The sequence below is a fragment of the Peromyscus leucopus genome, chromosome 3 (genome assembly GCF_004664715.2).
Source record: "Peromyscus leucopus breed LL Stock chromosome 3, UCI_PerLeu_2.1, whole genome shotgun sequence".
In the NCBI taxonomy this organism is placed as follows: domain Eukaryota; kingdom Metazoa; phylum Chordata; class Mammalia; order Rodentia; family Cricetidae; genus Peromyscus; species Peromyscus leucopus.
Window position 1 is genome coordinate 75,304,746 of NC_051065.1, and position 144,179 is coordinate 75,448,924.

Consider the following 144,179-nt stretch of genomic DNA (forward strand, 5'->3'; position numbering starts at 1 on the left):
CAGATCAGGACACATGGGTGATACAACAGTTGCAGGCCAATCAACCATCCTATCTATCTGACCAACCTTAAAATAGGGAGGGAGACTCTTCAGAGGCTTTAAGACCCGCCCCCCAGGCCCCCAGATGAGACTGCATTTTCAGCTTTCTGAGCCCCCCCCCACCCCTCTGCAGAGGGCCTTTCCCCCATATGTCTGTTCTGTATACGTTTCCTCAGCCCCAACAATGCCTTCCTGTAACCGCTAAAACATGCAATGAAAAAATAATATTTAAAATATCTTAAAGGTTATAAAAAGGTAAAAGTTAAAATGTAAAGAATGATGGTACAGGTGTGACAAAGTTGTCTATAATTAAATGTATTAAAATTCCCAAGTTCAAAAGTCAACACCCTAATTCTAATGTAGCCCGAGTCTCTGTTTACAATGAGATTTCCTTAAAGCAGTGGGAAGAATAAATAATGATGTCCAGTGACCCACCCACACCCATCTTCAGGTATGATATGAAGTCTAGGTTTAGACATAAAATAAGAGATAAATAAGGGGTCTCACCCATCACTGACCATCATTGTCTGGGCTCCAGTCTCTTTTACAAAGGAGTTGGTGGACTCTCAGAACTGTCTGATATCTCTGGTTCCTCCCTGGGCTGGACCAACCTTTCCTTTCTCCCAGCATGACACTCCTGGGGGAAGTCCAATTCCTTAGGGTCCGTCTGTCAACCCTCTGATAGCTGTCTTTCCTCAGACAATCTTTGCTTCTGCCAGGTCGTTACGTTAGTAACACTTCCAAGAAAACCAGCTTGGAGAACAAGAAGTTTATTTTTGCAAGTGTTGGAGCAATTTAATTTTTTATTAATTTTTATTAATTAATTTAAATTTTGTTTTTTAAGCCCTGGAAACAGTAGTGATTAAATAACTCCACATGCTATCCAACGGCAAAAATACATAGAGTTTATTACTACTAGTTGATTCACATGACTTGAAATTTGAGACAGTGAGAGATAACCAGGTTGCAAACAACCTCCTTTAGGGAAAATTGCATTTGGAGTCCGCTTCATAGTTAATGCTATCCTTTGTACATGGAGTACCTTAGTTAATGAGAAGAAGTCAAGCAAATCACATGGTCCGGGATGGCCTCCATGAGGCATCAGCTTCAATACCAGCTTTCAGGCAATTTGTACATCCAAGTTCCAAGACTTCCAAGTCATGGATTTCCAGCGCAGCTAGTTATAGGTTTGTGAAAGTTTATGGGGTTCTTCAGTGTAGAATACATATGATTTGCTCTCTGGCTATATCCAACTCCAGGAAGTCTACCTTGGATGGAATGCTATTAATAAAATTTCATTTGACAACACTGTATGATCAGAGAACAAGGATTCTTTGTTTTATCCTTTTACTGAATAGCCATTCAAAACTCTGGTTAGATTTTATATAAATGCTAAGTTTATATTTTCACTCTGGGCTAATACCTTCACCTGCCAGACACATACTGCCTTAGCAGTAGAAATACTCCATTAGAAAGAATTATTCTTACTTGAGGGCATTTTTGCTAAATTATACAGTAACTAAGAAACTTTTTTAGTGGATAGATATTTAAACCCGTTTGTAAAATTATCTATTGTCTGAGATTTTCATTTAGCCTATGGTCTTCAACCCTCTAGATTGGTGGCCAAATAAACAAAGACAGTAACTGAAAATTGACTAGAGCTTTGGCTTCCTACTTAGCTGAAGACATTCCCATTAGTTGTAAATTTAAGATCTATTCTTTTGGGGGCCAGCCACTCGGCTACATAGCAAGCCATGGAGTAAGAGTAAGATTTACAGAAGTAAGAGAACAGGAAAAGCCCAGAGGTGACTGGTAGATGTGATAATTTAAGTTAAGGAAAGCTGGCAGGAAATAAGCCAAGTTAAGGCCAGGCATTCATAAGTAGTAATAAGCCTTCATGTGTGTTTACTTGGGAGCTGGGTGGCAGGCCCCCCAAAAGAGTGAAAAACAAACAAGAACAGGAAAAGTCTTGCCATGTAGACAGACAACCTGCGTTCCATCTCTGGAATCATATAAAGGTGTAAGGAGAGAATCTATTCCATGAAGCTGTTCTTTGACCTTCAATGACACACCACGGCTTACATGTATGTAGTGCCCCCCACACATAAAGTTAAAAATAAAGTAAGATATACTTTCAAATCTTTTAATAGATATTTTAAAAATTATTAGAGATATTTGCAGTTTTCTTTGCTATATTTCTAAATGATAGAAATAATGCAAATCTTGGCTTTAGTGAAGCTACAAATAAGGATGTTATTATGTTGTTTCAATAATCAGACCTAACCACATCAAGTGGTTGTCTGTTTTCTTCTTTTCCCAGTTCCAAACCTGATCCAAGGTCTCCTAGGTTCTTTGAGAGAACTGGGTGGAGAGAGAAAGGAAGGGTGAATACCATGCTAGAGGGAAGGAGGAGGGAAGGATGGAGGGTGTGTGTGTGATAGGGTGTTAGACTTGGGTTTAGAAGGTAGTTTGCATTGTCCAACCTCCCCTTAGTCTGATCAAGGAGGTGCATATATTGAATGGGGTTGAGCAGCCTCTGGGCCAGCCAGAGGAATCCCTGTCTGGGGGAATCTGTGTCTTTTCCTTGGAGCTCAGTTTGGCCTTGTTAGTTCCCATTCTGATCCTCAGTGCTCAACCCCCAATCTCTAAGATTTCTTACTGTAAATTGATAGTCACTAGTCCCTTAGGGATGAGATATCTCACGAATGCCCCAACACCAAGGCTCCTTACCTCGCTTTGTGCACAGTTTCCTGGCCACCATTCTCTCCTGAATCTAAAGCCACATTCTTTCCTGGGATTGGTAAATTCAAAAGAGTGTTATTTGTCCAAGGCCCTGGAAGTAATGGGACTGTGGAACCTGTCTCCACACGGGGGGTATCTTCGATAGGGTTTCTATTGCTGTGAAGAGACACCATGACCATGCAACTCTTACAAAGAAAAACATTTAATTGGGATTGGTTTATGGGTTCAGAGATTTAGTCCATTTTCATCATTGCTGGAAGCATGCCAGCATGCAGGTAGATGTAGTGCTGGAGAGGAGCTGAGAGTTCCACATGCAGAATGGCAGGCAGCAGGAAGAGAGTAAACCACTGGGCCTGGCTTGAGCCCACCCCAATTAATATACTCCCTCTAACAAGACCACACCTTCTAATAATGCTTTTCCCTATGGAACTATGGGGGCCATTTTCATTCATACACCAGAGGAGTGATCCAGGCACTCTCATAGTTGGGCTTGAAATCCTGGATATGCCTCCAAATTGTTAGAAACAAAGGAAGACACGAAGTGAAAACAGCTCTGCACCTTCCCTGATATGCATGCATGTATTTAGTTATTTATTTATGTCGACATGACACAAGCTGGAGTCACTGGGAAAAGGAACCTCACCTGGGAAAAGGCCTCCATCTTATTGGTCGGTAGGCAAGTCTGTAACAGCATTTTCTTGATTTATGATTGATGTGGGAGAGCTAAGTCCAATGGGCAGTACCCCCGGACAGGTGTTCCTGAATGGTATTAACAAATCAGACTGAGCAAGCCATGGGGAGCAAGCCTGTGAGCAGCACTCCTCTATGGCCTCTGCTCTAGTTCCTGTGTCCAGGTTCCTGCCCTGCCCAGGTTCTTGCCTTGGCTTCCACAGATGATCAATTGTAACCTTCAAGGCAAATAAACCCTTCCCCAAAAGCTGCTTTTGGACAAGTTGTTTTATCACAGCAACGTAAAGAAACTAAAATAAAAACTGGGACCAGGTTTGTGGGGGTGTTGTTACCACAGCCATGACTACATTGTTTTTTGAAGACTCCGAAAGTGTTTGGAACTTTAAACTGGAAAAGCCTTGCCTGCTCAGAGCTTATTGAGCTGTTATGGGAACTTGGAAGATAATGCAGAGGATGGAGGCCTGGCTTGTGAAGTTTCAGAAGCAAAGACTTTCTTTGCGCTACTTGTATATTATTTGTGCATTAAGATCTGTGGGTAAGCGCAAAGCTATGCAGAGAAACCCTGTCTCGAAAAACCAAAAAAAAAAGAAAAAAAAAGATCTGTGGGTAAGGTCAGTTGGGACTGTTAATCAGCTGTGATTAACAAGAGACCAGCGCCACTGAAGTGTGAAACCTTTGCTTTCCTGGGAAGTTGATGCTGTTTAGTTGGAGCTGAGAGATTAGTGGTGATCAAAGAGAGACCAGCATCATTGATGTGAAATCTTCTGAGAGTATTTCCTCAGGGTCAGCATACAGAAGCTGTGGTCTAGAGCTGGCCAAGGCTGCATCTCACACTGGTAGCCAAACTGGTCATTTGTGGGTGTCTCCTATGATGTACTGATTTTGAAGGTATGAAGAGAGTCATGGGGAGCAGCTAAGGACCAGGAGAGGCCATTGGTGAAGATGCAGCCTCAGTTGCAGTGGAGACCCCAACATACTGGAGGTGCCAGGACTACAGGATGACTGCCAAGGACAGTGGCAGCTGTGGAACGGAGCTGGCCTGAGACCATGAAACAAACTCTGTTCTGCAGGTGACAGAGCAGGCAAGTGGAGCTGCCCAGGACCTTTGGAGCCTAGAGGATGGTGATGGGTCCCAGATGTCAAGAACTGAACTTTTAAAAAAAAATTTATAATTTAATTTAATATTACATATCAGCCACGGATTCCCTTGCTCCCCCCTCCCACCTGCTGCCCCCCCACCTTTCCCCCAGCCCACCCCACATTCCCATCTCCTCCAGGGCAAAGCCTCCCCCAAGGACTGAGATCAACCTGGTAGACTCAGTCCAGGCAGGTCCAGTCCCCTCCTCCCAGGCTGAGCCAAGTGTCCCTGCATAAGCCCCAGGTTCCAAACAGCCAGCTCATGCACTGAGGACAGGTCCGGGTCCCACTGCCTGGATGCCTCCCAAACTGATCAAGCCAATCAACTGTCTCACCCATTCAGAGGGCCTGATCCAGCTGGGGGCCCCTCAGCCTTTGGTTCATAGTTCATGTGTTTTCATTCGTTTGGCTATTTGTCCCTGTGCTTTTTCCAATCTTGGTCTCAACAATTCTTGCTCATACAAACCCTCCTCTTTCTCATCATTTGGACTCCTGGAGCTCCACTTGAGGCCTGGCCATGGATAAGAACTGAACTTTTTACACTGTTGAATTTTGATTTTGCTTTAATTTGATTGTGACTGTGCCCTAGTTCTTTCCTCTTGGAGTGATAAAGTATTTAAATTATTTTTAATTTTATAGGAGGAAACAGCTGAGAGACATTGGACTTGTAAAGAGATGTTGTATATTTTAAAGTGTTTTAATGACTGTGGGATTTAAAAAGTTATTTATATTCTATACTGTAATATTGGTATTATGAGATATTGGCGATAAACAAGAAAGGAAAAATTATAATTTAATAATTATGTATTGGTATGTCAAGCTGACAAGGGATCTGTTGTCCCGGTTAGTTTTTTGGTCAACTTGATGCCAGCTAGAATTATCTGGAAAGAGGGACCTCAACTGAGAAAATGCCTCCATCAGATTGCCTGTTTGCAAGTCTGTAGGGCATTTTCTTGATTAATGATTGGTGTGAGAGGGCCCCACCCACTGTGGGCTGTGTCCACCACCCTTGGGCAGGTCCTGAATTGTATAAGAAATGGGCTGAGCAAGCAATGCGAAGTAAGACAGTAAGCCCCGTTCTCCATAAAATCTGCTTGAGTTCCTGTCTCAAGTTCCTTCCCTGGCTTTCCCCAGGGATGGGCCCCAAACTGAAGGCTAAAATAGACCCATTCATTCAAAAGCTGGTCTTGGTAAGTATTTTATCAAAGGAATAGCAAACTAGGACAGTGAAGGAATTTCTTTTGGCAAAATGGGTGTACCAAAACCCAAACTGGGTAACAAGCATGCTAGGGCAGGAAGCTCACTTGATTTTTATCTTAAAGCAGGTGGTAACTGTGTCTCTTCCTCCATTGGCTGGGGTCTGACCTCACAGTCTTTCATGAGTAACAAATTTTAAAAATAATCAGTGCAAAGAAAATAAAGGAAGAGTGGAAAAGGGTAGGTGTTCCAGGCCACCAAGTTCCAGGAATGCAGTGGGGCCTTTGTCTATACAAAAGTTTTACCAAGTGATAGAGATTAAAGGTGGGGGAGATTTATGGAATACTGGCTGTTGGCATGCCAGCTGCTTTTTTTGTTTTTCTCAAGACATAGTCTCTCTGTGCAGTCATGACTGTCCTGGAACTCGCTCTGTAGACCAGGCTGGCCTTGACCTCATAGAGATCGGCCTGCCTCTGCCTCCTAAGTGCTGGGATTAAAGGCACGCACTACCACCGCCCGGTTTGCAAGATGCCTTTGATAGGACAAAAACAAAACAAAACAAAACAAAAAAACAAAACCTCACAGTATTGAAATTTTAACAATATCAATATTTTTAAATCCATGAACACATTTCCAATTATGTCTTTTTAAGTATTGTTACTGGTGAGTTTGCTGGGTCCTTATGCTGTACCCAGATAAAAGTTATGAGTAGGCAGGCAATGGCTTTTCCAAGGCTGCCAACCAAGGGTCCTTGAGTGCTGAAGACCTAAGGGCTGGACTGGCAGACCCAGGGACTTACAGCTCCAAACTTTAAGGGTCAGGGGTAATTCTATGCTTTAAAATCGAGAGATTTCGGGGCTCTGGGCACTCGGGTTGAAGGCTTGTTGCTCAGGCTGACCCCTGGCAAGTAGCCCTGTTCATAGCTACCCTGTATTGAGTGTACTGAACGGCATTGCTTGGCAATGGCAGACAGGAGTGAATGGTACCTCCTAATGTTAAAGTTTTCCCTCAGACCTAGGGTAACACCTATTATAGCTCTCAGGCCTGGGCTATCTGAAACCCTTGAAATGTAAGGCTTGGCAGCTAGCTCGCTGGACCTCACCCAGCAACTAGGGCCTATAGATTCTCATCTCCAGCTCTCCAAAGCCTACTACTTTTGTTCACCTTCATCTCTCCAGTCTCTCTTGCCTTTTCTCTGTACTGCAACTGTTCCTTGTTTCTACACTTCTGGTCCCTTGCACAGACCATAATACATTAGTGATTAACTCAAAGTTACCAATAATGTGTCAGCCAGCCTTGCATAAAGGAGAGAAATAGAGCATTTCCCCTCAGAGTCCTTTAACTAGGAGTGGGTCCAGATTTGGATTCTCTACTTCAGGTTCCCCATGTCTTCTGTGTCTCTGTGTGTTTTTCTGTGTGTATCTCCCTCACCCCCCGACAAAGGGCTTCACTCTGGATTTATTGCACAGCACATGAGGAAGGGATGGGATATTTTACAGAAACCCTTAACAGAGCTTTATAAGGGATTAAGTTGCTGGCTCTAACAGACCCCAACTGACCCCAGACAACAAACATCCATGGTCTATCAACCAATATCCATAAACGGTTGCTTTCAAACTTTATAGTAGATTTTAGGTAATTGCTTTCAACTTCTGGATTTGCTGCTTTCAGCCAATGATGCACGTGTGTTGTGTGGGTCAGAGGCATGCAGAGCATATACTTTCAGATTACAGGTGTGCCCTAACTTAGGTTGTAAAAGCTGATTACACGAGAAATCCAAGGCAAATAAGGTTGGTTGTTACATTGTTCTCCCAAAGTTAGACTGAGAAAACAGCTTGAGGACCCAAAGGCTGGCAGTATTAAGTCTTAAGTGACTTCTAGACCTATTATTCACTTGTCCACATGGGTACAGCAAAGATTGCAGTCTCTTAGAATCGAGACGTGCTTTTGGATAACTGCATCCGCCACTTTCTGGAACCACTCTGCTGCTTTCTTGACAATATTGTGCCATTGCCACAGCTGCCACCGCTGCTGATCTTGCTCTTTGCCACCAGTGTGGCTCCTCTGAAGCTTCTGTCATCCTCTCTTCATGTTACCAGCTTAGTGCACGCTAATAATGATAAAGATCAAAACTAGGCAAGGTTGTTCCCTCGTAGTGGAGGCCCCAGCTCCAAATCTTAAGATTCCAATACATAGCCTGCAGTTAACTACAGGATCCAGGAAGGTAAAATGAAATCATTGCCAAGATTGGGGCAGGAGGGAGGAGGGACACTCAATAGAGAGGGGAATAGCAGGGTGCAAATAATCTGATCAGGAAAGTGGGAAAAGGGGGAGCTTGTTGTGGGGAGGGATGCTGTCTTAGTTAGGGCTTCTATTTCTGTGAAGAGACATCATGACTATGGCAACTCTTATAAAGGAAAACATTTAATTGAGGTGGATCACGTATAGTTCAGATGTTTAGTTCATTATCATCATGGTGGGAAGCAAGGCAGCATGTAGGCAGACGTGGTGCTGGAGTTGAGCATCTTTACATCTTGACCCAAAGGCAACAGGAAGTAAACTGTCTCACTGGGCATGGCTTGAGCAAAGGAGACCTCAAAGCCCGCCTCCACAGTGACCCACTTCCTCCAACAAGACCACACCTACTCCAACAAGGACACACCTCCTAATAGTACCACTCCTTTGGGGGCTGTTTTCTTTCAAACCACCATAGATGTACATACAGAAGAAGCTGGGAAGAGAGTAAGGGGGAATGGCAGGATGCAAGCGATCTAACAGGGGAAATGGAGAAGATGGGGCTCCTTAGGGAAGGAGGAGGGCGGTAAATACAGGAAAAGGAGGGAAGTGGGTAAAACAACAATAAAGATGCCTGAAAAAGTGACAGGAATTATACTATTAACTATTTACCTTAAAAATACCCATAATGCATATAGTTATCAATCAATCTATCTATCTATCTATCTATCTATCTATCTATCCAACTATCTATCTATTATCTATCTATCCACCTTTTACCTATCTATCCTTCTATCTATCTATCTATCTATCTATCTATCTATCTATCTATCTATCCATCTATCTAGTTTTGTTTTGTTTTTGGTTTTGGTTTTTGATTTTTTGAGACAGGGTTTCTCTGTGTAGCTTTGCGCCTTTCCTGGAACTCACTTGGTAGTCCAGGCTGGCCTCAAACTTACAGAGATCCGCCTGGCTCTGCCTCCCAAGTGCTGGGATTGAAGGTATCTATCTAGTTTTGCCGCTTTGCAGACACCACTGTCCCCTTGTCGCCGCTTGCTGCAGCCACCATGGTCAACCCCACCGTGTTCTTCGACATCAAGGCCGATGGCGAGCCCTTGGGCTGCGTCTCCTTCGAGTTATTTGCAGACAAAGTTCCAAAGACAGCAGAAAACTTCTGCACTCTGAGCACTGGAGAGAAAGGATTTGGATATAAGGGTTCCTCCTTTCACAGGGTTATTCCAGGATTTATGTGCCAGGGTGGTGACTTCACACGCCATAATGGCACTGGCGGCAGATCCATCTACGGAGAGAAATTTGAGGATGAGAACTTCGTCCTGAAGCATACAGGTCCTGGCATCTTGTCCATGGCAAATGCTCGACCAAACACAAATGCTTCCCAGTTTTTCATCTGCACCGCCACGACTGCGTGGCTGGATGGCAAACACGTGATCTTAGGGAAGGTGAAAGAAGGCGTGGACATTGTGGAAGCCATGGAGCATTGTGGGTCCAGGAATGGCAAGACCAGCAAGAAGATCACCATTTCCGACTATGGACAACTCTAATTCTTTCGACTTGTGGGCTTCTTACGCACCAGACCATTCCTTGTGCAGAGTAACCAATGACTACGGCAATAGGTTGTTTATTTTGAAAGTCTCTTTGTGAGGGACAAGAATTACTAAAACCTAAGCAGCTGGGTACACCTGTGAGGTTTGTTTTTTTTTTTCTTAATTAAACAATTTGAAGTGGCAATATACACTGCTATTAGAGCCTACTTCTTCAGAATTCCAGCATAGACTGAAGACCAGCTGAGGCATCCAGCTTCATGGACTGCCCAGCTACAGGATTCTTGGGTGTGGTGTTGGTAGACGGCCATTTGTTGTACTAGTTGGCCTGTGAGCCAGTCTAATAAGTCTGCTTTCTATATATAGAAAGATTCATTCTGTAAGTTCTGTTCCTCTAGAGAACCCTAATACATCCTTAGGCTCATAAGGAATGGCACTATTAGGAAGTGTCCTTGCTGGAGTAGATATGGCCTTGTTGCAGGATATGTGATTGGGTGTGGGTTTTGAGGTTTCAGATGCTCAAGTCAGGCCCAGTGTCACTTTCTTCTTCCTGCTGCCTACTGATCAGGATATATAACTCTCAGCTACCTCTCCAGCACCATGTCTGCCTGCACGCTGCCTTGCTTCCCACCATGATGATAACGGACTAAACCTCTAAACTGTAAGCCAGCCCTGATTAAATGTTTTCCTTTATAAGAGTTGCTGGGGTCATAGTGTCTCTTCACAGCAAGAGAAACCTTAACTAATACAGTGGTACACATACCTTGGCTCTCTAGTTGGACTCAATAAGAGGGATACCATACCTGGTACTGGAAACCTAGCTAACCATGATTCAGTACTAGTGAAATCATGGTTGTTGGAGGAGAATCTACACTCACTAATTTATCAAGTCAGCATGATCCATAACAACAATCTATAAATATTTGTCCTTACACAGACAGATGAGTGTAATCTTCACTCTTCATCAAGGAAACCTCTCTTTGCAACAGATGGAGACTGTATATAAAACCACAACAGTCAAAATGTAGAGTTGTGGAGCCCAGTCCCAATAAATATTTCTAAAAAATACTCCCACACCCAAAACCTAGGGGAAAATAGAGGGGACTGAAAGACTGTAAGAGCCAGAGGATCAGGGAGGTTTCTGTGAGATCGTATCTGCTACTAACATCAGAAGCTCTACCCGTAAAGTCTCACCAACATGACTGTCCGAATGTGAGCTGAACAAGGATGACATCAGTGAACACGCCCTGGATAGGCAAAAGTCTGTGAGACTCAACACTACACAAAGAACTATGGGCAACTGAGTAAAGTGAGGAGAAGGAGGTGGTCCTTCCCGGGGAAGAGCACACCAATTGGTTGTCCAGTGTCTCACAGTACATACATACAAGTAACATATGGTTTCAGCAAGTTATAGATATTTATATATAAATACATATATGCACTCAATAACAATTAGTGAAAAAAGAGGCCATGGATTTGAAGAAGAGTATTTAGGATTCTATGGGAAGGTTTGGAGGGAGGAAAGGAAAGGGAGAACTGTTGTAATTAAAGTATAACCTCAAAACAAAAACTACGACAACAAAGCTGTTGTCAACTTTAGTTGTAGTCAAGAAAAGCCTAGTAGAGGTCTTCGGCTGGGCCTAATACCACAGTACCCAGGACTAGTAGAAGAAGGTGCATGATGGGATTTTCAGAGCTGAGCTAAACAGACTGAAGTGGGGTGTAGCAAGGGATGGCAACAATCCTGGTGGTACTTTATGTAAATGAAGGGCTGTGTTTGCACCAATCACAGGCCTTCCCCTGGATCACTGGGTGGGGGTAGAGGTCCCCTCTGGCTAGGATTAAAATGGCTCCAGAGTCATGTAGAGTTCACTGTAGCCAGAAGTTTCTTTGGTCCTGCCTGGCCCCTCAGTTGGGATGAACCTCTCCCACCCACGTCCCACAGGTGCTTAGTCCCAAATAAACACACAGAGGCTTTTATTATTTACAAACTGTATGGCCTATGGGTCAGACTTCTTGTTAGTTAGCTCTTACAACTTAACTCATTTCTATTAATCTGTATGTTGCCACGTGGCTGTGGCATTACCAGTCTGCTGGCATCTTGTTGCTCCTTGGGTGGTGGGCTGGTGTCTCTCCCACTCTGCCCTTCTCTCTCTGTCTCTGCTTGGATTTCCCACCTGGCTGTAAGCTTTCTTGCCATAGGCCAAAACAGCTTTATTTATTACGCTATGGAGCCATACATACTCACAGCAGACAGAAAGACATCCCACAGCAGTTCACCAAGGCTTGTCTTTTGTAGAATGATGCTTTCCACAGCTGGGTACAGTCTGTCTATAGCATGTCTTCAGCCATACTTATGCCGTTCCTGTACAGCTGCTGGAGGGTCCTGAGAGTGACTGCAAAGTATCCAAACAGCTGCCATGAATGCAGTTCTGGCAGTTGCGAGTAAAGGGGCTGCTTGAAGGTCAGTTTTTTTATTTAACACCATTGGGGTACTAGAAAGGGTCTAGTTAACAGGGGTTAATTAGGCAATCAAATCATCCTAGCCCCAACAACTTAGCTTATTTAAAGGACAAATGAGCATTGAGATACTTATCTTAACATTAGCAGAGATTTAAGTGTATGTGTGTGTTTAGACAGGGTCAAGGCTGTGCTGCAACTCTTTATGTAGAATGACCTTGAATTTCTGATTCTCCTTCCTCCACCTCTGGATTACTGGGATTACAGTTGCTCCACTACACCCTGTATTTAATGCTGGAGGTCTAATCCAGGACCTCTTACATATTAGGCAAGCACTCACCAACTGCACTAGATCCCCAGCCTGAGTTAACAGTGTATAACAGGGTTCTAAAAGTACTTACCTCCTGCCCCAATGTCTCAGGTACAGGATACCTCCTTATGAGCCATTGGTCAAGGTCCCAGAGTCACGTAAAACAATACAGGGTATTGCTTTTGTCTTGACTACTTTCGTAACTAGACGGCAAGACTCTGTTGCTGAAGATACCATACGCTGTGGTTGCAGGACACAAAGAAATCAATCTTGAACTGATACAGCGACCTATGTGGTCTTGGACCTGATAAAATTCTGACTTTAGCTTCAGTTTCTGTTCTTGACCTGACCATTAGTAGATTCTAGTGCCCCCTCATTGATGTTGGCTGATCTTCAATGCTCCAGATGGCAAGAACATAACCTGGATGTCTCTTGGGACAGGAGCAAAGTCTTGCTGATTTCTCTATCAGTGTATTGTTGGGATGGGGGTCCCCAGTGATTTCATGCTTCAATAGCTTTTTTTTTGTTTTTTTTTTTTGTTTTTTTTTTTTGTTTTTCGAGACAGGGTTTTTCTGTGTAGCTTTGCGCCTTTCCTGGATCTCACTCTATAGACCAGGCTGGCCTCAAACTCACAAAGATCCACCTGGCTCTGCCTCCCAAGTGCTGGGATTAAAGGTGTGCGCCATCACCGCCCGGCTTTCAATAGCTTTATATCACCTGGGAAGGCTATGATAGTTTGCCTGGATGTGGAGATTCAGCAGTATTGGGTCTTTGTTGATTAGGAAGTCTTTCAGTACCAGACTGTACTGCTAAGACATCCAGCCTTGTGGGTTGAACAATTAGCCAGCTACAAGGTTCTCAGCCTCTTCAGTGTAGAAACAGCTTCAGTTGTCAGCTTGATAAAACCTAGAGTCAACTGTGGCAATTCAGTTGAGGAATTGCCAGATTAGATTAGTTTATGGGTATGTCTGTAAGGGTATTGTCATGACTGATGTGGGAGGACCCAGCTCACCTATCTGTAGGCAGATGGGTCTGAGCTGTATAAGAAATAGATCTGAGAATAGATCTGAGAACACGCCAGAAAGCAAGGTTAGGTAAGCAGCTTTTTGCCATGGTTTCTGCTTGAGTTCCTGCCCTGACTTCCCTTAGTGATGGGTTATGATCTGAAAGTGTAAGCCAAATAGACATTTTACCCGCCAACCCCCTCCCAGCTGCTTTTGGGCAGTGTTTCTTTTTGTTTGTTTAAATCACAGAATGACAGCTATTGTTGGACCTCCCAGAATGTATTGTATAAGCCAAGAAATCCCCTTTTAACATAAATTCATTCTGTCAGTTATTGTGGTGGTTTGAATAAGAGTGGCCCCCATAGACTCATAGATTTGAATGCTTGGTCATCAGAAAGTGGCACTCTTTGAAATGATTAGGAGGCGTGGCCTTGTTGGAGGAAGTGCGTCACTGGGGGTGGGCTTTGACATTTCAAGGACCCAAGCCAGGCCCAGTGTCTCTCTCTTCTTGTTGCCTGCAGTTCTGAATGTAGAATTTTCAGTTACTTCTCTAGCACCATGTCTGCCTGTGTGCCACAGTGCTTCCCGCCATGATGATAATGTACTAAACCTCTGAAGCTGTAAGCAAGCCTCAGTTAAATGCTTTCTTTTCAATAGAACTTTGACTAAGACAGTTCTGTTCCTATAGATCTGTCCAATACAGATTCAGGTACTAGATGGGATTCTACAGAGACAGAATCAGGGTGCAATTGTGATGATGAATGCTAATTGTCAATGTGACAGAGTCTAGAATCATCTGGGAGATGGGTCTCTGGGTATGCCTGTGACAGATGATTTCGGTTGTGTCGAGTGAGGTGGGAAAGCCTGCACACTGTGTAGTGTAGCATCATTCCCTGCCTGGGATCCTAGACTGAGGAAGGATGCTTTTAGTTCTTAGGCAATATGAATCCTTACACTAGGGCTGTCCAGATTCTGCACCAGAATCTATTGCTTCTCGAAAGGAAAAATTAGAATCATTATATCTAGGGTTAAAAACTAGAATGAAATAGTTGTTTTCACTGTATCTAGGGTAAACTACAGAATGAATACTTATTTTCTAGGAGTACTTAGACCCTGCAGAAATTACTGTGGAAAACAGTGATTGCTGTTATCTGTGGAGTTGCTTTTCTGAAGGAGCTGTACAGTCCTTGCATGACTTTGGTCACAAGACAATCCTGGCACACCTGGATGTCTTGGATTACTGGGTACTGCAGACAGTACCTAAGGAGGACTGAAGTGGCAGAGGTGTGATGCTTTGCTTCAGAAAACATATAGATTAGATCAGGGGTTTGGTACAAGGAACTTGTTTTACCCAAAAAATAACTTTTGTGTAACATTTGATAAATATGCCTTTGTATGGCTGTTCAAGATTCAGGTCATAGAAACTGTTCCCCCGCTGCTGCCAGAGAGCCTAAAATTCATCTTGGATGACCCTCTTTCTTTGACTACACAATACAAAATACCTGACATCTTCAGATGAACCTTACAGAAAGGTTCTTTACAGATGTAGGTTCTTACAGAAAGCAACCTTACAGATGAAGAAACATGCCATAAAGAAATTGGAACTCATAGATTAGGGTGTTGGCCCACAATCAAAATGGTCTGAATTTTAGCCCAGGATGTGTCATGGACACTGGAGGTAGGAAATGCTATTGTCTTGCGGGGAAAAGAATAGGGAGTCACTGAAAACAAACTTCCCTGGACTGTCCATTGACCTCGGCTCAGACAGCTGTTTTTCTTATCATCTCTTTAGTCGTGCTCAATGAGAAGGTTAGAGTTACAGCCGACCTGGCTTAGCTGCCACTGTTTGTTGCTTCCCAAGCTCAATAAAATGAGGAATTCTTTTCCTTTGGTGACCCACTTTGCTCACTAGTTTATATTTGATTTCCTATTAACACCTCAAATCCTGTTTATTGCTGGGGCATAGGTGGAGCCTAGTTTTCTGCCTTCCGCTCATTGCTATCTGTTTAAAGTACCCCCTTCTCTCTGGTGAGATTTCGCTGCACTCTGAGGTTGCTGGCTTCCTTTTCTCTCACTAAATCTCACCTATTTTTACATTCTGATCAGCTTTCTCTCTCACCACCTCTTTTTATCCCAATATGAAGTTTTCTTCCTTTCTAGAAAATATTTCTCAGTGCAGGAGACCAGCTGCCATCATAAATATCCACGTGGACTTCCTTCCTATTGCTCACTGTGATGTCAGGCCAGTTGCTCTGATTTCCTAGTCTTAGCCTGGGGACCCAGAGACTGCACAGGAAATTGAGCCAAAGGTTTCCCCGTTTGCTAGAGAGAGGGTACAACCTAACCCACATTGTCCCAGCACCATCCACCCCAGGTGGCCCTGGGCTTCGTGGACCACTGCCTGGAGTAGGGGTATCTGATCCCAGGCACTTCTTAGGAAGGATCAAGGCTGCAAGAATAGGTGTGCAACCATCTGTACCATCCAGGGGTGACCTGAAGATCTTTGTCAAAATAGCTTCTCAGAACTCAGCTAGAAACTTTGTCTCCTTAGACTCTGCATTAATCCCTGGCCCTCAGAGCCCCCTGCGGGAGCACAGGGACTTTTTCAGGGGACAAGGGGCATCATAAATCTAGTGACCCAGCTCTGGTGCAGCTCCCCATCCTTGCCAAAGACATCCCGAGACTCTGTCCTGATGAATTTGCCTGAATCCACCTTGATGCCTGAGGTTACACCGCCAGGAAAGGAGGGATTGTTGTTCCCTTGCTGGTGTCACCCTGGAGTCCTCCAACCGGCCTTTGTCCCAGGGTGGATTCATTTGTATAATATCATTTAATGCCAATAAAAAGAAAATATTTAAAAATACACTGAAAAATAAGAATTGCACAAACTTATGGGCTACAGTGCAATATTGCTCTCTCTCTCTCTCTCTCTTTTTTTTTTTTGGTTTTTCGAGACAGGGTTTCTCCGTGTAGCTTTGCACCTTTCCTGGAACTCACTTGGTAGCCCAGGCTGGCCTCGAACTCACAGAGATGCGCCTGCCTCTGCCTCTTGAGTGCTGGGATTAAAGGCATGCACCACCACTGCCCGGCACAGTGCAATATTTCAATACATATGTACAGTGTACAATGATCAGTGTGATTGGGTGTCATCGCAGACTTTCATTATTTCTCCAAGTTGGAAACATTCCAAATGCATACCAGCTAATTTGAAATATTTGACTTATTTTTGTGCAGCTCATTGTCATAGTCGTAGAGAATGCACCTTTGTGAAGTGTGAATTAGGACCCTCTGTGGGGGCATGTAACTGAATATGGGGCCTAACTTGTTAGAGTGACTATTGCTGTGATGGAACACCATGACCAGAAGTTACTTGGGGAATTTGCTGGCTAGTTTTATCAAAGTCAATAAAAGCTGGAGTCATCTGAGAGGAGGGAACCCCAGTTGGAAAAATGGCTCCAGAAGATCAGGCTGTAAGTAGATAAGCTAGTAGGTGTGGAAGGGCCCATTGTGGTGGGGGACACTCCTGGCCTGGTGGCCTGGGTTCTATAATAAATCAGGATGAGCAAGCTATGGGGAGCAAGTGAGTAAGCAGCACCCCTCCATGGCCTCTGCATGAGTTCCTGCTTCCAGGTTCCTGCTCTGTTTGAGTTCCTGTCCTGTCCTGTTTTCTTTTCTTTCTTTCTTTTTCTTTCTTTCTTTTTCTTCCTTCCTTCCTTCCTTCCTTCCTTCCTTCCTTCCTTCCTTCCTTCCTTTCTTTCTTTCTTTCTTTCTTTCTTTCTTTCTTTCTTTCTTTCTTTCTTTCTTTCTTTCTCCCTTTCTTTCTTCCTTCCTTCCTTCCTTCCTTCCTTCCTTCCTTCCTTCCTTCCTTCCTTCCTTCCTTTCTTTCTTTCTTTCTTTCTTTCTTTCTTTCTTTCTTTCTTGATGATGAACTATAGTGTAGAAGTGTCAGCTAAATAGACCCCTTCCTCCTCAAGTTGTGTTTGGTCATGGTGTTTCATCACAGCAATAGTAACCCTAACTAAGCCAGAAGTTGGTACTAGGACAGTGGGTGTCACTGTGACAGACCTGACCATGTTGTTTTGGGGAGGATTATGGAAGGACTTTGGAACTTTGGGCTAGAAAAGCTATTGAGTGTTGAAGCTTGGTAAGCTGTTCTGTGGGAGCTTGGAAGATATGAGTGTTGAGAGAAATGCAGATGATGATGGAGGCCTGGCTTGTGACGTTTCAGAGGGAAGTATGAGAGTCACTCAGAGACTCTGTTAGGGCTGTTGCATATTCTAAGTTACTCTGTTGGGGCTGTTGCATATTCTAAGTTAAGAATATGTGATATAGTTGAAGACTAGATAGTTCTAATTATGATTTTCCCTGGTTATGATAAGAGATAAATTAGACATGAAACTTTAAACTCACAAATATAGGATAGATAGAATATTTTCTTTAATTTTGCCAAATACAAATAGACTAGATATTGTAACTGTAATTACTGCTTGATAACTGTTCTATTATATGTAATTTTACTATGTTAAAGTTAAAACCTTCCTTTTTGATTAGGCAGAAAAGGGGAGGTGCTGTGGGATGTTCTGTATGCTGTGAATGTGTTGCTCTGATTGGTTGATAAATAAAAAGCTGATTGGCCAGTAGCCAGGCAGGAAGTATAGGTGGGATAAAGAGACAAGGAGAATTCTGGGAAGTGGAAGGCTGAGTCAGAAGTTGCCAGCCTGCTGTCCAGGGAGCAGCATGTAATGGCACACAGGTAAAGCCACGGAACATGTGGCAGCATACAGATTAACAGAAATGGACTGAGTTTAAACATAAGAGCTTGTCAATGGAAAGCCTGAGCTAATGGCCAGACAGTTTTAATTAAAAAAAAATAAATAAATAAAATAAAAAAAGAATCTGTGGTTCTGGCTAGCTTGGGCTGAAGAAGCAGTGATCAACAAGATACCAGAACCACTAAAGTGAAACCTTTGCTTTGCTGGGATAATCAGTGCTGGAGCTGAGAAATAGGTGGTGATTAAGAAGAGACCAACGGGGCTGGAGAGACGGCTCAGAGGTTAAGAGCACTGCTTGTTCTTCCCAAAGTCCTGAGTTCAATTCCCAGCAACCACATGGTGGCTCAAAAACCATCTGTAATGAGATCTGGTGCCCTCTTCTGGCCTGCATGGATATGTGCAGACAGAACACTGTGTACATTAAAAAAAAAAGAAAAAAAAAGAAGAGACCGACATCACTGAGGTAAAATCTTCTGGGAAGTGTTTTCTTCGAGTTAGCACACAGAAAGTTTCCAGAAGTGGCCAAGGTTGTACCTTTTCTAGAGGCTGAACTTGGGTAATGTTCACCAAAGTGGTATAGGTTTTGAAGGTCATGGAGAATAGCTGAGGCTTGGCACTGCGTGGTAGAACTGAGTCCCTGAGGAGAACACAGGAGAAGCTATTTGTGAAAGTGCAGCCTAGCTGCAGCAGAAGACCCCAGCATTTTGGAGATGCCAGGACCATGGTCTGACCACCAAGAAGAGCAGCAGCTTTGGAGAGGAGCCAGCCTGAGTTTAGGAGACAATCTTCATTGGCTGCAGAGAAAGGAAATGGAGAAGTGACTCCGACCCTTTGGAGGAGCCCAGAAGATCATGAGTGGATCCCAGACACTGGACACCAAGTTATTTACACAGTTGGAGTTCAGTTTTACTATGATTTGTTTGTGACTGTGCCCTGGCTCTTCCTTCTTAAAATAAGAAATTAATTGATTTATTTATTTTATAGGACTTGTTGAATGTGGAGTTGGTACAAATCCTGTGGCTGGCAGAGGAATGGTAGTAAGAGGCAAGAAGAAAATCCAGCTTTAACACAACCTAGGTAGCTGGTGCTGGTTCAAACCTAGAGTCTGAAATCAGGAGGTTTATTATAGGCATATTTAAGTATAGTACAATCTGGAAAAAAGTTTCCCAGTACAATCAATACAACCCCCTGTGCACAATGAGGCATAACTACATCGAAACTCTTCAAAGTGCATGTCACTTCATCTACGAAATTGAGCAGAGATAGGCTGCATGTGTTATCTTAAGGGCCTAGGGGGGGACCTGGTGTGGTCTCAGTCATACAGATAGCACACAGGTCATCTGGACTATTAACCACTTCCAGTTCTGGTGGTGGGAGCTTGGGGGAACCTCTGACCACACAGATAGTGCAAAGGTCACCTAGACGATTAGCCGCTTTTGGTCCTGCTTGTAGGAGCTTGGTATGGCCTGGCCCAACAGATAACACAGACCACCAGGTTATTATTATTCACCTCCATTCCCAGCCTTCTGGGTAGAAAAACTAGTTATACACATTTTCTTTGAAAAGACAGCCCTACTTGTTCAGCATTCCTGGCTTCCCCAGAACTATCTGTGAGTGGGAGCACCTTTGGGCCCCCAACAGTCGAGAGACTACATTTTTAAAGAGACTGTGGATTTCAAAAGAGACTTTGGATTTTTTTTCCTTTGGTTTTTTGAGACAGGGTTTCTCTGTGTAGTTTTGGTGCCTGTCCTGGAACGCACTCTGTAGACCAGCCTGGTAATAATAAGTCTCTGTGTCATTTTATGTGAACTAGTGGACCAAAGAAAAATCCGACTACATGTAGAACTTCTTAAGTCTGTAAAAGGTTTTATTTTGTGATGTTGATATAAATGTGTGATCTTGGGGGTGAACAGGAAAAGAAAGCTCGTGGCTTAACAGTGATGTTTGTGTGTCATGTTGACAAGGGGTCTATTGTCTTACCAATTTGTTTTTGTTTTTGTTTTTGGAGACAGGGTTTCTCCGTGTAGTTTTGATGCCTGTCCTGGATTTTGCTCTGTAGACCAGGCTGGCCTCGAACTCACAGAGATCCGCCTGGCTCTGCCTCCCGAGTGCTGGGATTAAAGGTGTGTGCCTATGCTGCCCTGCATCCTATCTAGTTTTATGTCAGCTTGATACAAGTTATAGGCAGACCTATAAGGTATTTTCTTAATTAGTGATTGATGGGGGAGGGACAACCCACTGTGGCCATAAGCAGGCTCCCACAACCTTTGCATCAACTCCTGCCTCCAGGTTTCCTCCCTGCTGGAGTTCCTGTCCTTACTTCCTTTGATGATAAACTACAATGTGGGAGTGTAAGCTAACTAAACCCTTTCCTCCCCAAGTTGCTTTTGGTCATGGAGTTTCATCATAGCAATAGTAACCCTAATTAAGACTGGGAGGAAAGTTGTATTTTGCTTATGTTTCCACGTCACTGTTCATTATTGAAGGAACCTGGGAGACAAGAGCTGATGCAGAGGCCATGGAGGGGTGCTGCTTACTGGTTTGTTCCTCATGGCTTGCTCAGCCTGCTTTCTTACAGATCGCAGGACCAGCCACCCAGGGATGGCTCCACCCACAAGGGGCTGGCGTGTGCCTCATCAATCACTAATTAAGGAAATGCCTTGATCTTATGGAGGCATTTTCTCCACTTTCCCTCTTCTCAAATGACTGCAGCCCATGTCAAACTGACATAAACCGGCCAGCACAGGGCCCTTGTAAAACTGTGTAACCGGCAATGTTTTGTGAACGTGACCTACCAAAAGTCAACTAAAAATCCAACACATAGTGAACCCGAGGTATTTCTGGAAGCACCTGGGTTCACCACTTAATGTTGATGCAACCAGGGTTCAGAACCTGCACTGTGTGCTCTTTGCCTTGCCACAGCAAACAAATACTTTCTGAAACAGACTAGACGTCACTGTCTGACATGAATTCCAGTGTTTTTACTATATGATGCTTTTTACTCTCATAGAAACACAATGGTTTAGTTATAGAAAACAAAGACTTTCGCTATTTTCCTACCGCCGTTTCTCAGCACGTAATAATTACTCTTTTTTCAAAAAATTTATTTTAACTTTATTTTATATGCATTGGTGTGAAGGTGTCAGATCCTGGGGATCTGAACTTACAGACAGTTGTGAGCTGCCATGTGGGTGCTGGGAATTGAACCCGGGTCCTCTGGAAGAGCAGCCAGTGTGTAATAATTGAGTTAGTATGTTTTTGGATGGTATGTGGAATAATGTTTGATTGTGTGGCTCTTGCACTCTTGAGCTTGTAGCAGCTAGTGTTACCTGCACAAGTCTGTGTCATCCACACTTTATCATGGGTCAGGGAGGGGCTCTTAAGGCTCCGCCATTTCCCTAAGGAACTACAGGCGGTTATGCTGGAGTGTCAGTATCAACTAGTCATTGTTGTGTGAAAATTCTTTGTGTGAAAACAAGCAAGTAACACCTCATTATTTCACAAACTTGGTGTCATTTCTAATAAATGGTAAAAATACATATTAAAGAATTGTTTTAAAATAAAACTCTTTATGATTTATCACCAGTAAATATTTGATTTATATACCTATTTTATATATTTATATACCAGAGTTGAAAGGAATTATGTGTAGGAAAAATTTAAGAATCTCTCTTATAAAGCATCTGAAATCATTATGTGTCCTTTCAACTGCCCCTGGCCCAGTAATTTCCTCTTTCCAGTCCTTCCCTCTTCTATTTCCTTCCCAGGTTCTGGTGACTCCCCTTTCCTCTCTTCCTTCTCTTCCTTCTTCCTCTTCTTTTTCTTCTCCTTTTCCTTCTCTTTCTGCTGGGCATTGGATCCAAAGCCTTGGACAGGTTAGGCATGCACTGATATCTATGTACATATATATGTATATATGTAGATATACACACACATATAAGTATATACATACACACCCATTTTGAGTTGACCTTTGTGTACAGCAAGAGATAGGGTTCTAGTTCATTGGGCATGCAAGAATGTTCAGCTCCCCAGCACCACTCATGGAAGAATTGGTCCTTCATCCGAGGCGTGTTCTTGCTGCCTTTGTTGAAAATCAGACAGCTGTGAATATGTGCGTGCTGGGGATTGAACTCTTGTCTTTCAAATGCTTGGTAATGGACACTAGTTAAAGGAAGGCCTTCTCAGAGTCTCAGGTAGCTGAGAGTGAAGAAAGGTTTTGGTTGATTCTCGGGTTGCTTGATTCTAAAAGTAGAATTCGATGTGGTCTTGATCTTCAGGGTCCAGGGAAGGAATGTGGAGCATTTTTTTTCCTTTCCTTTTCTTTGTTGATTTAGCTTGAAGCTCAGTTAGTATGGATTTCTTCTTTCCTCTATCCTTTTGTTTGTAACTTAATTTCAGGATATACTAGACTTTTTTGAAACATTAGAAAAACTGACAACTAACATGTTTTTTGAGGGCCACATGTAGCTTCTTATGAGGTTGCTGGACTTTAATCATTAGCTCTATACTATTTTCTAAGTATCCTATTTTCAGTTTGCAGATGTCTCTGAAACTTTTCTTTTTTTTTAACTCAGCCCCCTCAGGTTTAGGCGAGTTTGCTTTTTTAACAAAATAAACTTGTTTGTTGTCCATTGTTTACTTTTTCTCTTTTGTTGATGTCTTTTCTAGGTTTTTGGTATCTGGATTATTTGTTAACATTCCAAAACAACGTTAAGAAAGCCCTGGGGACTGACTGACTTTTAATATTCCGAAGTTTTAATTAATCGAGGGATGCATTTTAACTAGTGAGTAGCTTGTGGGATCCTACACACGCTTGTCACATGTGTGGGAACTTAACGTTCACTGATCACATTAGCTCACAGCAACTCAAAGACATCCCGGGGGATGGTTCCAGCCTGTTTACTGCGTACACCCCAGTAACTAAGTTTTTTAAAAAAGACTCAAATTTCCTTCCTTTCCCACAGCAGCAAGGGGAAACTGGATCCGCTGCCACGTTGGACGCTCCGAACGTCTCCTGGGACCTGCAGGGCTCAGGCGCCCGGGCCTGGCGGTCCGAGCGAGCGCAGCGGTCCTCTCCGAGCTTCTGGCCACGGGGAGGGCAGAGGAACTCCCGGGAGCTCGACCCCCCTGCGCCAGGGCGCGGCTCCTCCCCTCGGCGGGGCTGGGGGCGGACGCGGGACGGCGGGGGGCGGGCGCTGCGGCCCGGGGCGAGCCGGGAGACCTTTCCACGTTTGCAACGCTGCTGCGGCGCACCCAGCCTTACCCCTCGGCGCGCTCCAGTCCAGGCCGTGCGATGGCGTTCGGGGCCCGGGGCTGGCGGCCCCGGTCGCTGCTCCTGCTGCTGCTTTGGGTGACCGGGCAGGCGGCGCCCGTGGCGGGCCTGGGTGTGAGCTCGGAGCTTCAGATCGAGCGCCGCTTCGTGCCTGATGAGTGTCCGCGCACCGTGCGCAGCGGCGACTTCGTGCGCTACCACTACGTGGGAACTTTCCCCGATGGCCAGAAGTTCGACTCCAGGTACCCCGTGCCCCTTCACTCCCCAGGGACCTCCGCCGGCCCTCCTTCTGTCCCCGGAGTTGGGCTGAGCCTCCCGCTCGGGACCTCAGCGGTAGGTGGGACCTGGAGACTGGGGTCGGGACAGTCCCTCCCTCCCTCTCTGACCGGTTCAGCGGCACATGCTTTCACACAGTCATGTAAAATGGCCACTCAAGGAGACCTCCAAGATGAGTGATGCCCGCCCGCTGCCTCCCTGACGGTCCCTCCCTCCCGGCCCCTGAATTTCATCCCTTGAGTGTCCAGTCAGTGGTAGCACTGAGGACGAGGAGGAGGAGGAGGAGGAGGCGTTTGAAATTCGCAGCCACAGTACTACACTGTTGAGGAACTAGACACCGGTCTGTTCTGTATCTCTATAAATATGCATGAGTTCATTATAATATGTTTGGAATTCCAAGAAGAATCTTGCCTTCATTAAAAAAACAAAAAACAAAAAAACTAACGAGGTAACCAAGACCAGCGAGGCCTATGCAAACGGTGGAGACTCAGGCTACGGGAATTCAAATGCAGTGCCTGTGTGTAACGTCCTGCGCCTTCCCCTTCCGGCTTCACAAAAGCTGGGAGAGATGGCCAAGGGCAGCCCTGTGGGCTTGCCCACATAACCTGTCTTCAAGTCTTGCGCTCACATCCAACCCCTCTCCTCTCCCAGGCTGCTGTTCCTAACCTTAGGCTGTGCCCTCGTGGTGAGCCACCCCGCTAGGCAGGGAACTGTTCAGCCTCTGCTGTGTGCCTGAGTGGGCTTACGAACACATACAAGCAGCCACCCTTGGTTTTTTTTTTTTTTTTTTGAAATTTCAGGTAGTGAGTGTGTAAAAGCGACTTAGTTAGTCGGTACTATGTGGCATAGAGCAAGTGCTTAGATATGGTCATCTTTATCATTAGGTATTTTTTGGGGGACACGCAGGGAGATTGAACACAGGCCTTTGGATATTCTAGGCAAGCTCTCTGTTACTGAGTTATAGCCCAAGACCTGGTAATGCAGTGGTTTCTGTAGTAGCTTTTATACCAGCCAGCTTCGCCGAGGTTTTCCCATGGCAGGCAATTCTCCGACTGTCGAGGGCTGGTGAGGTAGCTCAGTGGTTAAGGTACTTGCTGCCAAGGTTGATGACCTGAGTTCAGTTCCTGGGACTCACATAGTGGAAGGAGAGAAATGACTCCCACAAGTTGTCCTCTGACCTCCACATGAATGTCATGGTTACACCCCCCCCCCCATAAATGAATAATGTGTTAAAAAGAAAACACTGGAAAAAATAGGTTATACAATTTGGTGAGTTTTAATATGGTCATAGAGTGTTGTATAAATACCACAACTATCTAGTTCTAGAGTGTTTCCTTCACTCCAGGAAAATGCTGGGCATCTCCCACCTTCCATCTCCTTCCCCCCATCCAAGCTCTCTGGAAGCTACTTCTCTGGACATTCATATAAAATTGAGTTATACAATAATACAATACAATTTATGGTGCTCTGTGTCTGTTTTTTTTTTCTACCTCCTGTAATGTTTCCAAGTTTCACCTATGGTTAGCATGTTGGAACTTTACTCCATTTAGTGGCTACACACACACACACACACACACACACACACACACACACACACCTTGTGTAGATACAGCACATTTTATTTGTCACTCGGTGGACATTTGTTTTGTTTATAGTTTGTAGCTGTTGTCAGTAATGAAGTTGTGAACATTTATATACAAGATTTGTTTGAACATACATTTCATTTCTTTTGGATATATACATACCTAGGAGTGGAATTGTTGAATCACATGTATCTGTGTCTAGGTTTTTGAGGTCCAGTGTTTTCCATAATGCACTGAACCATCATTCATTCCCTCTGTGTTCCTATTTCTTCATGTTCTTTTTTAACATTTTTATTGTCTTTAAAAATGACATTTTCTGGTCATGGTGGTGCAAACGGCAGGCAGATTTCTGTGAGTTTGAGGCCAGCCTGGTCTACATAGTGTGTTCCATTCCAGGACAGCCAGAGCTGCATAGTAAACCCTGTCTCAAAACAAAACAAAACATGCCACAGGGCAGCAGTGGTGCATGCCTTTAATCCCAGCACTCGGGAGGCAGAGCCAGGCGGATCTCTGTGAGTTTGAGGCCAGCCTGGGCTACAGAGTGAGATCCAGGACAGGCTCCAAAGCTACACAGAGAAACCCTGTCTTGGAAAAAAACCCCCAAATTCCCAAATCACATTTATTTATTTATTGTGCATGTGTGCATGCACGCGCGCGCGCGCACACACACACTCGACTGTACATGCACGTGCATGCCACAGTACAAGTGTGGAGGTCAGAGCTCAGCTTGCTGGCATTGAGTCTCTTCTTTGACTGTGTGCATCCTGGGTATGATGCACAGGTTGAACTCAGGGTGTCGGCTTGCTGGCAATCTCTGTTCCTGACCGAGCTGTATTGCTGACCCATCTACAAGGTTTTGATCCTCATTTCCCTAAAGATGTTGGGTATCTCTTCATGTGCTCATTGATTATTTGTATATTCTTTGATTTGTTCCTCTCATCATTAAATAGGGAATGATTTTTTTTCTTGAACTGAAGGTAATTAATAATTTCCATTAGAACAGGGGGTGGCTGCCACTGTGAGGCAGTATAGGACAGTGGAAAGAACACCTTGATACTACCATAGCATACCCTGTCTACCCTCAAGAGGTCTAGTCTCTTACGTTTTTCTCTGATCCTGTCATTTAGCTTAACCAAGTAATTAAAAATGGGGAGCTAGGCACGGTGAGAATAGCCCGGCCTGCGCTGTCTTACAAAAGGCCAGACCTAGTTTTACCCTGTGCCTTACATCGTTTAATTATTTTCATCTCAGAAGAATGCATCTGTCCTCACAAGACAGTGAGGAAGGTATCTCATTACAGATGAAGAAAGTGAGGCGAAGAATGTCAAATGACATGCCCTAGACACCTAAGAATCAGGTGGTCCTGTGGGGATTTCAGTGCAGGCAGTTTATGAGCATAATCTGTGTTCTGTAGTCAGCCCATAAATGCAGTGGAAGGAAAGAGAGAAGCGATGGATTCACATGGAAGGGTTAGCTATATGGTGTGTGTGTGTGTGCAAGAGGGAGGTGTCAGGATGGAGTCCCTAGATTGCAGGGGAAGACCTAAGGAAGACTGAAATGTCCTAGCGTGGAGCTAGGGAGGAGGGTTTGGTGGGGGAGGGGTATGGAGGTGGGTGCATGGTGATGCAGAAATGAGGTCTGAGGAAGAATTGAAGGAAAAGTAGGGAAATGACAAGAGGAAAAGCAAGAGGAAGCTAGAGGTGAAGATTTAAAAACAATTAAAAAGTCTTTAAAAACTTTTAATTCTGCATATTTATAGGAAACAGTGTAGTAGCCAGGACTGGTGGAATATTGCTTTCTGGATTTGGACCGTGTCTAAGGTAGAAAGTTCGTGAAGACTGAGTCCTAGGCTCAGGGAGCACGTTCACCTTTCACAAGTGGCTGCCGATGGAAGACTGAACGGGAAGGGCAAGACACTGAGAAGCCGCTTCATTGTTTCCCTCTTGGGTCTCTCTTCCTTTGGAATTTGTGGAATGTTGGGATATGAGTGTGACAGTCTCTCTTTTAAAAAAGATTTTTATTATTTTTAATTGTGTGTCTGTGTATGGATATGGACACATGCAGGGGCCCTGAGAGGCCAGAGGTTTTTGGATCCCCGAGAGCTGGAGTTCAGGCAATTGTGAGCTGCCCAGCGTGAGTGCTGGGAACCCAGCCGTGTCTGTCTATAGAGCACTGTGAAGGTTTCCACTGAGCCATCCCTCTAGCCCATAACTGTGGTAGTCTTACGCAAAGTGTGTGCAGACAGGAGAAATCTACGAGTTTGAACTTTGCCTGCCTGGGGGGTTTTGCCAGAAGAAAATGGCCACTGCTGGCCTGATGAGATGGCTCAGTGAGTCGAGAGGCTTGTGCCATGCCTGGTGACTCAAGCCCCACCCCATAAGTAACTGTTAAAAAAAGAAAAGAAGTTGATGACTTGCATTCCGAGTAGACTCATAAGCCGTCAAGTGTTTTTTGTGCCATGAGTTTTTTCTTTTTCTTTTTCTATGTCTCTGTTGTCTTTTTCTGCATATGGACATCCAGTCACCAAGATGACCAGACCTTCAGCCCTTGGCCACTGCTTTGGATGTGGCTTTGTTTAACTAAACTCTGTGGGCTTGTGAATATGCTCCCATGTCCACTGTTGCAGATGCAGGCAGATGGCAGCCTCCACCCGCTGGGGCTGTGGAGCTCCTGGCCAGCCTTCCCAGGTTCATCTTAGGCGTGCCATAGCATTCCTAGGCGTGAGAGTAAGGGGAACAATACTTTCGGGAGCTCTGATTTCCTTCTGGGGCCAAAGTTGAATATGTTTCCATTTCCATTGTCCTGGCAAAAGGTGCCTTGCACTGGCTCATTCACAGCCTTCAGGCTTATCTGCAGACCTACAAGGGACTTGATTGATGGTACCATGTGCCTGCCCACTGATTCCTCGGTGGGTAGCTCAACTTGTACTGCTCTAGTTTCCAAACTAAATGCATCAAAATCACCTGGAGAGATCATTACACCGTTTCTGATTTGCTAGCTCGGGGGTTTGGGTCCAAGAAGAATTTGCATTGGTGACAAGTTCCCTACTGATCCAGCTGTCCTGAAGACAGGCCTTTGAGAACCCTTGCTCCAAAAGAATCATGGATTTGATGGACCTCATTTGGCTACATTTTCATTCACTCACCCATTCATGTATTCATTAGACAAATACCTGTTGAAAGCCTACTCTTCCAGGTACTGGAGATGTAGCAGTGTGAAGAAAACAGAATCCTGACTTTATGAAGCTCACATTTCTAGTGGAAGGACACATACTCTAAGTTACGCAGCCAGACGGAAGTTGGTGAGAGCTGTAGAGACAGGTAGAGCAGTGGGAGGTTCTGAGGCGGGGATGTAGCACTAGGCACAGAAAGATGTGATGACATTGGACATCCTGATAATAACTAATTCCTGGACTCCGTGGTAGACTCTCTGTGCCTCCTGCAAGTCAGCTGGCATGCAGAGTGCTGTGTGAGTGGCAGACATCTAGGCCTCTGCCAGTTCCAATGAGAAGGGATTTCTGTCTGCTGGGGAAGACCCGATGCTTGATGGGATTTTATTTCTTCAACATAGAGAGTGACTTTAAGAGAGAAAGGGGTACAGGCAAAGCCTGGGCATGAACAGTGTATGCCCAAGGAACAGAAAAAGGAAAGAAAAGCAGAGGAGAGAAAAGAAAAGCCCGGATAGTTGGACCAGGAGGCAGAAAACCTAGAGCTGGTTAGGTGTGGAGGGGCCATTCCATAGAAGCCCTGGTAGCTATTGGAGGTTTTGTGTAGAGTATCCAGGAGGTCTTCAGTGGATAGATTATGAGTAGGAAACCCTAACCTTGTTGCAAATTTATTTAGCATTAATTATTCAATTCAGTTTCTAATGTTGGGATATAATAGAGAAAAGTACCCAAACCTCTTCTAGAGCAGAGAGCAGAGGGAATTATTGGAAGAATTTCTGATGACTTTCTCCAGATCCCCAAGAGGCTGCATAGAAGCTTTCCTCAGAGGAGAGTCAGCTTTCCATGCTATACTCATGACTAAGCAGACTCTATCTCAAGTTCAGGTGCCTGGGAGACAATTTGGTTACCTGAGAGACAATTTGGTTGGTCCCATTTGGGTGAGCTGTCTTCTGCATAGGCATTCGGTTTTAAGTCTGTTGAAGTTGGGATTCAGGCGCATCCCTTCAGTAGGCCTGGTCCTTAGAGAAGAGCCATTGGGCTGGGTAGCACCTGGGATAGAGTCAGGGTGGACAGGGAGAGAGAAATGATGAGCAGCTAGTCAGGCCATACTCACAGGCAGGCAGAATTTAGAGTGTGAGTGTAGTGTGGCAAGAGCAGAGACGCTGGTGAGTATGAATATGAGTATGAGTGCAGCTGGTGAGGTATTGAGCCTTGGGATTCCTTCTGACTTAGGGGAAAGTACTCTTCCTATGAGGGTCCCTGGAGGCTATTGGCAGGTTGGCAAGACACCCCACCCTGGGAAGATTTATGGGCAGGACTTTTGATTCTCTTGGTGGGGCATTGCAAGTTACTATAGATTCATAAGAATAGTTTGATTTGGGTGTATTTTTCTGACTGAGCCCTTGTTAAGAATTATCTATAGGAACCTAACATTTTAATTGGCAATTGTTTAAGAGGAATACTCTGTAACAGGAACGTGACAGCTTGACTTTGCTTTGAAGTGTTTGCTTTTAATAATTTAATGCGCTGGAGGTCATCCCAGCTCCCGCCTGCTCACTCTCTCTGTTCGCCCTTCTTTTCCTTCATCACAACCTTCTTTCATTTTTCCATCTGGGCAGCAGACAGGTAGCTTGCCAGATCATTTACTGGTGTCTTAATCCTGCCAGGTTCCATTAGCTGCTGGTAGACGTGGCTGCTTGAGAGAAATGCTCTTGCACAAAGCATCTGGGAAGGCCAGCCACCTTTGGGAGTGTATGGTGTGGAGGATGGGAGGCAGGGAAGGCAGACCTCCCCTGTCCGCCTTTGAGTCTGCAGCTGGATCCATTCTTAGTGGAGGGATGTCACCATGGGAGGGGGCCAGTCACCCTGCAAGGAGGAGAGTCTTAGTCCCATTTAGTAAGGGCTGCTATGTCAGGACCATAGTTGTCTTGTGAAGCGGATCCCAGGTGAGGCAGCCATCTTGAGTTGGCGTGGGTGAAACTGAGCTAACTTGGAGGCATCTCAGGTGGCTTTCATACTCAGGGCTGCTTTTTCTTGGGTATTTTCCACAAGTTTTGGATATCCTTTGTGTGTGCGTATGTGTGTTGTTTTGAGATAGAGATGGAGGGACTCCCCATGTCACCCCAGCTGGGCTCAAACTTGACATCTTCCTGCCTCAGTCTCTTAAGTATAGGGATTGGAAGTGTTAGCCACCATGCATGTTCTGATTATTTTTTGAGACAGGATCTCACAGCGTTGCCCAGGATTGGCTCAAAGTCATGGGTTCGGCAGATCTTCCTGCCTCAGCCACTGGAGCGGCAGGGGCTGCCGTACTAGCCTTGGTAGTCTTTGTCGTCGTCGTTGAAAACATTGTCTTCAGTTTTGAGTTGTCCAAACAGAATCTTAAACTAGAATTTGAAGCAAGCCGACTCTTTTCCCCCTAGCTGATGTGTGTAACGGAACTGAGAGGAGAATTGACTGTCTCCTCTGGGATGGCCATTTTTCTTTTGTCTCTCTAGATCTGAGATAAGAGTAATTTAAGCAAAGGATAGTCTAAGCATATGCCATCTAATTTGAGTTTTTAAAAAAACATTTTTTATTTTTATGTGCATGTGAATGTGCCCGAGTGTTTGGGCACCATGTGCATGCTGGAGCCTGTGGAGGTCAGCAGAGGGTGTCGGGTCCCTTGGAACTAGAGTTACAAGGTAGTTGTGAATGGTCATGTGGGTGGTGGGAACCGACATGCAAGCATAATGAATTCTTGTAACTATTGAGCCTTCTCTCCAGCCCCACCAATTTATTAAAAAAAATTAATAGGAATGTAGGCTGGGGTTTTGTTCAGTGATAGGAATGTGAGGCCGTGGGGCTGAAGAAATGGCTCAGTGGTTTAGAGCACCGCTGCCCTTCAGAGGACCGGGGTTCTATTTCCAGAACCCACCATGGAGCGTCATAACCCTCTGGAATCCCAGTTCCAGGGGATCTGATGCCCTCTTCTGGTCTTCACAGGCACCAGGCATACACACAATACACAGATATACATGCAGGCAAAACACTCATACACACTAAAAAAAAAAAAAAATTAAAAGTACGTGAGACCATGGATTCAATTCCAGGTACAACAAATAAATAATAGTGATGTATTTGCACTGGTTAGGTATTTCAAACTTAGAGTTCTAGCTGCCGAGCTGCTAAGAATTGAGAAGGCGCTCTCAGGCAGGTGTGGTTCTTCCTGTTGCTCTGCTCTGGCCTCTCCAGGGTTAGGAGGCCCACCGGATGGGCCTTTGGCCATATCTTGTGTTCCACGCTCTCCGATCTGTGTCTCCTCATTTGGATCCACTCTGTTCTCCTAGTTGCTTTTAATTTTTTCCAGAGTTTTATTGTCATCCCTGGGCTATTTTGGCCATTTTTACTGTTCCTTTAATCCCTTTGGAGGGGAAGGCATGTGAGGCTTTATGGATTCATCTCACTATTTGTTCTTTTATTTTTTTTAAAAAGAGTTGTTTGTTTTATTTTAGATTGATACGTGTTCACTTGGATATGGGCATGTACTTGTAGGTACCCAGAGAGGCCAGGTGTCAGACTCGCTGGAACTGGAATTATAGCTGGCTGTGAGCCACCCAGCGGGGTCCTCTGCAACAGCAGTATGAACTCCTCTTCACCACGGAGTCATCTCTCTTCTATTTATTTTTATTAACAGTTTTCTTTTGGAGGGAAGGTTTTGCTGTGTAGCCCAGGCTGGCTTCAATCTTCCTGCCTCAGTTTCCCCAGTGCTTGGATTCCAGGCATGTACCAGCCCACCCAGCTTGACATTTGTTCCTTCAGATGTTCTTTCCGGCTGTAGAAAAACCTGTATTCAGAGGCACAGCCTGTTATTTACACTGTAAGAATGGAGACACAGAGTGCTTACTTACGTTAAGTGATACGTTGTAAAATAATGTGCTTCTGTGTAGACAGTGTACTGAGTGGAGTCTCACGGGCTTTACTTGCCTCCAGCAATAGTGTCCTGGCTGAATCTACTGTGTGTCCCGTCCCCCCGACCCCCTTTTCTTTTTTGAGACCCAGTCTCAAACTTGCTGACCTTGACTTCTGATCCTCCTGCCTCCACCACCTGAGCATTAGGACACAGATCTGAGCTGTCAAGGGGTCATGGTGTTGGGGGTTGAGCCCAGGGCTTTGTGTGTGCTAGATAAGCACCCTACTCCGGAGTTACACCCCCTAGCTAAATTCCCCCCCCTACTTTCTTAAATGTTAACTTCATTTTGCAGTTTCAGTCATTTATAGAAAACACCTCAGATCTCCTGGAGTCAGAGATAACTCTCTAGAACCAACCATCCAGCGTGGTTTGGTGTTTTTTTTTTTTGTTTTTTTTTTTTGTTTTTTTTTTTTGTACAAATGGAAAACAGTTCCATGAAATTTCATCTATGGAACCTAAAATTATTTTTATGTATGATGTCTCATGAAGTATAATCTGACATCTTCATATGCTTCTCTTTTCTAAGTGATTCTAATCAAAATTCAGGGTCTTACTAAAGGACAAAAATCTAAATCTTGTCTAAAATACCTTATAATGTTTTTAAAAATACAGAATATTTTCATCCTCAAAATCCACTGTTTCTTTTTTTCCTTGAACTTGTTTCTTTTTTTAAAAATTTTATTGCAATGTATTTTGATCATATTCACCTCCACAAGCCTTCCCAGACCTACTCCTCTTCCCTCCCCACCCAACTTTGTGTCTTCTTTCTTTTTCTCCATCAACACAAATTGGTGCTGCCAAAAGGTTCATGGGTGTGTGGCCTTCCACTGGGCATGGTAGACATACCATGGGAACTCTTAGAGGAAACTGACCTTTCCTCTCCTGCAGCCAAGAATTGGGAGTGGCCGGCATCTAGAGTGGAAAGTTCTTTTCTCTCCATGTTGGGATTTGGTTTGGACTTGCATAGGTCTTGTCCTAGATATCTTGAAGAATGTCACTGGGAGGTACTACAGATCCCATCACCCTCTGGAGGCATTGACAGAAACTAGCAGTGAGTGAGCCATGGAGAGGAAAGGCAGGGTGTTAGATTAGATTAGATGTGTTGTTTCCCTTGGCCTGCCTTCCTTCCTTCCTTCCTTCCTTCCTTCCTTCCTTCCTTCCTTCCTTCCTTCCTTCCTTCCTTCCTTCCTTCCTTCCTTCCTTTTTTTTTTTTCAAGACAGGTTTCTCTGTGTAGCTCTGGAGATTGTCCTGGAACTGACTCTGTAGACCAGGCTGACCTCGAACTCACAGAGATGTGCCTGGCCTGCCTCCCGAGTGCTGGGATTAAAGGCATTTGCCACCACCCCTTGGCTTCCCTGAGCCTTTCTGGGCCCACTTTTCAGCAGCTTCACTGGCGATTTGCTCTGCAAGGCTCCCCTGTTTGGACCATACATTCCAGACCACATGTCCTCTGGCTTTAGTTGGGTTCAGCCTTAAGACATAAGGAAGGGCCCTTCGAGGAAGTGAAGTAGTAATCTTTAGTCCCTGTCTGTGGGGTTAACAAAGTTTGTGTCCTGAAACCAAAGGTCCCAGCTCTAGTCGTGTGTCACTTAGCTACCCAAACTCCCTGGGTCCTTCCTGGCACAAGTGTAATAAAGACACTCCCTTCTCGGCCATGGGCTGATTGATGCTCTGTCCCCCGAATTACTCTGCATCAGCCCTGTGCATGCAGCCCCTTTGCTAAAAGAAAGTAAAATTTACTTTTGTAACCGTTTAAAAGTATGTAGTAGTAGTGTGAATTACATGCATGTTGATATGTGATTGATCTCTAGGACGTTTTTTTCTTAAAAACTTCTAACTCCAGATGCACTAATAATTCCTCCCCATTTTCACTGCACCCCACTTTCCAGGTGACTACATTTTACTTTTTTTTCTATGAGTTTAATTTTTTTTTTTATGTTTTATTTTTGAGACAGGATTCCACACTAGACCTCAGGCAGTCCTGGAGTTCACTATGTAGCCCAGGCTGGCCTCAAACGTGGTATCTTTCTGCCTTAGCTGATCAGGTACTGGGATTATAAAGTCCTGTGCTTATGTCTGGCTCATGTACTTTGTGGAATCATACATGTTAATCTTTCTTGACTAGTTCATTTCACTTAATGAAGTGTCCTCAAGGTACTTTAATAATACGTAGCAAATCATACGATTTCCTTTATTTTATTTATTTCCTTCATTTTGTGTATTTTTCCTGTTTGTTAGTTATTGGACATTTAGCTTGCTTCCATTTTTTAGGCCATTGTGGATCATGCTTTAGTGAACATGTTTGCACAAATATCTCTGCAAGTCTCTGTTTTTAATTCTTTTGGATAAAAAGGGTTCTTGGGTCTTCTTTTACCTCTGAGTTAAATTTTTTGATGAAATTCCTTTTTCCATAGTAGCTGAACCATTTTGCATTCCCACCAACATTGCACAAGGTTTGAGTTTCTCTACATGCTCATCTACACTGGTTATTTTCTGTGTTTTTTAGTGGCCTCCCTGCCTGACCTGAGGTAATATTGCTATCATTGTTTTTTTTAAATTGAATTTTAATTATTAAATTTATTCTGTTTAAAATAATTACATATTTCTGTGTGTATCTGTGTGTATGAGCATGTGTATGTGGGTGCTCACAAAGGCCAGAAGAGGGTGTTGGATCCTATGGGACAGGAATTATATATAGGCAGTTGTGAGCTGCCCAGTGTGGGTGTTGGGAACCGAACCCTGGTCTCCTAGGAGAGCAGCAAGCACTCTTGACTGCTGAACCATCTCTCCAGCCCCCTTAGTTCTGTCTATAGATGAGGAAACTGAGAGGCCTGGAGAAGAGCATTGACTGGCTTGAAGTCAGAGCTGGGATTTAAGCCTGGGTTTGTCAGCCGCAGAGCCACTGAGGTCAACCTAGGATTCTGCAGAGTCGCTGAGGTCAACCTAGGATTCAGGACTGAGGAAGGAGAAACAGCAGTAGAGGGAGTGGATATGGGCAGATTCTTAAAGAAAGCCACAGAGAAGGCAAAGTTAGAGTTTAGGGGAAGAGGGTAGTGGTGCCAGCATAGCCCAAGAGGCAGAAGAGGCTACCTATGAGTGTAGACAAAATTCTAAACAGTCTTAGTAAATAAGAAACACAGAGCCAAATACAGGGGTAATAGCCGAAGAGATCAGAGAAATAGCGAATACCCACGACTAGCCTTAGCTTATCACCTCACCGTTTCTTCCCCAGAGAGACCTTCTTCCTGTCTAACCTGCGCTTTATTGTCTTCCTGTTCTGCCTTCTCATTGGCTCCAAGTCCAGCCACATAACTTCCTCATCACTGCCTGTCTATATAGACCTCCAGGACTCTATGGTTGGTACTGGGATTAAAGGCGTGTGTCACCATGCTTGGCTGTGTCCTTGACCACACAGAGACTCTGGATTAAGGGCATGTGCTACCACTACCTGACTTATGTTTATGGCTCGCTATGACCTCTGATGTCCAGGCAAACTTTATTTATTAACATACAAATAAAATCACATTTCAGCACAAATAAAAATATCACCACATATGAAGGTAGCATTTGAAGTCCTTTGGTATGGCTTCCAGATGGTTCATTTTCTGCTTCCTAATCTCTAGGTAAAAATACCTGCTTTGGAGCCTGGTGGGAAAGGGTAGAGTCTGGGCTATTGTGACTTCATGCCCTGACTGTGTTCACCCCCTTGGCGAGGAAGGGCCTATCCCAGACTCTTTGACTTGGCTTCCAGTGCTGTCCATGGAACTTTCCTCCTACCCAAAACCAAGGCCAGTAAGAAGGGCCAGTGGGTCTTGATTTCTCTAGGGTAGTGGAGACAGTCTTTGCGTTCTAGAGTGGGTCCATCTGTGTAGATCACAGCAGAACCTGGAACCCAAGCTGCTTGAGATTCATGTTAGGCTGTGTGGTTTAGATTCTGGTTGGCAGCACATCCCTGTTCTGAGTGCTCAGTTGCTACATGTGGTTAGTGGCTACTATATGGACAGCACAGGATTCGACACATGCTTTTATTCATTGTTCTGAGTCAGAATGATAGGTAAGGAATTGAAGGCCAGTGATTGTGCACTGGCTGGTACTTAACTCATCGAGACCTGAGTTGTCTCCTTGGGAGAATGTTGGCCACCTGCACTTGCCAGAGGAGGGCATGCAGGTGGTCAGTGCTCTGAAAACAATTATGGTTTTAATTTGTATTTCCTTGTTGCTTGTTAATATTGAACATCTTTTCATATGCTTATTGGTCATTTGTATTTCTTATCTGAAGAAATGTCTATTGAAATAGTTTTCTCTCTCTCTCTTTTTTTTTAAGTTGGGTCATTTTGTTGTTGTTGACTTATAAGACTTCTTAGATTTTTCTAGATATGACTCCCTTATATGGTGTATTACTTACTGTTCTTGTCACTGGGACAAAATGCCTGACAGAGGCATCTTCAGGAAGGAGAGGATTATTTTGTCATGTGCTGTGGGATGGTCTTTCTATGTGCTGTGAATATGTATTGCTACCATTGGTTAATAAAGAAGCTGCTCCAGCTTATGGCAAGACAGGTTATAACCAAATGAAAAATCTAAGCAAAGATACAGGGAGAAGAAAGATGGAGTCAGGGAGACACCAGCCTGCCGCCCAAGGAGCAACATGCCAGCAGACCGGTAACACCATGGCCACATGGCAACACATAGATGAATAGAAATGGGTTAATTTCAGATGTTAGAGCTAGCTAGCAAGAAGCCTGAGCCACAGACCAAACAGCTTGTGATTAATCTAAGCCTCTGCGTGTTTACTTGGGACCAAGCAGCTGCAGGACACAGGAAAACTTCCGGCTACAGTCATGTAGAGATTTTGGTCCTTGAAGGCTGGAAAGTCATGGTGGCTGGAACAGCTTGGTCTATGACAGCTGGAGCTGTTTACATTACAGGCTTGGTGATAAGGGTCACTGGAGCAACTGCCTTGCCAGCCCTCTTGAAATTCTTTCAGCAATATTTCCCTTATTTTTCAGTGCATAGTTCTTTGGGGCCCTTGCTTGGTTTATTTCTAGCAGTTTCGTGTGTAGTCACAGTGATGCTTACCTTTCTTCTCTCCAGCTCAGATACCTTCTGCTTCATTTTCTTGCTGGATTGCTCTCACCAGTTTTTCCAGGACTTGGTTGACTAGAACTGGGAAAGTAGGCACCATTATTTTATTTATGAGCACATGGAGAAAGCATCCGGTCTTTCCCCCATTGAGTATAATGTTAGCTGTGCACAGCCCCTTCATTAGGCCTCCCTGGAATGGCCTGGCTGGGTGAGCCATCTGTTTCCTGTAGGACCCCAACTGGGACATCCATAAAAGGTGTGAATGAGCTGGACAGTGGGGCAGGCTGCATAAGTGCTTATTCTAGCACTGCAGAAATGATTTTCATGACCAGTTCTGGGCTTGGTGCTTCGCGTGAGTTTGTGCCAGTTGCAATGATCAGCACAAATCTAGAGCAACTTCAGTTTTTCCAGATGGCCAGTCTTTTAAGCAACAGATAGCATTGGTTTCGTATTGTTAGAGCTTTATGTGTCTGGGTGTGTGTGTAATACATTTTTGCATCATTGCTCACAGTGCTGTGTGACCATCAAAGGAAGGAATTAATACTGTGAGGCTGATCATCAAAGGAATTAATAATCCTGTGAGTCTGCAGAGCCTCCAGAGGCCTGTGCCAGCCAGGAGCTGAGTCCTGGATTAGACAGTCCTGGATTCTTACATTTTTGTTTTTTCCCACTTGGCTAAATTTTAAGCTTGGAAAAAAAATTTTTAACTACCAGGGAGACTGAATGTCTGAGTACCTACCTGTGTTGTGTAAAGATGATGAGGATTTCAAGGATTAGGAGGATTCAAGCTCTTTGTGAAAAGCTCACTTTGCTACATTTTGTATAAGAAATGTTCTGTAAATAGTAGTTACTATTGAAAATGTGCATCAAGTTACATTGAGTGAGGTCAACCAGACATGGAAAGAGAAGCACCATGTGCTCCCTCTTCTTTGTGGACACTAGCTCCGAATCTTTGGATTCGAGTATGTAATCTGAAGGATCTGAAGAACCCATAAGAAAGCAACTATGGTGGGATGGAGATGGAGGAAAAGGAGTCTAGAAATGGGCATAGTAGGAGAGGAGTGCTGTGAAGGGTTGTCTGATTTGACGTGAGTCCTGCTCAACAGGAGGGAAGCATGCCTGGTACTGTAAACCTAGTCAACTTCCCACGGCTGGAAAGGTCATAGACCTGAGAGAAGAACCTACTACCACCATTTTCCTAAACCAATATCATTTCTAGCTGCATTCTAAATGATTATCTTTACACCCACAGATGACCATAGCCCTCATACCTCATCAAAGAAGCTTCTTTTTACAGCAGATGGAGACTATTATAGAGACCCACGACTGGCCAAAAGTGCAGAGTATAAGTGACTATGTGGTGCCCAACCCGAACTGATACATCTGTGATGTAGCCCCTACACCTCAAGCTCTGGGAAAAGCATGAAGAAGGATTGTGAGAGCCAGAGGCCCAGGATGCCTGCTATTAAATAGTGTCCCTTAGGTATGACAGGAAAACACATCCATGAAATAGCAACAGTATGGTTGCCTGAACAAATCTAGCATAATGACAATACCAGCTGACATGCCAGTGTTGCCGGGGGTCTCACCCCGAGATGAAGAGCTACACATGGTCACTGCCTGCTAAGAGCATCAGTTTCTTCCATGCGTGAGCTCCTGCGTGGGTGTCCAGTCCCAAGTGATCAGCCTGGGGATTGCATAGCATATGTTCATATAAGAAGTGCTAGATGTATAAATGTGTATATATTCATTATATATACACATACATACACAGAGGAGTGTTGGGGTGAGCCACGGTCATCTAGGGAATCCACAGAGTTTACTCTCTGGGATAGCCAGAGCGTTGGACTTCTGGGAAAGGTAGAAGACTGAATCATGAAAAGGAGGAACTACTTGGCCAAGAAAGTAACACTTGGGAGTCAGAGGGCTGCCAAAGTGGAGAACTTGGCTGGAGCCCAGATAGTAAAAGTGATAGGTGGGGATCTCAGTGCTGCAGATGCAGAGAAAGAGTTGTGAGCTACCCAGAGAGACAGAAAGAACAGAAGGACAAACCTTTGTTAGAACAAACCGCTCCCATCTAGGGGGTTGAAGGGGCCCTAAAGGTGAGAGACCACTCAGGGACTCTGGGTCACCCTTTTTAGAGGCTCCGTAGCATTCTCCCTCCTGCACCCTCTTTCCTTCTCTCCCTGAGTGGTCTGACTAGGATCCTCACCTGAGTAGACTTTTCCTTCCCTGGCCCTCAAACCCCTTGGAGCAAGAAGCAGGCCCTCTGAAAGGGTCCCACATGTGGTTTCCTCATCAGCTCCCGTTCTCCTGGCCCTCCTTCAATATGTGTATACACGGAACAATAATAGTTAAATAAGGGAGAATAAATTTGGCAGGACCCTGGAGGGGGTGAGGGGGAGGGGAGAGGTGGGAGAGAAGTAGATGCAGTGCTCATGTCTGAAGCTCTTAAAAATAAAATAGGGCCAGAGAGATGGCTCTGCGTTAAGAGCATTGGCTGCTCTTTGGGAGGACCCAGGTTTGAGTCCCAGTACCCATGTGGTGGTTTACAGCTGTCCATAACTCCACTTCCAGGATATCTGAGGTAGACACCAGGCATGCGTGTAGTGCACAGACATACATGCAGGCAAAGCGCTCATACACATAAAATAAATTAAATTAAAGAAAAAACTTAATAAAGACTAGTAAATAAAATAAAACACAGCCCTAATCTACTCTCAATTTAATTTGCAAATTCTGTATACTCAACGTGTAAAGATGTGGAATGATTTTTGATCTGTCAGCGGTGCCTACAATATTCTTCTATCACCAAAATGATTGTTTGAATATTTTAGTTTAGTTTAATGGACTTTTAAATAGGATTCAATGCCTTTTTATTTCTAAGAATATTCAATTCTTAGAAAATGAACTAGCATCATTAGAACAGAATGTGTGCACTTAAAAAAACTGCATTACACTTGGGAACTGTTGACATTCTACAGACGAGGAATGCATTTCTAACGCCCCTCCCTGTCTTTGCGATCTTGCTGCTCCCAACATAGGCTGTGCCTGGGGAGCCTTGGAAGCTTTGCTTTCGGATTGGCTAGCGTAATCTTGAGGATGGCTTGGTGATATGGCCATGCTCAAGCAAAAGTAGAGCTGGCCTTCCAGGAGGTGGCGTTTGTGCCAGCGTGCAGGTACAAGGTTGCCGTGGGTAGAAGCGGCACATGCTCCTTTGTGCTCTAGTGTGGTCTTGAAATCCTGCTTTCTGTTCCCTGGCCTTGAAGAAAGGAAGGCAGCGAAAATGTGGTACAAGACTGGGAGGAGATGGGGGAGGGGGCAAGTCTCGAGGAAGCTGCTCCACCGCTTCAGACTGTTAATTAGGAGAAAGCGAGGAAAAGGCAGGCGCTTCGCAAGGAGGGTTGGTACAGCCCCATGAAGTGAATGCTATTACTTATTGTCTTTCTCTCCTTTTTGGATTTTAAAACGTAGATCTTTCCATATCATCTATATATGAGTAAATGGAAAATGGCACCAGTTTACACTGTTGCCTATAGAGCGTGCATGCATGTTTATCACAGCACACACATGGAGGTCAGAGGATGTCTTGTAGCAGTTGGGTCTCTCCTTCCATCTACCATGGAAGTCCTGGGGACCCAGGTTTTGTCAGACTTGGCAGCAGGTGCCTCTGCCAACTGAACCACCCCATTGTCCCTACACGTCACTGACTGTGACTGTCGTTCTTGTGTGAGTGAGTAGGAATCCGGAATCGGGCCACGGAACATTTCATGGTACATCTGAGTAAAATGCAGCCAGGGCCATACCCTGGAGTTGTTCCCACTGTTTACTATTGTAACCCAGGGTCCGCAGCGAGTTTCCTTTTGCTCATTTTTCTCTATTTTGCAGTTATTTCCCCTAAGGCCACCCCGTCTCTTTTCTTTGTTCTGCAATACTGGGGATAAACCCAGGGCCTTGTGGTACTAGGGGACTCTACTGCTGAGCACTATCCCCAGACCTCTTTCCCTTTAAATTTTGAGGCAGTCTCATAAGGTTGGCCTTGAACTTGTGATCCTTTTCCCTCAGCCTTGCTTGTAGCTGATGCTCCATATGGGCTGTGTCTTTTTTTTTTGTCTTGGACTTTGATTATTTATCTCTCAAAGCACGAGTCCATCATCTCCTAGAAGATGAAAGTGTTTCTGAATTGATCATGAAAAAACGAGGGTGTATGTCCCGGCTATGATTTGTTATTTATTGTCTGACCTGTCAGCATTTAATAGTGTGCATCCCCTCTCCTCTGCATGTGCCTCGGTGTGCTTAGGACATCAGAGGGACAGCTTTCAGGTCTCGACTCTTTGCTTCCACTGTGGGGTCGGGGCGGGGGCAATCAAACTCAGGTTGTCAGGCTTGTGTGGCAATCATTTCTAAGTGGATTTGTTGGCAATATTCAAGTTAATATGAAAACCTCAACTCTGCAAATACTGCCCAGTGAGAACATTTCCTGGGTCAGTAACTTTTTGGTAGGCCGTTTCCTTTACTGTGACCTTCATGCAACTGCTTTCTCTATGGGGGTAACGATGCTTTTGTTTCTCTCTCCCTTCCTTCTGGATCTTCAGCTATGACAGAGACTCCACCTTCAATGTGTTTGTGGGAAAAGGTCAGCTGATTGCAGGGATGGACCAAGCCCTGGTCGGGATGTGCGTAAACGAGAGGCGTTTCGTGACGATCCCCCCAAACCTCGCCTATGGAAGTGAAGGAGTTTGTAAGTTTTCACTCTTTTTATAGACATATTTGCATGCAGGCTCCGCAGCCAACCTGACTGGAGAATTTGGGGTCTTTAATAGGGGAAAAAGAAGGGCTGGACACCCACAGCTAGCATTTCCATTGTAGATTTATCTCTTGGACATAGAAGAAAGGGCCAACACAGGAATATCTAATGAACTCTTGATGAGAGGAGACTCTTTCCTCTCTCTCACTTACTTTAATTTTATTTGGAGGAAGGATGTAGGAAGAGCGGGCCTTTTGGAATTGTACATCAGTGATGGACTGGAATTCTTTTAACTTCTGGTACATAGCAGTCTTCAATGGACTTTTTCCTTGTGGGATGTGAAGAAGTGTTTATTTAACACACTTAGGTCATTGATAGCAGACCAAGGATTCCCACCTAAATCCAGCCTGGTGAACCAGTGAGTTTTTTGGAGTAACTTACAGAGCATGGAGGAGGGGTTCAAGGGGTGTGAGTGACGCAGAAGCTCCAGGATCAGTCAGAAGCCTACTGTACCATGGGTGATGCCACATAAAAGCTGCATCTCTGAGTGCCCTGAACTCCTGAGAGGCAGCTCTTCAGAGCACAGTTCCCCTCCGTAGCCACTGTTCACACCTTTACAACGCTGGGGAAAACCAAGTAAATCTTGTAACCTTTCCATTAGCTCCCCCGGCCTGCTGTCCCTCCTTTCTCCCACCCCTGGAGGGAGGGGGAGGGATTCAACATGGAGAAAGTAGCCGGTCCTGCTTTCTAGGGATCTCTGTATCGCCAGGAGATGGCAGCCTTGCAGTGTGAATTCACTTTAATTTCTAGCTGGTGTGATCCCTCCAAACTCGGTACTTCATTTTGATGTGCTCCTGATGGATATTTGGAATTCTGAAGACCAGGTTCAGATTCAGACGTATTTCAAGCCCCCGACTTGTCCTCGGACTATCCAGGTGTCTGATTTTGTGAGGTACCATTACAACGGAACGTTCTTGGACGGGACACTGTTCGATTCCAGGTAATTCCCACTGTTGGTGGCAGCGTGTGAAATGCCGTTTGCCTCCTTCTGGTTCCTTCTCTCATGTCTTCTTTTTGTGCCCATTTGGAAACCAGAAAATGTACCCTACCAAACTATACCCAGTACCAGATCCTATCCCATATAGTTTTGATAGTTTTGGTTAGTGTCTGATTCTCCGTGGTGCCAGAGTCAAAATTTAACACCTTAGAAAAAAATTAAAAACGATCTTGATTTCATGTAAACCATATCTGAAGATCTGCACTTAAGTGAAGAGCCACATTTCCCAGTGAGCTCATGGGTGTTTGACTCATTCATATAGCTCTCCCATGAAAAGAGAAGGGGAAAAATGAAACTCCAGAGCAGTATGAGGCTAGGATAAAAACCGGGGAACTTTCTGGGGTTTTCTGTGATGACAGAATGTTCCATGAGTGGGATAGCTGTTGACTGCTGCTATTAAAATACGAGCTTTTTGCTTCTTCCTAATATCAGGGAGCAAAAATGGGAAATGCCTGTCACTAGGGATGCGTGTGGGTTCTTTGTTTACCTGAGACTTGAGAAGCAAAAACCCCAAGGGCTGAATTAGAAATGGTATGGAACTTGCTTCCTCCCTGTTTTTTTTTTTTTTTTTTTTTTTTTTTTTTTCTTTTAGCCACAATCGCATGAAAACCTATGACACATATGTGGGAATTGGATGGCTGATTCCAGGAATGGACAAAGGGCTGCTGGGCATGTGTGTTGGGGAGAAGCGTATCATCACCATCCCTCCTTTTCTGGCCTATGGAGAAGAGGGAGATGGTAAGTCCTCTTTCTCAGAGCTTCTCTCATTCATCTTTCTATGTTTATTTTTATTTATGATGAGTATATGTGTGTTCCTGCTTCTGTATGTGCACCACATGAGTGCATTGCCCTCAGAGGCCAGAGGAGGGCTTCAGATCCCCTGGAGCTGGGGAGACAAGCTGATGTGAGGTGCCTGATGTGGGTGCTGGGAACCAAGCCTGGATCTTCTGCAAGACCACTAAGTGCTCTTAACCACTGGGCCACCTCTGAGCCATCTCTAGCTTCATTGTTCTTACTTTTATTTGTACAGTTCAGTTCTTTTCATCCCTTTGCTGTAGACCAACACTACCACCATGGCAGCCACTAGCTACCACATGTGGCCGCTTACATTTAAGTGAAAATGAATTAAAGTTAAAGTTCAGTTCTGGTCACATCCTTACATTTCAGATATGCAAGAGCCACACATTGCCGAGGGCTCCTGAGTTTCTACACAGTTACCTTTCATTCCCATCATTGCAAGGGTTCTGTTGGAGAGTGCTAGTCAGGGTGACCTTCTGTATGGAACTTGCCTTTGCTCATGGCCGTTGGTGTTCATGTAAACACCGTGTCTCTCTCCAGCTTGCAGCTGCAGCCTGGGGCACCAACATCTCTTACTTTTTATCTGTACGCAGTATTTGATCCAGATAGTTTAAAAAGATGCAAACATCAAAGTCAAGATTTAGCCACTGATGTCTGAGCTGGCGAATTTCCCAGCTTTTCACCTTTATTTGCTTTATGAGTATGTGTGTGTTCTGTCCGGACAAACTCAAAGCATCACATTGGCTGTGGCTATAGTGGAGTTGATAGAGTGCTTGCCTAGCATTCATGAAGCCCCCGGTTTGATTCCCCAGCACGTGGGGGTGCATGCTTCTAATTTCAGTACCTGGGAGGTGAGAACAGGGGGATCAGGAGTTCAAAGTCATCCCGGCTACATAGTAAGTTGGAGGACCCCCATCTCAAAGTAAAAGAAAATAATTATTTTATTTTACATTAAGAGAAGTAGACTGTTGGCTGATATATAAGGTTTATTGGTTATTCATATTAAATTTCACACATTCGATCATTCCGACATTTGGACACAACAGAGACCTTTAGGCATTTAAGGAGTAGGCATACATGGAGGAAGGAATAGAAATGAGAGCACGGCATGCTGGCATACTCCTGTAATAGCAGTTGAGAGGCTGAGCTGGATGAGTTCAAGGTTGGCTGGTAGGTGAGACCCTATTTAAATACACACACACACACACACACACACACACACACACACACACACACACACTACAAATGAAAACATGGTGCTATTGAAGAAGTGGAATGGTACTCAGCTGACTATAACCAATGCAATCTTTTCCAAGCTGTTTTCTGCCCCTGTAGTCTGTAGGGCAAGGGAGAGGGAAGTCCGAGGGAATGGGGCTCAGCCTTTCCACATTTTCTGTTTGCATGCTTGAGATCTGCAAGCAGCTCTTCTGGTGGTCCTTTTCTGTTACTGTGATAAAACACCATGACCAGAAACAATGTATAGAAGGAAGGGTTTATTTGGACTTATAAATCTGGGGAATGAGTCCACCATGGCCGGGAGGCATGGCAACAAGCCGCAGGCCTGGTAGCTTGAGTGAGGTGAGAGCTCTCATCTTCAAATGAGTGTACAAAAACAGAGGCAACTGGGAGGTGCAAGGCTTTTAATCTCAGTGTCTGTCCCCAGTCACAGACTTCTCCAGTAAGGCTTGACCACCTAAACCTCATTATCAGTATTACCAGTGGGGGCCAAGTGTTCAAATGCTTGAGACTATGGGGGACACCTCTCATTCAAACCACTATAATGTCTATTTTTGTTTGTTGGTGCTTATGGTCAGACTTGTGCATGCAGAAATGTGCTATCCCATTGACTACAAACCCATTTATGTTTAGGTTGTCTCATTCATGGCCAATGGGAGTGCATTCATTTTAGCTCCTAAATCTTTTGCTTTGTAGCCAAATCTGGCCTTGAATTCCTGATCCTCCTGCCTCAGTCTCCTAAGTGCAGGCAAAATATTTTGGATATCACCTAAATAGCAAAACAAGACCCCCAGCCTAATATGAGAATTGTATTTATTCATTTAAAGTAGATGACTAGTGCTTAAATATTTAAAATAACAATTTAAAGGTACTTTATATTTATGTAATACTTTACTCTGCTCAGCTAGGCAAGTATACTTTAAATATTTGAATTTTGTGGTATATAAATTATATCTCAGGAAAGCTGTGAAAATATTCAGTGAGAATATGTTAGTGCTAGGAACATTTAAACTCTGCAGTTGATTTTGATGCTTTCCTTTGGGGACTGGAGCAGTAGCAGATCACTCTCTTTGGACGTGCAGGCTTGGGCCTGATTTTTAACAGCACAAGGAAAATGAAAGAAAAGAAAAGAAACTTCTTTTTTAAAACATTTTTTTTCTTACAACATATTTTGATCATAACCTTTCCCTTCCCCAACTTCTCTCAAATCCTCCCCACCTGCCTACTCACCCAACTTCATGCACTCTCTCTCTCAAAAAAGAAAAAAAAATAAACAAACTAAAAAAAGAAAGAAAGAAAGAAAGAAAGAAAAGAAAACCAATAAGACAAAAAATACCCAAACAAAACAAACAGTGGATGAAAACATGTAGTCCATTTTGTGTTGGCCGACTCCCCCTACGCATAGGGCCTGCCTTTAAATATGGTTGATAATCCCACTGACACTTCATTTGAGAAGACTGGTTTTCCCTTTCTCAGTGGGTATCAATTACAGATAGGTTCTTGGTTAGGGCAGACTTGGTGTTCGCTTCCCCAATCAGGCTGGGATTTTGTCTGGTTTGAACCTGTGTGGGTACTGTGCATGCTGTCAAGGTTTGTGAGTTCAGATGTGCATCAGTCCTGTTGTGTCTGGAAGATGCTAAAGAAACTTCCTTTTATCCTCTTTATCCAAAAGCATAAAATATGTGGTTTGTTTACCTTCCCACTTCTGGAGGGAATGTTTCAATTCCAGGGGAAACTGCTATACAACATATGTAAATAAATATCATTCTGTATAGTTTAGAGAATAATGAAAAAAAAATAGAAGCATATGTGTTCAGTACAGATTTTTTTTTTTTTTGAGCAAGGTCTAATTTAGTGCAGGCTGGCCTTGAGTTCATTGTGTAGTTGAGGATAACCTTGAATTCTCATCACCCTCCACCTCCCCAGTGCTGGGATTACACTTGTGTGCCACCGTGTCTGGTTTTACAGGCATCATTTTTTGTCTTCCATGTTTTTGTTCTGAGGTTGGTTAAATCCGGAGATGTAGAACCCATGAATACAGAGGCTAGACTGTGTCCAGTGCATCCTCTCTTAGAAACATCCACGAGAAACAGCACTGTGCAGAAATGAGATGTAGAAAGGATGTAAAGACTATTTTTGGATTATGCGTATCCTTCTTTTCTTTGTTATCTAACTTCTGTCTATTTATATTTTGTTTTGGATAAAGAACTTTACATTTGCCAGCACCTGGGAGGCAGAGGCTGGAGGATCTCTGTGAGTTCGAGGCCAGCTTGGTCTCCAAAGCGAGTTCTAGGAAAGGTGCAAAGCTACACAGAGAAACCCTGTCTTGAAAAACCAAAAAACCAACCAACCAACCAAACAAACAAACAAAAAGAACCACTTTAAAAATAAAAGAAGTGGCTCTTGGTTTTAAGAACAAGACTGTTTAGTGTTTTCCAGGGCAAAGTCAAAGGTTTGGAATTTGCACGTTTGAATGCTTCCAATGCATTTGTGCAGACAGAACCCATAGGAGGTATGGATTTGGATGTGGATGCACACTGCTCACAGAGAGCGTCTCATTGCCATCTGAGCATCTGAAGTATGATCATGGCGGTAGTATGCGGCCATGTTAGCTTGCTCTCCCTGAGTCAGTCAGGCGTTGTGCTGTGCCCACTAGCCCATGATTGGACACCAAGGTGAGACACTCGTTACACAACACAGAGAACGGAGCATTTGTTTCCTTGGCTTGAAAACTTCAAGGAATGAGGAATACCCACACAGAGGGCATGAGTGGTGGTCTAAGCACTCCCCAAATTTTGTGTCTGGAATGAAGGGTTCTTTCATTTTACTCTAGGGAAAGACATCCCTGGGCAGGCGTCCCTAGTCTTTGATGTTGCATTGTTGGACCTCCATAACCCCAAGGATAGTATTTCCGTTGAGAACAAGGTGGTCCCTGAGAACTGTGATCGAAGAAGTCAGAGTGGGGACTTCCTCAGGTATCATTACAATGGCACACTTCTGGATGGCACCCTCTTTGATTCCAGGTAAGGCAACTACTTTTCACTCATGAGAACATCTGCCTCTTCGGGGAAGTCTAACTGACCATGGTTGACCATGGTCTAAGTATACCATCAGTGCTGACTCTTATTTTCATCCTCAGTCCAGGTCTCTGTTTTCAGATTCTGAATTTGCTCTTAGGTGGTTACAAGGGTTTCCTGATTTAAATGTCCCTGAAAGAAAACGGGAGGGACTTACCCTAGATACCTATTGTATTCCTTCCCGCTCTGAACCCCACTGTGGACTCCAAGAGGTAGGGTGGTCAGAAGTGAGGTCACAGAGAAACAGTGGACAAAGAACCAACCCTCTGTGGTGCCCGAGCATCCTGACATTGGATAGTGTTGGAGCTCTCTGAACATCAGTTCAGGTTTATTCTTGTTTCAACACGTTCTCCGAGCTGGTTCAGTTAAGGTATTGGAAAGGCTGTGTATATGTTAAAGGATGACCCGCTGGAGGAGACTGTTGGATGCCTCCAGCTCCCTGCGGAATGGATGCTACAGAGGGTAACTCCTCTGCCACATCATCAGCAGTTCCACACACGGCTTCAGTGCACAATGCCCGTGGCAAGCTGTGGCATGTCTGGTTCATTCAGGTGGCAGGTTAGTTTTGCAATCACTCCTTCAGCTTCCTATAAACAAGTAGCAGCAGAACCTTTGTGTCTCTGAGGTCATAGGTTCTAATTTGTTTACACACCCAAAGCATCAAAGGAGGACTTTTCTTTGGTATTCTTTTTATTGGGGTAACTCATCCTTCTTATTCTTAAGATCTGTTCCACCTTTTTTTAGTTAAATTTTTTTCATGCAGAAAATAGTACTCACATGGTTCAAAGTAAAACTAAGCAATAAATTAAGATATTCAATATACCTGTCTGTGTTTGCTTCATTTGTCCTAGTCTTTAGAGTTAACAATCTTAATTAATTAATTAATTAATTAATTTAGATTTATTTATTTTAGGTATGTGAGTGTTTTGCTTGCATTTATGTGTGTGTACCTCATGTGTGTCTGGTGTCCACAGAGGTCAGAAGAAGTCATTGAATCTTTGGAACTAGAGTTATGGATGGTTGTGAGCCACAATATGGGTGCTGGGAACTGAACTTGGCCCTCTCCAAGAACCATCTCTCTAGCCCCAATTTAACCATTTTTATAAGTGTCTCTCTTACTCTTCCTTTTCCTCCCCCATCCTTTCTCTTCTTTCTCCTCCTCCATTTCTCTCCCCACCTCCTCCTTCCTCTCTTCATTCTTTTGAAAGTTTGTAATTTGGGATCAAACCCTAGGGCTTCATATTGAGCTAAAACCCAAGCCTTTTTTAATTTTTTGAAATGGGGTATTCCTGTGTAGCTTATACTGGTCTTGAACTCCTGAACTGAAGGTGATTCTGGTAGAGTGGTATGTGCCTGTGTTCCCAGCTACTTGGGAGCTTGAAGCGGGAGGATTACTTGAGCTCAGATGTTGGAGGCTAGCCTGGGCAACATACGGATTGCCCTACTGAAGGAAGGGAGGGAGGGAAGGAAGGAGGTTGACAGATTATTTTCTGGGCATATTATATTTATGCCCACATGAGAGAACTATTGTTTCTGCAACTTTTGAGTAGTTTTTCAACTTGAGTACAGTGGGATCTTGCCTGTCCCAACCAACATAGTATTCCATTGTATAGATTTTGTCATAAACTTGGACAATCAATCCTTTTTGGGGACCATTTATGGTTTTATTACCCTTTGACATTTAAAAGTTGTAATTATTTTTGTACTTAAGTCTTTGAGTATATAGTTGTTTCCAATAAGAATCTCCAGGTCAAAGCTTATATGTATGTGTGTGTATATATTTAATTTTAATGTATTCTTAATTGAAATAGAGTTATATCACTTTCCCCTTTCCTGTCCACCCTCTTATATATATATGTATTTTTATAGCTTTTGATACACATTTTCTGGGTATCATTTAGAAGTAAGAGCCAGGTTTGGTTTCTTATGTATTCAATCCTAGCACTTGGAAGGCTGAGGCAGGAGGATTGTCTCAAGTTTTGATGCTAGCCTGGCCTCAAAACACAAAGCAAAACAAATTAAACTTTGTTGACTTTCAAGAGAAAAATCATGCCTATGGTTTTAATCTGCAGTTCTTTGATTATTGTTTCCAAATATTTACTTGGATATCTTTTATTATTGTTTTTGCCTATTTTATATGGATGATATTTAATTTACCCTTTTCTTATTGATTTGAAGAAATTAATCCTTTTATGGTTGATATTGTTGAAAGCATTTTCCTCTGTTTACATTTTAATTTTTGTTCTATAGTTTTAGTATTTGGACTATAATACAGCATGGGAAAGTTCTCTGGTCTGGCATTTGCCTGTCTGATTGGCATTCTAAGTAAAACCTATTTCTGGGTGGGTACCTTTCCCCCTAGAACTGGGGAAGTTTCTGATATGATTTTATTGAAAATGTTTTCTATGCCTTGAACATGAAATTCTTCTCCTTTTCCTGTAGCTAGATTTGGGTTTTAAATTATATTCCACAGATCTTGAATAATCTATTCATATTCTATTACTTAATCTGTCTTTGATTACACTTTCTCTGCCTTGTCTTCAAGCTCTGATACTCTGTCTTCCTGTTGATCCCCTCTGCCGGTGAGTCTCTCAACTTAGATGACATACTGAAATTTTCATTTCTCGTATTTCAGTTTTGATTTTTTTTCAGTATTTTTAAAAATTACATGTATGAATGTTTGTTTGTGTGCACATTTATGTACACATGAGTGCAGGTGTCTGCAGAGGCCACATTCCCATGGATCTGAAGGTACAGGAAGGTTTGAGCCAATAGTCTGGGTGTTGGGAACTGAACTGGAGTCTTCTCTCTTAACCACTAAGCCATCTCTCTGACTCCTCAGTATTTCTCTTTATTAAATTCCACTTTTATATGTTGTATTTACTTCCTTATTTCGCTCACTTATTTCTGTTCTCTCTTAATTAATTCATGAGTTTGTGTTCTCTTTGATTTCCTAGAATATACTCTCAATTATTCTTTTTAATTTTTTTCCTGGGATTTCATCTAATTCATTTTCTTTCTCTCTTTCTTTCTTTCTTTCTTTCTTTCTTTCTTTCTTTCTTTCTTTCTTTCTTTCTTTCTTTCTTTCTTTCCTTCCTTCCTTCCTTCCTTCCTTCCTTCCTTCCTTCCTTCCTTCCTTCCTTCCTTCCTTCCTTCCTTCCTTTCTTTTGGTTTTTCTTTTTCTTTCTTTCTTTTTTTTTTTGAGACAGGGTTTCTCTGTGTAGCTTTGCGCCTTTCCTGGAACTCGCTTTGGAGACCAGGCTGACCTCAAACTCACAGAGATTCGCCTGGCTCTGCCTCCCGAGTGCTGGGATTTAAGGCGTGCTCCACCACTGCCTGGTCTAATTCGTTCTCTATGTAGGCCAGCCTGTGGAATTGGTAATTTTCGATGGAGTCAGGTTGTATTTGTTTTACACAGTCCTTACGTTCTTACACTGGGACTTGTGCATCTGGGCTTGGGCTATGTTTTTGTTCCTGCTCTTTTCACCTTCACCCCTTTTTTCCAGTGGATGTGTCTGCAGTGCTCAAGAGGGACTGGGCTTCGATAGCTTGAGGTGTCGCTTTTGTCAGCTAGAATGGCGCCGAGGGCGCCAGGCCCAGTCCCTAATATTTCTAGAGAGTAGAATACTGTCTCCCCAAACAATTACTGTTAAAGGGAAGGCCCATAAGAAATTACAAGATAAACAAAACACAATCATTGTTTAAACATTAATTATTTTAGGAGGTTGGAAACATTGATAGTACTTTGTATGCTGTGCTGTGGGTATGAGTGGGAAGGGCAAAGCAGAGGAAGACTAGTAGTATTAAGCTGATTAAAAAAAAAAAAGATAGAGGAGAGAAATGTAAACACCAGGAACAAATAGGGAACTGGGAAGGAGATAGGCAACTCCCATCAGCTCTGTTGTGTGTGGCCGTTTCTCACCTTCCTGTTCCTTTTATAATGTGACCGACCATACAGGTGGTAAGTACAATATGTTGTTTCTACAGATGCTCACGTGTTCCGCATTCCAGGGGAGCATATTCTTGGGCTGTGTCCTCAGATTCTATGGTTTAGCTGTGCTGGGGTGTGGTGGTGCCTATGGCCCTTTGGCACTGGGATTCTGAGTAATTCCCACAGCTGCTGTGGGTGTCCCTTATGAATGACCTCACCTTTTCCTTCTTTCTTAGCTACTCCCGGAACCACACCTTTGACACATACATTGGGCAGGGCTATGTGATTCCTGGGATGGATGAAGGCTTGCTTGGTGTTTGCATTGGGGAGAGGCGAAGGATCGTGGTCCCTCCTCACCTGGGCTATGGAGAAGAAGGAAGAGGTGCGTATTACCTGCCCTCCTCACTAACTGGTTGCTTCCCTGTGGCCCAGGTCAGCACTTCTCGAGGCAAAACCAGGAAGCCAAATGCAGTAGCGACTCCACCCCACTGATGGCTTTCATCTCCAGAGCTGCTTGGTTGCAGCTGCGCCCCCCACCCATTTTCCATTTCTTTCAGACAAATTTAAAATCTGCACCAGTGTTGAAAGGATTGCACAGTAAATTCTACTTTGTTTCACCAATTGTTAACATTTTACTCTATCGGTCTGTGTGTCTATCTATGATTATTATATATTATTATATATATACATATTTATTTTTATTTTACATGTATGAGTATTTCACCTGTGTGTATGTAAGTGTACTCTGTGTATGCCTCCTGAGGAGGCCAGGAGAAGACACTGGATCCCCTAGAGCTAGAGTTAAAGTTAATGAGCCGCTGTGTGGGTGCTAGGAGCTGAACCTGGGTCCTCTGGAAGAGTAGCCCGTGTTCTTAACTGATGGGCCATCTCTCCGGCCCCAACATGTTACTCTAGTTTGACTGCCTTTATATTTCTTCATTTATTTTAAATAAAGCGGTTGAAAGTAAGTGTAACTTCACCCCTGCCGCTTTGGTTTTTATTTTGCACACTAAGACTCCCCCCCAACCCCCATTTAACCTCACAGTTCAGCAGCATTAGTGAATTTAGTGAGTTGTATAGCCAGCACCTGAACTCGAGGGACATTTTGTCACCTTAGGAGCAAACTTCCTTTAAAAAAAAATTGTAGAAGTAGCTAAGTGTGGTGGCACAGACCTGCAGTCCCAACACTTTGGGGGTAGAAGCAGGAGGCTCAGGAACATAGTCCTTCTTGGCTACATAAGGAATTTGAGGCTAACCTGAGCTTAATGGGACCTTGCTTCAAAACCAAAAACAAGCAAACAAACAAACAAAACACTACCAAAAAAAAAAAACAAAAAACAAAAAACAACCCAGACAAAGCAGATGCAGATAGTATATTTTATCTTTGGGATAAAAAAAAAAAAATAGATAAATAAGACCTCTAGATCTCCCTAAATCACACCATGTGAAATTAATGCTACTGTGATAGATGTTAGGGTCCTGGAGAAGCCACACAAAAGACCACCATCCATGTATGCAATCAGTAAGAGGGTTATTATTCCAGGATGCTGGAGTTGACCATCCCACACAAAGGCAAATTGGGATAACCCAGAGAGGAGCCTGAAGGCTCCTTTTAAGCACAGCCAAGGGAAGTTAGGTCATCTTTGATCTCATTGGCTTAAGGAAGTGGCAATCGTATTAGTATGATCTAATTGGCCAGGGCTAGTCAGGGGCTGGTTAAGGCTATAGTTTTTCCTTTTTTGGGCAGGCCTGGACAAGTTCCACGCTTTGTCCTTATTTGATTATCTGCTGACGCTGGCTCAGTCCTGGCCTGGCCTGGTATGGCATATACCAGGCCTCCTCGTCCTTGCTGTTGTAGGTGTTGTTGGAGACTCATTGTCCTTTGTTCGTGGCTCTCTCAGAAATTGCTTGTTCAGTCTCAGGAAACGGAAATTGAGGCTTGATTTCTGAGAGAAGACTGAGCAGCCTGTTATGGCGTCTGTTTGGTATTGGAGAAATTATTTTGGCCACTCCACGTAGTTTAAAGGATATTTATTTAATGGCGTAACTCACAAATTAAGTAATGGGTAGGTCGCAGGGTCTGGGGAAGGTGTAACGCAGTCCAGCGGTGTTCTCCAGAGCTCTGCACAGTCCACCTTCACAGTTCAGCGTCCCGGCACAGAGAGAGCGCACAGAGAGAGCGCTGGCCCATCCAGCTCTCGGGTCCCCAGGCGCCTCCCCTCGCCCCGCCTCATAGGCGTGACAGTTGCCAGACTCTCAATGGGGGTTGGAACTTCCAGATCCAAGCTGAAATGGCTACCCACTACAGTTTGGTCCTCTCAATAGACATACTACATAAAATGTGTCCATGGATCTCTGACTATTTCCTTATTAAAAGGGTATTTGCTGGTGTGACCTTGAAGCAGGGATTGTGTTCTGGATTATCCAGATGGCCCTGAAATGCTTTGAGGGTCTTTGAGGGAGGCAGGATGTGAGCTGGATGGGAGTTAAGTAAGCTTGGCTCAGACAGAGGCCATGGCCATGGTCACTGATGCAGGTCGCCTTTGGTCAGGGGAGAAACAAGGGAACTCTCTCTCCTGAGGCCCCCAAAAGGAGCTTATCCGCGGCCGGTGCCTTTAAATTATGCCTCTGACTTCCAGAGCTGCATCTGTTTGCTTGTCCTCTTTCCCAGTCTCTTCCTGTCACCTTGCCCCCATCTCTCTATCTTCCCCTTCCCTTCTCTCTCTTTTCCTTAACAGTGCTAGGCATGGAACCCAAGGCCATGTGCAGCTTAGGCAAATGCTTCACTGCCGGCTTCATCCCCAGCTCAGATTTTGTGGTTTCAAGCCCCCAAATTTGAGGTAATTTCTTATCCCAGTAGTAGACATTTCTGTACATTTGGGTATATCTGTAAGTTAAAAAAAAGTATATGTGCTCATTATGGGATATGTGTCTATATTCATGGCTCTTGGGAGGTGGAGGCAGGAGAATTGAAAGTTCGAGTCTAACCTGGACTATGTAGGTAGGCCTTTTCTCAAAGACAGAGGGGAAGAATAAAGAAATATCTACCTATACTGATATATACTGAAAGAGGTTATCTTTTCATCATATTGTGTTGTAACCCCTCTCGTCACCCAGGTGGATGTGAACAGTTTTATATGTCAACAGGTATTTTTTTGGTTGTGCACCTAGCCTTTAACAGCCAAGCCATCTCTCCAGCCCATCAACGGATACTTTTAATAGCTACCTAGTATTGAATGTTTGAAATCATGTTTCTATTTGTTTTTGTTATTGTGTTTTTTTCCTCTTGCATTAATTCTTGCCGACTTGCTTAGACTTCCTTAGGGATAATTGATGCAGTTTTTTTTTTTTTTTTTAAATCATGGTTTTATATTCTTTTTGCTGCTGGAATTCTGGCTGTTCTCATTGCCTGAATATACTCACTTTGTTAGCCCTCTTCCTGATTTCTATTCACATATGATAGGGATCTTGGGAATTTTCTTAGATTTCCTCACAGAAGATCCAAGATGAATCAAGTTGATTGGAAGCTAGAGGGTACGACTGAGAAGTATTTTTTTACCTCTCTGACTTAAACTTCTGATTTTCTGGGCCATAGGGGATCATACTTTAAGAAATCGGAGCTGTCAATGTATGCTGTAATCTCAACACTCAGGAAGCAGAGGCCGAGGTCAGAGACTTAGGAGTTATAGGTTATCCTCAGTGTCTTAGTTACTTTCTATTCCCGTGATAAGACACTGTGACCATGGCAACTGGTAGAAGTGTTTACTCGGGGCTTATAGTTTCAGAGGGTTGGAGTCCGTGACGGCAGAGCAAAGGCATAATAATGCAAAAGTTTGGTGGCATGATAGCCAAGAGCTTAGCTCTGTGAGTAGGAGGCAGAAAGAGTTAACTAGGAATGGCATGGGCTTTTGAAACCTAGTGACTCACTCCTCTAACAAGGTCACATCTTCTAGTCCTCAAATGGTTTCACCCACATGGGACCAAGCATTCAAATATATGAGCCCATAGGGTCATTCTCATTCAAACCACTACACTCAGCTAATAGTGACTTTGAGGACAATCTGCGCTACATTAGATCCTGTTCCAAAAAAAAAAAAGAGAGAGAGAGACAGATACAGAGGGAGAGAGGAAAAAAGATGAGGGATATACCTCAGTGGTAAAATGCTTGCCTAGCATACATGAGGCCCTGGGTTCAATCATCCATCATGAAATTAATGAATGAATAAATGAATGAATGAATAGGTAAAATAGGTCTTGCTTCATGTCCTGTTTAGTGTTTTGATACTACTGTTTTATCAGTGCCAGCCAGGTTTTAGTTCTGGTCAACCATACACAGAAGCAGATAGTTTGAGTATTCTTATTTCATTATGACTTGAAGAATAATCCTTCCTGTCTTTAAAAAAAGAACACATAGCCGGGCGGTGGTGGCGCATGCCTTTAATCCCAGCACTCGGGAGGCAGAGGCAGGCGGATCTCTGTGAGTTCGAGGCCAGCCTGGGCTACCAAGTGAGCTCCAGGAAAGGCGCAAAGCTACGCAGAGAAACCCTGTCTCGAGAAAAAAAAAAAAAAAAAAAAAGAACACACTGATGAAAACCATTTGCTTAAAGCATTTTTTTTTTTCCTTTTGGCTCTCCATCAAGTATGAGACTGAGGTCTGCACAGAATTAAATGGGGCTCTGGGAAACCTCCAAAGAATCATAAATGTTATGAGCGAGAGGCTGCTCCATCCTGAATCCCATGTTGAAGTGTAAAACCCAGGTACTCTAGGGGGTTTACTGCCTCGGTGCTCTGGATTAGCACTTTTCTGCCTTGCCGAGTTCCTCAAGGACAGCTCTGGACTGTGGACACTTAGAGTGTTTGCGGCTCTGAAGTGCGACTTTCTTGTTAGAGAAGCGAGCTCCCTTGTGGTTTGCTGGGTAACTGTCTTTTAAACACTTTTTAGGGAAAAAGAAAGTGAACAAAATAATTGCTGTTTTGCCCACTTGTGTCTGGGATTGTGTGTGTGTGTGTGTATGTGTGTGTGTTGTTGTAGATGTGTGTGTGTGCACATAGGTGTTTGCATGTGTGTGCACATTGGGTGGAGGCCTGCGGTTGACGTCAGGTGTCTTTTCTTGATTGCGCTTCCTTCTATTTTTTTCAGACTGAGTTTCTGTGAACCTAAAGCTCATCCGTTTAGTTAGCTGACCGGCCAGTGAGCTTCAGCCTAGGGTTGCAGGCATGTAGTCTGTGCCCAGAGGTTTACATATTCTGGGGATCGGAATTCAGCCTGTCATGCTTGCGTGGCAGACACTTTTGCTGACTGATCCGTGTCCCCAAACCCTCTGGGACTTCTTGCACAAAAGCTCCTGGAAAACTGGAAACAGTTGTGGACACTGTGACTATAATAAGGCTTGTCATATAAACTTGAGGACCAGACGTTTGATCCTTAATACTCACATAAAACAGCCAGATGTGGTGGTTTTGGTGTATACACCGAGGAGGCAGAGACAGGCGGATCCCTGGGGCTCCCTGAGTGAGCCCAGATGACTGGTTGAGTTCCCGAACAGTGGGAGACTGTGTCTTAAAAAGAAAAAGCAAGCAAGAGAAGTGGGCAGCGCTCGTGGAACAACACCAGAATTTGCCCGCTGGTCTGTATACTTGTGCATATATATTTACACATGCATGTTACAAGTGTCACTATAACCACTGTTGAGGTAAGATGGTAAGACCCATACGCGTTGAGCACTTTGCTTAAGGCCACAGGATGGAGCCACAGTTGGACCCACAGCTTTCTAATGTGTCTTGGTCAGAGGACAGGTCCCTCTAGGCAGTGACTTGTTGGTTTCCATATGTTGTGAACTGAGAACTCAAACCAGAAGTTCCAGAGATCTTAAGGGGAATTAGTAAATACCAGGACGTGGAAGAGTGTTCTTCTGGGCCAGGCAGCCTGCTAACAGCCTTTGTGTCCGCCTTGCTGGCTCTTTGAGGGGCTCAAGACTAATCCGTAGGGTTCAAGGCCTAGTCTCTGGTTTTATAGGTGAAGAAATTCCATTGAGATGCACTGAGTAATTTCATGCCCATGTTCTGCGTAGGTGTTGGGCACTCATCACAGTAAGAGAAACAATGACTCCCTGCCCACACAGAACCTAGATCCTCATTGATACCCTCACTGGAATGTTTGTGTCTCTGTGTTAACTGGGCACCTGGGAGACTGAACCACATCAGCTTCCTAGAAGTTGACAGGCCAGCCCACTGTTAATACAATACTCACTGAGTGGGTGTGAGTCTGTCTCTCAGCTGACAAGATGTTTGTGTCAAAGAAGTTGACTTAGTCATCAGCAGAGTGCTTGGCAAACTAGTAGCAGATCCTGGAAATGTGCTGGTCTGGGACCTATTCTGTGTTCTCCTGTAGAAGGCTGTTTCCCAGTGCATCGTGAAGGGGGCATTTTATTTACATTAATCAAGTTTAGTACCTTGCTGAGAAATGTTAGTCAATCACATGCCATTAACATAGTCTTTCTTTCTTTTGTTTTTTTTGAAAGTGTCTCACTGTGTATCCCTGTGGCCTGGAACTTGCTATATAGACCAGGACGACCTAGAATTCACAGAGATCTGCCTGCCTCCTGGGTTCTGGGGTTAAAGGCATGTACCACCATGCCAAGCCATAGTTTTTCTTAATCATAGTCACCTAGGAAAAGAAATCCCTGGTCCTTCTCAAGCCAGAGGTTCTTGAATGTTGGTGCAGCTGAGAATCACCTGTGGTGTGCAGGGGGTTGAGTGGCAGTGGACCAGTTCCCAACCTTGTTCTCCATCCAGACAACGTTGAGAGCGAGCGCCCTTAAAGCCCCAGAATAAGGCTGAGGCACTGACATTTTAAGTTTTCTTTTTGAGACAGGGTCTGTCTATGTAGCCCAGGATGACTCAAGAACTCAGAATTCTTCTGCCTCAGCCTTCCTCTGCTGCTATTATTTTAAAGGCTTTCATGTGATTTTTTTTCCAGTATACCTTTTTTTTTGTATCCTTCAGTGGTGAAGTATTACATTATTTGATTTTTTTTAACTGTCATGAACATACACATATGAACACATGAGCAACATTTTTACCTTTTTTTGTTTTTTTGAGACAGGGTCTTACTGTGTAACATTGGCTGGCTTGGGGCTTGGGATTTTTATGTAGATCAGGGTGGCCTTAAACTTATTTCTCTTCTTGCTTTTGTCTCCCAAGTGCTGGGAGTAAAGAGATTGTGGTTCATGTCTTTCCCATTTTAACCATTTTTACAATTCAGAGAAATTAAGTATATTCACAATATTATTGGAGTTGCTGGGGTCAAAACCTGGGCTCAGGAAGCCCTACGAAGTTCAGTTCAGACTCATCCCCGATGTACCAAGGAGAGAGGTAATAATAAATAATTCATCACTTCCCTGATGAAGAGCGGAGAAGTGAGATTGACTCCGAGGGGTCACTCTGGACAGATGAAGTAGTCTGATAACCCCTTCCCACACGTCCACCTTCAGTGAATTGACAGGGAGAGGTACGTGTAACTGAGCAGTCCTGGTCATGATGTGGTCCTGCCCATCACTGACTTCTGTCTTGGCTACAGCCTCTTCCAAAAGGCCATTTATTTATCATCACTTTTTTTTATTATTAACTTTATCAATAGCTGTCCTGAAGAGCCACCTGGCCTGGTGGGCTGATCAGGGATCCTTTATAGACGGGTGGCTGCCTCACAAGTGGAGGTTTGTAGTCTGTGGACAGATGACCACAGAGAGATCCTGACCCTAACCGGAGTTTCCTCACCAGGCCAAGAGATGCTGATTTCAAAAACAAAGGTCATTACCCTTTACCCTGTTCTTATCACTGAGAAGATGATCACAGAGGCCATCTGGCCAGTGACCAAGCTCATGGTTGATAATAAAAGAAGCTACTTTACCTAACAACTATGAAAAGCAAGGTCTGAGTGAAGTTAAATAGGGAGCTGGCTGTAGGTCTGCTCTCAATGCTTGGCTTCAATTTTGTGCTGGTTTTTTTTTTTTTTTTTTTTTTGATTTTTCGAGACAGGGTTTCTCTGTGTAGCTTTGCGCCTTTCCTGGGACTCACTTGGTAGCCCAGAATTTTGTGCTGTTTTTAAAAGATTTATTTATTTTATATTTGGGAGTGTTTGCTCCATGCATGTATGTGTGCCACATGTGTGAAATGCCTATGGAGGCTGGAACGAGAGTTGTAGATGGATGCGAGCCACTATGTGAGTGCTGGGAATAGAACCCAGGTCCTCTTCCAAAGCAACGAGTGCTCTTAACTGCTAAGCCATCTCTCTTATCCTTGCTCAGCTTTGGTGTTAAAGCTTACCACTTAGTGTTTTTTTAGTGTATTTACACTGAGGGTGCAGACTTTTGACAAGACCTGTTCCAAAAGCCCAAACCAAAAAAAACCCACAAACACAACAACAACAGCCACAGATGCGAATATCTTGGTCTTATTATAAAGCACACATTTCTCTATGACTCTTAACTTTGGGCAAACCTTAAATTATGCACTAGTTTCCCTATTTGTATATTGAAAATATAAGATTATGACAAGTATTAACTAATATATATAAGTTATAGGTGGTTATTAAATACCAGGCACTCATCCAAGTGCTTTATGCCCTGATTATGCCCATCCTGTGTGGAACAAGCTGGGTGCATTGTAGACATTTTCTGACTCTTAGTACGCTAACATAAGGGGTGTGCATGGTACAGTCTTTTTCTTTTATGAAATTTATGGTAGTTCTGCTTTTCTTGAGTAGTAGGTTGGACACTGACCTACTGTTATTCTACAGTTCATTTCCCATGCTGCCTCTTCTGTTGGGACAGGGCAAGCCCTCAGTTGCATGGGCATGAGTTTCCTGATCCGCGTTTCACTTAGCCATGCCTCTTTTCATGCTTAATAATTGGGGCAGTGGGTTTGTCTTAAATTTGGATTCAAAGTATACTCATAATTAGTTTCGTGAATCCTATCAACTGTGCCTCAGTTTCCTCAAGGGCAAAATGAAGATTAGATTACTTCTGACATTCCTTTTGGCTTCCTTTTTCCTAGTGCTCCTGCGATTTCATGCCTGGATCCCTGTGTTCCTTGACAAGACACAGCTGCTGGTCCTGGGGAGGCAAGTGTGCCGTGACTTGGTGGGCTTATTCATGAATTCCCTGTGTCTCTCCTTCAGGGAACATTCCTGGCTCAGCTGTGCTGGTGTTTGACATCCATGTGATTGACTTCCACAACCCTTCGGATTCCATCAGCATCACTTCCCACTACAAGCCTCCTGATTGCTCGCTGCTGAGTAAGAAGGGGGATTACTTGAAATACCACTACAACGCCTCCCTCCTGGATGGGACTCTGCTGGACTCCACGTAAGGGTACCTGGGAACCAGATGTGGAGGGAGCTTTTGATAGTAGTTTTCACTGTCTTCCCCCTCTTCGTCAGACACTGGGTAGGGGTTGCTTGGTCCAACCCTCCCTAATGTGTAGTGTAAGCCTTCTCAGTGCTCAGTGAATCATTCTGAGAGTTTCCTACCAAAGATCTTCTTGGCTGTAGACTGTTTCTTACCTGGTGGAACTTTCTTTCTCAAAGTCAGATCTAGATTTAATAACCAAGCCCTTGGAGCCAGATGTAGTGACATCAACCTGTAATTCTATTGCTCGAAAAGCTGCCATAGGAGATAGAAGGTTAGAGGCAAACGCAGATGCGTACTGAGACCCTTGAGTAAGTGTTGTTTTTATATAAGATGTTTTATTTACCAATAAAGACCTGGGAGTCAGATGTTGGGGTGAAAACCTGCTAGGTCAGAGAAGCTGCGAAGCAACCAGCTGACCTCCCCTTTTGGCTGGAGACCCAGCAAGAGAAGCAAGTGTCTCTCTACTCATCTCAAACCAAAAAGGCCTGTGAGTTTCTCAGTCCCTCCTTACTTCTTCCTGTGCATCCTTCTGTCTTCCTGGATCCTCTGTACTCTATGGCTAATTCTTGTCAGCTAGTCACTGACTGCGCCCCCAGATCCAAGGTTAATTTTGTTAACACGGTCTTGGAGTTTCACAGTGTGATCAAATACCCCACAAGTAAGAGCTAGTGTTGGGGTCTGATGCCCAGGGCTTTCTTTGTCCTAGTCTGTTACAGAAGCTCTGTCCTCACTGGGGTCCCACCCTGCACAGTGGCACAGTCTACAGACTGCATGGCCTCTTTGCTGGCGAACATGTGTCGCTACTTACATGTCCTTCTTGTTCTCAAAACCATCCCTGAATTCCTGGGAGGAATCACTGGTCCTGCTTCTTCAGTCTCCTAACACTTTTTGTATTTTTCATCCCCTGGCTTTATTATTGTGTCTGTTATGATCTGAATACTGTAGGGATACGTGGTTTGCTTATTGATATTTTTTCTTTTGTGTACCCAGTATCTGTAACACAAAAGGATCATTTTATAAATGTTAGGTGATAGAAATAAACCTGAAAATAATAAAATATTGTAAAAACAGGTTTGCTTACTGTGACTCTTCAGTCTCAAGTGAATCTAGAAGTTCAGCCGGTCTCCTCTCTGGGAAAGGACATTGTCAGACTTTATATTTCTGTAGAAGAACGTCTACTTTTGTGCTGAGCCTGATTCAGATCCCTGAGTCCCAGAAAGGGTTTCTGGATTCAGATCCCAGAAAGGGCTTCCTTCGTGTAAGTAAGGGTTGCTGTTTGTTCCGGGCATGGAGGTGCCTCTCTTTTACCTGTCCCTCAGCCTTCTAGCTCTGACAGTCTGGCTTTGGACTATGAGGTCCTGCATGCTGATACATTCGATGTTGTTTCATCAAATCTAAATAAATGCATTCATTGCTGGAAATGCTACTTTATGTAAGAACACAGAGGTGTTTTGCCAGGAAGTAATGATGCTCTGTCTGTCAAAATCACAGAGATGCTAAGATGTATGTGTGTGTGGGAAGTCCACAGTTTAGAATTGATGAAATATATCCTTAACTTTGGTGGCCCTGATTCACAGAGATCTGGCTTACAACAGGCCTTGCAGAGTAATTCCGGCCAGTGGTTGTGGGAAATATTCAGAGGTAGTGGGAGTGCCTAGTGGCCCAGAAGGTTAGCACAGTGGAAGTCCCTGCTACTGTCTCTGCTCTACTATTCAGACCGAGCAAAGGGGAGTGAGGGTGAGAGATGAAGGACTTCTTCCTCGTTGGTGCAGGATGTGCTTCTGTGGCCGGAGATCAGACTTCCCACTCTCTGATGTGTTGGACGGAATCACCATATTCTTATTGAATGGGAACCACAGGATGCAGGGATCCTTTTTTTTTCCCTCAAGATTTATTTATTTTTTATGTATACAGTGTTCTGTCTGCATGTATGCTTCTTTTTAAGAGCAACTTCACTTTGTGCCTCCACAGTCGTTTGTGTTACATGTAAATCCACAGGCAAGCGCAGTGGCCATACATCCTTCCTGGTCTCTTTAGTGTGTGAGATTACAAATGAAGGAATCATGGGAAGGCAGGCAGGCACCTGCCTTCCTGGTGCTACCTCAAACCCTACCTGGGTACAACAGATACAGCCACTTCACTGGTGTAGGTGCCTGTTAGGGTTTCTGTTGCCGTGCTGAAACACCATGACCAAAGCAACGTGGGGAGGAAAGGGCTTATTTGGCTTACACTTTCCGTATCACTGAAGAAAGACAGGACAGGAACTCAAACAGGGCAGGGACCTGGAGGCAGGAGCTGATGCAGAGGCCATTTGAGGGGAATCCTGCAGGTGTCCAGGCAGGGAAGTGAACTACGGAGAGATGAGAACTTGGTTCAAATTGACTTTGCCACCCTGGATCCAGACTCCGGGGAGTCTGATATTAGGCTGTTTATTCCCAGCAAATTTAAACACAGTGTCATCTGGGAAAAAAAGTTTTCCTGGCTATAAGACAATTCCTGGTGTGCAAGGAAGCATAATTACATAGAAACTTGATTCAGGGTACATGGCCATTTTTTCCAAGAAGATAGGTTCTAGAGATAGGCTCCCTGTACTAGCTTAAAAGCCTAAGGAAGGCTCTGGCCTCGTGTTGGTCATATAGGTAGTGTAGAGGTCATTTGGGCTATTAGCCACCTCTGGTCCTGTTTGTGGGAGCTTGGGCGAGCCCCTGGCTATACAGATAATATAAGGGTCATTTAGACTATTAGGTGTCTCCAATCCTGGTTATGGGAGCTTGGGGAGTTCCTAGCTGTAAGGGTCATTTAGATTGCTAGCCACCTTCCAGTCCTGGTTGTAGGAACTTTGTATGGCCTGGTCCAACAGATAACGTAGATCACCAGGCTATTAATCATTTCCCAGCTTTCTGGAAAAACAGGTTATACATCCTTCCCTTTGAAAGAACAATCCTGGGTGCTTAACCTTCCTGGGTTCCCTGGAAATCTGTGGGCACAAAGACCTTCGTGTTCCTAACAGCCATGGTGGAGGGGTGCTGTTTACAGGCTTGCTTCCCCATGGCTTGATCAGCCTGCTTTCTTATAGAACCCAAGACCACATCCCAGGGATGGCACCACTCACCATGGGCTGGACCCTCTCCCATCATTCACTAATTAAGAAAATGCCTTATAGGTTTGTTTGCAACTAGATCTCATGGAGGGATTTTCTCAATTGAGGTTCCCTCCTCTCAGCTGACTTTAGCTTGTGTCAAGTTGACATAAAACTAATCAGCACAATGCTGCTTCCAGGAGACATGGAAATTCCAATGGGAGACTGGGCAAGGAGCCAGAGAGCTAAGGAGACTCATGACAGGAAGCAGGAAGCCTGGGGGTGGGAGAACACAGAGGAATGTGGCTGGTGTTTGACAATCCCACAGAATAAGTAAATAAACAAAAATAAAAAGACCCTAGAGAAAAGAAGTAATGGAGTTGTTTGCTTAGAGGATTCTCTTAATGTCTATGTATTTCAGTTGGGCATTTGTTACGGAGTAAGCAAGGTCTTGGCTGTTCTGTAAGCCGCAGAGACCTGTACTGCTTCCTGCTGGGACCTGGAGAGAGGCAGGCAGCATGGAGATTATTCCTGGTTGCTAAGAAAGGCTGACAGCCAGTGGGTCAGAGGTGGCTCCTCTGCAGGCCCCTCCTGAGGACATCCTTGTCTGTGCTGGCTTTGTCCTTTTCTTCCTAGGTAGGGGAAGCACAGGGTCTCCTTGGGTTTGCTGGCCTGGGGAAGGAGGGAAGGAAGTGGCGGTCCTGGCCTGTGGAGGCTGGGAGGCCTGGGAGACTGTAACCCTAAGGAGACCTCTGCTCCTTGTCACCGCCTGGGGATGGGCACCAAGGGAATAAAGAACACACTAGCTGTTGTTTGCCTTTTGGGAAATGGTAGGAGTGCTGTTGGTTTTGAAGTAGTAGATTGACTTTCAGTCACGGCTGAGGCTGTGGGGCCCACTTCTTAGCTGGGTCTCCAGGATCCCTGAACTTTGTGGTTAACGAAATTCTCAGTGGGATCTGTGGAGTTGGAGATGGCACAGACCGAGGTGCCTCACACTCCTTTCTTTGCTTTCCACCATGTCAAGCGTATTTATTATTGACTATTATTATCTACATTATAGACAGAGAAACCACGGTTCCATTTCCTAGGTCAAATGAAATGGCAGAGCCAGGATTCTTTTGAGTGCTCTTAATGGCTGGGCCACCCCCATTGTCCACAACCAGGATTCTACCTCAGGCTTTGAATCTAGAAGCCATGTTCCTAAGCTTGGTTCTTGCCTCAATGTTAGCACTTTGGAGTCTGAGGCAACAGGATCAGAAGTTTGAGGTCATCCTGGGCTACATGGTGATTTCAAGGCCATCCTGGGCTACATAGTGTTTCTAAATAAGTCAGTAATAAAATAAAAGTACAGGCTCCTAACTACACTATGCATACTATACTCTTATAAAATGCCTGTTTAGATACAAAGAACCTACTTCTAGGAGCCACTGGCGAGCCAGTTGTCGCCAGGAATATATCCATGTAGCTCAGTGCTCCCACTTCATTTGTACCAGAATTCCTGTAGGCTCCCTCATCGCAGTAAGATCCCAAACCAGTGTGTTCCTGTACTGTGGAACAGCCATCTTGTCTTGATTTTCATGCCTTTGTCAATTTAGAAACGGGCAGGCTGGTTGTTTTGCAGTGTGTCTCGCTGTGGGTCTCTCTGAAATTTCTTCAGAACTGTACGTGTTGAGCAGAATACCCTCCACCACCGTTGATAGGCACTCATTTCTTCTCTTTTTAGGTGGAACTTAGGAAAAACGTATAACATTGTGTTGGGATTTGGACAAGTCGTGCTGGGGATGGACATGGGTCTCAGAGAGATGTGCGTGGGAGAAAAGCGAACAGTGATCATTCCACCCCACCTGGGCTATGGAGAGGCCGGTGTAGGTAAGTGGGGTGTTCGGGAGTGCTGGGAAATTCCCGATGGGCTTTTGGCGCCGTAAGTAGAGCCATGGCAGGCTTCTTCATGTCAAACCCGAAGGGTTGGTGGGTTTTGGGGTTTCGTTTACTTTTTTAGGTATTGAGCATTTTTGTTTAAAGACCCTGTGAATTTTGTTTAAAGACTCATGTCACTGTCCTGTGACTGCCTTGAGAAAGATCAAGCTTCAGGCAAACATACCATCTGCCAGGCTTTGGGTGATTTGGGGTCAGGCTGCCTGCTTCTGTAGAACTGTTACCTGGGCCAGGTAGCGTGCTGAAGGCCATTGCTGTTCACGGCTCTCTAGCCTGGAAGTCAAGGAAGATGCTGTATGCTAGAGATTGCTTTTGAGTTCTGGGAAAGCCAGCCACGGCACCCTTACAGGGGTGACGCCATTTTACTTTATTATTTCGTGATTCCAGAACACTCCTTTACGGTGTTTTTATAGTGCTGACAGCTGGCGCCGAAGGGTGCCAGCTTGTAAAAGTGATTGGCATGCTGGGTTGATTTTCTTTTTCATAAAAACAAAAATCATTAAGAAAATATATCAAGTGCTGTCTGCTCCTCTCACTTATCCCAGGAGATGCTTCAGACAAGTTGTGTGTGTCCTTTAAGACTTTGCTTATGACGTATAACTATATTATATACTGTATGTAAAATATAATTTGGTGGAAAAGCTTGTGCTTGACATGCATGAGGCCCTGGATTTAATCTCCAACACCAAAAATAAAAACAAATTTCAAAACTATAATCTAAAATTTTTAATAATTATAGTACTTCCTTCGAGTCTTCTTGACCTTGAATTGTGTATCATTTTCAGGCATTGTTATTGTCCTTAAAGTTCTGCTATTAAATTGATCCTAAAATTCTTTAATTGGGGTTGGGAGTGTATTTCAGTGATAGAGTGCTGGCTGGACATGTGTGGGACCCTGGCTTGATCTCTGGCACCTCAAAGGAGAAAAAGATTCTATATTCTTACAGATGTTTTGTTTTTAACCAAAAAATAAAGCAAGACATACTTTTTTTTTTCCTGTGGTTTTTACTGTTTTGGTTTTCTGAAGCAACATTTTACTATGTAGCCCAGGCTGGCCTCAAATTTTCAGTCTTCTTAGCTCAGCCTCCTAAGAGCGAGGATTATAGGCATGGGCTAACATACCTGGCTTAAGAATTCCATGCTGTCTTTCATTTTGTATTCCACATAAACATAGAATTGATTCATTTATGTGTGTGCATGTTTGTGTGGGTCACGTGTATTTGTGAATGCATGTGTGTGTATGTGTGGGACCAGAAGACCATTCTGAGCATCTTTTCTTAGGTGCCATCCACCTTGGTGGTTGAAACAGGGTCTTGCACTAGACTGGGACTTAAGTGAGCCAAGCTGGATGGGCTCAGGGATCTCCCCATCTCTGCCTCTCCCCTGCTTCCTCAGTGCTGGGGTTCTGAGTGTGTGCTACTGTGCCTTGCTTAAATGTTTTGTTTAACTTGCATTGATTGATTGATTGATTGATTGATTGTGTGTATGTGTGGAGGTCAGAGGCCAATCTGTGGCATCAGTTTCCTCCTACCATGTTGGTCCTGGGAATCTTACTCAGGTTTGGTGGAAAAACACCTTTTTTGCTGAGCCATTTTTGCCTGCCCGTGCCTGACATGGGTAATGGCAACCAAACCCAAACTAACTTCCTAAGCCTCTACATTTAGTTTGCATATAAACTGAGACCCAGGTTTCAAGAAATGACATACATCCTTCCTGTATGGGATATTCAGGGATCTAGTTTATTTCATTCCTTTAAGAAAATACCCAGTCATTGTCCTTTAAGCTGATCTCATGCTTCTATGAGGGGGCACCAGCAACAGCTGGAATTAGTAGCCTCCTTGGGTATGGCAGCTGGAGACTGGGGAGGGCAGCACAACCACCGGCCCGTGGGTTAACACTATGTTCTACCTTGTTGAATAGATGGAGAGGTGCCTGGCAGTGCCGTCCTAGTGTTTGACATTGAACTGCTGGAGCTTGTGGCTGGCCTTCCGGAGGGGTACATGTTCATATGGAATGGCGAAGTGTCTCCCAACCTCTTTGAAGAAATCGACAAAGATGGCAATGGTGAAGTCCTCCTGGAGGAGGTAAATGGCCCTTGTAGGAGTTGTTCAGGGGCCTTCTCGGGGCAGGAGTCCATTCAGTGTGCCCAGGACAGAACTGGCTATGCAGATCTCTTGTGATGGTGGGAACTAGCACATGTATGTACCAAGGGCTTTTACACACATTCCCACGCACAGGAACAGAGCTCCTGAGAGATGGAGGGATGTCTCAAACACACAGATCTGGATTCAGTTCCCAGTCACTGGGTGCTCACTGCAGGTCTGCCTGGACAATTGATCTCCAGCTCCACCCTCACAACAGCCATGTGAACGGCATGCTTATGTTTTAGAACAGTGTTTCTCAACCTGTAGGTTGCGACCCCTACAGAGTCACATATCAGAGATTCTGCATATCAGATATTTACATCATATGTAAATTCATATGCAGTAGCGAAATTACAGTTGTGAAGTCTCAACAAAATAATCTTATGGTTGACTGTTACGTCACCACAACAACTGTATTCAAGAGGCACAGCCTTAGGAAGGTTGAGAACCACGGGTTTAGAAGAACCTGCAGAGAAGGAAGTGGCCCATGGAAGGTCTCAGCTACCCAGTGTTTGAGCCAGGGCCACGGCTTCATAGTGGAGTCTTTTGTGCTGTCACGGTGCATTGAGTTAGAGCTCATGGCTTACTCCACTCAAGCTCACGCTCTAGCCTTAACTCTGTCATTTTCCAACATCGGCTTTTCCTGGACCTGGAACGTTCCTTTTACCTTTTGCTACCATTTCTTGTTGTTGTTTGTTTGATTGTTTTATTATATGCATTCCTTTTTTTAAAATTTGTTCTTTTGTTTTTGAGATGAGGTTTTGCTCTGTAGCTGAGGCTGGCCTTGAACTCATGGTCTTCCTGCCTCAGCCTCCTGAGTGCTGGGAATATAGGTATGCACCATTGTTCCTGGACTTATTTTGCTTTTATAAGATGGGTTCTTCTTCTCTTACTCAGGCTAGCCGTGGATTCCCGAGTTCAAACTATCTTCCTTTTAAGTGGTAGGGACTTGAGCTTTCCACGGTGACCAGCTTTTCATTCTTTATTTTCATTTTTTTATGTATATGGATGTTGTGCCTGCATGCATGTCTGTAGCACATGCATGTGGGCTAGAGAGGGTATCAGATCCCCTGGGATTGGAGTTACAGATGGTTGTGAGCCACCATGTGGGTGCTGGAAGTCAAATCTAGGTCCTTTAAAAGAGTAGCCAGTGCTCTGAAGCACTGAGCCATCTCTCCTGCCCCATCCATTCTTTTTATTTTAAAGCTACGCTTGTTCAGCCTTTGTACCTCCAGGCCACTGGCCGTGGCCCTGCCTCTTCAGCATGTGCTGATGTGCACTCCTGCAGGACCCTCTTTTGCTCCCATCATGCCTGCTTGTTGGCAGTTCCTTCTCAGACCTCTTCTCGGCTGTGTCTTCCTGTGGGAGGGTGTCAGGCTAGACCCTGGACTGTGTGCCTTCCTCCTGTCCTGGTGTTACCCCGTCCCTTGGCTTCATGTCCTCCTTAAGTCTTCCAGATTTGGAGCTTCAGCCCTGGCTTATCTCCCCGCTGCGCATTCATATATCCAACTGCTTGCTTTACTTCTTCTTTTATTGAACCTCGATCCTTGTCCTAACCCCACCCTAAGCCTGCCTCACCCTGAGCTTCTCCATGACAGTCACTCACAGCTCCTTCCTTCCGAGAACTGCAGAGGCCCATCTCCAAGGCCTTTCTGTGGCTGTCAGGGCCCTTTCCATCTGCTGGTTCCCACCTCCTCACCAGTCACTCTCTGTGTTTTTGTGGTCCAGCACATGGTCTGAGGACCCACCAGGCAGGCTTCCTCCCGGGGCCTCTGAACCAACTAACTGTTCTCTATGCTTAGAACAGACTCATCCCAGACAACTATTTGGCTCGTTCCCCGACTTCCGTGAAATCTTTGCACAAGTCTCTCTGACCTCAGAGGTTCTACCCTGACCACCAAATTCACTGCTTCAACTCACTCTCCCTGCTTAACCTTCCCTTGTTTTCTCTCCCCACCCTCTCTTTGTAAGTTCAAGTGTAATTTACTTATTATATTCAGGAAGAATATCAATATCACAAAGGCAGTTCTGTTTATGGCGTGTCCCGTGAATTTAGAACGATGCTTGGCACATGGTAGATGCTGGTAGGTTTTTATTGTGAAAGAGTGAATGTGTGGATACGGCACATCCACTGTTTTGGGAGTGGTCAGCCTCGGGTGGGAAGCTAACACTGTTCACGTGCCTGAAGCTGGATACCTGGATCCTAAGGACTTGAGGTCCTTTAGGTAAGGGATTTAAAAACAGTTAAATATTTATCTTTATTTTTTAAATTATGTGTATGTGGGTAGGGGGATATGTGTATGTACATAACAGGTGCCAGAGGAGCCCAGGAGAGAGCATCAGATCCCGTGGGGCTGGAGTTCCAGGTGGTTGTGAACGACCCAACATGGGTGCTGGGAACTAAGTGCTCTTAACTGCGGAGCCATCTCTGCAGCCCCTAGTCCAGGGACTTTCACCTGCATCTCGGGGAGGAATCCCAGGTCGTGTAGCCGTCAAGAACAACTTGGTTTGGAAACACAGACTCTTATTTCACAGTTCCCCCCGGCTTTAATGCCACAACAGTTCAGGCTTGGTTCTGCATTCTCAGCTCTGCCATTTCTCACGTGTGTTCTGTCTCCTTTCCAGTTCTCAGAGTACATTCATGCCCAAGTGGCATCAGGCAAAGGGAAGCTGGCTCCCGGCTTTAATGCTGAAATGATCGTGAAGAACATGTTCACCAACCAGGACCGGAATGGAGATGGGAAGGTCGTGGCCGAGGAATTTAAACTCAAGGACCAGGAAGCCAAACATGATGAACTGTAAGCCTGACACGAACCAGTTTGTGCCAAGGAGTGCATGACACCAAGTGACCTGTCATGGCAGAGCATGCTGTCAAGGTGTGAAGGTTTCTAGGAAGGTGTGACGTTAGCAAGTAGTAGGTGGGCCGTGTAGTACCTGGTGCATACATTGGGGTGGGTTGATGTCTGTGGTGAGATTTCAAGTGACAGTAATTAGAATCTGTGCAGAGGGCCTTGACATGGGGAAGTCTGTGCTGCCAAACTATTTATGGGTCTTCTGGGAAGTTGTGTCACTAAAGGAACATTATTTCATAGAAGACATAGCTGTTATGGAGGAAACAGAAGTACCAGGTGTCTACCTAAAGAGAATTTTTTTTTTTTTTTTAAATCTTGCTGGTGTCTTAAAAAAAGGTTCATTCCATGGGCAGCAAGAGAGCATGAATGCCCCTGCAAGGTTCCCTGTGCTCTTCTTCGTGCCCTGCACAAGGTCTGGTGATACCAGGCCCTGTCTGTGCACCACCCCTACAAATCCCCATTTCATGCTTTTCCAGTTCACGCCCTACCCTGGCCGCTCTCTAGTTGGTAGTGTGACTTGAAGGTTTAACAGGAGCTTCCTGGATAGGAAAAAACACAGACCAGGTGGAAGCTGTCTTAGCCCACGAGTCGAGAATTTGGCCTGTCTTTGCTCTGTAGGAGTCTGTGCTTGGCTCTTCCTTATCTTTGTGACACCGTCCTGTCCGGCTCTCTCTCCACTCTGCATTCCTTGGTTCGATAGATCCATGTAGGGCTGACGCTGGGTCTCACTGCTCAGCCAACAGAAAATTCTACTGTGACTCAAGTGGATGTGTTAGCCCACTAACACAGGTGGTGGCATTTTTTTTTTCTTTCTGCCACTCATTTGTGTCTTGGAGGGCAAATTTGAGGTCTCCTGCTGTAGCAAAGTCCTAACATTGTTCAGGCCAGACCGTTCCCACGCCATGTGGTAGCCATGTTCCTGCCTTATGTCCTGTCCCCAAGTCGTGTTGGCGCTTATCCTGAAGTAATCAAGGTTTTTCCTTTTGAAATGGCTTTTTAAACAAATTGAAACTGTTTTGTACTGATGTTGCCCTGAGATAGTTCATGCAAATGCTGTGCACTTGTTCGATGGAGTTAATGTTGGAAACCTGACTTTTTTTCTGATATAAAATGTTGAATCTTATCATCTGGCTTTGTGGTGTTTTATTTGAAAATGGAGAGGATTTTATGAGAATGTGGTCTGTGGTCAGTCCAACCCCCTTGACAAAAACCTGACAGGACAGCATTGCATTTTTTACAGAGCGCTGTGTGGGACACTGGGACATCTATGGTGTGTGTGTGTGTGTGTCCTGAGAGGAAACACTAGATAAACTATTCAAAGGACTGTTTACAGGTGTGTGGGCAGGGCCCAGAGGAGCAGAAAATGGTGAGATACTGTGAAGATAGGTTGCTTAGCAACAGCTGGAGTCTATTTGCCACTCCTGGGCCTGGAGGTTAAAAGGTGAATCAAGTGAAGAATGAGAGGCATCGTCTTTTCTCACCCTCCTGTCTAGTGCCTGGCTCCCATCAGGTGAGCTCCTACCTAAGCCAGAAGGAGAGGACCTCAGGGCCTGGGTTTCTCAAAGGTGGGCCTCATGGAGTGGACAACTTGTGAAGAGTGAAGTTTGGGGCGATGACGCAGTTGGCAAGGTTCTTGCCATGCAAGAGAATCCGAGTTTGATCCCGAGAACCCACAGGAAATAGCTGGGCGTGGTGGTGAGTGCTCACAGTCCCAGTGCTGAGGAGGTGAAGCAGAGCCGCCTGGAGTTTGGAGTCATCCTGGGTTATAGGGTGGGTAGTACCAGGCTAGAGAAGGCCACATAGCAAGACCCCCTCTAACACATCTAAAGAGATGGGGGGGGGGGCGATTTTATTAGCTGGCCTGTCTGAAGGACTGTAACCCTGAGCACTCACCGGCTACTTTACTATAGGCTTCCTGGCACAGGTATTTAAAGTCCTTTCCCCTTGGCTCTCCTAAGGAACTTGGGCCCTTTCATTTAATAAGGAGAGTGCTGTCAATTATTTAGGTCTTGTTTCAGCTTATATTGCTCATATTTAAAATGCGGGTAAAGTTTGTGGTTTTTTTTTTTTTTTTTTTTTTTTGGTTTTTTGAGACAAGGGTTTCTCTGTGTAGCTTTGCGCCTTTCCTGGAACTCACATGGTAGCCCAGGCTGGCCTCGAACTCACAGAGATCCGACTGGCTCTGCCTCCCGAGTGCTGGGATTAAAGGCGTGCACCACCACCGCCCGGCTGAGACTGGGCTTTTACGTCTCTAGTCTATTACCAAACTCTTGCACTCAAGCGATCCTTCTACCCCAGCTTCCAGAATAGTTGGGATAACAGACATCCACCATCACACTTGGTTTAGCTTGGATTTTATTTATTTATTTTAATTCATGAGTCTCTAGACCAGGCTGGTCTTCAGCATCTCCTGCAGCTGAGGGCTGGGATTGCAGGCCATCACACGCAGTTAATGCAATGCTGCATAAACCCAGAGTCTCTCATCAACTTCCCAAGTGCTGGATTACAGGCACGTGCCATCACAGCTGGTTTGGTGGGAAGCCTATAGGCCTTGGGAGCTTGCCCTTCAAGAAGACTGGAATTCCTTTATTTCCTGGCTACAAGGTGTAAGTTTTGCTTTGTTATGTATTCCTGCCTCTATGGCCTACCATTTCTTCCTTTTTTTTTTTAAATAAAATATTTTTTAAAATAATGTAATTCTTTACTGATTCTTTGGAAATTTCACATCTTGCACCCCAGTCCCACACACCTCCAAGTCCCTCCATATCCTCCCCTCACCCCTACAGCACTCCCCAATTAATTAAAAACAAAAACAATGCTTTAATTCTCCCTCTCTCCAACCCTCTTCATTCATCCTAGTGGCACTGGGTGCTGTGGTACGTCACAAAGCTCTTTTGTCCACTCAGCCCCACCCACATATTTATTGCACTGAGTCATTGTTGTGGTTCAAGGCCTCAGGCACACCTTCATCACTGGACCCTCACTGAAACTCCTTTAGGATATACTGCTGTTGCCCCGAGTCATGGAGATCATGTGGTTAGGGTTCCAGAGGACCAGTCCCTTCATGCACTGCAGGTCATAGATGAGGTAGATGTCAGGGTGGGCCAATCCAAGGCCCAGGATGTGGGTCTGCGTGGTAGCTGAGCTGGTCAGGCAGGGCCCCTGGGGCCACCTACCTCCGGTGAGGGGCAGAGCCAGCTCTTCTGCTGCGGTGTCCAGCGAGACGCAGGGTATGGTCTACCTTTTCACAGGCCCAGAGGACGAAGAATTTTGAGCCCAAATGAACTTTCGCCTTCATTATCTAATTGTTTGTATTGATGGAGAAGCTGACTGCACAATGTAATGAACAGCCAATTTTATAGTTTCTGTTGGAAGGTCTCCTTTGTATTTGGTATCTTATGCAACTCAAAGACTCTATGGAGCATTGAAGGTATGTTTCCATTTTCAAATGCTTCTGTGATCCTGTTCCATTCCCAGGGCTCCTTATGCCCATTTGCAGGTATCAGGCTCCTCTAGTCATCCACCCTGCATATTTCTTCAGCAATTTGAACTTCATTTCCTAAGATTGACTTTCTGTTTTATTATTTCTTTGTCTTCTTTGAGTTGCCCGAACATAGCTGTAACCATTCTTTTGAATTCTGTCTGGGAGTTCCAGGTCATTTTCATTAGGGGTCATCATTATGGAACTTGTATTTTTGGAGATATGTGTACTTTCTGCATGTGTGGGTTGTTTTTTGTACTTTGTTGAGATCTGTGCATTTGAAGCTAAGTTTGGTGGTTGAGTTTTTCCTTTCTTTTTTTTGTTCAGGTCACCTTCTTTCAACAGAGGTGTATGCAGTGTTTCCTAGTATGGTGAGGCTTGTGATTTCCTGGTGGGATTTAGGGATACAGTCTCTAGTCCAGGTCCCGGGTCTTCTGTTGGTCATCTAGTCAAGTGTCCACAGTGGCTAGGTCAAGGAGGTTGAAACAAGTTTTCCCAGGTAGTGTGGACTGGTCATGGGTCTCAAGCCTGGAGAGGACAACTGGAGGGTCATATGGTGGGCGTGGCTCCCAGGGAGGGAGGAGACTGGGTCTCAAGACCACAGTTGGTGGCTGGACTTGCTGGTGGAGAATGGGCTGGGGAGTGGACCCAAAGGAAGTGAGAGAGGCTGGGGGGAGGGGGCATGTGGTCCCTATCAAGCCGCTGAGGGCTTGGGCAACCTAGATGGAGGAGGGTCTTCAAGAAGACGACTAGGAATGGAATCTTCTTGGGTCTTAGGACAACTTGGAACAGATGGATCATCCAGCACATTTAATTACTGTGAGCCATTCACCTTTTATCTCCATGGCTCTATCTGCACAGCTTACCATAATTTGTTTTAGATCCTGTACCCAAAAGGTTTTCTCAGGTTAACCTGCACCTACCAATCCATGTGCCAGCATTTTGATGGGGCGCTTGGCAGAGATCTGCACCTCACCTTTGCAGGAAAAAAAAAAAAAAAGCCCATTTGCTTTTCTTTCTTTCTTTTTCTTCTTTCTTTCTCTCTCTCTCCCTCCCTTCCTCTCTCTCTCTCTTTCTATTCTTTTTGAGACAGGGTCTTGCTGTGTAGCTGTGTGGCTTTGAACTCATGATTCTCCTGCTTCATCCTAAGTTCTGAGGTTATAGGCATGTACCACTGTACCCAGCCCCAGCTTCTGATTTAAAAAGCCCTGCAGTTTTACCTACAGTTGATGCCGTTCTTTCTTTTGAACATGACACCATTGTGTGTTCTCAGTCCTCTGACCACTAAACTTTCTCCTGTAATATCTCCGCACACCCATCTCCTTCCTTGGAGAGCTGTTGCTGCTTCCTCCTTAACTCTTACAGCTGGCGTCTGCCTCCCCATAGGCTCCAGCTTCACTATCACCCCCTCAAAGAAGCGCTGATTCACATTATTGTGATCTACATGACATGTACACGTACACATCATGTGTGTGCGAGAGAGGGGATGGGGTATGTCTGGGCACATAGCCTGTATGTGGAGGACAGAAAACAACCTGTGGAAGTTGCTTCTCAACTCCTAGCCTGTGGGTTTCAGGAGTGAACTCAGGTTGTCAGACCAGGTGACGTGTCTTCCTGCTGAGTTATCTCCTCAGCTCCCATAACTCGGTTCTTGATGGCTACATGAAGAAACTGAACTCTGAAAACCAAACTTGATTGCAAATACCCTGAGCTTCAGGAGTAATCAGGTAGCAGTGAGAGGTGATGGGTTACAAGCCTGTAGTAGCAGGGCCTTGGAGAATACCAGGTCTCAGGATGGCCACGTTACGGCTGACAGAACCTGACGAAGCGGGGGCTGCACCCTGCTTAGAATGCAGATCTTGGGATCAGAATGTTCCAGTGATAGAGTACTTTCCTATCCCATGCAGAAGCCCTGGGTTTGATCCATAGCACTTAAGAAAAAAGAATGTAGATCTTATCTTCGTTTTTCGACACAAAGTTATTGTGTAGCCTAAGCTGACCTCAAACTTATTATGTTCCTCCTCTCAGGGTCTGAGCACACATTGTATGTATCCATTCCCATGTCTGCCTCATTAACTTCAGTATTCTTTACAGGCAATGTATGTTATTTATGGGGACTTATGATAAAGCCCTTTGTAAACAGCCAGTAGGAGAAGCTGTGGGGAGTGGAGGAAAACTCTAAATGAAGTGGAAGGAGTGGATGAAGTCCTGAGTGAATATCTGTTATTGACAAGGACCCCCATGCCCCGGACCCGTGGGAACTGGTGAAGTCTTCCCTGGTTGGAGTGCAAACTGACAGTTGATAGTATCAACTGCATCTTCCTCCTCCTGGATGTTTACAGCCGGAGGGAGACTGCTCCCCTGCAGACACCTCCTACTGAGACTCGCCAGTCCCTCTTCCCTGTGCAGAAACAGCAGAGTTGGGGCTCAGTAGTAGGTGCGGCTCCAGCAGACTGAGCACAGTCCACTTGACCCCAGCTTTCCTGTATGTGTGTCTGTCCTCTCACTGTTCTTTCTTCACCCCAGTCAGGTTTCTAGAACCTAGCTGTGCAGCATCTGCTGAGAGGCCTTGACCATGATACAGGAGCCAAGTGTTATCATTAGATTATTGATTATATGTGGAATGCCTTCCGAGAAGTCCTGATAGGCTTATATTAGCTACAATTTTACTTTTAAAAAATGTGGTTGTGGGGAATGAAGTAAGGGCCTTGTAAATATTAAAAATGTTAAAACTGAATAATACTTGGAGCCCATAGGTTTACATTTAGAAATTTTTTATTTGATACGGGATCTTGCTATGTTGCCCAGGCTGGTCTTGAACTTGGTAGGTTCAAGCGCTCGTGTGGGCGCAGCCTTCCAAGCTGCTGGGACTGCCCATGTTTGCCACCACATCAGGCTTACCATTTACTCTTGAGTTTATTTGGAAGTACTTCATATTAAATACTTTTGCTCTTTCATATGTTGTTTATTAAAAAATTAAAAACACCAATGGAGGATAAGGATAAGAGGTTTTCTATCATTTAATCTTGCCTTTTTGCTCCATCTCATTGGGCTAGAGACTGCTCTTCACAATGAATGGCCAGACCAATCAGATCATACCTGGTGACTGTAAGTAAATCACTTGGTTGCCCTCAGGAGCTGAAGTTCAAATGGTATAGTCAGGATCCAGTGTATAACGGTGGGAACTAAACCCTCTGGGATGGAGCCTGGAGAAGGCCCTCACTTTGCATTACCTAGGCCCCAAGGGACCCGTGTGATGTCTGATGAGATGTCCTGGGCATTTGAATACTTGGTCCCCAGATGGTGCTGCTGTTTGGGGAGGCTTAGGAGGTGTGGTCTTGGAGGAAGTGGCACTTGGGGAGGCTCTTGCTAGTCTGTTCCCTCTGCTTGGGCCTGCTGTCCCGCCTGCCACCCGCCCCTGCCTCACCATCTGAGGCCTCTCTCCCGGAACTGTAAAAGCCAAACCCGCCATCTCTTCTCTAAGTGGACTTGGCTGCGGTGTTTTAACAGGGCGATAGAAAAGTAACTAATATATTCAGCTATACTTGGTCTCTGAAACTCTGACAATGAACCCTTTTCTTGTGTTCAAAAAAAAGAAAAGAATTTTCATGGTCCTCAGTATTTTTGAAGGATGAATTAAAAAATTTCCGGTAATTTTTTTTATGCATAGGCTTACTTATGTATTTTGAAAGTAGGAGTAATGTAAACATCTACTATGACAGAGATTAGGAATGAAGAAAGGAACTGAGAAGAAAAAAACACGACAGTGCCCAACAGATACAAATATTTGCGAATAGGTGTTTTTGTTTTTGTTCCTCTGTCTCATGGAGCCGAGGCTGGTCTGACTTGCGACCAACCTCTATTTCCCATGTGCTAGGGTTACAGGCATAAGCCACCATGAAGGGATGAATATGGTCAACACCAGAATTTAAAAAAGCTTTCCATTTCAGGTTTATTTTCAGGGTTTCACACAGAATATCTGCAATGTCAGTGATACAGACACCAAGTTTTTCACATACTAAGTGCCGGACTTCCCTGGCAAGTATTCTTCCAGACAAAAGAACCAAAGAAAACACAATTTCAGGAGATGGTCTCATCACACTCCACCCAAAGTACAAAGCTGGCAGTGGTTAAAATCAGAGACACCATCAACCAAGACAGTGGCCTCTGAGCCTCCACACTCACCTGGTAAAGATGCCCAGAAACTGCAGAACACCAAACTACAAAATCCACTTTGGAAAAGGAAGTTAACTTTCTAATTTTTGCCTTAAGATCATTTTTAATTGCTTTAAAAAAAATCTGGTGAGTATCATGATGGAGGCGGAAGAAGGGGCAGCAGTTTATAGGTTCAACCCGTCTGCGGAGGAGAAGGCTCCCATCGGGAGGGAAGGGAGACTGCCAAGAGCAAGGATGTGTTATAAATAAGAGTCTTTCCTCAAGCTGGCCAGTGCTGGTTTCAGCTGCACCCGTGGGAGACGTCCTCTCACAAACGGTTTGTTTATAATGTCTTTTGTAAAATCGAGTTGACGACCTCCAGTGATTCTTCTTTAACTAAAACAATATCGTAAGAGTCCATGTATTTTTCTAAAAGCTCATCTACCTAATCAACAGAAGAACAAAAATAAAATTAACATACAGAGAAAGGCAAATAATTTCAGTTTTAACCCCATAATGTTAGATCTGTAGAATACAAATCTATTTTCAAGAAAGTTTTGAAATACAAACATTCTAAAATTCTGCATAAAGGAAATCATTTTGTTTCCGATGAAGATTTGAATTTTCTGAGTCAGGGTCTTGCTGTATTGGCTCACCCTGGCCTTCAGCTTTGAGTCATCCTGCCTCGGCCCCGTGATCTCTGGGACGACAGGCCTGCATCACCGTGGCTAGCTTACTCTCAGACCTGACTCCGGGCAGGAAGTTTTCAACAGGTACTTTTCTCCCTAAATAGTTTCTTTCCACTCCAGCGGTTCCGACTTTGGGAACTTTGTAGTAGCACATTTGGCAATGCACGGAGACGTTTTTGATACTCATGTCTAGGGAGTGCTGCCCACTGCCACTCTGAGAATATGACCTGCACGTATCACACAAGGCTGTGCTGCGTGTCTCCTCTATTCACTGCCAAAGGAGGGCAGTAAAATGACTTCCTCACATGCCTTTGGCAATGTTTCATCCTAAGTTTTTAAAAAGAAAATTCAGCTACAGCACTGCACACTCACTCTGTCATTCAGATATCCAATTTTCAGAATGTGTTCAACGTTGGCCACGCCGTCTGCCATCCTCAAGTCCCCCTGGGAGTCCCCCAGCAGAATGATGTTGCTGTTGTCTTTCAGCTGGCTGAAATAGTCTGTATTCTTCAAGGCACCGTCGTGTTTGTTGAATACATGAATTAGTTCTCCTTTGAATCCTTTCAGCACTCCCTATGAAAATAGTTTAAAAAACAGCTGAAGAAAAACTTCATCATACTTATTGAAGGCGTGTGTATGTGTGGAGGCACACGTGGCAGTGAGTATTTGGAGGGTAAGGGACGACTTGGAGGAGCTGGCCCCTCCTACCCTGTGCAGCTGGGGACTGAAATCCGTTGTCAGGCTTGGTGGGAAGAAGCACCTTTTGAGTACTGAGCCATCTCTCTGGCTTGAAATAATGGGTTTTACATATTCTACTTGTTAGAACTTTTACATTTTATGATTCTAAATAGACGCCACTATTTATCTCATCTTTAAATTGGTCTTTGACTTGATTTCAAAACACAGAAGTCCATCACATGACAGGTAGGGCGGGCTCCAAAACACAGCACATTCTCTACTTTAAATGGCAACTCAGCTAATCACGGATTCAATTTTTACTTTGCATTTTGTTCCTATCCGAAGGATTCTATTTTATGTTTATTTTTACTGTTTTGGGTTTTTATTTTATTTTGCTTGAGGCTATGTGGCCCAGGCTTTAAGCTCATGACCCTACCCTCAGCCTTCTGAATGCTGGGGTTGCATCATTCTCCAACATGCCCACAACATTTTACAGTAAACTCATTCAGAAAATGCCAGTATGATTCACTTTTCCCCACTTAAGATGTAGTCTTCAGGGGTGCACAGTTAAACTACTGTCACGCAAGTTTTGTGAATTTTAATATTAACTTATTAATAAGACTTTAAGGAGGGCATAAAACACACATACAATACTGAGGGAGCAAATGAATGAATCCCATTAATAGCCTGTCAGCATCATCTAATTTAACGACCATCTACCTGATATTATTAAAGAACATGTGAATTTACATGGCTAAAATACTTCAGATTGGAGAGTAGTCTTAAGGAATGAGTTCATATTCTTACATTTTCATCAAAATCCATGAAGTTGGATACTACTTTGACATTTGAATGATAAACTCCAGCTTGACGTATAACTTCTTCAAGCACGTCACCGATACCAGCCGAAAATATGAACACAGGGATGCTGTGCTGTTGAAGTTTACCAAAGAAATTCTCATATCCTTCCCTGCGAGAGGAGGCAGAGTGTTAATGAGCAAGATCTCTCTCTCTCTCTCTCTTTCACACACACAGAAGATATAAAGCAAAATATTTCTACCTATTTCTACAAATCATATTCTCATTCGAAAACAATGACCAAGTCAAGAGCTGACTCTTTACCCTGCTATTAGTTCTAACAGTGCAAGTTAGATGGTTTTAGACTCACAGCAAGCATGGATAAAAGCCTACAATTTACACCATTTAAAGGCAAGGGTCAAACCTGCAAAGGTCTCTAGGCGAGCTGGAAGGCCGCCTGCCCGAGGCCCTGCTGCTCTTCCTCCCTCCGCAAGAGCAGAGCAGCAAGCCTAGCTGTGCTCTTCCACCCGTCAGGGCTCCTTTCCAGACTGTCGAGCCCCACCATCCTTCCTTCTCTGGACGACCCGCTTCCCTTCACCAAATAGTTCATCCACTCATGTCACACATACAGTTAAATTCAGATGGAAGCAAGGCTACAGTGTTATATCCCTCCTCTCTTACTACTGTCCTGTTCTTCCTCTTCCCTCCATTTATACCTCTTCTTCCCCATTCCTCTATGTTCATATCAAATGTAGGTTTAAATGTAAATACATATTTATACTTAAGGCCACACCCTGAATATGAGAGAAAAGGTGTGGTATTTGTCTGTCTGAGCCTGGCTTATTTCTCTTAACATGGTTATCTTCAATTCTATCCATTTTCCCTAAAATGAAATAATCTCATTCTTGTTTGTAAAACCTTAAACTCTCCTCTTTCCTTTTCACTCTCTACCAGCTCCAGGTTCAATTAAAATCTTGGTACTTATGAGTGAACCACTCAATTGTCCTTACATTTCAACCTTTTCTTCTTGAAACATAATCACTATCATTCCAGGAGAAAAGGGATTGGGGGTAGTTTAGTGAGAGAGTGATTTCCCAATGTGGAGGCCCCAGGTTCAATCCCAGCACAGAGGGAAGGAAAACAACATCACCCTATTTGCCAGACAAGTAGAAAAAACTTAAGGTTGGTTAAAATACTGAAGTAAGTGTGATGATTTTCACAGTTATAACCTACACATTACAAATACTGTGTGTGGTGTGCAGTCCTTGCTAAGCAGACCAAGTTGGCCTTCAGCTGGTTGTGATTCCCCCACCTCTGCCTCTTAAATATTATAATCGCAGGTTTTGACACCATGCCAAGCCTCACAAGTATTTTACCTATAAACTAAAAAAGTTTCCTTCCCTGTAAAGTTTTCAAAGCACGAGAACTCCGAAGGTAGATTCATGTAACCTTAGAAACAATTCTTAGTTGAAACCTTTCTAGCTTATAAATATTTCCTTTAAATTTCAGATCTTTCAAAACTGATTTCCTAAAGAACTTGAAAACAATAGTTACATCAGTCTCTACATTATTCTTAATTTTTTTTTTTTTAATTTTGGAGAAAGGGAATATGGAAATACAAATCATTACTTAAAACTTTTTTTTAAGATAGGGTTTCATGTATCCCAAGCTGGCCTCAGACTTGCTATTTCATTCAGGATCTTCCTGCCTCTGATTCCTAAGTGCTGGGACTATAGGCATGAGCCGCCATGCCCAGGTTTTAAAAAAATGATTTCAAAAAATTTTATTTTATGTGGATAGGTGTTTTGCCTGCATGTATCTCTGTATATCAAGTGCATTCCTGGTGTCCATGGAGGCCAGAAAAGGGTGTTGGGTCCCCTGGAACTGGGGTTATAGATGGCTGTGAGCTGCCATGTGGGTGCTGGGAATTGAACCCTGGTCCTCTGGAAGAGCAGCCAGTGCTCTAATCAGCTGAGCCATCTCTCCAGCCCCTTACCATGCCAGTTTTACTCAGTGCTTGGACCACACAAAGAGCTGTGGGCAGGCAAGACAAGCACTCTGCTAACTGAGCTGCACCCCAAGCCTAACAGCCCTAACCTACAGTTTTTCTTATCTCACCACTATTCATTTTCTTACACTGATGTGTTTTAATTATTTTATGGAATAATGCGGTTGCTTATCTTAATTAAAAACACATAATTGAATATATACAATAGTAGTTAATTCTGGAGACAATAAAAACAAAACCCAGGAGACTTACTTGAGCATGACATCAGAGTCCGCCACAATCTCTTTAAGTTTGGCTTTTGGTATGCCTTGTTCAACAAGCAAACCATGTGATTTAGTATACCTGGAGTTAGGACCAAAGGAGGGGAGAGAGACAGTTAAAATATTGGAACGATTATCTTCACTGCAAAGCGTTCCTGAGTGTGAGATCACGGCTGCTGGTCCTCACTGTGTGGACTTAACTCTGAGACTAAGGAGCTTAAAATGGGTGATGGTGTTTCCCTGGATGTCAGATCTCACAAACCCAGCCCCCCTGTAACTACGTCAGTGAGGCAAACCAGGAGACGGCTGCAAGCTTTCCTCCGAGAGTCAATCCAACCTGGGCTGGCAAGCTCCTTTCATCTGCTTGCAGTTTACATTTCCCTGAAATCTCTAAGTACGGGAACGCGGCCTAGTGTAAGAGAGAATTCCTTGGTAGGAAAGTGTTCTGCATAGGCTGGCCTGCTTCATTCTTACACAGATGGCCACAGCAGCACAGGATGATGTGCCGTTAGAACTCAGCTCCTTACAATGGAACTCCCTTCACCTAGTAACCGAGCATGCCCAGAATATTAAAGTGATTCCTGCCTTTCTCCAGCTCTCCCCCTCTTTCCTCTTGTGAGACAGCTTAATGCTGGAAAGCCCTCGTGGGCCGATACTCCCTGTGCAACCTGGAAACAATCCCTCTGCCTCAGCTTTAAGTTCTGGGATTACAGGTGCACACACTACGTTGTCTCAGGAACTGGAGCTTATTCCCTCCCCCAGATAAACCTAACTGCAAACAGTTCTTTCTCCACCTAGAAATCAATCTCTAACTTTTCCAAACCAGCTCCGGTTTTGATCCTGCAGGTAGGCAGAGAAAGTCTCTCCCCAGCATTCACTACCACATACAGGTGAACTGTCCATGCTCCCCGTCAGCTACCGGGAATATTCCTGGCCTCTTTAAAATGTCAAAGCAGTGTTGCCGCTCAAATCAAAGCACTTTCCACTTCTGGGAATGCTTCTCTGAGGAACGGGTGGACTCCTCTGCACCTCTACATTTGCCGAGGTCTATCTTGTCCGGGAGCTCCACACAAAGCTCTCTCTGAGGTCTACTCGGATGCTGCAGCGTGATGAACACAGTCAACACCAGGGGCCAGGGCTCCAGGTTGGGGCAGGCGTGGCGTGGCGTGAACTCTACTCCTCTTTCTTTGTGCTTAGGTCATGTCTTGTCTAAGAAGCTTTAAAGTAAAGACCTGGCTTTAAGACTTACGTGCCAGGCCTTTTATTGACTCTCACTGCATGCCGTCTTGAGACCAATCACGAGCTGTTAATTCACCGTGGCGACTCTAGGTTTTCTGTATTCACTGTCTGTGTGTCTAGCTGCACACATTAAAGAGGAGAACGGGCCACGACTCTTAACTGGGCCGCTGCATTCCCAGCACTGCAGTGACCCACCACCCCAGAGGCACTCACCACTCTACCATATAAGGGAACTTCTCTTCCACAGTGAGGTCAGGATCAACTTCAATAGCGTAATACCGCTCCTTCAGCTGCAGTAACTAGGAGGAAACAGTAACTTAGTTGTGAGGATTACAGAGTTCTGTCACTTACCTGACTATTACAGAAAACAATGTAAACAATAAAAGACAATGGGGGCCTTTAAGCTACTTTTCAGTAAAGATTAAAACTGGAGATGGTTTGCTCTTCGGTTACATATAATTAGATACAGCCGCAGAAACCACTTTACTTCCAAGTCAGCAATTCAGAATGTCATTAGAAAAAATGGGAGGTTTATTTTCAGGCTTGGCTCTGCTGGTGCTGTGGACTGAACGTAAGGCATCGAACATGCTCGGCAGGTGATCTCACCAACCTGCCACTGAGCCATGGACCAGCCCTAGTTTTACTTTCTATTTTGGGCCAGGTTCTGTGCTAAGTTACCCAGGTGGCTTTGAACCTTCAAATCCTTCTGCCTCAGCCTAAGTAGCAGGATTACAGGCCTGAACCACCAGACCTGACAACAAGTTTAGTCCTGAAATCAAAGTAATTAACTTCGATAGGCACCCTGAGTTGCCCTGTTAAGATGGAGGCAGGCACCCCAGAACACCCTGATCAGTTTAAGAAGGGAAATTAGCACGAGACTAAAGCACCTTTGCCTTCCCAGTTAATGTAAGGACCCAGAGTGTTCTAATAACAACTTCTAACACTGGTTGTGCTGGTGATGGTTGCACACCCTGTAATCAATCCTAGCACTTGGGAGGTCAAGGAACAGGAGCTCCACGTTTTCCTCAGCTAGCCAGTGAGTTCAAAGTTAAATGAGACATCCTGTCTTGAAGAAAAAAAAAACAAAAGCCAGGATAGAATTCATACAATAAACCTGATATTTATTGACTGCTTACTATGTGCCAGATATGACTACAAGCACTTAGCATTCATTTCAGTTCTTTCGGGGGCTGAGGGTGGGTGGAGGATAAGGTCTCACTGTGTAGCTAAGGCTGGCCCTCAACTTGAAATCATCTCACCTCAGTACTCTAGTCTGGGATTATATGTGTATGTCATTGTGGTAATATATTGTGTCCCCCAATATCTTGTGCATCCTAATAAACTTATCTGGGGTCAGAGGACAGAACAGCCACTAGATAGACATAGAGGACAGAAAATGGTGGCGCTCACACCTATCCGCATGGATCTCTGTGAGTTCAAAGCCACACTGGAAACGCCAGGCATGGTGACTCATGCCTTTAAGTGATGGCAGAAAGCAGAAAGGTATATAAGGCATGAAAACCAGGAACTAGCCTGGTTAAGCTTTTAGGCTTCTGAGCAGCAGTTCAGCTGAGATCTATGAGGCTTCCAGTCTGAGGAAACAGGATCAGCTGAGGAGCTGGTAAGTCGAGGAAGCTGTGGCTTGCTCTGTTTCTCTGATCTTCCAGCTTCACCCCAATATCTGACTCCAGGTTTGTTTTTATTAATAAGACTCTCTAAGAATTATTCTACATGCCATCATGCCTAGCTTTTTACATTCATTCCTGTCTGAGTAAAACTAATCAGCTGAGACAATGAAGGATTAACTATGCATTTGAAATGACTTGATACTTACCTTTCTACGACATTCGTCTGTAACAAGTTTACAGTTGTCAATGATATCTGGAGGGTGGGAGAGGGAGGAGAGGGGGGGAGGGGGGAGAGGGGGAGAGAGAGAACAGCACAGGCATTAAAGAAAATATTCTGGTTGATACTACCACTAATAAAGATCCCTTGCTTCTTTTATTTTTAAAACCCAAGTCGATTACTGTGGTTACTGCAATTGTTGGCCTCAATGCTGTAATTCAAATGGCATTGCTACAGGAGGTAATGGTTTCAAAATGTGAGATTTAGTAATTCTTCACATACAGTACTGAGCTAGACAGTTCAAGACCTTCAAACAATCTATTATGTTTCCACTTTCATCTTCCTTTTTAATACACAGAAGCAGCAAATACATCTTGGCGTATATCATTTTCCTTTTCTCTCTATTTTGAGACAGGGTGTCCTGGTTAGATTTAAACACGACACAAACCAGAGTCACCTGGGAAGAGGGAACATCAATTGAGGAATGGCCTCCAACGGACTGGCCGTGGCCATGTCTGCGGGACCTTTTGCTTGATTAATAAGTGATGTGAAAAGGCCCAGTCCACTGTGGGGGATTCTACCAGACAAGGTGGTCTTGGGTGGTGTAAGAAAGCGAGCTGAGCAAGCCAGTGTGCCTCCCTGGTTTCTGCTTCAGTTCCTGGCGTGATTTCCCTCGGCGATGGGCTGTAATCTGAAAGCCAAATATACCCGTGCTTTCCCCAAGTCGGTTCTGGTCTCTGTTTTACTGAAACAGTGGGAACCCAACTAGGACAGAAGGTCTCATGGAGCCCAGGCTGGTTTTGAATTCAGGATCCTTCTGCATCCACTGCCCCACTGCTGGGATTATAGGCACAAACCAGCCATGCCCAGTTTATGCCGTCTTAAAGAGACTGAACCTCTAGGGCCTCATGCATGTAAGGCCACCACTCTTGAGCTACATCCCCAGCCACGAAAGATACCATTTTTGAAAGGATGATACTTCATGTAAAATATTTCCTCTCAAAGTTTTATTTATTATTAATAAATTAGGTAAGATAAGATCAAGTCAAATCTACCGTTTTGAGTTCTTTTCATTTAATGTTATACTCTGTATTTTTCATATAATTAAAGCTCCATAAATACCACTCACAATGGTTGTACAATTTTTCCAGCGTTAAATTATTTTCAGTTGCCTTCTAAGCTGTTGTCATTATAAATCATTTCATTCTGTGTTGTCACAAATCAATGTCAAAGCTTTGTACATGCCTGGCCAGAGCCCTACTACCGAGCTACATCCTTAACACAGAGTGCGCCTGCTGGTTTTCTGTCAACTCCAAACACAAGCTGGGGTCACCTGGGAAGAAGGAACCACAGTTGAGAAAATGCCTCCATCAGACTGGCCTGTGGGCAAGCCTGTGGCATTTCTTGATTGCTGGTTGATGTGGAAAGGGCCAGCTCACCATGGGTGGTTCCACCCCTGGCTGTGTAGGCTTTTTTGGAGCAAGCATCAGGAGAGCAAACTGGTAAACAACACTCCTCCAGAGTCTCTGCCTGAGTTCCTGCCTCTGGTTCCTGCCTGAGCCTGTCTTAGCATCCCTCCACACTGGACTGCAACTGCAAGCAAAATACCCTCCCCCCACCAAGTTGCTTTTGGTCACAGTGTTTACAATATCAATAGAAACCTAACAAACAACATTTGATAAATGTCACTTTTTAGGTTATCCCAAAATTTAAAACCTTTTCAGTTATTTCTTGGGTAATAAATAGACTATATAGTGAGAAATATTTTGAAGTCTTCATCCATTCCCTTTACTTCCAAAAGCATATATAAAAATAGCCATTCACCTAAGATGAATGAGAACCATTCCCCAAAACCTAACAAGAAAAAGCAAGTTTCTTCACTTTTAACATCAAAAAGAGAAAAGGAAAAATAAAAACCCCCAGTCATCTCATTGATAAGTATTTACCATTACATTCATTTACTTAAGAGTATCACACTTACTATGACATGTTGGACATCTTTTTCCATTGTAGGAAAACCTACTTAGTGTCATATCAAAGTCTGTTATTATCTGTGAGAAAAAGAAGGCAAAATATAAGTAAGTTCACCACAATCCTAAGCTCACTGTGCTAAGCAAATACACATCCTGGAGCCTTTCCACTGAGGTCCCTGGGAAGTTCCTCATCTAACCCTGCAACACACTGAGTTAAATGATTATATTTTTCAATTAAAAATTGTGTGTGTGTGTGTGTGTGTGTGTGTGTGAGAGAGAGAGAGAGAGAGAGAGAGAGAGAGAGAGAGAGAGAGAGAGAGAGAGCGAGCGAGAGCGAGAGCGAGAGAGAGCTCGTGCGCGCACACATCATGCTCTGGGGTGTGTGTATGTGTAGTGTGTGTGCACACCATGATCTGAGGTGTGTGTGAGTGTGTGTGCACACTATGCTCTAGGGTGTGTGTGTGTGTGTGTATAGAGGACATCTTCCAAGAGTCGGTTCTCGACTTCCCCCTTGCTGAGGTGGGGTCTCCTTTGTTTCTGCGGCCCTGATTTCACTCAAAGAGATAATAAATTAGCTGTTGGGCAGTTCAAATAGCAAAGGATTTCTTATAATGAAGTTGGACTAAATAACTTCTTCATTTATTTATTTGTTTATTTTTGTAAACCAGTGTTTTGCCTGCATGTATGTCTTTATGATGGTGTCCAATCCCCTGCAACTGGAGTTACTGACAGTTGTGAGCTGCCATATGGTGCTAGGAATTAAACCCAGGTCCTTTGGAAGAGCAGTCAGTGCTCTTAACCACTGAGCTATCTCTCCAGCCCCCCCTTCACATTTAGTCTGTAATTCTCTCCTTTCTGGGATGATACATGCTCATGATCTTGGGAGTTGGAAACAAACAAAAATGCAACAAACAACATCAAATCATAAAAATCCCAGACCAACAGTGAGAGAGAAATGTGTAAAACTCAACTGTGCCCTCATAAAGTTTCATTTTAATTTGACAATGACTCAGTTAATTAAAATATAGAATAACTTGAAACTATACTCTTTCACATGATTCCTGAAATGGCTTAACATCTGTGATTAGTATTAGTTACCTTAGAACTTAATACTAAAAAAAGGCCCAAGTGAGAGGTCTGGCCGAACTCAATGGGAGAATTAGTGCTTAGCTCCACAGGTCTTGGGTTTAATCTCCACCACGTTTGATCATGGCTCATGTGCTGTCTCTGTCTCAAGGCATTCTTTTTTGTTTTCAAATAGATTATTCCATGTATTTAGACCAACTCTAGATAACAGTTTTTAGATTTTACACTCCCAAAGTATAGGCAAAAACAGCAACAACAACAAAAATCCCATTACTAAGGTTTTGTCAAAACAGGAGATTAATAAGTTTGCTTCCCCCCTGCAGTTGCTAGGGACCGGACCCATGGCTTTATCCAGGCCCTGCCACACTCCATCGCTAACCCAGACAGATGAGTCTGCTTCAATTTTTCAATGTGGCTTAAAATTTCTACACAATATATTTTGATCATAATCTTCCACTTCCTTAGCTCTTCCTAGAACTTTCCCACCTCCATGCTTTTGTGCTCTTTCTCAACAAACAAAAATAAAAATAAAAACGAAGAAACTGAAATATCCAACCCAACCTGAATATGGAGTGTGTTTTATGTTGCCAACTACTTCTGGGTGGGGGCTGCCCTGGAGTATGGCGGACAGACCCAGAACCTTCCACTGGAGAGCACCGACCCCCCACCCCCACCCCCAGCAGCTATCAATGGTTTCAAAAGCGTAAGTCACCTGGAGTTTGGCAGCTCCTCCTTTAATGAGACCACAGATAATTTCTTCTACTCTTGTAGGGTTCTTGATGCGAACTGAGCTTTTCTGGAATTCTGGCATCTAAAAAGTGAATAGAAATGAACTACTTTCCTTCACTTTTCCCAATTCATTTGCTATCAAGAAGCTTGTATTAAAAAGTATAAAAATGCTGAGACATTATTTTTAAAAAAGTCACCATATAAAACTACCATTATTATATACACACACAAAAAAATTAAAACACATAACTAGTTTCCATGTAGAAAATTAAGATAAAATTACGAGCCAGGTGGTGGTGGCGCACACCTTTAATCCCAGCAGAGCCAGGCAGATCTCTGTGAGCTCAAGGCCAGCCTGGTCTACAAAGTGAGTTCCAGGACAGCCAGGGCTACACAAGGAAACCCTGTCTTGAAAAACAACAACAACAACAAAAAGCAAAATAAGCCCCTCCTCCCCAAAGGCCAGAACATTTCCCAAAGACTGGAAGATACCATCAGAGGCACACATGACAGGGAAAGGGAACTACATTTAGATACTGTTCATGAAATACCTACATTTAATTGGACTCCTCCCTCTCCCTTTTTTTGTAGGGGAAGGAAAGACACTGGGAATCAAGTCCAGGGATTCTCAAATGCATGAGTTCTACTCCATCTATAACCGTTACACACTTTAAAAGCCATATCTTAAAACACTGATAGGATCACCTGCAATGCACCAGATCTTGGCACTTTTAACTTAACAAGACCTCATTCGTCTTAAGGAGGGGGAGATGGCTAAGTCCATAACGTACTTGCTGCACTTTATGAGCTGGGATCCCTGGGTGTGTTCATTAGCAAGTCCAATAGCTTCAGATTTAGTGAGGAGCAATAGAGGATGGTATCCAATGGTGATCTCTGGCCTCCACATGTACCAGCACACCAAGACCACACCCTCAAGCCCCAGTGGATTAAGTTTTAATGAGACAAGAGTTAATTGGCACGTATCTTTCTTTCTTTATTCACCCTGACATTTACAGAATAAATACTGTGTGTTTACTTTTCGAAACACACTCCTGCTAGAGACTAGATGTGATGTGGACCGATACTTTCCTGCTGAGTATGAAGGACCACTGCTGCTTTAGAGGACCCCTTCTGCAGCTCCCTTACAAAAACCTCAGCTGAGAAGAGCATGTACTTGATTCAATAGCTAAACCCATTGGAGCTGGTGAAATGGCTCAGTGGTTAAGAATGCTTGCTCCTTTTGCAGAGGACCTGTGTTCCAGCAGCCATGCTGGATGGCTCACAACTGTTTGTAACGCCTCCTTCAGGGGATTTAAACCCTCTTCTGGCCTCTGTACCTGTACTTACATGCAAGTACTCCTTCTCCTACATACACATAATTAATTTTTAAAAAATCTTTAAAAACACCGTAACTCATTACAGGGAGAGTAAACAAAGGATTATGTTGCCACAATATTTTCACCAAGAAAATGGAGCATTTTATTTTATACTCAATATAAATCAAGCAAGTCATGCTCTCAAGGTTCAGCTAACAAGAATAGCAGTGTTTCATATCTTTAATCCCACAGCACTTGGGAGGCAGAGGCAGTTGGATCTCTGACTTCAAGGCTAACCTGGTCTACAGACCAAGTTCCAGGGCAGTCAGGGCTACACAGAGAAACTCTTGTTTCAAAACCAACCAAACAAAAAAATATTAACTAAGACCACTTAGTGGCGCCCATCAACCACCCTGATTCTATCAGGTCTTCACCTACGTTTTACATTTGGTATATTATAAAACGTTTTTCTTTTTTAAAAATCATCAATTATGATAATTGCTAGCCTCTTATTTATTTTCAGTAACAAGCGAATTGAAAACTCAAATTGCTTTAGAACTTTTTTTTCTTAACCATTACACATCAAAGAGAAGCAATGGCTGGGGGGCATCATCCTTGCTGGTGACGGAGGAGAAACAACCATTCATTTCAAGAAGGCAATCAGGGAGCAGCCAAGTGACTCTGGAGGAATGGACTGGTTACGACAAAAAAAAAAAAAAAAAAAAAACTGAAAAAAAAAAAAAAAAAAAAAAAACCCTTTCGAGAACAGAGAAGGGTGGACGATGCAGGTGGGAGAAATACAGAGGCTGCGGCTCATGGGTAGAGTCCTAACCTAACATCTACAAAACCCTGGGTTCAATCCCAGCAAAAGAAAGGCAGAAACACAAGCAGACAAAGTCATCTATAGATACACCCCACTCTGGCTGAAACACACAGTTTAACCGATGTCTATTGAATCAAACGTTACAGGGTTCACGGAAGTGTACATTTTGTGGTATTGTGTACTAGTTAAAGAATAAAAGAGCGTTTACTCATTTATTTTCTTTTGATTATTCTTTTAAAGACAAGGATCTCCTGTCTAGCCCTGGCTGGCCTGGCACACCCTGTGTAGCCCGTAAGCTGGCGTTGAATTTGTGGCGACCCTCTTGGGTCAGCCTCCAGGAAACTGGGATTACAAACAGGCACATGCTACCACGACTGGCTCCAAGGAGCTGTGTCATGGGGACTGTGGAAAGCTGATGGTATGTTTTCCCCAATGTACTGACATATGTCCCTTCCATGGCCTCAGTACCACTGCATACAGAAGACAGCTGCTTCCCGGGCATTTTCAGGAACCTCACACACCTTTTGTCATGCATAAAGTTGGTAGTTTCACACCATTTATTTACACCATCGTTTTTTACATAACAGTCTCACTAGCCCAGTTGGCTTCAAACTAATTATGTAGCCAAGATGACCTTGAATTCTTGATCTACCTGTTTCCACCTGGCCGGCAATGGGACTACAAGTGTAGACCACGTTTGGGTTTTATGTGGTGTTGGGGACTGAACTGAGAGCTTCCAACTGACCTACATGCCCAGCCATTTTGCCACCTTTCTTTTTCTTAAATTCTGTTTTAAGTCTGCTTGGCCTCCCTGCCTGACTCCATCCATCTATCCATCCATCCATTTCTCCATATAGTCGTGTGTGTGTGTGTGTGTGTGTGTGTGTGTGTGTGTGTGTGTGTGTGTGTTAGAGGACAACTTTTAGGAGTCAGTTCTCTCCTTACACTGTCATGCTTGGTGGCAAAAGCCCTTACCCACTGAGCCTTTTCACTAGTCCTGAATGTCTGTCACTTTAAACTACACTTAGAATACTTCATTCTGCATGGATTACACAGGAGAGTGCCAAGGAATACAGAAAAGAATGGGAATCCAGCTGAGGTAGAGCATGCCTATAATCTCTGCCTCAGGAGCCAGAAGCAGAACCAGGGGTTCAAGCTCATCACTAGCTACAAAGTGACTTCAACTAGTCTGAGTCACAGAGACCCAGTCTCAAAGAACAAAATCCAAACCACACATGCAAAAGACAGGAAGGGAATAGGCATATGTAATGCATTGTAATGTAATCTCAACATTACCCTCGAAGGGCTGAGACAGGAGGATCTCACACCCCTGACATACAAGCACAACGAGACTTCATGTTCAAAAAAAGTAAAAACAAAACAACAGCCACAGCAAACTCACCAGAACCTAGCCATCATTTTATGTTAAGAACTACAAAATGTATTACATTTCAAGCATAATAATTTCAAAGATATTTGAGAATCAATTCAGTAGGTACTTGAGATTTTATCATTTGTGTGCCAAGCATCATGAAGAAAGTCCTGTATAAAACTCCAGTCCCACAACTGTATAGTTAAGGAGGAAAAATTGGAGAAGATTCACCGTTCACAAGTGGAGCTGCAAGTACTCACATACCCACCATTTTCAAATGGACGGCAGACTCCTGATTAGTCATTTCTTGGTTATCCAGTCTTCTGGATTTCCCCAGGTGATGTCACAGCAAGAGAGGGGGAAAAAAGGTACACGTGACACACTTACATTTGAGGCTCTTAATGTATGCTAAGGACATATGAAGATGGTATTTTAGTATGATTTAAATACCAAGGAATTGCAGGCTGCTTGCTCAGCAAAGGATTTCCTCTATTAAGTAAAATTTCTTCTAAGAACTAAAGTAGTACTAATAAGTTTGAATAAAGAGGTAAAATGGACTACACATTTACTACAAGACTTGTTAAAAAAACAAAAACAAAAACAAGACAGGGTCTCCTTCTGTAGCCTAGGCTTGCCTTGAACTCCTGGGTAACCTCCTGCCTCAACCTCCTTCTGTTGTGGAATTATTGGTGTGAACCACCATGTTTGGCTGTTGTGGATATCGCTCTGTATAAATAAAACACTGATTGGGCAGTAGCCAGACAGAAAGTATAGGCGGGACTAACAGAGAGGAGAATTGAGGGAACAGGAAGGCAGAGGGGAGACACTGTCAGCTGCCGCCATGACAAACAGCATGTGAAGATGCCGGTAAGCCATGAGCCACCTGGCAAGGTACAGATTTATAGAAATGGGTTAATTTAAGATATAAGAAGAGTTAACAAGAAGCCTGCCATGGCCATACAGTTTTTAAATAATATAAGCGTCTGTGTGTTTATTTTATAAGTCAGACTGCCGGGGTTTCACAAACCTGAAGAAAAAACTTCAACTACATTTGGCTTTGCAAGTATATATTATCAACACTTATTGTACACAAAGGGTAAGTAAAGTGTGTTGATAGGGCCAAATCTACATAGGAATTAAAAGAAGAAACATAATATACAAAAGTATTTTTCCAAGAGCTATTTATTTATGTATTTATTCACCCACTGCGTCTATTTAGTGTTGCCCAAATGTGCATGTGCATGAGGTCACCCACTGGAGTATGGGAGCCACCAGTGGTCAAGTGTGTATGTGCATGAGGTCACCCACTGGAGTGTGGGAGCCACCAGTGGTCAAGTGTGTATGTGCATGAGGTTACCCACTGGAGTGTGGGAGCTACCAGTGGTCAAGTGTGTATGTGCATGAGGTCACCCACTGGAGTGTGGGAGCCACCAGTGGTCAAGTGTGTATGTGCATGAGGTCACCCACTGGAGTGTGGGAGTCATCAGTGGTCAAGTGTGTATGTGCATGAGGTCACCCACTGGAGTGTGGGAGCCACCAGTGGTCAAGTGTGCATGTGCATGAGGTCACCCACTGGAGTGTGGGAGCTACCAGTGGTCAAGTGTGTATGTGCATGAGGTCACCCACTGGAGTGTGGGAGTCACCAGTGGTCAAGTGTGTATGTGCATGAGGTCACCCACTGGAGTGTGGGAGCCCCCAGTGGTCAAGTGTCTGGGGAAAAGTGACCTCCTCCAGCAGCCATCAACTGTAAATGGTTCCTCAGCTAGGTGAGTTTGAGGAAGCCCTTCCCTCTCCACACTCAATTTTCTTACGTTAAAATTTTTTCTGTGTGTATAAGTCTGTGTTGTGTTTGCACTTAGCATAGTGTCTGGGACAAAGTCAGAACACGTGTCTATCAAATGAAATGAGCATTTTTCTAGGAGGCTGCTGGGTAAATTTTATATCCACTAAATCAAAAGAAAATACCTTATAATTATTCTGGTTTTGTCCTATAGTACAAATCTTAGAGAAGATTACTAATTTCCCCCACAATGACTTTAATTTTACCTTACTCCAGGTAAGCAAAAATTTAATGGTCAAAACCCTGTTTTAAAAGAGCTACTGAAGAGCTGGAGATGTAGCTCAGTGGTAGAGGACTTGCCTAGAATGTAGTCCTGGACTTCATCTTCAGCATGACATAAAACTAGAAATCAATAAAGATTAAGAAAAAAAGCCAGTGGGAGCTGGAGACATCTCAGCCATTAAGAATGTGCACTACTCCTGCAAAGGACAGAGTTCCATGTCCAGCACCCACATCAGACCCTTCCCAACTGACTGACAGATAGGGCTGATCGTCCAGTGGCAATCCTCCTGCCTTCTTGTTTCAAATGCTGGGATTACAGGCAAACAACCATACACTCAGCAGCTGCTGGCTTTTAGTACGTCACATATGCTCTGCTAAGGTCAACCCAGGAGCTTTCCTTCTTCTGAGTGCTCACCAATGTGACCAAATTTAACCTCCACTCACTGAAGTAAACCCGTGTGAATGGGATCCTGCAGTGCCCACACATGTCTTGAGACCTGTATTGTTATAGAAGTGTAAACACACACAGAAAGACATAGTGTCAGCATTCTGGGACTCGCTGAAAGAAGAGACCGAGTATCAGGGCAGAGTATTTTTAACCAGCAGTGTTGTAAGCCTACACCTGGTACATATAAAGTTCCAGCTTGTTCTGCCAACGGTCATCTGTGGCAGACGCCTCAAGAGAAGAGCTGCTGGAAAACACAGCCGGTGCAGAAGACACACTCAAAAATAGAAAGCTCTACCCTTGAACTATGAACTCTCTTTGAAGGAAGTTATAAAGTCTTTAAATTTGGAACCTTGAAATATGAACTAGAAAAATTTGCAAACCAGAAAACAATTACTTTGTGTACTTTCAGTATGAACTTAAGGTTTCTAAGGTCGTTAACACAGGAATGTGTAGAACAAGGCTAAAGAATGAAGCAAGAGGTAAGAACTTCACTTAAATTTGTTATGTAAGAATTTTAGTTACCGTAAAGGCTATAGTTTTTAAAAATCAATAAAATGGGCAATCTGTCTACAATAGCAATTTATTTGGTTTAAAAGAGACTTTAAAGTATCTTAGTGTAAACTGCATATCTTTAAAGGCTTGTTGCACTCTGTCTCATAGGAAAGTAGAAAAAATAAATTGATTAACATGACTTTTAAATAGTGACTCTTTAGTTTTGATGTTTGCGGAAACATGAAAATTACAATGATAAGGTAATGAAATTTTACATGGTACACCGTGTTGTGTCTCTTACCTGAGAAAATGTACATCTTATTATATATAATAAGGAAAGGGCTCCTGCAACAGTATTAACTGTCCCTGGTAAATTCATTGTTTTTTATTGCACCTCTCTCAACTAACCAATATTATTTGTCTTAAGTTCAGTATATTAAGACATCAAATTTTGAGGGTGATTATCATGGAAATATAAACTATAAATTCACTTTTAATGGAAGATTGTAGGAATTTCCTTGTTGCATTTAAATAATTCTCTCTCTACAGAAATAAACATACACAGACTGGAAAGTGAAACACTCTCGACACAGACAATAAACAAAACTGAAACTGAGCAGCTGAAGGTGTAGGAGGAAACAGGAAAAATAATTCAGAGACTGTCTATTTCAGGATGGGCAATTTATGCCAATTTCCTTAAATGAGAAAATGCAGTCCAGATTTTAGGGATAATTGTGAAAACAAATAGTTTGTAAGCTCAGAATGTAGTCCTCCAGCTCAACACCTATGGTTCTAAAACCCAACAGTATTTTTCAAGAGAGTAAACTATGGCCCACAGAAATCATGCTGCTGACCCCAAACATACTTTGACTTCTTCCTGTCCTGTTCTTTCTCCTAGATGACAGCACCCAGCAAGACTAAGCAAGCTGCTCACACACAGTCTGTTGCATGGTCGACTTTTAAGAAGCTATACAAAACCTGGAAAACTTAATTATTTAAATGTAATGCAGAGCCAGGTATGGTGGCACCTCCTTGCAGGAAGCACTTAGGAGGTTAGAGGCCAACACAGACTATATCATAAGACCTTACCTCAAAAGAAATCTGACACAGCCGCAAGTATTCCAGAGCTTACTGTGGTATGCATGTTCTGTTTTAAGGATATGTGTTGGAGGTTCTGAGTTTCCAACCTAAGACTTATACATGTTAGGCAAAAGGTCTACCATAGAGTTACATCCCCAGTCCTACCATGTCTGAATCTTAATTTTAAATATGCTAGTTGTTACATTAGAAATCTAGCCTTTATCAATTCATAAAATATACCAGTATAACTACAGTCTATAATGTCCTGGGTAAGGCTCACAGGCATAAAAATTAATCTTTATTACCAGCCATTACAAACTCACGTGACTCTGTGCAAAATTAAGTCACATAGCAACGGAACATGTTACCCTTGACTTCCAAAAGTACTTTGCTTTTGCCTAACATCCACATGTCTAAATATAAAACGTTTAGAATCAGAGTGTAAAATTTAGTTATTGAGCCTAAGACATCTGAAAGTTTTACACACTTAGACCTTTGCAAACTACAAAGAATTTTACATTTCGCTGCATTTTAGTCTACTTTTACTTCCTACTCTGAACATTTACATGGCCCAAGTTTCAATAAGAGACAGAACCAGACGAGAACCACGACCAGTTAAATACCAGAACTCATGTCTTCAGGAACAGTGAGCACTTACTCTGAAGGTAACCGGACACGCTACGGCAGCACCAGCAAAAGAAAATTCTTCCTGTCTGAGAAGCACTAATATAGCACAAGGTGCATGGGAGGGCGGCTCCCAGAGCCTTGACTAAGCCTTATGCAAACAGTCTTGTGACGCAAGCGGAACCCTGCCTCACTCTGCTATGGGTGACAGGCTCGCTGGCTCGCAGCTTGATACCATTCAGTTTACAGAACATAACTAGCTGGGCAAACACGCCGGCTGAGAGCTGCGAGCTCTGCAACCCAAGGAGGAACGGCTCTGTGTCACTCTTCAGCCGCCCCTTCCCTGTCTCTGACTGCACTGCACCGTGGTGTGTGCACTCATCTGGTGGATGCTCTACTCAAGACAAAGTGGAACGAGGGAGTCTGGCCGCTGGAGACAGGGAGGGGGATAAGAGGCCAGGGAAGGGGGATTAGAGGCCGGTGCTCAGTTTGGCAGAGTTCCAGCTTTTAAATGAAAACAGTTCTGAGGGTGGTGTGCTGTGGTGATGGGACACAGCAACGGACATGCATTCGGTGTCACCAAACTGTATCCTTAAGTGTGACTAAAATGGTACCTTTCACATTATACATATTTTACTCCAGTGGGATTTAAGGTGGCTTTTATATTTTCTTTATATCTTCCAGGAATTTTTGGTCAATTTTAATAAAACCAGGCCACAACTATGAAACTCTTATAAAACTGGAAAATACAGGTATAACAGTGTGTACTTGTAGTCTCAGCTACTAAGGATCTGAGGCAGGAAAATCGCCGAGTCTCTGTGGGTCAGCCTGGGGAACACAACATGAGAGTTTTTGTTGTTGTTATTAAAAAGGGGGCTAAAGAGATAAAATGTTTTTCCTTTAAAACCAAAACCAGTCTGGTTTTTTAACTGAGCAGCAGGATGGCAATATGCTAATGCTGTGCCAGGGCCTGCTAGATAAGGTAGAACACGGGCTGTGGGGAGCTTTATCATCAGGAACATGGTTAAGCTGTATACATGTAAATATTTTTTTCTATCAGCTCGCTCTACTGTGCTCAGAGACAGTGAATGCCAGGCTGTATTTTAGTAATGAAACTTTGTGAAATAGTAAGTTCTTTTTTTTTTAGAGAAAGGATCTCAATTATGTTGTTGCTCAGGCTGGGCTCAAGCTCCCGGGTCCAGGTGATCTTCACGCCTCCTCTGCCTCCAGAGTGGCGGGAACTGTCCACTACAAGTCCCCAGTTCCACAAGAGTCCTTGGACTGCCTTGGGGAGGGACAGGGACGGGGACGGGGACGGGGACGGGGGGGGGGGAGGGGACGACGACAGGTGGGGAATTACAGGGTCCCACTACATACCACTGGCTGCCCTGACAATTGCTATGTAGAAACTTGCTATGTTTGGCCTCGGACTCAGAGACATCCCACCCCCACCCAGCTGCTGTGTGCATATTCACATGCGTGGTGGTGGTGGGGGGGCTTGTGTAGCCCAGAGGTCATCTTCAGATGTCCTCAATTGCTCTCCTCCTTACTACTGAGACAGACTCTCTCACTTAAACCCAGAGCCTGACTATTCAGCGAGGTGAGCTAGCCAGCTTGACCTGGGCATCCCTGTTATCTGCCTCCTCGGTACTGGGATTACAGGTAGGTCACCAAAACTGCTTGGCATTTCCATGGGTGCTGGGAATCCTAAATCCAGTCTTATGTGGCAAGGGCTTCACCCAATGAGCCATCTCTCTAGCCCCAGGCACTGCTATCTCACTGTAATAAGATTTAATAAGGTTCATTAACAACACATTTCTCCAAGAGGAAGACCTATTATATCTAATTAGTGATGGGAATTCAAGGACAGCAAACAAACAAACAAACAAAAAAACCCGCTAACTACTCTACCCTAATGATTACCTCCTTTAACAGAGGACTTTGGGAGTTACACCTCCATACCTTCTTAGACAAATATTTTGAAATATTCCTGAAAGCTGTAGATAGAAACATTCCTTCCACATACCACTTGGTGTCTAGTAACTGATCTCAAGGAAATATGGTTGTGCACAAAGACACAGTTGAAAAAATACAGACTAAGACCTAGTTGATTCTTAAGACAGGAGAGAGGCAGGCTCAGTGACACACGCCTGCGATCCAGCACTTGGGAGGGAGAGGCAAGAGGATTAGGAATTCAAGGTCATCTTCTTCTGGAGCTGGAGGCCAGCCTAGGCTCCATGAGATACAGTCTCAAAAACAAAACAAAACATGGAACCGTAACAAAACATGAAAGTCCAAAACACAGGCCAGGTAAGGGACAGGGCTGTGGCTGGGAAGCAGAGTCTGTTGAGCATGTACAGAGCCCTGGGCTCTGGTCCCAGTACCACAAACACATCAAGACAGCACCAGCAGTGAATGCACGCTGACACACACATGAAACACAGATGTATAAAGCTCTTAGAAATGACCATCCTGGATGTGGTGCTTCAAGCCTATAGTCCTGGCACTCAGGAGGAAGGAGCAGGAGGGTCACTGTTCTAGGCCATTCGATGCAACACAGTAAGACCCTGTCTTAGAAATAATAAGACAAAATACTGTAAGTAGCCACAATTTACCAGCTTCTGTGTGAGTGTGGCTGAGTACACAGGGTGATCACACAGAATACTTGAGGCCCTGGTCTGATTCCAAGAAGTGAAAAAATAAGTAACTAAATGACATGAATAAATAAACAATTTTACAAAATTCTAAGTGTGTGGACATCCTTCATTCAATATCCCTGCCACCCTGCCTATCATATGCCACTATCCTTCATTTCCTAAGTGAGTTAAGGCATGCAGCTGCTAAGGAGCAGCAACAGATTCAGTATGGGAAGCACAGAAAGTCTAAAATAGGACCCATGATAGCACCCACGGCAGCACCAGCAGCCCACTTTTATAGCCTGAGTTTTAGAAAAGAAATGATTTCCTTGAGAAATAAATGGTGTGTTTAAAAGTGAGAGTCAGCAGCAAATAGCATCAATCTTGTCCATAATTAGAAAAGTTGAAATGCATCCCGACAAATAACAAAGCAAGACCTGTGTTGGGAGCCAGGGGCCCACAACACACCCAGGAGCAGCAGAATTGTCTCAAGCTCCAGCCACAAAGGCTACATAGCACAAAACCTTGTCTAAAACATAGGAATAAAAACCCCTCCTTGAGGAGCTTAGACTTAACGAAGACCGAGTATACATCTGTTGAGGGCTTCTGCATGGCCAGTCCTGAAGCATGCAAATGACCTTGACAAGCACTCTAATCCAATCAGGTTAGCCGGAGAGAACTCCATACACCTCCCCTTCTTCACAGTGAAGCAATACGGAATCCAGAGAAACTAAGATATTTATTACCTTTATGTCATTTTGGCCTTTTTTGGTCTTACTGGTCTTTTTCTCGTTTGTTTTGATTTTTTTTGGTTGTCTTGTTTTTTGTTTAAAGATAGAGAGAAGTAGAGAGAGGGACAGAGGGAGAGCATGGATGAGAATGATAAGAACCAAGTTGAGTGGGTAGGAAGTACAGAGGGTCTGAGAGGAGTTGGTGGAGAGCAGTGATCGAAATGTATTGTATGGAAAATTTTAATTGAAAACAAACAATTTTGGCCACTGGGGATGTAATTCATCAGCCTAGCATCCATGAAGCCCTGAGTTTGAACCTCAGAACCACAAAACAAGCAACACAAACCCGGTTTCGTCTAAATAGCTTTTCCAGTGTTTTCTGAGAAGGCTGGAAAGAAGCTGGAAGCCACAGAGGTGGCTCTTCAGCAGTGGAGTGGACTTTCATCTCTGCACTGTTACTGGCCTGGCCGAAACCACCCATACCCCTCCTAATGGCAAGTACTACCTCAGGAATTCAGATGCCAAAGGGCAGAGGTTTCTACACAGGACAGGACTTAACTGTCTGCCAGGTTTTTTTCTCACACTCTGAACCAGTAACAGGATGTTTATCTTACTAGCAAGTATGGTTATCTTTATCAACGGAGAAAGCGAAATCCATTTGTGTGTTTGAGTAACTACTCAGAGCCTTTAGCCTGTCAAATTATTTAACTGAATCAAAACCAAAACCATTACTTCATAGTTTGCTACTAAAAAGTTTCTTAGGACTTGGTCAGCAAATACAAGGACCAGAGTTCAGTCCCTAGAACTTCCATTTCAAAAAGCTGGGTATGGTGACACATACTTGTAATCTCAAGAACTTAGTGACCAGCCAGCCTAGCCTACTTGGTAAACTGGTTGGTGGATTATGGTGTGCACACAGAGGAGAGGAGGGGAGGGGAGGGGAGGGGAGGGGAGGGGAGGGGAGGGGAGGGGAGGGGAGGGGAGGGGAAGGGAGTCTACAGACTCCATCTCAAGAGATTACAACCTTCCCCCAAATCTCAACTAAGTGGCTTCAGATTTCAATCTTCCTTTGATAAGTTCAAACACAGTCTTTAACACTTTACATCTTTTCTCTTAGTTAAAAAGCTTTCTATGCTTCCTGCTAAATGCACCATGTCCTGGTCTTTCAAGATTTGCATCTTTCAAAATGTTGTCTCCATTTTAGTGCAGCTAAATTCTGCCTGACACAGAAGCAAATGAAAACGTTTTTATATCTTGGACTTTCCACAGCACAGTTCGGACTCTGCTGAGAAGAAACACTGCTGCTACAGATTGCTATTTTGTACAGGGCATGTTAAGTAAAAACGTGAGGTAAGCTGTTCCTATTGGTGCACTGTTGAGGGATATTTGTACGCTGTGAAGAGGGACTGCTGTGATTGGCGTAATAAAAAGCTGAATGGCCAATAGCTAGGCAGGAGAGACAGGCAGAACTTCCGGGCAGAGAGAGGAAGGGGATAATAGAGGCGAAGAACAAGTCAGACACACAGAGAGGGAGAGAGGTAAAAGCCACGTGGTAGAATGTAGATTAATAAAAATATGGGTTAACTTAAGTTATAAGAGCCAGTGGGACAAGCCGAAGCTAAGGCCGAGCTTCCATAATTAATCGTAAGTCTCCCTGTCGTTATTTGCGGGCTGGCTGTCCCCAAGAGAAAGCATACTTCAGGGTATCCTATCTGACATACCTGAATGGAGAACACAAAGACAACTCACCGCACAGCAAGATGTTCACACCTAACAACGGCAACAACACAGAACAAGCATGGCTAACTGGTTATGGGTGCAGCTTAGTGGAAACACATGTGCTTCAGTTAGTTAGCAGGAGGCCCTGGGAAGATCCCTCACACAAAAAAAGACAATTTAAGCCTGCAATGGAGGCTGAGACAGAAGGATCACTAAATTTAGTACAGGTTAGCTTGGGCTACACAGGGAGATTGTCACAAGAAAAACAAAATAAAAATTAAAAAAGCACAAGAAGATGGAACACAACTAATTCCACTTACAGATTCTAAAGTCTTCGATGCTCTAGCTAGAAACTAAACTGAACGCTCTAACAGCCAATACAAGCCAGATCAAATATCGTTAAGTGATCAGAGATGAAGGGTGGGATCGCAGGTGATTTTCTTGCATTATTTTCTGTGGTGATTTTGTCACTAACATTACCTGGAAACAGCAATTACCTGAGTTTCAGGCAGCCGGACTCAGCCGAAGTCAAAGACAGGTATGCTAATAATTAGAGCTAGATGTACTCAGTTAGGTAGATAATGCAGTATGTGCTTGATGCTAAGTCCATGCTGTCAACCCAAAGAGACTGAGCTGCTCCTTCTAGGGCTTTCCAGTCCAGTGCATTGTAGTCTCCCTTTTCTTTCTGTCTTCTATTCACTCCCTTCCTTTGTTCTTTCATTTTTTCTTTTCTTTTTTCATTTTACAGACAGGGTTTTGCTATGCAGGTGCAGGCCTTGAATTTACCACCCACCTTTCTTAGCCTTGGGAGCAGGGATTATGGTGTGCCCTGTATCATACCTGACTTTTTTTTTTTTCTTCTAATGCTAACTAACGTCAGGAAGTTTCAGTTTTTATATTTCAGCATGCTACAAGGCTTAGAGGTTCTCAACTGGTTCCTCTCTGCTTCTGTAAGAATCCGTCTAGTGACTCATTTGTTCTTTTAGAATTATAACAGTTTGACAAGACCTTGGAGGATGTACTAACTGATTGCTGTTCCCGAGGAAGCTGGATATAAGAACATGGTGATTTGAAGGCTGTAGCAATGGCTCAGGGGGTAAGAGCACTGGCTGCTGTTGCAGAGGACCTAGCTTCTGTTCCCAGCACCCACACAGCAGTTCATAACCATCTCGAACTCCAGTTCCAAGGGATCTGATACCCTCTTCTGACCTCCCTGGGAACCAGGCACACATATGCAGGCAAAACTCATATGCATAAATAATACTCATATACATAAATAAATCTTTAAAAAATATGGTGTTTGTATTATTGTTATAACATTTATTGTTTTCTCAAATGCATTGGCTCAAGAGATCCTGTATCTTAGACTCCCAAGTAGCTTGAACTACAGGTGGGCATACCACAATTGGCTTTGACTACGGGGTTCTTTTATTATTATTATTATTATTTTATTTTTCTTTATTAAGAAATTTTCTACTCATTCCTGCTGCTATCCAGACCCCCCTCCCTTCTCTCACCCCCAGCCCTCTTTCCCAAGCCACCCCACATCCCCACATCCCCCAAATCAAGGTCTCCCATGGGGAGTCAGCAGAACCCAGTTCACTGAGCCTAGGCAGGTCCAAGCCCCTTCCCACTGCACCAAGGCTGGGCAAGGTGTCACACCACAGGCACCGGATTCCCAGAAGCCTGCCCATGCACCAGGGACGGATCTGACTACAGGGTTCTTAATGATGTCTCCAATGTAACTTCCCAAACAGAAGGGCACATGGGGCCATACACGAGAGGCTCTGTGATGGGACAAGGCAGAGGAGACAAGGGAGAACAGAGAACTTTTCAGGTCACACTATCTGCTTCCACCTCTGTACAAGAAGGAACTTACCAAACCGATTAAGCAACGCCTCATCAACTACAAGACAATTTTGTATCTTTCTTATTCAAGTAGACTAAAAAAAAATAATGAGAGGGAGAGAAGGCAAAGAGCATGTAAAACAAAATGACCAAAAGACAATTAAGTCTGCCATAATTGTTGTCACACTTGTTAAAAGTTTATAGCTTACTTGTTAAAGTAACCCTGAGGGCTTACACAAGAGCACTAACCTGCCAGGCATGGCGGCTCACCCCTTCAGCCCCAGCACTCAGGAGGCAGAAGCAGGCAGATCTCTGTGAGGACAAGGCCTGGCTACACATCAAATCCTGTCTTTAAAAACGAGCACATGCCCTTCAGACAATGAATATATACTAAGGAAACAATCAAAGCACCTAACACCAGGGCCAGAGAGGTAACTCAGCAGACAGCTTTTGCCTCACTAGCAAGCCTCGGCTTCTGGCTCAATCTCCAGCAACACATATAAAAAGTGCATCAACACTGTGTCTACTGCAGGAGAAGCCTGCCACCTGCTGACAAAAACCTGCACCTTGTACATCTTCCTGACTGCTGGGATGTTTTGGGTTGTCTGTTGTTTTTAATGACTTTTGCTTGTTTAATTAACAATTATTTATTTAGAGACAGAGAATCTCACTATGTAACCCTGACTGGCCTGGAAGTCAACAGAGTTCCATTTGTTTCTGCCTCCCGAGGGCCACCTGCCCAGTCATGACTGACACTTTAATGGGAGCAAAACAATCTCTCAGGTATGGTTTTCATTTAAATAAACAGTGAAAATGCCAATGCTGTGGCACATGCCTATCAGCCCAAGGCACAATATGTAGTTAGATTAGAAGACACAAGACAAGAGAAAGGGCCGCCTTATTCTCTTGGTTCTGGTTTCAACATTTTGCTGGCTGACACCCATTATTTTCAACATAATGGACCATGCCACCTGCTAAAGGACTGTAGTCCTCCCTCTGAGAGGCACCACAGACCATTAAATGGTTAATGAACCACAGTGCAACTCCCTGTCACCCATGCACAGGTAAGGTCCCTTCCATCAACTACAGTTAACTCCCATCACCCATGCACAGGGAAGGTCCCTTCCATCAACTACAGTTAACTCTCCTCACCCATGCACAGGGAAGAGTCTTCCTGCTGTTTTGGTTTTACGGCTCTGGTTCTGCTTCCTCCTCCTCCTCCTCCTCCTCCTCCTCCGCCTCTTCCTTGTTTTATATTAGGACAGGAGTTCATGCAGTAGCTGAGGCTAGCCTGGAGTAGCCCACAGTAGTCTAGAATTTTTAGAAATCATCCTGCTTCAGCCTCCCAAGTACTAGAATTATAAGCATGAGCCACCAACCTAGCCTTGAGAAATGTCCCTTATCCATCTGAAAGCTTGCACAATGTACCTAGTAAGTAAGTCTCCTCTTCAAGGACAGAATTCTTTGGATAAGGAAAATGACTAGAAACAAAGAAAGAAAAAGAACAAGAACAGCGTGCGCGCGCGCGCACGCGCGCGCGCGCACACACACACACACACACACACACACACACACACACACTCTAAATTTAGTTGCAGACTAACCAGCTCTAACGGCCCCAGATCAGTTCCAGTACTTGAGAGTCTACCAGGATTGCAAGTTTGAGGCCAGTCCTGACTACAGTTTTCTACACCACTTGAGGGTACATAGCAAGAACCTGTCTTTTAAAAAAAGTTTCCCCACCCCCAAATCACAATGTACAGCTATTGCTGAGGTACCTGGGGCCCAAGCAGAGCCCTTCAGGCTCTGAGGGGGTTCCTCAAAGCTGCACCGCTGGCAACAAAACCAGTCCTCAGGAGGCTAAGGCAGGGAGATTATGAATTTGAGGTCCTATGTGGCTATATAGCAAGACCTTGTTTCAAAATAATACAATCAATCAACAAATAAGGATTAAAATTAGATAATTATGGGGACAAATTCCCAATGGGAGAGTATTTGCTTAGCATACGCCAGGCCCTGAGTTCCATTTTTGGTCCCAGCAGAATCAAAATTTAAAAATACACGTTCTTTTATGTATCCTAATTATCTCTAAATGATTTCAATGCTTAAATTAACTTTAAAGCAAGAAAAGGTAAATAAAGGATTTTACACAAAACCATATAGGAAAGATTTCAACTACTATGAGAATTAAGGCTAAGCCAAAAACCTTGTGAAATTTTCTACAGTTCTACAAGTTGAAGCTCTGTTCGTGTTCTCTCTCTCCCTCTCTCCCTCCCTCCTCCTCTCGTTTTCTGAGACACAGTTCCATATAGCTGGTGATGGTGCTGAACCTTGGATCCTACTGCCTGGAACTCTGAGTGCTGATGGGGTGACAAGTGTGTGCCACAGCACCTGGTTTATGGGATGACGGGGATTGAACCCAGGGCTTCCTGCATGCCAGGCAAAAGCTCTCCAACTGAGCTACAATGCCAGACCCCAGGTTTATTTTAATTTTTGCTCCCTAGTCTAGATTTTAGTAATGCCAATTTCTTGTGTGTTCAGAGATAAACATCAGTTTAATCATACAAAATTCATTCTGGATTTTATTAGCTATCTATTTTTTAAAAATCACACAAAGCCCCTTCAGCAAATTAACCACCACACTTACCATTTGAGAAATGCAAAATTAAAACTACACGTGGGGTGGTGGTGACGCACCCCTTAAATCCCAGCACTTGGGAGGCAGAGCCAGGCGGATCTCTATGAGTTCGAGGCCAGCCTGGTCTACAGAGTGAGTTCCAGGACAGGCTCCAAAGCTGCAATGAGAAACTCTGCCTCGAGAAAGCAACTACATTGAGATTCCATCTTACCCCAGTCAGAATGGCAGTCATGATAAAACAACAAATGCTAGAGAAGATGTGTCCCTCTGCTGGAAACGCAACCTGGCCCAGCACTGTAGAAGCAAGTATTAAGAGTTAAAAAAACAAAAAAAACTACAACCCAATTACAGCCTAGTCCCTTTAGGACACTGCAAATACTTCCAATGAAGAATACAGGTGATTAAAAAGAAAAAATCCAACTAATGCCTGAGCTCCAGATGCATAAACCCCAATACAAAAACATAAGCAGCATGAGAAATCAAGGTAGCATAAGTCTTAAAAATTACTAATCACATAGTAATCTCTTCCACAAAGAATAAATGAGACGAAACTCTGGAGAAGGAATTCAAAATAAACGTTTATCACTCCATTCAGTTGAAGAGACTAGGAACAGAAGAAACATCTCAACATAGCAGAGGCTAAATACAACGTGCCTATAGTCAACTTACACAAAAGGGAGGAAAAGTCAAAGCACTTCCACTAAAATCAGGACTAAGGCAAGGGTGCACTTTCTCCACTCACTAAATATAGCACTTTAAGCCTTAGCTTGAACAAAAGAAGGAAATAAATGGGACACACAAATAAGAAAGGAAGAAGTCAAAGTATCTTTATTTGCAGATATATGATTCTATATATAAAGATCACAACGGCCCCATCAGAAAACTCTTAGCACTGATAAACACTTTCAGTAAAATAGAGGTATACAAAATTAAGACACTAAAAAATCAGTAGGCTTTCTATCCATATACCAATAACAAACATGCTAAGAAAGAAATCAGGGAAACTATCCCATTCACAGCTGTATCAAAAAGTAAAATACTGGTGGCTGAAGAGATAGTCCAGCAGTTAAGAACAGTGGCTGCTCCTCCAGAGGACTTGAGTTCAGTTCCCAGCACCTACATTAGGCAGTCCATAACTGCCTGCAACTCCAGTTCCTGGGGATCTAATGCCTTCTTCTGGCCTCTGAAAGCATCTGCACTTATGTGTCACACACACACACACAAAATATTTTTAAGTAAATATAATAAATCTACAGAATGAACTGAAAGTCCTGTACAACTTTAAAACACATTGTTTAAGCAGAAGGCTGGCTAGACCTGAGAGTTCATATCTGTGGGGACCCTTGAGAGACAAGGCAGGAGGATGAGTTGATCCCAACTTAAGACTACAGTTATGACATTCCTTTCAAAAAACAACAACCAAACAGAAACTTCAGATTGCTGGTCCTTATCTGCAGATTCCTGGTTCAGTCTGTGTATATGAGATAGGGCTGTAAGTGGGAGAACTGCACTTAAAAAATAATGTTCCAGCCGGGCGGTGGTGGCGCACGCCTTTAATCCCAGCACTCGGGAGGCAGAGCCAGGTGGATCTCTGTGAGTTCGAGGCCAGCCTGGACTGCCAAGTGAGTCCCAGGAAAGGCGCAAAGCTATACAGAGAAACCCTGTCTCCCAAAAAAAAAAAAATAAATAAATAAATAAATAAAAAAAAAAAAATAATGTTCCATATTTTCTGGTTGCCATGATTTCTGTAAGCAGCTTTTGTGAGCCTTAGCCAGGTGGTAAACACTGCTCTGCTGAGGAAAAACATGCCTACCTTTTAACCCTCAATCAATGGTTATGCTGTTAGTACAAATACAGAAAGTAAAAAAAGGAAAAGAGTTTTTGAACAAACTAACAATGTTAGGAACTTGCTTGAAACTGGTCTCATCTGTCACACAGATGAATACACAATAAAAGAAACAAGAAAAAACAGTAATTGTTTCAGGAAGTAACTCTAAGCTCACTAGCTAGGATATCAAACTCATTAGGGTTGAAAGTGTGGTTAACTGTGGCATGAAGATAATGCAAAGGAAGCATGACCCACGTGATTTAGAAGAACAAAGTCATATAGCCTGCTACAAACATTTCTGGAACATTTGCTAATTTGGGGATTCAGGATAATCTCAGAGGCTGGGGATGTGGCTTGGTGGCAGAGTACTTGCCTAGTATGCTCAGACCACAGAAAGAGAGTTAGCTATAAAGATAAGGTCAATGTCCAAAGTTTAGCGTACTTACATCTCTTGTCTTAAAACACATTTTCTCCAAACTTGACTAACTGATTGCTGTTCCTCAAATTCTGCCATCAGGGTCATCTCTTACTTCCTTGAAGACAGGATTTCTCACAAATTAGATTTTTTTTTTAAAAGTCTGTGACCTTTGGGTTTAATTTTATCAGCATTTCCCTCTTCCTTGAACAATGTACCTCATAAACCACCTTCAGTTTCAAAAGGAAACAAGTTCACAGTTCTTACTTAATTTTCAAACTTTGCTTCATCTTCTAACTTGGTTCTAAGTTATAGTCTCTGAAAAACGTAATTACACACACACACACACACACACACACACACACACACACACACACACACACAGCACTACTGTTAAAACACTTAAACCTCTCTCAGTCTCTCCTCTCCTCCCTCCACTCCAACTTAAGTCTAAAGCATGGACTATCTTTTTCTTAACAAATACAGCTCCTAGTTCCAGCTGAATCATGCTGAAGTTCTTTTCCTTGGTGTAAGAGCCCACCTTCACATGAATCTCAGTTGAGTTGCTCTACCTAATCTGAAATGAATCATCATATTAAAAACACTCACAATGTAAAATCCTGGTACTTGAGGAGTAAACTGCCTTAGTTACTTTTTCTATTGGTGTGACAAAACATGACCAAGGCAACTTACAGAAGGAAAGTGTTTAATTTAGAGCTCATGGTTCTGGAGGGTTAGAGTCCATGACCATCACTAGGAACACAAGACAAGAGCAGGCAAGCAGACATGGCTTGCTGGAGCAGTAGCTGAGAGCTTACATCTGATCCATAGGCACAAGAAAGAGCTAATAGGGTGTGGCATGGGTTTTTGAAACCTCAAAGCTCATCCCTAGTGACACACCTCCTCCAACAAGGCCACTCGTCCTCATCCTTCCCAAATAGTTCCACCAACTGGGGAACAAGCATTCAAACATATGAGCCTACCGGAGCCATGCTCATTCAAACCACATAAGTTGGCATGGATTTATTTGTGGGGTGCCCCTTCTTCTACTCAGTCCCCCTACTGGGCCTTTACCCTACTATAGTGTTAACCACCTATGTGGTAGTCCCTCAGGCTTCCCTGGAGTCCTGGTGGTCCCTCAGGCTTCCCTGGAGTCCTGTGGTCCCTCAGGCTTCCCTGGGGTCCTGGTGGTCCCTTCAGGCTTCCCTGGAGTCCTGTGGTCCCCCGTGGCTCTTGTTCTACTGACAGAGTTTTCTGGTAGCCCATCTGGGCTCTTGCCCTTCCTTTCTTAGTTCTTGCCTCATAAGTAGCTTAGAAAACTAAGGACCTGAAAGCAAAGGAGATCATGGTGACATCTTTTGGTATATCCAGTTACAAATGACCTCCTTAATCTTCATCAGATGCCAATCTACCTGGAAGGCACAATCTATTTAAAAGTGCTAATCTCTAAATCCTCTGTTACTAGGACAACACGTGTTCCTTCTCACTACCCCTACTTCTGCTAAGCTATCAGCTATCAGTTCATTTTCCAGGACAAAACCAAATCACAGCCTGTAAGGATACCACAAGGGACTAGAAGTTAGACATGTCTCTGAAAATGCCATGCTGTCAGAAATGCCTGTCAGAAAATGCCATGCTTTATACAGCTTAAACTTTCATTACAGAAAAACAAAGGTAACTTCCTAAACTCGGAGGAACGATGAGGTGAGGGTTGTGTTCTAAGGGTGGTCAACACTAGGGCTGGGAGTGCAGCTCAGAAATAGAATGCTTTCCTCCAATATTGAATCCCCAGTGCTGGGAACAGTAACAGCAACACACACACACACACACACACACACACACACACACACACACACACACACACCATTTTTAAAATACAAAAAAAAGCATAGAACAAAAAACTAATCTAGAAAAACACATTGTCTTTATCATTCAATTAAAAAAAAAAAGATATACTGAGGGAAGGTTAAAAGGGTACAGAGAGAGTAGGTGGGGCTTCCTAAGAGGCTACTTCCTTTCTCAAGGGAAACACTGTGAGGGAAGACTGACTGCTCAAGGACAAACATTTGGGCAAGATGATAAGAAAATGGGAGCACCCAGGGGCCTCTCTCCGCCTCACTGCTGGCGGACTCCCAACCTGAAGGGAGCTGTAGCCTGAACAGAGCTTTTTTCCTTGGCTCTCTGGCATGCACGCCAGTCTTCGCCTGCATTTCAGTTGGTTGTCTTTCCCAACAATAAAACACTGGCTAGCAGGTTCCATCCGAGGACCATGACCATGACAAGTCTGACCTAGAACCGTCCATGGGGGGCTGCAGAGGAGTCCAGAACACAAGCACAGGCACACTGAGCCAAGTGTACGGACAGTGGTGCAGGTGAAGTTGAAGGCCTGGCTATGCACACTCTCCCGGAAGGAGGGTTGGACATACCTACACTGGGCCTTCTCTGCCTTGCCTTTGGTTCAGACTTAGAACTGCAGTCTGTTTGGATTTCCATCCTAAAGCCACAAAGGGCCCACTCAGCCTGTAACAGTACCCTTCTTTCACTGACATGGAAAACAATCCCCGGCTTAGAGAGAACTTCCCAAGTTACAGTTTGCTCAGGTGTAGTGAGGGCAGGCAACCTGGGCAAGGCCACACCACTGAGAAGTTGAAAAGCAAGGGTCTGAGTCCTGAGCTGTTTGACCCAGTGTTCTCATTCTTACTGGGTGCTACAAGGGTAATGTAGTAATGTCACAGTGGTAATGCCTAAGCCAGGGAAAAGATACTGTACACCCACTTAGAAAACCACTTTGAGGCCGGGTGGTGGTGGCACACACCTTTAATCCCAGTACTTGGGAGGCAGAGGTAGGCAGGTCTCTGTGAGCTTGAGGCCAGCCTGGGCTACAGAGTGAGTTCCAGGAAAGGCTCCAAAGCTACACAGAGAAATCTTGTCTCAAAAACAAAACAAAAACAAACCAACCAACCAACAAACAAAAACAACCCACCCCACTTTGCTTCCAATGTTTCTGTCTTTCTTTCTTTTTTAAGTCTTAAAAACTATGAAGACAAATATAATTTGACAACTCTGAGCAAATAGTAAAACTTAAGCAGGAGCCAAGCAAACGTGTATGTGGTAGCAGGAAGCTTTTGGCCAACCACTCAGTTGTCTCTGCTGCCGGAGCAGTCTCTCTGTGGGCTGATTCTGAGTGGCACTTGTCCAAGAAACGGCCATCTAGAACTAGAGACACAGGCCCCTGCTCCAGGAAGGTGTCCGAATTTAAAAGAAAGATTTACTCTTGGGGACTGAGGAGATTGCTAGTGTTTTAAAAGTGGTTGTTGTGAAGCCTGGCTGCCTGAGTTCCACCCCCAGGTCCCATGTAAAGCTAGGAAAGAACTGATTCCACAGACATGTCCTCTGACCTCCATGATGGGCTGGGACATGTGTGCAGACATACAATACACACACATACAATAACAAATAAATAAAAGATTTACTCTTGTTAAGCACAATCTGTTAGATAATGCTTTAACCAACACCTCAAGCAGAAAGAAGTTGAATCTAAAGTATACATATTGTCACTACAGAATTTCTGCAGTTCCATGGCCCCAGGACAACATGACTCCATCACCAGCAAGCAGACTTTTTGTTTGTTTTGAGTCTTCTTGGATTCTGGATCTTATTAGAGAGTATTTAGGACAAGGCAATGACGAGCATTCTCAGTTTAAAAAATGGCTTTCTGTCCCATATTTGGAAGGCGGAGGCAGGGCTATTCTGTGTTCCATGCATGCCTGGGCCTCATAGCAAGATGCTGCCTTAAAAGACAACACAAGGGCTGACAAGATGGCTCTGGAGTAAAGGCACCTGCAGCACACACCGAGTGACCAGAGTCCAGGCCAAGGTGAAGGACGTCACAGACCCTCAAGCTGCCCTCTGAGCTCCACGAGCATGTGTGTGCCCCTCCCATATCATGCACACACATACAATAATTGTAAAAATTAAAAAAGCACAACCCCAACATCTATTGGCTTGTTGAAATCCAAGCATCGCAAGTACGAGTTTTTAGATACAGGTTCTACTGATGAGAAGCATCAAACCTTGTTTTGGAGATTTTTGTTGCTGTTGTTCAGTTTGTTTTCTTTTTTTTGGTATTTTTAGCTAACATTTCACTTGGTTGTGATTCAAAATCATATTTCTTTTAAAAAATTGGATTTATTTATTTTATATGTATGAGTGTTTTGCTTGAACACACACATGTGCACCGTGTGTGTGTCTGTTGCCTGAAGAGGTCAGAAGGCATTGGACACTCTGGAACTGAAGTCAGAGATGGTGTTGAGCCATCCTGTGGCTGCTGGGAGCCAAACCCAGGTCCTCTGTAAAAGCCATAAGTGTTCTTAACCTCTGAACTATCTTCTAGTCCCAGAGTCATCATTCCTTATCAAAATCTACTGTCCCAGGCTTACTGGTATACACATCTGTAACCCCAGCTAATCTGGAGACAAGGAAAGAGAATTGCAGATTCAAGGTCAGCCAGGGCAATTTACTGAAACTCAGTCTCCAAATAAAAATGTAAATGGGCTTTTGTAAAGGGCTTGCTTGGCATGCAACAGGTTCAATCCCCAGAACAGGAAATTTAAAAATCTAATTGTAAATGCTCACTTGTAATGTTAACATATATTCACATTTCTACACACTCCGTTGAAAATGTTTTTTCACAGAGATACAGGACATGGTGGCACCTGAACTGTTGTCAAGTTGGTTGTGTGTCAAGCAGCAGGAAATAATTCACCTTGTCTCAATGACCCAATGCTGCTGCTGCTGCTGCAGGAGACAACCCTGATGATATAGAAATTAACGACAACAATGACCATGTTGTCCTGATAGCGCAGGGAATCTGGAAATCTGGGCAGGATAGAGCAATCCTGTAATCCCAGCATTCTGGAGCCTGAGGCTGGAGGACACTCAAGTTCCTGGTCAACCTAAGCTACACAAGGAGAAAGACCCTGTTTCAACACACCAGCAAATCTGAGGACCACTGAAACTGATATAATTTCAAATGCCTCAAAATTCTATCATTAGAAAATTTTAATTACATCTATTATTTTATTTTGTTTGGGGGAAGGGGGTACAGGGCTGAGCATGTGGCCATCACAGGATAACCTGCAAGCTGGTGTTATCCCCATGCCATCCCACGTATTCTGAGCATCAAATCCAGGTTATCAGGACAGGCAATACAGCAAGACTGTCTCAAAACAACACCACCCGAAGACCTAGGCTAGCCTTGGTCACTCTTGCCACACCATTTACTGGGCAGCCACCATGTCATTTTCAGCTGGAAAACATTTATGGACTTGCTGGGAGTGTGACAAAGACAGAAGACCCAACTGACAGAGCTCTCAGGGGTCAAGCGGGAACAAGATGAGCAACAAATAAAGCAGTACTGAATTTTAACTCCAAATAGAAGACAGCTACCTATGAGCCTGTATGATGTATAAATCAATGAGGACAGACAACTTTCCAGTACAGAATAATCCCAGGTAGTTAATGCAGATACTCTACCCCAAGGACGTGAACTGTAACTCTGTACTGGAAACACAAACTTACTTCTCCATGAGGAGGAGATGGAAAACAACTGACCGTGGAGAATGCTGACAGATGGACCTCCCCTGGAGACAGCTACAAGCTAGCAGTTAGGCCAGGGGGCAGCATGAACCCTTGCTATGTGCTGAAAGTAACACTTCGCTAGTCACCCTCTGGGAAACTCACAGCCCTAGTTAATCATGAGAAAACCTCCTGATGAAATCCAGCCAAGGACATTCTACAGACTACCTATCGATAACAGTTTGAGACTGAGGGACAAAAACAAGTCAAGTCGGAGAAAGTGCCCCAGTCAAGAAGAGATAAGGAGGCTGGGGGTGTAGGTGAGGGGTACAGCGCATGTCCCGAGGTTTAATCTTGGGACCAGAGTCGGGTAAGATAAGGAGCCATGATGACTAAGTGTGCTGTGGTACCCAAGATAGACTCTTGGAACAGAGAAGGACATGAGTAAAAGTGAAGGAAATTTGAAAAACCAAAACCAAAACCAACCACGGCCATTTAATGTGTCAATGTCTGTTCATTAACTGTATCAAATGAGTCATACAAGGCGTTAACGAAGGAAACTAGCTTGTGATATAGGCGGAAACTTGTTCGTACTACTGTAAATCTATATTGTCTTAAAATAAAATGCACAGAGGAAGTGTTTGATGATGACAAGTTAATCAGTAATCTTAAGAGATTGTAGGTGTGAAAGAGAAATCCGGAGCTGGCAATGGTGGTGCACACCTGTAAACCCAACTGAGGCAGGAATGCAAATTCAAGGCAACGATAAACAATCCTTGGTGCACACCTGTAAACAAAGTCAAGACAGGGATAAACAATTTAGAAAGACCCTGCCTCAGAAGGGGGCGGCGGCGGCGAGGGGGCGGGGGGGGGGCGGCGGCGGCGGCGGCGGGGGTGCTAATGAAGTAGGTATGCTTGCTTAGCAGGTGTAAAGCCCTGGGGTCTATACCCCCTAGAGAGGGGGGGTGTGTATGTTGAAAACTCCATGTGTAAGTTGAGGGAGATGTTAATACAGAGTCAGGGAGCACACACAGGGATAATTAAATTTGGAAAGCACTAGCCAACTTTGCTAAACGGGTTGTCCTGTCTCTCTGAATACTTCTAATGTGCCTGCTAATTGGTTTTCTCTGGATAGCTAGGTTGCTATGGTAATGGACATTTCCACTATGGCATGCATAGCTCACCAGCAATTCCCTAATGTCTTTCAATTAAAAATGCCCTGCTTGGCAGGGTGGCTCATGCATGCAACCCTGCACTCAGGAGGCTGAGGCAAAAGGATTGCCATGGGTTCAGAAGATCACAACTGGTGTCATTTTTTTTTCTCCCTAGCCTACCTTGGCTAGGTAGTTATATATTATCTGTGACCAGAATCTGGCTATCCCCAGGTTTCTACAAATTCTAAAAGGAAGGGCATAGAGGTAGGCACAGCAGACCCTAAGACTATTATAAGACTATTATAAGACTATTATAAAGAGAAAGACCCAGAGCTGGAATCCATATTTCAGGTCATTCTAATATATCTACCATCTAAAGGAACAATCAACTAAAATTACAAAAGTAAAAAAAAAAAATCTCTTTTCACATTTTTTATTGAAAAGCTACCAGCAGGTCAGACACAAATTACATCTAATTTAAAACAACACACTATATGTACACACAAAGATGGACCTATTTGTACGGTACCAACAAGTGAAGTTGGCAGTCTTGATGGGCCTTCATTATTTTTCACAACGAAAGCAAACCCTTTCCTGAGATCTTGTGAAAAACCAGTCGATAGCTTAAGTACATACAGAAAGATACAGGAATACACTTTCTTCTTTTTTTCCCCCCACTGATGTATTATAAATTTTGAGTACAGAGCCATTTAAGTTCTTGATACAGGCAGCAAAACTTCTGACACAAAGTGTTTGCAACCAGAAATATACAGAGAAAATAAGCTCCAATAACCCACAAATAACCTAAAATAGTGTTTAGAGTAGTAATAGATCGTCAACTTTATGTTTTGGTTCCGAAATGACACTCATGCTCAACAAGTACCATCAAAACAAAAACCCCAAATGAAACACATCCAGCCTGGGGACAACAAGTCACCTTAAAATGTACCTCACATGGAATTCTTGAGACAAACAATTTTAACGAAGCTGTAAGTAATTCTTCAAAGAACATTTTAAGGATTCACGCAGGAGCTTTGGGGGACACAAGAATACTTCTTAGAGCACTAGACAAGGAAGACCACTCAAATATTCGGGCGAGCCCAATATCCCACTGGTTGGCTGGCATTTCTAAAAACACTGAGGATGCCGTTTTCACAACATAATTCAAGGCAGCCCGGATGCAAAAATAAAAAACAAAAAACAAAAAACCGACTCCTGAACAGAAGTCTGAATCGGATTAGCTGCACCTCTTGGAGGCGGGTGCGGATCTGAGATTAGCTCTGGAGAAACAGGTTTTGCAGCAAGAGGTCGTTGTCTCGGAGCATCGGTTCGTCCTATTCTTTCAGACACCGCCAAGCATCAGCACGCGTGCAGCCTGCCCTCGCAGGGCCGCGCTCGGCCCACGCCGCTCCGGCAACCCGCGGGCGAGCCGCTGCGCCGGCACTCACCATCTCGATGATCTTGGTCTTGCGGCCCGTCTTTCTCTTCAAGGTGAATATGTACTGGGCCAGCACCACGCCCGCCACCACCGCGCACACGCTGGCGCTCGCCACCGCGCCCACCCGCGCCACGGCCGCGCGGTCCATGGACAAGCCCGCGTGCTGCGCGGAAGCCCCAAGACCCGCGGCGACGAGCCCAGGGGCGCGGCAGCACGCCGCACACCCGCCCGGAGCTCCGCCCCGCGCGGCGGAGACCGAGGAGGCCCCGCCCAGAAGAGGGGAGGGGCGGGGACCGCGGGGCGGGGACAACGGGGCCCGGGCCCGGAACCCCCCGCCCCTACCGCGGAGGCGGAACTTCCTCTGACCCTGACGCCAGAGCTGCGCCGCAGAGACCCGGAAGGAGACCTTCGCAAGTCGCGCTAAAAGCGAGGAGCGCATATGTAATCCAGAATCCCAGCGTTCCGGACGCTAGGCTCTGCCTATAGTACATAGTGAGGCCGTCCCAGAAATACACGAGGCCACAACCAAAGCCCTGCCCTAGTGAAAGAGACTTCAACCACTGCCCACTCAGAAACTGTGTCGCGACTCTGCCAACATGGACTACAACGCCCAGCAGCCTCAGCGGCGCCGTGTCTGACTTGCGCAGTAGCATCCTGGGTTGGAAGGCCAGGGTTTAGGCTTCCTGGGGAGCTCTGTGTGCTACAGGTCTTCCCTTCGCAGCCTCATCCTACTCACTAGTTTAGCATACTTTCCTCAACAGTGTGAGCAGCCAGACTTGCAGTTGTTCTCACTTCCCAGTGTTTTTCAAGGGATTTGGTAGCGTTTCCTCTGCTTCTCTCAGAATGGGTGTGACTGGGGGTGCAAGAGGGATTTTTAGGATAGTCTGTGAGATTGACGCTGAGGCTTGACCAGGCTCTCTCGGCCTGAAACATGCAACCGAAGGAAGTCAAGAACTAATAACTGTGGAGGAGAAAGAATTCTTTTTTTCTAGGTTTTATTAGCTGGTCTAAAAGCAAATTGGTATAAGACATACTAACCAGAGTAAAACAATTTATGTGTTGTGCAAATGGCAGTCCCACAAAATTGTGAGACTCAAGCTGGTTATGGTGCAGCATGCTTCTAATGTCTGCACCTAGGACCCTAAGGCAGATGATTGCTGCGGGTACAATGGCCAGCTAACTAGAGGCATGGACCGTGATTCTGGCTCAAACAAAACACCTCCAGGAAGTAGCCAAGAGAATGAGGCTAACATGTACCATCCTGAAAGAAATATGTATTACATTTGACAATTCTAGAGCGAGGTGGAAACGTAGGAGTGGAAATGTACAGTGACTAAAAGTTGCCTTGTGCAGACGGAAATCTTTCCAGGGGTTATGGCTGTGAGCTCAGTGATAGGGTGCATATCAAGCCCTGAGTTCAAAAGTTGTGTTTGGGGGTAGCTCTTGCCCTGATACGTGTACAAATGAAAAGTTCCACATATATTTCTTCTGCACAAAGGATGCTTAAAATTTTAAGGAATTTGTATTAATTGCTTTTCTGTTACTGTGATTTAAAAAAAAAAAAATGACCAAAGCAACTTAAAGAAGAAAGAGTATACTTTGGCATATGGTTCCAGAGGACTAGACTCCGTAATAGCTCGGGTAGCATGGCAGCAGGTGGCAGCAGGTGGCTGGCATAGCAACAGGAGGAGAAAGCTGACAGCACACATCTCAACTACAAACACAAAGCAGAGAGAGCAAACAGGAAGTGGTGCAGAGTCTCCAAACTCTGAAAGCAAGCTTCCGGAGACATGCTTCCTCTAGTGAAGATGCACCTCCTAAACCTCCCCAAACAGCACCACCAACTGGGGACCACATGTTCAAACATCTGAGCCCAGAGGGAACATTCTCATTCAAGCCACTACAGAATTTAAGGAAAACTAAAGGGCATTTCCTGCTTTGACCAGTTTTCAGTATCTTTCATGTCAAAATAACTATTGCACCAAAGTTGCATATTTTCTTATGGCATAGTCTGATCTCCTTTAATCATATTTTGAGGAGATGTGGCTTGAATCTCATCATAGTTAAAGCTAAGGATTGCTTTTTCTCTGTGTCATATGTTCTTCTCTGCCCCATCCATGGGGCCCTTGCATCCTTAAAGGGAAATATATAGAAAGATAATACCAGAAGGTGGTTCAGAACCTGACATCTAAAGAAAACTCATGTCTATAATTAAACATCACCTACACAGATGCCTGTCTTACTTACTTTTCTATTGCTATGATAAAGTACCACAACCAAGGCAACTCATAAGCATTTAATCTGGCTTGTGTTTTTAGAGTGTTTGTGTTCATGACGGCAGAGTGAAGGAACAGCTGAGAGCTCACATCTTGATCTACAACCAGAGGCAGATCGAGAGCACAGGGAATCCCATGAGTCTTTTGATACCTCAAAGCCCATCCCTAATGACACAGCTCCTCTAACAAGCCCCCTGTCCTAATCCCTTCCAAACAATTCCACCAACCAGGAACCAATTATTCAAGTATATGCACCTATGGGGGCCACCTCTTTCAATTCACCATAATGCCCTTTCCACATTTGTTTTGTGAACCTTTCTCTGATGTCATGTAATGCTTGTTGAGAAATGCAAGAATAATTTATGTGAAATTCTATGAGCATCTTTGAGAAAAGAGTACAAGAAATTTCAAATTACCTTGGGGAATGCCATGTGGATCTTAAGCACCCTCTGTCAGTGATCTCTACTACAACTGACAGAATTTGTTCAAGCAGATTTCAGACTGTGACTGAAGTAGGATGAAACTACTAATAGTTCTTGCAATAGGAGTATTACTCTCTATTCCTTCTTATAGATCACAGCAGTTTTGATTAATTGTTCTTGTTGTAAGACCAAAATTCAGGTAAATATTGTGGTACTTTGAATGAAAATGAGCCCCATAGGCTCAAAGAGAGTGACATTATTTGAAAGGATTAGGATGTGAGATCTTGTTGGAGTGGGTGTGGTCTTGCTGAAGGAAGTGTGCCACTGGGAGTGGGCTTTGAGAGCTCCAAAGCTCAAACCAGGCCTAGTGCCTGACTGTCTCTTCCAGCTGCCTGTGGATCTGGATGTAGAACACTCAGCTATTCTCTAGCACGATGTCTGCCTGTGTGCCACCATGCTTCCCACCATGACAATAATGGACTATACCTCTGAAGCTATGAGCTATCTCTAATTAAATGTTTTCCTTTATAAGAAGTGCTGTGGTCATGGTGACTCTTCAAAGTAATAGGAAACCTAACTAAGACAAACACACACACACACACACACACACACACACACACACACACACATTGCTTATATTGACTACTATGTAAAAACTGCTGTATAAAGCCAATAGTGGTAGCACATGCCTGTGATTACTTGGTAGTCCAAAACAAGTGAACCATGAGTTTGAGGCTAGTATGAGCACATAACTAATGACTTGTCTTTAAATAAAAGAAGGTAGACAGCTTATTGCTCTAACTAAGGCTTTGAGTACTATACTCAGTGACTAGAGAGACTAGTAATCCTTGTCTCATTTCAGGTTTTAGAGGAAATGGTCTGGGATTTCCCACATAGTATAATGTTAGCAATAGGTTTGTTGTATATAACCTGCATGATATTGAGATAAGTTTCTCCTGTTATGTTTCCTCAGTACTTTTTTTAAATGAGGAAATGTTGATATTTGTTGAAGTCCTATTTTCATCACCTGAGATGATCATGTGATTTCTGACCTTCAGTCTATTTATGCATTGAATAACACTTAATGATTTACAAATCTGTATTCCTTGTATTCTTGAGAAAAGATTAACTTGGCTACAGTGCATGAACTTCTGTATGTGTTCTTGAATTTTCTCTGCAAGAATTTTATTGAGAATTTTTGCATCTGTGTTCATCATGGAAGTTGGTCTATCATTTTCGTTTCTTGCCATTTTGGTGGCATGATAATACTGGCTTTGTAGAATGTGTTTGGCAGTGTTCCTTCTTTTTCTGTGTTGTACAACAGTTTGTGGAGGATTGCTATTAGCTCCTTTTTAAAAGGTTGGGAGAATTCAGCAGTCAATTCACCTAGTCTTGGGTTTTTTTGTAGATATATCTTTTTATTACTGTTTGATTCTTGCTAATTAGTATAGATCTGTTAAAATTGTTTATATTTTTTGGATTTTATTTTGGTGGTTCATATGTGTCCAGAAATTTATACATTTCTCCTTGATTTTCCAGTTACTCAGAATATGTTTTCAATGTACTTCCTGATGATTCTCTGTGTTTCATTGGAATCTGTAGTAACCTCCCATTTCCATCACTAATTTTATTAATCTGGATATTTTCTTTCCTTGTTTTGATTAGTATGGCTAGGGTGTTGTCAAACTTGTTTATGTTTTCAAAGAATTCTTTTGTACTGTTCATTAGTCTACTTCTTGTAGCATGAATCTTAAAAGTTCTTATTAATAAAATCAAACCCGAGGCCAGTTATTGGGGTCCATGCTGGTAGATCAGAGAGACAGAACAAGCCACAGCTATCTCACTTCGCCGGATCCTCAGCTGGTCTTGTCTCCTCAGACTGGAGGCCTCTGAGTCCTCATCCGGAATGGGTCTCAGCTGAACTGTGCTGCTCGAAAGTCTGAAGCTTAACCAGCCACATGCTTAACCAGCCAAAATGCTGAACCAGCCAAAACCTAGTTTCTGGTCCTCACGCCTTATATATCTTTTTGCTTTCTACCACCACTCCCTGGGATTAAAGGCTGGCTTTCTGGGATTAAAGGCGTGTGTCACCATGCTTGGCTATTTCCAATGTGGCCTTGAACTCACAGAGATCCAGAGGGATTTCTATCTCTGGAATGCTAGGATTAAAGGTGTGAGTGCCACCATTTTCTAGCCTTTGTATCTAGTGGCTGTCTGTTCTCTGACCCCAGATAAATTTATTAGAGTACACAATATTTTGGGGAACACAATACCACCACAACTTCTGATTAATTCCTGCCCTAATCTTTGTTATTTTTCTCTCTCTCTCTAATATTTTGGGGTTTGGTTTGTTCTTGTTTTTCAAAGACTTTAAGGTGTATGATTACATTATTTACTTGAGTTTTTTTCTGATTTACTGAAAAATCTATCAGTAAAAATGTTTTACTGGTAAACTTTCCTTGTAGAACTACTTTCATGTCCCAAGTATTCTGGTAGGTTGCTTTAATTTTTATATGAACCAAGAAACTTGAAAATATCCTCTCCAAAGACCCACTGGACATCCAAGAATGCAGTTCTTACTCCATATATTTGTTTAGTTTCTGTAGTTGTTTTTTTCTAGTAATTTCTGGTTTTATCACACAATCATGTAATCAAATACAAGAGATTATTTTGATTATTTTGCATTTGGTTAAGACTTACAATGTGGTTTATTTTAGATACGGTTCTAGTAGCTACTGACAAGAATGTGTATTCTGTATTTGTTGGATGTAATATTCTGTGTATACCCATCATGTCCATTTGATCCATGGTATAATTTAACCCTGATTTCTTCATTAATTTTTATTTTTTGGATGACCCATATAGAGATTAGCATATAGTATTGAAATCACCCACTCTTATGATATCAGGATCTATCAGAACCTTCAAACCCGTTACTTTAAAAATGAAATCAGGAGTCCTGATGTTGGGGCGGTATATATTTATAACTGTTACATATTCTTGATAGATTGTTTACTTTATTAATATGTAGTGGCCTACCAGTGTGGTTTGAGTGAAAAATGTCTCCCATAGGCACATGTATTTGAGCATTTGGTCCCTATTTGCGGGGAGCTCCACCTCAACCCCTGGCACCCTGGCATCCCCATACCCAAAGAGTCTGGAATGTTCTGGTGGAAGATCCACCTCAACTCCCCTCTACGTCTCTTTTCCCAAACCTGCCCTTTCAAAGTCCGCCAAACACAGCTCCTCCCCCAGAGAGGCTCAAGACCACTCCCACAGGGTATATAAGCTGCATCCCTGAAAACAGACACATGGTTTTCCAGTCTCTCTTCCTCATCTCCTCTCTGGGGGGCCGGAGAACCTCCCAGGAACGCTTTATCCATTAAACCAGGGCTTTTCTAATTCGGTCTGATTTGGTTTGATTTGGATTGCTGCATCAGCAGAGAGGCTTATTGGGGTGCCAAAAACTTATCAGTCCCCAGTTCGTGACACTGTTTGTGGGAAGTTGTGGAGCCTTTTGGAAGTTCAGCCTTACTGGAGGAAGTATATAACTAGGGGCAGGCTCAGAGTGCTTATAGCCTGGCCTCAATTCCACTCACTCTCTCTGCTTCGTGTTTGATTTCTCAGCTTCCTGGTTCTTGCTATCAGGTCTGCTGATTGATGCCATGGCTCCTTGCCAGGATGAGCTCTTATCCTGCTGGAACCATAATCCATTATAAGCTCTTCCTTCTTTAAGTTGCTTTGGTCATGGTATTTTGTCACAACAATGGAAAAGTAACTGAATACATTCTATAGTATTTGAATGAACGAGAATGGCTCCCATAGGCTCATATATTTTAATACTTGGTCGCCAGTTGGTTGAACTGTTTGGGAAAGATTCAGGGATGTGGCCTTGTTGGAGGAGGTACGTCACTAGGGACAGGCTTTGAGGTTTCAAAGGACTTGCTCCAGCCCCAGTTATTTCTGTCTGTCTCCTACCTATGGATCAGGATGTAAGTTCCCAGCTACTGCTCTGTTGTCATGCCTGCCTATCTATTGCCAAGTTTCCTGCCGTGATGTCATGGACTCACCCTCTGAAACTATAAGGCCAATAAACTCTTTTCTCAATTGCTGTGGCCTGGCTCCAGAGAGTCGAACCTAGCTCTAATCCATCTTCTGTTTAGCAGACACCTTTTGTTTCCCTTGTTGCCCTATGTGAATCTTGTCTGGGAGTATCCCAAGAATACAAAGCCCTATGCAAAACTTGGTTCAGGAAACCCATAAAACTGTGGTTTCTGATTGAGGAATTTGCATTTAGCATTGTATTTTTGGGAGCTTCTTTCAGGTTGTTTTGAACGGAGAAATCATCTGGCTAAACTGTAAACATAGAGAAAAATAAAAATGCCCTGGGTGAAGGGAAAGTGTTTCAGTCCTTAGAGACTGGATCCCCCTGCAGCCGCAAAAGGCTAAATTCATTCTTAAGATGCCTCTGGGTTTTCTTTCCTCAGATCCGAGTGAACACACTCACCATGCTGTGTCACTTCGAGGCATATCACAGTTATTTAAACAAAACAGTAAGACCGCTTTATCTCTTCTCACTAATTTTGCTTTGAAGCACACTTTATCAGATATCTAAAGGGACACACCAGTTGTTTTTTGGTTTCTATTTGCTTGAAAGGCTGTTGTCAATCCTTGTGACTCTCAGTTTGTCCTGTCTTTATCAGGGAGGTGTGTTTCTTTGAAACCTTATATAGTTGGATCTTAAAACAATTTTCTTTTACTATTTGAGAATTTCATACATGTATATACTATGTTTTGATCAAATTTAACTCCCATTCTCTCCCATCTAATTTTTCCTCTATTCCTTTCCCTCCAACTCCCTGTGCTCTTACTTTAAAAACCACGAGCCCATTTAGTGCTGCCTGTATGTGTGGTCGCAGGACCAGCCACTGGCACATGAGTAGTCTCTTAGAGCCACACCCCCAAGGAAAACTGACTCTCTTTCTTCCAGCAGGAATCAGTTTTCAGTAGCCCATTAAATATTGGTGGAACTTCATGAGCCCTGTGATGGCTATTCTTGGTTGTCGACTTAATTATATCCTGAATGAACTATAATCCAGAAATGGAGGATGCACTTGTGATCCAAACCTTAAGGAGAGAAGACAACATGCCTCTGATCCAGATCTCGAGGCTGGATGACGCACACCTTTAATCCAGACCTTGAGACCAGAAGGCACACCTGTAATCTGGACCATACCTTCTGCTGGAAGGACAATGGAATAAGGAAGGGGGTGTGTTCTTCACCTGCTTGCCTTGCCTTGTCAGCACATCCATTCCTTCACTGGCATTGGGAGTCTACTGCTTTGGGATTCCAGCAGATACAGAAGACCAGCTGAGACACCCAGCCTTGCGGGACTGAGAAACTCCTGGATTCTTGGATTTTTTATTCACAGCTAGCCATTGTTGGACTGCAGCCTGTAAGTCATTTCAATAAATACACACACACACACACACACACACACACACGCCAATTCTATAAGTTCTGTGACTCTAGAGAACCCTGACAAATACAGATTTTGTGGTAGTTTGAATGTAATTGGCCCCCATAATCTCATAGGGACTGGCACTATTAGGAGCTGTGGCTTTGTTGGAGTAGGTATAGCTTTGCTGGAAGTGTGTCACTGTGTGTTGGTTTTATGTGGTGCTTTTACCCATGAGGAAAAGTCATAAGGCACAACAAAACCCACTATGAGAGTTTTATTTGGAGGAGGGAGGGACAGGACAGAATGTGATCAGGCCTGTTTGAAAGACATGTGTGGAGAGAGGGGAGGGTATGTGGAACCTGCATTTTATGGACTACCCTGCACATGCATATATGGGCCCACTTGGCTACTCCATGCATGCACCCCAGAAATGACTAGGTAGAAATGACTAGGTGTCTTATTGAGGCATGCATGGTCATGGGGGAGTGGTTAGAATTCCTATCATCCTGTACTCTTTGTTCTTGTAAAAGATGGTAGATGAGCAGGTATGGGGGCGTTGTGTCTCCCAAACCTGCTTCCAGCTAACTTGGTGGGCACTAGTTAACTCTGGGGGGTAGGGAAGGGCGTTTCTGAGGTAGCCGGGCATCCTGGGACAGTGGATTGTCATCTGCTGCTTTGGAGCTGTCCATCATCTTTCTCACCTTGGGACTTCGTTGGCTGCTTGTGTCTGGGAAGGTGCTGGTGAGACAGAGAAAGCTTAGGAATAAAGAAAAAAAATTTACCTTTTGGGGGGGCGGTCCCAGGGTGAGGGAAGGGGTCCTGGGTCCAGGAAAGTTTGGGTTATATTTATCCGAAGCAGATCAGAACTGTCCAGATGGATTCAAGCTGGTTCTGGAGCTCAGAAGAATTTTTAAACATATTAAGAAGCAGCCATGGGAAATTTAAAATCTTGAAACATGACCATGATATTGTAATGTTTATTACTCTGCTATATTGGTTAGTGTTAGTGTATGTGTGAGGGGGATATTTAGAACATGCTTTTAATTTTTATCTGAGATAAGCCTTATCTGAGACAGATTATTTTAAGGCACCTGTTTCCTTAATTAGTTTAGCATCCAGGAGACACAGGTGATCAATCACTGAGGGTATTTAACAGTAATGGATTGTTATATTAAAGTCTGTTTTATTTATTTATTTTTATTTTTTCAGAGTCTGGAGTTTTGGTTGGGTCTGGGGGTATAAATACCTCTGGACTATTACTATTCCTTACCGCCTGGATATATTTGACGGTCCTCGTCCTCTGGCTCTATGGTGGCCCTATAACAATTAGCTGAGTAGTTAATTAGGAGTGGGAACCAGGAAGGTGAGACCCCATTCTTCTGGAATTGGTGACAAGGCCATGGATCCTGGTGTCCTCTGGAACTTGAGAAAACAGGGTCCTGTCTGTGTCATTGTGTATGAAGAGAGATTTTTCTGGGATGGAGGTGAGATGAAAGGCTTCAGATGGGACAGGTGAATCAGTGAGGAAAAGCCCTCCAGCTTAGCAGCTGTGAGGGTTACAAGAATTACCTTGAAGGGTCCCTGCTATTTAGGGGGAAGGGGTGAGGGGCACTGGCCTAGAGGAGAAAGAATCCCCAGTGCGGATTGGGGGTGGTCATGAATCATCACATGGCTGAGGTAAGGAATGATCTGCGGAATTCCACAGGATAGACCAGAAGTGACAGAGTAAGGGAGTTAACAGATTGTCTGGGAGGGGTGAAGGTTTGGATCGAAGATCCCGTGTTAGAGCCGGTCTCCTATACTTGAGTTCAAATGGAGAAATTGAAAGAGGCTTCTTGGGAAGGGCCTGGAGCCTGAAAAGAGCTAGAGGCAATAATTTTACCCAGTCAAGGTGAAGTTCCTGTGACATCTTAGTAAGAATAATTTTAAAGACCGGTTGGTGCACTCCACCTTTCCTGAGAACTGAGGACGGTATGGAATATGAAAATGCCAAGGAATATTAAGAGCCTTAGCTTGTGTCTGGGAAACCTGGGAGGTGAACTCTGGACCATTATCAGACTGAAGAGAGGCAGGAAACCTAGGAATAATTTCTTGAAGAAGGAAATCTGCAACTGTCTGAGCCTGCTTATTAGAAATCAGATATGCCTCCACCCAATTCGAAAATGAGTCCACCATCACGAGGAGATATTTAATTTTTCTGACGGTGGGCATATGGGTAAAATCGAGCTGCCAGTCAGTTCCTGGAAGGGAACCTCTAGCCTAGTGGGTGGGAAAAGGCTGACTTCGGTATCTAGTATTGTGGTCTGTCTTTTGGCAAATTTCACAAGAGGCAGTAGTAGTTCTTAAGAACTGTAAGTCCTCAGAGGTGGGCTGCAAGTGGGTTTGTACTAATTGAGACAGATCAAGATGGTTAGGGTGAAAGAGCTGGTGTAGTTAGGACAGAGTTTGCCTAGTGTCAGGAGTTGCCTGTGAGGGTGCGGGCTGCACTGTATGGATTCCCTGCAGTGGGTGGGGTGAATCTTGGCCCTGGAGGGCTGCCGTCCTGGCTGCTTGGTCAGCCTGGTTATTTCCCTTAGAGATGATGGCGCTATTGATCTGATGAGATTGGCAGTGAATAATTCCTATAGCCTTAGGGAGATGGGAAGCTTTTAGCATGGCCATTATTTGGCCTGAATTAGATATGGATCCTCCATTTGCTGTAAGAAGCCCACGCTCTCTCCAAATAGCAGCATGGGACAGGAGGATATGGAAAGCATATTTGGAGTCTGTATAAACATTTAGGGATTGCCCCTGTGCCAGTTGGAAGGCACGGGTGAGAGCTATCAGTGCAGCCTGTTGGTTAGTGGTGTGTGTGGGTGATGCCTGTGCTTCTACCACCTCAGCATCTGACACTATGGCATAGGCCACTTTACGGGTCCCCTCATGTAAAAAGGAGCTGCCATCTGTGTACCAGGTATGAGTGGCCTGAGGCAATGTGCCCTCCTGTATGTGTGAAGGGTGAGGCAACAGTTCCTCCAAGGTTTCAGTGCAGGAATGAGAGGGACAATAGTCAGGGTTAGGTTGAGGAAGGAGGCTTGAAATATTAGGGGCTCAGGAAAGAGCTTTGTCGGGATCTAGTCCATAGCCATAAAAAGCAACAGGAATTTCATTCCATTTTCCAGCACATACAGTCAGCTCAGTCTCAGAATTGTTTGCTCAGCACATAGTGACAATTGTTCATCATGTTAAAAGAACATCACTTTGGATCCTTTGGAATGACATCGCATAAACACTTTACTAAATGCCTAAAGAGAGGAAACGAACAAGAAGCAGCTAAAAATAAGAAAAGCCCAGAGATACACAGGAGGATAGACATTTCCCCTAGTACATTCAGGAAACATGGTTTGACTCACGAGGAAATGCAAAGTCCCCGGGAAGCTGGCTACAAGGCTGGAGGCAAATACAAGGATGATCTTCCTGGATATTGAGCGTCATAAAAAAAACATAAGGAGAGAGATTTTAAGTGAGGTAAATCAAGAGAGTTGGTGGATTCCTGAGACTCTAGCCACTCGAGAAAGATTGAGAAAACAGAGAAAACTCACAAAGGATCAAAGAAGAAGAAGCACCACAGAGCAAGAGACTGTCTAGGTCCTCCTCTTCCTCTTCCCAGTCGTCTCACTCCTACAAAGCAGAGGAGAGGGGGAAGAGCAACACAGGTTTTGACAGATCCAGACTGGGGACCAAAGACTTGGTGGGTCCAAATGAAAGAGGTGGCAGAGCTTGGGGAACCTTTCAATTTCGAGCAAGAGGGAGAGGTTGGGGCAGAGGAAACTATTCTGGTATCAATAACAACAACAGCAACAATGGTTTTCAGAAGAGAAACCCGGAAGGGGAATGGGATCCAGAGTACACACCCAAAAGCAAGATGTGTATTACTTGCATGATGACCGGGAAGGTGAGGGCAGTGACAAGTGGCTGAGCCGTGGCTGAGCCGTGGCCGTGGCCATGGCCGTGGCCGAGGAGCCTTCTCCCTGGGGTCGGGGTCGGTTCATGTTCCGGAAATCCAGTACTAGCTGCAAGCGGGCCCACGACAAGTTCAGTAGGGAGGAAGGAGAAACTGAAGATGATGAGAGTGTGACAGAGAACAGAGAAGAGAAGGACAGTTTACAGCCCACAGCTGAGCAGGGGTCACTCTCGATGGAGCCCTTCCCCTGGGGAGAAAGGCGCTAGGGGAGGCTGGTGGAGCTAAACCGGGAACCTTCAGAAGATCCTGCAAATCCCACCCCACAACCCCCCAGCCACACACAGCACAGTACACATCCCGGTGTTGTCCCACTGGACAGAGGACGCTGGCCACAGAGCCTAGGATCAGGCCCGAGTTTTGAGTGGCCCACAATAAAATGGGCTCCGGCTGTTTCTTGCTTGTTGTTGGTGTGTGGGGTGGGGGCAGGGTAGGGAGAATGATGCTGATGCTTGGATTTGGGTTTTTTTTTTTTCCCTATTAGAAACCAAGTTTTCTTAATTTCATTGGAGTTAAGAGGATGAACTGGGTTTTCAGTCTTTTCCCGTCCTGATTTTTTAAGATTTTATTTATTATGTATACAGTATTCTGCCTGCACATATAACTATAGGCCAGAAGAGGGCACCAGATCTGGTTACAGATGGTTGTGAGCCACCATGTGGGTGCTGGGAATTGAACTCAGGACCTCTGGAAGAGCAGGCAGTGCTCTTAACCTCTGAGCCATCGTTCCAGCACCCCACCCCTCAACCCCTAGCCCCCGTCCTGATTTTTAAAAAGCCCTTGTATATTCTTTTCTTTTTAAGGCATATGTAGTAATATTAGCAGAAAGATTTAATTTGGGCAACTTTGATTCTTCAGAGAAAACAAAGCATATGAATAAACACTGAACTGTTTACCTCAGTTGGGGACCAAACTGGTTGGATCTTTGTAGAAACCGGTTTTGTATGTCGTGGAGGAGTCTAAGGCCTTTCTGACCACCCTGCGTCCCCTTTCTGCACAGTCCTGTGTCATGTGGAGTTGCTCCCAGCCTCCCCTTGCACCCTCCTGCTCCTGTCTGATTTCTCCTGGGCCTGGCTTCCCATTGTCCACCAGCAGCTCCGCGATCCTCCACTTTGTAGTCCTGCTGGTCCTCAGCAAAGGGAGGGAAACTGGAGGGCAGTTTCTGGTCTGTTTTCTAAGAAACCTCTCCTCTGAATTCTATTATCTCTACAAATATAAGATGAGAAAAGAATTGTTTCAATAATTTTTATTGATTTTTTTTTTTTATAAAATGAAAAGAAACTCCTATGATTGATTAAGGATGATGGTTATGGCTGGGCGGTTTGTGGGGTTCTTTTTTGTCTTGTTTTTTTTAACCTTAAGTTTTGAGTTGAAACACTTTCAGATGTTTGAGGGGGAACATCCTCATAGAAGGGTCCTTGTGCTTGCCTTCTGGGAGGCAGTCCTGTGCAGGTGAGGCGGTCCTGTGCAGGTGAGGCGTCCGGAACAGGTGAACACAGCATTTGTGCACATGGTCTATGCCGACCGCACTCTCCTCTTCCCCAGCCTTTGCTCGGGGGTTGTTGCTACTTCCCCTTACTTTGCTAATTTCTGTAGTTAAGTTGGTTTTACTTGAATGATTCATGTTTAGGGAAGAAAAGAAAAACACCCTTAAGTTTTTGTTTCAACTCCTCCTGCAAATAAAAACAATAGATGAAGTGACAGATTAAAAAAAAAAAGAAAAGACAAGAAAACATGCTCAGATTCGTTACAACTGTTGAGCACAACCAACTCTCCTGCAGCTGTTTCTGCATCTCCAGACTTTACTTGTGAACTGGGGCATAACAGTCCCGAGGCAGACAGAAGCCACTAGGCTATGTTGTGGTAAACAGCTGGATGGACTACAGTTAGTCCAGCTGAGGCCCCAGTGTCCAGGAAGCCTGCGTCCACACCTCACTTCCTTTCCCACCCCCAGCTGCTGCCCTTCATCACTGCAGGCCAGGATCCAGGACCTGCTCTGAAGGTTGCCCGACTTGTGAGCAGATCATTGCTAAGACTCTGTTAAATATAAGTGGTTGGTTCTTTTCATATAAATGTGAAAATACTGACCTTCTCCACTGGACTGTGAAGTTCCCCCACACTATATGGTCATCTTGTCTGTAGTCCTAGCGGGTCCTGGTATTGACCACCTGGGAGGTATCCAGTTCTGGAATATGAGAACTCTGGCTGTTCATATGGGCCTCACTCACTTAATCAGGCACAAATCCTTCACATTTGATTAATATCATCAGGTAGCTGTTTATTTGCCCAGCAATTTTTGCTTGGTACGTGGGAGTTTTGTCTCGTCAAATGAAACCTCTGTGGACTAATATTTAATCTCTTGCGTCTACCCGCACAGGTGTTTCCCAGGGAGCACTTCTGTGGGAGGATCCTAAAGCCAGCCCTGGCTCCTTCGTGCTTTCCTGGGTATTGATATGAGACAAAAGCCAGGAAAATTTGAGGAGGCTGAGTGTGTTGTTAAGTAGCTCCTCTTTTCTCCTCCTCCTACAGTTTGATAAGTGGTGCTGGCTGCAGCTCCCTTCACATCTCTGTGGTTTGAGGAGGTCCATCTTTGTCATCAATCTAGAAAGTTGCAGAATGTTCTGTTTCTGACAACTTGATGTTTGCTGGAGAGAGAAACCATGCAGAAGAGCCAAAGTTATATTTCTGGTTTCTAAGACAGTGGGCCTCTGCTCTGTTTGAAAACTGGTGGGGCCCGAATTCACATGCTGTGATCTTATAACTCCAGAAATGATGAAATGGGGCCTTTGGGAGGTAATGACATCCTGAGGGTGGTACTCTCAAGAACAGTTAAGTGCTCTGATGAAAGGTCACCTTGGGAAGGTTCATGAGCCAGGAAGTAGCCCTCAGCAGACATGGAACCTTTCAGGATGTTGAAATTGGACTTCCAGCCTTCAGATCTGTGAGAAAACAATTTCTGTTCCTGAGAAGCCATTGGCTTGGGTTATCTTGTTATATCAGCCCACACAGGTTCAGATGGTCCCAAGGATGAGGAGCCTGGAGACACTGGGTGAGACTCATCTGATGTGAAGCACCATCCTAGCAAATGTCTAATCAAAGAGGACCGGGCTTCTGGGCTCTTGGTGTTTGTGGGTGACTTCAGTGTGCTTTCAGGAACAAGTGATCCTGTGAATGCAGGAGGCAGGAGGCAAACGCTTTTTGACGTATCTTATAGATCCATGTGTACATTTCAGCGTGTGATCTCTGGCCTTCATATATGCATAGTTAGGCAGGTGTTGGTAGCTTGATCATCAGGACAGTAGCATTGAGAGGTGAATATTTGGGGAGAGGTTCCTGTTCTCATCCTCATGGAGGACTGGCATCATTATGGTAAGGGCCTGTTAGAGTGAATTTTCCCCCTTCTGCCATGTAACAACACGGTGCGTATCACTCACTTCTGTTCTACTGCCCACCATGAGAGAGGACAATAGCAAGATATCTGAAAAACCAGATTCCAAATGCCGCCATCTTGCTCTTTATCATTCCACCTGCAGAACTGAGAAACTACGTGAAAGTACATTTCTTTCTTCTTTCTCTCTCTCTTTCTCTCTGTCTCTCTGCCTCTGCCTCTCTCTCCTTGTTTCTCCTTTCTTTCTGGTCAATTTCCTACTCTATTATACTGTGTTGAAACACATACACAATTGTATATAATTCCATAACTTTATTTTGAAAATTTGATGTGGGGTAGAGGCCACAAAATAGTTACCACCTTTGTCTCTGATTTTTTTTTCTAAGTGGAAGAGCCTCCATTTTCCTAGTTAAGCTATTTTTAGTACTGTAGCTGTTGGCTTTAAAAGATTCACTGTTATAGTCTATTACTGTTGACCTTGATGGCACACCAGAACTTGATGATAAGTATTGCTGAAAATACTACACAGTGTGATCAAAAGACAGAGAGAAATCAAATGGGTCCTGAACAGATGGTTCCTCCATGCTGATTGGCTGCTATAGTACAGAAATATGCTACATAGTTTCTAGAGGGGTGCACTAACAGTCTCCCTCCGCTGTTCACCTTTGAGCTATAAAAGACAACCAGTGTGGCAAGATAGACCTATTGTGGCCATAGTGGCACGAATGTCCTGGGAGTGACTGTCTAGTTACTTTGTTGTTGCTGTGAAGAGACACCATGACCAAGGAAACTTTTAGAAGAAAGAGTTATTAGGAGATTACAGTTTCAGAAGGCGAGTCCATGGCCTATCATGGCAACAGACTGGCAGGCACGGTGTTGGAGCAGTAGTAGAGAGCTCACAACTTGAGACGACAACCGTGAGGCAGAGAGACACCTCAAAGTCCACCTCTAGTGGCACACCTCTCCCTCCCTATAATGCCACACCTCCTAGTACTTCCCAAACAGTTGTCCCAGCTGGGGCCAAGTATTCAAGTTTTATCAACCTGGGAACATTTTCACTGAAACTACCACAGGGACCAACCAATTTCTGTTTGGAATTAAGGTGCAGCCCACAGGAGGAAAAGTATGCTTCATACTGTAAATCTGGAGAACAACAGTGGCTGGCAAACTCACAGACTCCCGGAGTGGCCCTACCACAATTACTATGGCAAATGGCCTTATCAAACTGCCCTCTGAACTCACATCTCTATATTCGTAGGTTAGTGAACTCTCAGTGCTCATCAGAGAAGTTTCTTAGTTCAGGGAGTTGTACAAAACACTGGAAACAGTAAAAATGCAGAGCATGGAGTTCCCAGTCACATATGTCATATTTATATACACCTTCCTCTGAGTTTCAGAGACCATTCTGGAAGAGGGTGTGTAAAGATTTAAAGAGCCAGAGGTCAAGGAGGATTGGCATAAAGTGGCATCTTCTGGACATGACAGTCCTGCTACACTTAGGAACTCTGAGGTGAAGCCAGTCAGTCTTCTAGCATGGAAGGGAAAGGAGCTCACTGGCCCCTCCCCCAACTGAGAAGCTGTTGACTGTTGATAGTTTCTGGAGGAGGAAGAGTCAGTTTTTTTTTAGGCTCCTAATGCAAGAGTAGGTTGAACAAAACTCAGTGGATAGCACCACACCCATGAGAATATGGACATGTAAATTGACCTTGGTAGGCTACCAAAAAAATGACACCAACTTTGGTGAATGTGAGATCAGGGAAGATTCAGGAAAAATGAAGGGGAATATGATACAAATACAATGTATTCACGTATGAAATTCTCAGAGATTTAATTAAAATAATACACCTTCAGAGGAAGGTGTATTATTTAATAGTTCATTGTTTAATGCTAAAATTCTTATGAAGTCTTTTTTTTTTTTTTTTGGCTTTTCGAGACAGGGTTTCTCTGTGTAGCTTTGCGCTTTTCCTGGAACTCACTTTGTAGACCAGGCTGGCCTCGAACTCACAGAGATCCTCCTGCCTCTGCCTCCCGAGTGCTGGGATTAAAGGTGTGCGCCACCACCGCCTGGCAAGGATTTTTTTTTTTTTGGTTTTTCGAGACAGGGTTTTGCTGTGTAGTTTTGCGCCTTTCCTGGAACTCACTTGGTAGCCCAGGCTGGCCTCGAACTCACAGAGATCCGCCTGGCTCTGCCTCTGGAGTGCTGGGATTAAAGGCGTGCACCACCACCGCCCGGGCTGAAGTCTTTTATCTTTTAAAGGAAAAGCATGTGACAGTCTGAGTTATTAGTCTGATCATTAGAATGCTTTTAAGAGCTATTTCATATATAAGGTATAACCATATAATCTATCAATTTTCATCAACTTGTATATGAAATTTGAGTGAATAGCCTTGCTGTCTGACCCCTCTTCTTCAGTGTCCAGCATATATAACCTTTAGGTAGATAGGCAGAGGAGCTTGGTTCCGGATGTATTGATGTGTATCCCACTTATTCTTGACCTTGCTGTCACTGCAGAACCTTTTCCCAGCCTCCCTGTTGAGATCAGGTGTGAAGATTGCAAGCCTTGTGTGCTAATGTGTTTCCATCTGTAGCTGTGGCTCTAATGGAAGATGTTAGGAACAGAGCCAGGTGAGTCTCTTCACTTGGGGGACAGAGAAAGGAGGAGTGATATAAGCTCAAGGTTAGGACTGCTTATGTTGCAACACCTGCTCTCAAAAATCCAATCGAATATTAGAAATGAACACATAATGATTGATTGAACAGTTAGAAATGCTGGATATTGAAAACCACATGTTAAGAAGTCTCCTATGATTTGGGCACTCAAGATCCTAGCTGGGACATGACATGCAATGATACAGGCATTCTTTTATGTAGCCAGAGCTTCTCATTTCTTTGGTTTTCTCACAGTGAATTATGCACATCTCAAAAGTTTTATTCCTGACATGGATCAACTAACCACTTGATTTGCATAAAAAGAGAAAAATAATTTGTGTGTGGATTGCACAAAAGCATTGTTAAGTATATTTAAAGTATGGGGAAAATAGTTGAATATATCTAAATCTTCTTTCCTTTGGTCATTGGGACATGAAATTTAAGAAGATATGCACAGGATAATTCCTGACTTTCTGCAGTCTGGAAGAAGTAGGTACTTGTATAAATCTGAGTCAAAAGGCCGACCAGGGTTCTGCTGCTCCGGTGAGAAGTAAGCATGCTTGCAGGGCTCTCTTCTGTGTTGTTTTCCTTCCAGATGAGGGCAGCACAGTAGGGTTGGTTTAACACGAGAGACGGGGCTTGGGGAAATGTGTGGGTGGCATGGGGTTGTAGGAGAGGATAAAGCAAAACACCCTGGGATGTCTGCTGATTTAAAGGCTCAAGGTATTGCTCCATGTCACCATGGAAACCGCATGTCCAACACGATGCTGTAATGTCTGTGACTGTGACTCCTGGTGAGAAGAGAGATCTAAGGGTGCAGGCAGAAGTGCTCAACTAAAGTAGGCAAACATGAAATATGTGTCACTGCGTACATATTATAATATTGAGTATTGAACCCAGCATAAGACTCCCATTAAATAATTCTCAAAATTTATTTTACCATTTTTAAAATGAAAATAAAATCACATCATTTTCACACTCCTTTTTTCGCTCTTACCATTTTAATTCTCTTACCCTTCTCAAATTCATGGCCTTTCTTACTTAAAAATACTTATCAAAAATTGCATAAATGTATGGCAGCAATGTGTCAAGTCTGCTCAGTAATGCATGTGTATATTTTCAGGTCTGAACTAGGTATTGGGTAGCCAGTTAGGGGCTCATCTCTGGGGAAGACCAATTATCCCTATTTTGGAAGTGCTTAGTTGCCTGTAGCTCTTTGTCTCCGGATGAGTCCCCATGAGGTTTCCCCCATCCACATTAACATGTCCAATAGAATTGTCATGGTTTCAGTCTCATTAGGCAGCCATATCTTTATAGATTCATGGGTGGAGCTTCCACACCATTTCTAGGCTACAACTGCTCTATAGCTGTAAGGATAAATATGGAGAATATAGTCAGGAATTACAATGGCTTAGTAAAATGTCATAGTAGTTTATGCCATAAGATCCATGACTGCAGTAGTCATGGGTAATTGGCTAGGATAACAGTAACAGGCAATATTTCCATTCTGTTGAACAAAGAAAGCCTTAATTTAAGTCCAGTTACATAGACAAGCTATTGCCAGACATGAGGGCCACTGTTACAGTCTTTGGGACACCCTACCATGTTGGTCATTTTGTGGTTAATGGGCATCACTATTGATTGCATCCCTCCCTCGGCAGCTTCTATAGCACCTGCCAGGATTATGAAAGCTTGTCCTCACAGAGGGGATTTTAGTGTGACATCCAGCCCAAATTATCTGAGTGCCATGTCCTAAATGCCTGATGATTTCAGCAATTGGGCCTTGCCTTCAATTTCTGGGGAGTGAGCAATGGCAGCAGAATTAGCCCATATTGTTTTGGGATTCTCTTGAACCCCCATGAGCAGCAACACATAAAAGAGGTTCCTCATGCCAAGGTCCCTGTGTCTGAGGGTTTGGCTTGGGGACCTTTGGTTTCAGGATACATCCTTGCCTCCTTTGGGGACTTGGTTCATTCTGGGATTATGCAGGGTCAGGGTTTGATCCCTGACTCCTGGAGTTTAGAGTGTGCCCCTGGCTGCTATGGGTTCATATTCTGACAGGGCCTCTTTGCTATCAGGCTTTGCCCTGGGGTTTTCTCATTTAGGTTTCATCCAGGCTCCACTGATTTCAGGACTTAAGCAGGTATTCTTTTGTATTAGGTTTGAGCCCATGCTCAAAAATCCAAATAATTTGTGGTAGGACCCCCATGCCCACACACCAAGACTCACTGATGGAGTTCTCACCATTTTTGAATCAAGAAATCTCTGGATAGTCTATTTTATGTATAACTACTAATGTTTGTGAACTGAAAACATCCTTTCCTCTGATGCTGGACCAAGGGCATTGCATCCAGAGTTTGAAACTCCTGTCCAGGAGTGGGGGCAGTCAGGTAGCTGCAGCTCAGAACTCCTTAGAATGTCACCTGAAAGTCTATGGGAGAGCCAGTGAAACACTTGGTTACTGGCCTTTGTTTTCATACTGTCTGATGGGCTCTCATATCTCTGAAGGGATAGGATGTGTGTAAGATAAACAGAGTGAATCAGACCTAGGTGGAAGGAAAAGACCTGCGTCCATGGATGTCCCACTGTAAGGAGGGGCTGTTGATTTACCAGACCATTACCAGACACAGGATGTTTTCCACAAGAATCCTGCAAAGTCCGTAGGGTCCTGAGAGGAATGTACATTGACAAAGGCCAGGGGAGGGGAGGCAGAGATCTATGTAGATTTCTGGTGAACTCGCCAACAAATCTGCCACCTAAACTTCACCAGATCATCAGGGACAAGTCTAGAGTTGCAGCATGCCAGCCTCTAGTTCCTCTAATTGAAGGAGCACAGCACATTTCACTGTTCCTTTAACAGGAATCTGGACCTGACTGTGTTTAGGGTCCATGCATGGGATTTCACTGGGAGTGCCTTCATCCTCATGTGGAGTCTCACTGGAAAACACTTTCCAGATTCTTGGTGCCCTGTGACCCACACAGAACCTTTGTTCCTTTCTGCCTTGCAGCCCGTCATCAGCAACTCTCTAGAAATTGGTGCTAATCTGATTTTGGAGCTGGAAGGAGTGGGTAGCAGCCCCTCCCATCAGGAAATTTTATCACAGTGATTTCATGACTAGAGAAGCACTCCTGCCTACTTGGACCTTTTCTTTAGTTTTCCTTGGGAGACTCCAGCTTAGAGATATAAAGCATGGACAGAGATGCAGTGATCTTCAGGATGAAGTCTGAGTATTCAGATATGTGTTGTCTACATGGACACAGCAGGTGAGAAAGAGATGTGCTAGCTACCCACACTTGCTGTTTGTCCATGACTGTCACAGCCTGGTCCTTAAATCTTCAATCCAAAGTCTGAAAACCTTCTGTTAGAAGTATAGGGAAAGAGCCAAAATGAGCATTCCAGGATAAACCATGGTTGCAGATGAACCTCATATTTATTGAATACTGTATACACAATGCTAGGGTATGAAATGCACAGTAAAGAATAATATAACACTACAGTGCTTCAGAACTCTTTTATATACAGAAGATGAAGGCAGAGATTTGTAGAAATCACTGTATAATTCCATCTTTCTTTAGGTAGGCTCTGGAGGGAGTTTAAGGAATCCTCAGTAACTACTTTTAGACAGTTAACAAGCCAAAAACATTCCTCCAGAGGAGGGCCTTCAAGATTTCCCATTACTCGTTAGCATTAAAGTTGTGTCTGTATTCCTGGTCCATCACCTTCTTAACCCAATGGGTTACTTGATGTTTCTAATCAGGTCAGGTTGAGGACCAAGGTCAACAGGGAATAGGAAGGGAACCTGGGATGTCAGGCTAAGAGGGTTTGGACCACAGTCTTGTGAGGCTTGTGAAGTTTATGAGGCTGATGTCACATAGCAGACCACTAATGCTGGTTGTTGTGGTGGTTCCAATTGCCTGTGAGTTCTTGGTGTTGCCTAAGTCACACATGAGATCATCTTGTCCTGGGTCTCTTGTAGACAAGATAGTGCCTAGACAAATAATGACACTTGGGTGCGGCCCACACACCCATCATGGCAAAGTCTGCCCAGGTTGCTTCTCTGGTGTGACTCAGACATCGTGAAGGCCATGTTTTGTGGTCCTGGGTCCTCCTAGTTAAGCTTATCTCTTGAGTTTGATGAAGAGAGGTGAGGTCCACAACCCTCAAAGTTAATTTTGACCCAGGCTTCTTGGTGGTAAGTTAGCCCCCAGCTCACACTGATATTGATTGGCTGGCAGGATCCCATTGATGTCACTTTATGGTCTTTTTCCATGATGTCATTCTGCAGACCACCACCCCATGGTATTAAAATGTGTCCAACCTTCTTGGAGTAATATGTGCTCTAGATCACACTTGAGATCAAAGTACTGTCCTTCATCTGTTGTAGACCTGATAAACCCTGGGCACAGGGGATTCCTGGGTGCGGCCCACACACCCTCTATCCAATGTGTGCCTATGTTATTTGATATTCAAATGTGACCCAGATGGTCACGAAGGCTGTGAGGTTGTCTTGACTCCCTGGTTTGAGCATGGTTGCCTGATCTGGGTGAAAGGTGTGTGTAGTCTACACATCTTGAAGGTATTATGTGGAAATTCAATGATTAAACCACTAATGCTTTTGTTAGTACAGTGGGTCCATACTTGTTGGAGGGTTTCTTGTGGGCTAACTCACACTCACATCATCTTCTCCTGTATTTCTTGGAGTCCAGACAGCATGTGGTCAGACTTCCAATGAGGGTGAGGCCCACACACCCCTAAGTACAAGGTCTGCCCATATGGGTTGATGGTCATTTGTGGCTCGGACACAGTCAAGGTCGTCATTTGGTCCTGGCTCCCCTGTATCGGTAATGGAGCCTGGGTTAGAAGGAGAGAGGGTGTGGCCCCAAAACACTTGGAATTTGACCCAAGGTTCTTGATGGTCAAACAGCCCCCAGCTTCCATTGACATCCTACAAAATAAAATAGCATGAAGGTACTGCCTGGTGGTCAGACCAGGCCAGGGTCATGGGTATGTCTATTTCCTTTGGTCATTAAGGTGAGGTTTGGTTTCTTTAAGGCGTCACTCCTTTGTAGTTGGATTTTGTCCTGGATTGCATAGAAAGAGGGTGTGGTCCCCACATCCTTGATGGTGATATTAGCCCAAGCTCTTGGGGTTCAAGGAGCAGCCAGGTTCCCTTGAGGTCTGTGTAAGTCCTTGCACCTGTGTTAATCATCAGGTCACCATCAAGATCTGGATCTTGGAGGATATGATGTATCCAAATGTCAGGTAGTCTGGACAAGACCAACTATGAATTGTTCAAGATTCTTGGTTATGAGCTGTGGCCTGAGGTACATTCGAGAAATATTTGTTTCTAAAGAAAAATCAGTCTAAGTCAAGGTAAGTTCTTAGGTCAGACAGCCACAGGGTGCAGCATAACACGATTTTAGGTATTGCATGCCTACACTGATAGGTTATTTAGTGAGCCCTTGTCATATTATGGTGAGGGTATCATTCTTGCTCACATGTGTTGAGGATGTTGCCTGGATTAAACGGAGTATGTGTGTGAGAAGCACATATTAGATACTCAGGTTGTCCATTGATATCAGTCATTAGTTCAGGAAGTATTGTGGGTGAGTCCAAGGTTATCGATGTTCAAGCTGGCATATGTCTGCATTAATACCTGGTTGGTTGTATTATATCAATTGAAACTAAGGCCTTGGATCAGAGAGCCTCATGGTATATACACTAACCACAATGTTTTTCACTTTAGATTTGGTGTGGGCACAGTGCTCTCTGTTTGGGCCCAGATCTTTTGGTGAGGGATTACTGCAGAATGATTTTACTTTAGTAATTGTACTGGGAATCAGGGGTTAAATTTGGTTTTGCTCACTCCTTTTCTTAGTTTGTCATGGGCCTCTGTCATTTCAGATGTTGGCCCAGGCCAACAACTCTTCTTGCTTTGGGCCCGGGCTTCTCAAGGGTAAGTTATTTGCCTAGGCCCATATCTTTTCTTGCTTTGGGCCTGGGCTTCTTTAGGGTTAGGGTTTGGCTCAGGCATATTCCTTTTGTGGTTTTGCCTGGGCTTCTTTCATTTTTGGGATTTCCCAGGCCCATATATCATCTCTTTTTGAGCCTAGACATCTTGAGTTTGAGGGACTGGCCCAGGCCCACATCTCTTCTTGCTTTGGGCCTGGGCTTCTAAAGGATAAGGTATTAGCTCAGGCCCATATCTCTTCTTGCTTTGGGCCTGGGCTTCTTTAGGGTTAGGCTGTGGACCAGGTACAGTCCTTTTGTAGTTTAACCTGGGCCTGTTTCATTTTTGAGATAGTCCCAGGCTATGTATCATCTCTTTCTGGGCCTGGACTTCTTAAGGTTCAGGGACTGGCCCAGGCCCACATCTCCTCTTGCCTGGTGGCCTGGGCTTCTACAGGGTCAGAGTTTGGCTCAGGCACACCCCTCTTCTTGGATTGGCCTGGGCCTCTATATTTTGAATCATTTACCCGTGTCAATATATTATGTCTGTAGGTCTGTCCTTTTCGTGGTCAGAGGTTGGCCCAGGGCCCAATCTATTCTTGATTTGGGTCCGGGCTTCATTAGGGTCCACTTTCAGCCCACTCAATACTTTTTGGGTGGGGTGCAGGCCTCTTTTTCTTCAGGGTTTGTCCCAGGCACACTTCTCTTCTGCATTGGGCCTTGGCAGGACAATGGTCCATGGTATAAACCAGGAAACGCCTCTTATTTGAGTTCCTGCATCTTTAGGTTTATGCTTATACCTGGGGTGCTTTCACCTCAGACTTTAGCTCAGGATTCTAAAGGTCCATGTTTGGCCTTCTCTACTTTTGGTAGGTATGTATTGGCTTTTTAGTGTCCAGATTTTAGCTTGGGTACATTGCCTCATTGGATCCTGTACCTGTTTCTCTTCAGGGTTGAGGCAGTGGAGTCCATGTGTGTCCAAAGCTACATTGTCATTAGCCTTTGTCTATGGTCAGCTTTTCTGAAAATAAAAATAGACAGGTTGGTATTGACAGAGGAAAAAACTTGGTGTCCTTTTCTGTCAAGTCAAATGTAATCAGAACATTATTGACCTGTCCCTTAGGAACACAGAGACACA

The 144,179-nt window shown here is 44.0% G+C and overlaps 3 protein-coding genes and 1 pseudogene across 6 annotated transcripts; 3 read left to right on the forward strand and 1 right to left on the reverse strand.

Moving 5' to 3' along the window:
* Nucleotides 1-9,087: 9,087 nt before the first annotated feature.
* LOC114686844 (peptidyl-prolyl cis-trans isomerase A-like) lies at nt 9,088-9,602 on the forward strand. The gene has a single exon (XM_028861523.2). The coding sequence runs from the start codon at nt 9,108-9,110 to the stop codon at nt 9,600-9,602; it is 495 nt and encodes a 164-aa protein (XP_028717356.1). The 5' UTR covers nt 9,088-9,107.
* Nucleotides 9,603-23,334: 13,732 nt separating this feature from the next.
* On the forward strand, nt 23,335-72,874 carry Fkbp9 (FKBP prolyl isomerase 9). The gene is made up of 10 exons (XM_028861522.2): nt 23,335-23,665; nt 42,082-42,227; nt 43,044-43,233; nt 43,883-44,028; nt 48,158-48,347; nt 52,569-52,714; nt 61,511-61,697; nt 66,545-66,690; nt 68,676-68,839; nt 71,525-72,874. Exons 1-10 carry the CDS (start codon nt 23,445-23,447, stop codon nt 71,699-71,701), a joined length of 1,713 nt encoding a protein of 570 aa, XP_028717355.1. The 5' UTR covers nt 23,335-23,444; the 3' UTR covers nt 71,702-72,874.
* Nucleotides 72,875-79,159: 6,285 nt separating this feature from the next.
* Nucleotides 79,160-119,161, reverse strand: Nt5c3a (5'-nucleotidase, cytosolic IIIA). Of its 4 annotated transcripts, none has more exons than XM_028861518.2 (10): nt 118,904-119,161; nt 94,472-94,526; nt 90,676-90,774; nt 88,886-88,955; nt 86,894-86,940; nt 85,273-85,358; nt 83,813-83,902; nt 81,562-81,724; nt 80,449-80,649; nt 79,160-79,832 (listed from the first exon to the last, which is right to left on the reverse strand). In XM_028861518.2, the coding sequence occupies exons 2-10, from the start codon at nt 94,505-94,507 to the stop codon at nt 79,731-79,733; spliced, it is 894 nt and encodes a 297-aa protein (XP_028717351.1). In that variant the 5' UTR covers nt 94,508-94,526; nt 118,904-119,161; the 3' UTR covers nt 79,160-79,730. The 4 variants fall into 4 exon arrangements, with proteins under 4 accessions (XP_028717351.1, XP_028717352.1, XP_028717350.1 ...); XM_028861519.2 differs by lacking the exon at nt 118,904-119,161 and adding an exon at nt 98,944-99,007; XM_028861517.2 differs by lacking the exon at nt 94,472-94,526 and having other exon boundaries at nt 118,904-119,155.
* Nucleotides 119,162-127,583: 8,422 nt separating this feature from the next.
* Nucleotides 127,584-131,262, forward strand: LOC114686843 (annotated as a pseudogene).
* Nucleotides 131,263-144,179: the final 12,917 nt, after the last annotated feature.

Bases quoted from the DNA above. Each gene is read 5' to 3' on its own strand.
- LOC114686844 (XM_028861523.2), top strand. From the start codon at position 9,108: ATGGTCAACCCCACCGTGTTCTTCGACATCAAGGCCGATGGCGAGCCC.
- Fkbp9 (XM_028861522.2), top strand. From the start codon at position 23,445: ATGGCGTTCGGGGCCCGGGGCTGGCGGCCCCGGTCGCTGCTCCTGCTG. The intron at 23,666-42,081 runs GTACCCCGTGCC...CTGGATCTTCAG, and splicing joins GGCCAGAAGTTCGACTCCAG to CTATGACAGAGACTCCACCT. The intron at 52,715-61,510 runs GTGCGTATTACC...TCTCTCCTTCAG, and splicing joins CTATGGAGAAGAAGGAAGAG to GGAACATTCCTGGCTCAGCT.
- Nt5c3a (XM_028861517.2), bottom strand. From the start codon at position 119,041: ATGGACCGCGCGGCCGTGGCGCGGGTGGGCGCGGTGGCGAGCGCCAGC. The intron at 88,956-90,675 runs GTGACTTACGCT...TTTTTCTCACAG, and splicing joins GAGGAGCTGCCAAACTCCAG to ATAATAACAGACTTTGATAT. The intron at 86,941-88,885 runs GTAAGTGTGATA...CCCACCCTCCAG, and splicing joins AAGATGTCCAACATGTCATA to ATATCATTGACAACTGTAAA.